At 32.1% G+C, this 114,970-nt stretch overlaps 14 protein-coding genes and 1 long non-coding RNA gene across 24 annotated transcripts; 8 read left to right on the top strand and 7 right to left on the bottom strand.

Annotated features, from left to right (window-relative positions):
- Nucleotides 1-437: 437 nt before the first annotated feature.
- LOC101214724 (AP2-like ethylene-responsive transcription factor TOE3) lies at nt 438-3,875 on the top strand. Its single transcript, XM_004141860.3, has 10 exons — nt 438-1,449; nt 1,656-1,681; nt 1,815-1,845; nt 1,959-2,046; nt 2,166-2,311; nt 2,420-2,464; nt 2,572-2,666; nt 2,788-2,951; nt 3,045-3,266; nt 3,358-3,875. The coding sequence occupies exons 1-10, from the start codon at nt 857-859 to the stop codon at nt 3,559-3,561; spliced, it is 1,614 nt and encodes a 537-aa protein (XP_004141908.1). The 5' UTR covers nt 438-856; the 3' UTR covers nt 3,562-3,875.
- A 9,612-nt stretch (nt 3,876-13,487) lies between these two features.
- Nucleotides 13,488-20,545, bottom strand: LOC101217362 (OVARIAN TUMOR DOMAIN-containing deubiquitinating enzyme 7). 7 transcript variants are annotated; one of them, XM_011659570.2, is made up of 13 exons: nt 20,327-20,544; nt 18,670-18,776; nt 18,290-18,365; nt 17,791-17,940; nt 17,219-17,280; nt 16,433-16,517; nt 16,176-16,319; nt 15,959-16,079; nt 15,280-15,404; nt 15,081-15,165; nt 14,827-14,969; nt 14,699-14,737; nt 13,488-14,113 (listed from the first exon to the last, which is right to left on the bottom strand). In XM_011659570.2, exons 1-12 carry the CDS (start codon nt 20,372-20,374, stop codon nt 14,729-14,731), a joined length of 1,155 nt encoding a protein of 384 aa, XP_011657872.1. In that variant the 5' UTR covers nt 20,375-20,544; the 3' UTR covers nt 13,488-14,113; nt 14,699-14,728. The 7 variants fall into 7 exon arrangements, with proteins under 7 accessions (XP_011657872.1, XP_011657871.1, XP_031743793.1 ...); XM_011659569.2 differs by having other exon boundaries at nt 14,699-14,740; nt 20,327-20,543; XM_031887933.1 differs by having other exon boundaries at nt 14,699-14,740; nt 15,068-15,165; nt 20,327-20,540.
- A 7,042-nt stretch (nt 20,546-27,587) lies between these two features.
- On the top strand, nt 27,588-30,311 carry LOC101217594 (transcription factor SPATULA). 2 transcript variants are annotated; one of them, XM_031886680.1, is made up of 8 exons: nt 27,588-28,294; nt 28,421-28,522; nt 28,603-28,668; nt 28,758-28,823; nt 28,911-29,207; nt 29,365-29,443; nt 29,636-29,789; nt 29,869-30,311. In XM_031886680.1, exons 1-8 carry the CDS (start codon nt 27,845-27,847, stop codon nt 29,897-29,899), a joined length of 1,245 nt encoding a protein of 414 aa, XP_031742540.1. In that variant the 5' UTR covers nt 27,588-27,844; the 3' UTR covers nt 29,900-30,311. The 2 variants fall into 2 exon arrangements, with proteins under 2 accessions (XP_031742540.1, XP_004142005.2); XM_004141957.3 differs by having other exon boundaries at nt 27,596-28,294; nt 29,362-29,443.
- Nucleotides 30,312-32,907: 2,596 nt separating this feature from the next.
- Nucleotides 32,908-36,308, top strand: LOC101214966 (probable serine/threonine-protein kinase At1g01540). 2 transcript variants are annotated; one of them, XM_004141861.3, is made up of 7 exons: nt 32,941-33,887; nt 33,998-34,102; nt 34,282-34,404; nt 34,511-34,681; nt 34,774-34,903; nt 35,017-35,226; nt 35,703-36,308. In XM_004141861.3, the coding sequence occupies exons 1-7, from the start codon at nt 33,226-33,228 to the stop codon at nt 35,817-35,819; spliced, it is 1,518 nt and encodes a 505-aa protein (XP_004141909.1). In that variant the 5' UTR covers nt 32,941-33,225; the 3' UTR covers nt 35,820-36,308. The 2 variants fall into 2 exon arrangements, with proteins under 2 accessions (XP_031742924.1, XP_004141909.1); XM_031887064.1 differs by lacking the exon at nt 35,703-36,308 and having other exon boundaries at nt 32,908-33,887; nt 35,001-35,179.
- A 258-nt stretch (nt 36,309-36,566) lies between these two features.
- On the bottom strand, nt 36,567-40,298 carry LOC101215204 (PI-PLC X domain-containing protein At5g67130). The gene is made up of 9 exons (XM_011659566.2): nt 40,045-40,298; nt 39,885-39,965; nt 39,690-39,812; nt 39,460-39,600; nt 38,590-38,688; nt 37,631-37,934; nt 37,319-37,542; nt 37,105-37,191; nt 36,567-36,952 (listed from the first exon to the last, which is right to left on the bottom strand). The coding sequence occupies exons 1-9, from the start codon at nt 40,048-40,050 to the stop codon at nt 36,764-36,766; spliced, it is 1,254 nt and encodes a 417-aa protein (XP_011657868.1). The 5' UTR covers nt 40,051-40,298; the 3' UTR covers nt 36,567-36,763.
- A 904-nt stretch (nt 40,299-41,202) lies between these two features.
- Nucleotides 41,203-47,522, bottom strand: LOC105435906 (probable serine/threonine-protein kinase abkC). 2 transcript variants are annotated; one of them, XM_011659565.2, is made up of 6 exons: nt 47,268-47,522; nt 43,728-45,063; nt 43,221-43,490; nt 41,909-42,064; nt 41,583-41,750; nt 41,203-41,466 (listed from the first exon to the last, which is right to left on the bottom strand). In XM_011659565.2, exons 2-5 carry the CDS (start codon nt 45,054-45,056, stop codon nt 41,631-41,633), a joined length of 1,875 nt encoding a protein of 624 aa, XP_011657867.1. In that variant the 5' UTR covers nt 45,057-45,063; nt 47,268-47,522; the 3' UTR covers nt 41,203-41,466; nt 41,583-41,630. The 2 variants fall into 2 exon arrangements, with proteins under 2 accessions (XP_011657867.1, XP_031742923.1); XM_031887063.1 differs by having other exon boundaries at nt 41,203-41,750.
- Nucleotides 47,523-50,591: 3,069 nt separating this feature from the next.
- Nucleotides 50,592-53,328, top strand: LOC105435905 (hypothetical protein). The gene is made up of 3 exons (XM_011659564.2): nt 50,592-51,158; nt 51,272-51,457; nt 52,760-53,328. The coding sequence occupies exons 1-3, from the start codon at nt 50,673-50,675 to the stop codon at nt 53,051-53,053; spliced, it is 966 nt and encodes a 321-aa protein (XP_011657866.1). The 5' UTR covers nt 50,592-50,672; the 3' UTR covers nt 53,054-53,328.
- Nucleotides 53,329-54,213: 885 nt separating this feature from the next.
- On the bottom strand, nt 54,214-55,681 carry LOC105435904 (mitogen-activated protein kinase kinase kinase 17). The gene has a single exon (XM_011659563.2). The coding sequence runs from the start codon at nt 55,566-55,568 to the stop codon at nt 54,516-54,518; it is 1,053 nt and encodes a 350-aa protein (XP_011657865.1). The 5' UTR covers nt 55,569-55,681; the 3' UTR covers nt 54,214-54,515.
- Nucleotides 55,682-67,865: 12,184 nt separating this feature from the next.
- LOC101215448 lies at nt 67,866-72,078 on the top strand. The gene is made up of 5 exons (XM_004141863.3): nt 67,866-68,428; nt 70,466-70,659; nt 70,773-70,806; nt 70,914-71,530; nt 71,624-72,078. The coding sequence occupies exons 1-5, from the start codon at nt 68,080-68,082 to the stop codon at nt 71,891-71,893; spliced, it is 1,464 nt and encodes a 487-aa protein (XP_004141911.1). The 5' UTR covers nt 67,866-68,079; the 3' UTR covers nt 71,894-72,078.
- A 2,055-nt stretch (nt 72,079-74,133) lies between these two features.
- Nucleotides 74,134-76,989, top strand: LOC101217832. The gene is made up of 5 exons (XM_011659561.2): nt 74,134-74,533; nt 74,620-74,813; nt 75,228-75,261; nt 75,832-76,454; nt 76,536-76,989. Exons 1-5 carry the CDS (start codon nt 74,176-74,178, stop codon nt 76,815-76,817), a joined length of 1,491 nt encoding a protein of 496 aa, XP_011657863.2. The 5' UTR covers nt 74,134-74,175; the 3' UTR covers nt 76,818-76,989.
- A 686-nt stretch (nt 76,990-77,675) lies between these two features.
- Nucleotides 77,676-78,610, bottom strand: LOC105435903. The gene is made up of 2 exons (XR_969866.2): nt 78,226-78,610; nt 77,676-78,146 (listed from the first exon to the last, which is right to left on the bottom strand). It is a non-coding gene; the product is annotated as an uncharacterized LOC105435903 (long non-coding RNA).
- LOC101215678 lies at nt 77,754-80,793 on the top strand. The gene is made up of 5 exons (XM_011659562.2): nt 77,754-78,126; nt 78,211-78,404; nt 79,159-79,192; nt 79,680-80,299; nt 80,401-80,793. Exons 1-5 carry the CDS (start codon nt 77,805-77,807, stop codon nt 80,680-80,682), a joined length of 1,452 nt encoding a protein of 483 aa, XP_011657864.1. The 5' UTR covers nt 77,754-77,804; the 3' UTR covers nt 80,683-80,793.
- Nucleotides 80,794-83,780: 2,987 nt separating this feature from the next.
- LOC101216077 lies at nt 83,781-86,994 on the bottom strand. Its single transcript, XM_004141865.3, has 4 exons — nt 86,132-86,994; nt 85,413-85,773; nt 84,533-84,614; nt 83,781-84,278 (listed from the first exon to the last, which is right to left on the bottom strand). The coding sequence occupies exons 1-4, from the start codon at nt 86,688-86,690 to the stop codon at nt 84,075-84,077; spliced, it is 1,206 nt and encodes a 401-aa protein (XP_004141913.1). The 5' UTR covers nt 86,691-86,994; the 3' UTR covers nt 83,781-84,074.
- Nucleotides 86,995-96,093: 9,099 nt separating this feature from the next.
- On the bottom strand, nt 96,094-97,701 carry LOC101216316. The gene has a single exon (XM_004141866.3). The coding sequence runs from the start codon at nt 97,560-97,562 to the stop codon at nt 96,381-96,383; it is 1,182 nt and encodes a 393-aa protein (XP_004141914.1). The 5' UTR covers nt 97,563-97,701; the 3' UTR covers nt 96,094-96,380.
- Nucleotides 97,702-108,125: 10,424 nt separating this feature from the next.
- LOC101216565 lies at nt 108,126-109,083 on the top strand. Its single transcript, XM_004141867.3, has 2 exons — nt 108,126-108,761; nt 108,869-109,083. The coding sequence occupies exons 1-2, from the start codon at nt 108,374-108,376 to the stop codon at nt 108,943-108,945; spliced, it is 465 nt and encodes a 154-aa protein (XP_004141915.1). The 5' UTR covers nt 108,126-108,373; the 3' UTR covers nt 108,946-109,083.
- The last annotated feature ends 5,887 nt before the right edge of the window (nt 109,084-114,970 follow it).

Raw genomic sequence — 114,970 nt, 5'->3', positions numbered from 1 at the left:
AAATTGATAGTCGTTATAGTAAGTTGCTATTGACTATTGATAAATTTTAATTTGAGAAATGTGCTAAGAATAATAGCTTTTAACAATAATAATAACGACTAGATGAAAAACTTGAGATATAAAAGAAAAAAGAAAAAAAAGTTGACTAGTCAATATTTGCTATTTTAAAACAGTGTTATTAGGTAAAGTTTTTGTAGACAAAAATGAATTATCATCTGATTTGATTAAAAAGAAAAAAAAAAAAGGGTGAGGGTTAAAGTAAAAATGGAGAGAACGGGGGAAGAAGAAGAAGAAGAAGAGAAAAAAAAGGGGGGGAGAAGGAATGTGTTTTTGTTTGAAAGAAAAGGAAGAGTGTAATAGGAAGTGAGTTTTTGAGGTGAATGATGAATGATTAAATAGATATTTTAGGAAATTGAGTAATTAGCTATCTTTCTTAGTCCTTCCGCTGTCTATTTCCATTATTGGGTAACACAAATGGAGTAGGAGAGAGAAACCTTTTCGATTTCGCTAACGTGGGAAAGTTGTGTAAGAAAGAGATGGTTCTTTTTTTCTTTTTTATTTCTCTCTTCACTCTCTCTCTCTCTCTCAATTTGTATTCTAGTTTTGTAGCTCATTCATACATTGTTTTGTTTTTCCAATAACAAAAAACAAACAATCTGGTAGATGCAAACTTAAGATTACACACAAATAAATATACATTTGCTTTAGGTTTACACACAAACACACAATTCCCCTCTTCTCATTTCCTCCCTCCCTCCCTTTTCTCTCTGTATAAATTTCATTTTGGCAAAAACCTTCATCAATCCAAAAACAAAAACAGAGAGGAAGAAAGTCAGTTTTTAAGGACGATGGATGGATGGGGTGCGACGCTTTCTCTCGGTTAACTAAAACAAGCCCACCCAACAAAACCAAAACAAAAATACTTCTAACTCAGACATCCTTTCCAAAAGGCACAAGGAAAAAAAAAATGTGGGATCTGAACGATTGGCCTGATGTAAGGGAGGAGGATGAATGTTCCTCCGCCAAGACATCCATTGAAGGTGAAGGAGATGAGGAAAAAGGGAAAAGAGTGGGATCGCTTTCCAATTCAAGCTCTTCCGCTGTGGTTATGGAAGAAGAGGAAGCCGAAGTCGAAGGTGGTTCCGATGAAGAGGAACCCACCCCCATGGTTACTCACCAGTTTTTCCCACTCGAAGAAACTGAAATCCCAACTCCCCTTCCACATGCTTCTGCCCCTCCCGCTACCGCTCCCGCCTTCCCTCGGGCTCACTGGGTTGGGGTCAAATTTGCCCATCCCGATCCTCTCGCCGCCCTTCCTAATAATTCTTTAACCCCCACCGACCTCTCTCACCCCATTAAAAAGAGCCGCCGCGGCCCAAGGTCCCGTAGCTCCCAGTACCGCGGCGTCACTTTCTACCGGAGAACCGGCCGTTGGGAGTCACATATTTGGTCCGCCTCTCTCTTTACTCCTCTTTTTTTTTTCTTTTTAGTAATAAAAAATATATATATAATTACTCTCTCTCTCTCTCTCTCTCTCTCTACTGCAATTTCTGTTCCCAAAACCTACTTCTGTTTTTGGAATTGTGCAAGCAATTGAATTGAATTGATTTGATTTGATTTTCCAATTTTTTTTTTCTGTTCTTGCTTCTCTGCAGGGATTGTGGAAAGCAAGTCTATCTCGGTATGTTTGGTTTTCTATTGGTTACTTTTTTTTCTTTCTTTCTTTCTTTCAATTAATTCATTTATTGTGTTCTAACAAAGAGAGATGGGTTTTATTCTGTTTTTCTCCACCGCATCAAATGAATTTGTTACAGGTGGATTCGATACAGCACATGCAGCTGCTCGGTGAGCACTCACAGTTTCCGTTTCTGCTTTCATTCTCTCTCTCTCTCTCTCTTAACCACAATTCAAAATTGAAAATGGGAATTTTCATTTTGTTGTTGGTATTTTGTGTGCAGTGCTTACGATAGGGCGGCCATTAAATTCCGAGGGGTAGAAGCAGACATAAACTTCAGCATCGAAGATTACGAAGACGATTTAAAGCAGGTTTAATTCAATTTTAATTATGTAATTATACATGGCTTTGTTTGTTTGGTTGTTGAAACTATTAAATTTTTTTTTTATATATATATACATATAAATAATTTTGTGGACTGGATGAACAGATGGGAAATCTAACAAAGGAGGAATTTGTGCATGTACTTCGCCGACAAAGCACTGGGTTCCCCAGAGGGAGCTCCAAATATAGAGGCGTTACGCTTCATAAGTGTGGAAGATGGGAAGCTCGAATGGGCCAATTTCTTGGCAAAAAGTAATTCTTTCCCCCTTCGCCTTATTTACTCCTTTTCCCTTCTTTTTTTCCTTCTTTTTTTTAAAAAAATTTTCTTAATCAATCAATTACTCTTCCCCAATCTTACAGGTATGTTTATTTGGGTTTGTTTGATACGGAGATTGAAGCAGCAAGGTCAGTTTCTTATTATTTTTTTCCATCTCTCTGGACAGCTAAGTATTAATTTGATTAAATTAAAAAAAAAAAATTAAATCCGGTGCAAATGATGGTGATGACGATAGGGCTTATGATAAAGCTGCAATCAAGTGTAATGGCAAAGAAGCTGTCACCAATTTCGACCCCAGCATCTACGAGAATGAACTGAATCCGACAACTGGTAAAAATTAAAGTTAAGAGAAAAACACAAACACATACACAGAAACAGATAGACAGATTATTGTTTTTAACTTGTTGTAAATGAGTTTTTGTGTTTTTGTTTGAATTCACATTACATTCAGAATCAAGTAGCAATTTGGGGGATCATAGTCTTGATTTAAGTTTAGGAAATTCAAGCTCAAAGCAAAACGACAGCTCAAATAATGGTTCCATAGGTCCACAACACCATTCTTCTTCTTCTTCTTCAGCTGATTGGCAACGCAATCACGGATTTAGGCCTCTTCAGGTAATTCTTTTTAAATTACTATATTAGTTTTAATTAAGCATATGGGTCATTTTGAATTTAGTGGGAATTAATGAATGTTTATTATTGTAAAAGCTAAATTTGGAAAATGGAGGAGGTGGAAACAAGAATTACAATAATAATGTAGAGAGAAGGAATAGATACCTGGAGAGTGAAACCATGCAGCTGCTGAGCCAAACACACATTCAATCTCCAGCTCAATTCAGCCGCCCGCACACGGTCGGTGGTGCACCAGATCATCACCCCCACTCCCAGATATTGCTTCACAATCACAATAATCAAACCTTCAATTATCAAGTAAGTATATATATATAAATTATAAAATGTGTACTAAAATTTAGAAATGCCTCGTGTTCTAATTTTGGTTATTGGAATTGTTGTGTTGAAGATTGAGTTTTCAGGCAGCAGTAATGGTCATGGAGGCCGAATAGTAGGAAGTGATCTAACATTATCTTTAAATGATCATCTTCAATCGGGGCCATCTCAAGTTCTTGCAAGTGCTGCAGCATCATCAGGATTCGCACCCCAGATTAGACCTTCCAAAAATTGGCTGCACAACAATGGCTTTCATTGTCTTATGAGACCCTCTTGACATCTAAACATCCATTTTCAAAAAAAAAAAAAAAAAAAAAGAAAAGAAAAGAAAAAAAGAATCATGAAACCTTAATTTTGTTACTTTTTTTTTTCATTTATTTTTCTCTCTCTCACTCTCTCCATTTCCCGATGAGAATCTAGAAAGAAAGGAAAAATGAAGTCCCTCCCAAAGAAAAAAAAAAGTGTAGTAAAAATTGAAGGCAATGGGTGGAGAAAAAAAAAGGGTAGAATTTTTCTGACCGAGAATTATTCATTGTGCATTAGCATTAGCAATTCCCAATTCCTTACACATTTGCTTTGTTTTTTTGTCTACCTATACGCCCCTCTATCTTTACCCTATTATTACACATTTCTCTTTGAATATAATATATATATATATATATATATATATAAATGTTAGAAAGAAAGGGGAAGAAGGTAGTGTAGTAGTAGTCCCTAGTAATGTTGGCATTATTTGTAGGCTCACCAAATTGAATGATCATTTTCCAACGATTGTCATTTTCTTTTTATTGGAAGAGATTCCGTTTATGTTGTCTCAAATAGAATATATAATAAGTCTGGGAAATAAGTAAATAATAAGTTTGTATTTTGGGGGTTATTTTATTTTGTAGAACTGGACTTGGGGGATATGAGACAGAAAATAAATATTAAGACTTAAGAGGGGGTTTATACAAAATTAGGAATTTTTTTTTAAATTTTATTTTTTTAAAATGAAGTGTGTTGAGAGAGTGTATTGGAAATGTCACTGAATGGTAATGAATAGTCAGCATCATGGTGTCCTTTGAATCAATTCTCTTTCTCTCCCTCAGCCAAAAGCAGTCAGACAGTGCTATTATTATCACGATTGGTTCCTTTCATCCTTACCCCCCAAACCCACCCCTCCTTCTTACCATTCCTCTGTTTTCTTTCTTTCTTTCTTTCTTTTTAATTACTAACTATTCGATTATAATTCTCATAATCTCGATAAAATTAAAAGATCCACTTCCTTTTTCTTTTTGCTACTGTTTTCCACATTGGGTAAAAAAGGTTGAGAAAAAGGGTAAGGGTGGTGGGATTTGAGGAGTGAGTAATAATAATAATAAATAAGGTTTAGTCAGATTTCCGTTCCGGTTTAATCAGAACATGCATGTGAAGATAAAGCAAACCAAGAACTTGAGAGCATACGAGGAAGCTAACAACAAACATTGTCATTTTGTATTATAATCATTTTAAAAAAAAAAGAAAAAGAAAAAAAGAATTCAAATTCCAATTCTGATTTGATTACTTCGATGACAGTGGGATTATTCAAACCAAATTAAATAAATAAAAAAGGTTAGCTTGTTTGGGGATATATAAATATTATTATTATTTGTAAAGTTTGGTAGAAATGTATAAAATATTTGGTTACAATTTCGTCACTCACTCCGTCATCACTCATTATTTTAATCAAATACTGTGATTAAGTCTGGAAAGGTTAAGCACCACATCCTGTCATTTGTAGGGATTAATTTATTATTATTATTATTATTAAAAAAGAAGAAATGATTAATTAAGTAGTCAACCAATGGATTTGAGATATGATTATTATGTGTGTTTTTTATTTTATTTTTATTAATAAAGAAGAAAAGTGAAGAGGTTGGGGGTTAGGGAGAGATAATGTGATTGGTTAATACTACACTAATAATTTAATTGAAGTTGTAATTACTGGTAGATTTCATTTTCCTCATTTTTCTTCTTTTTCATTTTATCAAATATTGCAAATGAAAAGACTTGAATACGTTGGCATTGGCATTGCATCGAATCTACGGAACACTGCAAAAAGGTGAGATGGAAAGAGATTAAAAAATCTCAGTCTACTACTACCTATGGCTATGAGAGGCTATATGAAGAATTAGGGTTGAGGTTGTACCGTTGAAACAAAAAATAATTGAGACCAAAACAGACACACACTCCATATGTATATCTGAAAGAGAAACACATTCCCCATTGGGGAATAACTTCATTTTTTTTTATATAAACCAAATGAATGATGGTGATGATGAATGAGTCTGTTGTGTGTGTTGGGTGTTGGGTGTTGGGAAAATACAATTTCACAATTTCATTTCCATAAAAAAAAAAAAAAAAAAAGGAGAATAGAAAAGAAAAGTGAGTGTGTTAGATCGCTTTCATTGGGTTGAGAGAGAGAGAGATAAAAGTAAAGAGAGGAAAATGGTTTCCGTTTGTGAAACGAAAGGTTTCATAAATATAGAGAGTGTTATTTCCATTTATGGAATTTCATGCTTCCCTTCATCTTCTCCACTCTCTAACATATTATAATTCACTCTGCTTTTCCTTCGCCTAGTCCCTTTCTTCCTCTCACACCCTCATCTACGAAAACTTTTCTTTTCCACCTCATCTCATCAATTTAATTACTCTCTTCCATTTTACTACTATAATTACCTAAATCATATTCATTATTCACTTACCTTACCTGATGAAATTTTAATAAATCGGCCGCAGTTAATTAAACACAACTAATAATTTATTTAACGTAACTTTTGGTTGTTTTGTTGTATACATGTATGAGTATGTATAAGAAGAAGAACATATAGTGACTCACAAATATTGAAAAGACAGATTATTAAAATTCCCAGATAGTGTTGATTTTAAGAATGAAAAAAATATATATAAAAGAGAAAGTATGTTTGGACATGAAAACCTAAGTAACAAAATATATAAATGAATATGATGAGAGAGGTAGGGAAGCATGATCTTAAAGTGAAGAAGGGGAAAAGGGGTTTGGGACTTAGGACCACAAAAATGCAACCCTAAATAAATAAAAAGGAAGGAAAGAGAGAAAATTAAATTTTGTATATATATATAAATTGAAGAGAGGAAGGTATGTGTGTGTGTGTGTGTGTTTAGGTAGGTATGTAGGTAATGTTCTTAGGTGTGGGTTCTCCACCCACTTTGTATAAAAGGAGATAAGTTCTCTAGGAAAAGGGAATGCCTATCTTTCATTCATTTATCTATTTCATCATATATATTTGTATACATATCATCTTTCTAATTCTCCTCTCTTTTTCTCTTTTTATTTATCTCAACTCTAAACTTATATAATTAAACATATATTATCAATAAAATAATCCCCTCTCAACTTTAATCACACCTTTTAAAAGATTCTATTTCTTCACTTTTCAACTTTTTCAACCTCCTTCTAAATTAATCTTTTTTATTATTTTACTATTTCACTCAAATGAATATGAAAATTTGACGTGCTTGGTGACTTGTAAACATACTCACACATGTCTTAAATGTTGTAAATTTTACTTTTCTCTTTTTTTTTTTTCATGTATAGTAAGGGTACCAAATTCAAATGACACAACACTATTTGATTTGATTACTATTACGTGTAATATGTAAGTTAAAGCTATGTTCACTTTGATTTTCATTTTTTTCATCAATCTATATAACGAATTTGAAAATTATTAGTAAGGGTATTATTCATAAATTTTGAAATTTTGCTATATTAATAAATGTTTTAGTTCATTTTCTCATTTACAATAATAAGAAAGCTAGGTGTAAATAATCTAACTAAAGATAAAGATATATATAGAGGAAATTTGGGATTTCTATCTATGATCAATTGAGGAAAATTAATGTTAGAGCATTATATAAAGATGAGAAAGATACAAAGGAAGAAATAAAAGACAATTGGACAATTGAATGTAGAGATGATTGTTTCTCAATATGTTTTGTTACATTTTAGGATCAATCAATTGCATCCTTTTCTTTATGTGGCTTCCCCAACATTTTTAATTAAAAAAACTTATATCCCCTTCTATATACATTATCTTCACACTGTGGTAATTATTACAAAATAATAATACAAGTTTAATCTTTATTTTTCGTCACACACTATATTTTTTGTCTTCATTTTAAAGAGGAATCTAATGCTTAATTGGTTCATATGGTTATGTATTTTGTTAAACACTTTTAGAGGTTTAGGATGAAAATGGAAAATTTTGAAAGAATAAGAGCAAACAAAGTTGATAATAATTAAGTTGAAGGGCATCATTAGTTTTTCTTATGTTTCAGTTTTAACAAAAACAAAGTTGATGGAAAAGCTATTTTGAAACAAATTTAAAGTTAGTAATAATAATTCAAAAGATATTGTGAGGTATTTTGTAGGAGGTAAATTGGAAGCTATATAATAATTAAGAAGCAATTGTTGAGGAAAATCAAAAGAGATTAATGAAATGTAGTTGAAATTACGCAATTATATGTATACATAATAAGGAAAGATATGTCACCCCTAACTCCGAAAAAGGAAACATAATTGCATTCAATATTTCACACTGAGGACCACATTATTAGGTTTCTATCTATGATATTTTGTTTCATATCTTAATGCAAACTGTCCTTTTCTTCTCTAAATAATCAAGGCCCCATTTTGACAGTGATTTTTTTCCTTCTGTAAAAAAGTTTGGTTGCTAAATTTTTTATTTATTTTTATCTTTTGTTTTTCCATGTTTAAGAAAAGAAATCTTGGTCAAAATACTGCTTTTTGAGAACTAGATACTTTGAAATGCTATAAAAAGTGTAACATTTGTGAGAGGGAAAGGAGAGAGATTTGAATAGAAGAAAAAAAAACCAGGATTGATAAATTTGGTATATATTTTATAATGGATGCAAATACAATGTAATCTTAATCTTCAGGATTTGATGATAAAATAAAAAAATTTGGGTAAAGTCAATGGGTGTCATCTTATACATATAAATTAAATTAGGACCACAGAAAGAAAGAAAGAAAGAAAGAAGAAGAAGATGGTGAACAAATTTAACTCATCTATCTTTTCCTATTCTGATGTTTATAATGCCTGATCTCAAAAGTCACTCACAAGTCTTTTTCAACTTCTCTATTCATTTATAACTTAGTTCATTTATTACATTTTTTGTTTTTGTTTTTTGTTTACTTTCTAAATTATAATTATTATTGTTACCCTTTTTTTTTCACTATTTTATAATTTTATTTATTTGTGTATTAGTATCAATTAATTTAGCTCGCATTTTATGTATGCATTTTGGTATACCTACATTTAATTATTTCACATGCAATTTAGTAGTAAATTGAATTAGGTATTTCATTTGATAGATTTCCACTCATTTAACATGCATTTCAGGCCAATAATATAGCATTTATTTAAATTAGTAGCTAGATAGCTAGTAGATTAGGTAGATTCATTCTTGCAATATCAAGAGCTTCATCTGAACATGAAAGTCTATTTCATGTATTCAATCTTTAATTAACTAACTATATCATTCATCCATCTATAAGTATCCTTTTACATGTATTTTAATATTCAATCCCTCAAATCATTTCTAAATAGAATATATATATGTATCAGAATAATAAAAAGAGAAATGTTTTTACTCTTTTTTTTTTTTTCTTTTTCGAAAAGGTATTTAGAATATTTTTTTATGGATAAAAGACTTTTTATTTTCTATATTTGGAAGTAATCTTGACTTTTTTTTAAAAAAAAAAAGAGAGAAGGGAAAAAGAAAGTAAAAGGAAAACAAATTGGGAGTATATAGAAAAAATGGGTTAGGCAAAAAATTTGCTATGTTGAGAATAATCAAGATGACAGAACAAGTAAACAAAAATAAAGCAAATGAAGAAAGAAAATTGATTTAGTAATTATATTAAAGTATAAGGTATAGGTGTAGTTTAGAAAATGATCCTTGGAGGAAAAGCAAAATCTGTAAAAGGAGGATGCAATATGCAGGTCAGAGTTGTTTAAATTTGAAAGTTGGTTCCTATGAATATTGATCAAAAGATGCCCTAATACACAAATCCAAAATAAGATGGACATGAAACTCGTCGTCTTTTGTAGATGCTTTTTTGTCAAAATTCTAACTACATCAATATGACAAATGGAAAAAGCATTTATGAACCTATTCAATAGAAAGAGGGCCTAAAGTGTAACACAACATGCATATATGTTAATATGACGATATGTTATGTACATGCATCTAATCAACATATAATTCATCAATATTTAAACTCAGATGGCATAACCAGAATTGGCAATAATAGATATGAAGGTTGGATGTGTAACCTTAGAATTGAATGTGGCAGTGAAAATTGAATTTTAAAATAAATGTGAAGTGAAGTATAGAGAGAAGTAGGTAGGGTATATGCACATGGTGTAGAATTATTATTGCATTTAGACCTAGAGGAGTTGAAGGGTGAATTAGATGGGGCTATATCTGTGTGTGTGTGTGTGTGTATTTGCATTATATATTATACAAAAAACACAACCCCTACATATGATTTCCATAATATTTGAGTTTCCCAACCGAAGACTTTCCTATTTTGGTAAGTTGGCAGAATGGGTTTGTTGAGATTATAAATTAAGGGACTCAACTCACTAACACTATGGACCAACCAATTTGTTTCCTCCTTTAATTACAATCCTTTAATGCCCAAAAAACAGTACACAATTAACATACACACACAGAAAAAAGAGAACTTTTTATGTAACCAATTCTCAACCCTTTATGTTAATTAGGTTAAGTACATTTTTTCCTCTATTAATTCAACCCTTTTGCCTTTCCATTTAATTTTACTTTCCCATTTACTGCTTGCTGCCTGCTTCCACCCCCTGGGACCAGAAAATTAAAACAAAACAAAACAAAACTTTGGGTTCATTTATCGCTCTCTTAAATTTCATTACTTCTTTGTCATAACAGAAAAAAAAAAAAAGAAAAAGAAAAATCCTTTTAAATGCCTTAGTGAGAATTACTTTGATAACATGTAATAATCTGTTGCCATTGATGAGTTGAAATTAATTTAACTTTTTGTTAAGGTGTTTGGAAAATAAATTAGGGTGTGATATGTGTATATATATAAGGAGTGGAGGAAGAAGGGGTAGAATAGTACATTGTTGTATTGGATTAAAGCTGTTTATTGTTTACCTCAAATGAGGAAACTGGCTAGATTTCATTGTTGCATTCAAGTCAGAAAATTTTGAATTGACCTTTTTCCTTGCCTAAATATAAACATCTGCTCCTATTACTTTTCTCTATGGTTTTTGGGCATCTAAACAGTCAGATTCCATTTCATTAACTCCTTTTTTTTTTCTTCCAAAACCCCTTTTCATCTTATATATCTCATTATCTCTTTCCTCACAATTCTCTTCTCATGTATTTTTTTCTCTCTCAATTTTTCTAATTTGTAGCCAATTCAACGGAAGAAAAAAAAAAACTTAATAACCAGTTTGTTTTTTAAATAAAAATTCATTTCAAAACACTGTTGAGTACTTGATCAGACCTATTTTGTAATTAACAATAATCTCATTTGTATAACTCTTAATTCCATGGTTTCCTAACCACCTATCTCATTGTATTAACTCTCAATAGATTTACTAAAATATGATAATATGTTAACCTAATTGAAATATTTTAACTCGTTTACCAATCTCATTCATAGTATAGTATATAGTATAGTTGTTTAATTATAAATTATCAAATAATTTAAATAAAAATAAAGTTATATTTCAATTTAGGAAGCATTTAAAAAAAAAAAAAGCAAAAGGTAAGCTTTTTAAGTATCATACTTGTAAATTTGATGCATATAAATTGAAATAATAGGTTTATTTTAATCATTGTAGCTAAATCATAACAATAATTTAATATTAATTTATCAACCATCATAACATACTCTTTCTAAGTTTAAAATTAAAATTCACCCACTACTATTTCTAGTCCATCTCGTGGTTGATTTTTTTAAAAAGAAAACATTGCTTTGAAGGGTAAGAAGGTTTTTTCTTTTGTTTTTTTTAGAAAAAAGAAGTTACGAAACAATAATGAATTAATTAATGGTTAAAAAGAACAGTCAAGTGTCTTAATCATTTTCCCTTGAAAAGGGTTAAAAAAAAAAAAACCTAAAAGGAAGAGGACAAGAAAAATTAAACACACAATTGTTTGTTGTCAATTGGTAAGTCACAATTTTCTTAACAAAAAGTTTAAAATAATAAGAAGAAGAAAAAAACAAGTTTTTCCAAAGAAGGCAGTGGAAGTGAGAGGGTGCATTACGAGTTTATAAATTTAGAAAGAAAAGGGTTTCATTTTCATACTAATTGTTTGCCATTTTAGGTTATGATGGGCAATTTCCCCAGTCAATGTTTGATCTAATCCAATTTGTTTGATTCCTTAAATTTCTTTTCCCCCAAATTAGGAATGTTTTTGGATTCCCATCATTTTCAAATTTAGAAAAAAGATGCAAGATTTATGAGATTGGTGACTAATATTTTGGAAAATTAGAAGGAAGAAGATAAGTTCAGGTTTGAAGAGGACAGTATATAATTATTTAATTATGTGATTGACAACAATACACTTATCAACATGAAAGTAAACTAATGATAAAAATGGAGTGTTTCTAACGTATTATTTTCTGATTTTTCCTAACTTGAGATCTTATTTAGCAACTTTTACTTTCTCAACTTTCTCAACTTTCTCTTTTTGGAGACCACAAACAAATCATGCAACTTGTGACATACATTATGAAATGGAAACCAAGGTGATTGGTGCCCATGGAACACCATCTGCTTTCAGATTATTTTTCTCTTCAATTTTAATTATTGCTATTACATTTTTCTATTAATAGATTATCAATTTATTACTAAAATGATTTGTGGAATTGATTATTTTAACTAATACTAATACATACATTTCTTTTCAATATTCACTTCTATCCACTATGACCTATATACATGTATAAAACGGGGAAAAAAAGTGCAGAAGTTTAAAAATCAGAAAACAAATGATAAAGTGGTTATGCCAAAATTATGTGATATTTTAATTTTAAAAAGCAGAAAAAAAAATAAAAGAAAAACTAAAAACCAAAATAGTTACCACATAAGGTCTCATGTTTTTGTTGGAGATCACATTCATATCTAATGGTCAATAACTTTTTAAACATGTTTATCACAGATCTATTCTGATACACAATAAAAAATTAAAGAACATATTAAACACAAACCTCAAAAATTCAAAACTTGTAATTGAAAAAAAAGAAAAAAAGTCATAACTTGGACAAAAGTTTTACAGTAACGTAAATAGTTTGGGGTATACGTGAGAAGACATGTCCATAGTTCATCCATTGTGAAATGCATTTGTTCATATTATTGTACATATTATTGTGCATTAAACATAAACAAAGCAAAATATGAAATGACCACATCGAAAGAGAAAAGTAAAGTAGGGGACGATTTATTGGGTATGTCCTCGTGAGTAGCAGAGTTAGTACAAACCCTTCCCTCGATGAGGTTTGTCCTTGAAGAGGACCATCTACCATGTGGCCTCCTTCATGCAAATGTTTTGTCAATTAACATATAAACATCTATTTCCTTTGTGTGTAAACCTACCAACATTCATCACCTTCTTTACAATCCCATTATATTCTTCACAACTAATTTAATGCTTCATTGAACCGACATGATGTCATTGTAATGTCCTGCATATTCGCCAAGCATGCTACCTTTTCAAACATCGAAATAGCTGTTGCTATCAACATTACTTTTAAATGAATCTACACTTAGTTCAAACCGGACATTGTAATGTTCACAGCAGCTGTGTTTATAATTGCAAGGACTACAAACAAGATGTAGAAATGAGGTCCCCCTAAAATGGCAAGATTATCCACCGTGTTTTACATTCTTCAGAAATGAACCTTCAGCTCAACTGTTGTTCTAAAAAATGGGAATGGAAAACCAAAGTATTTCTGTAGCTTCTGCAGTTCATGACTGATCTTGCTAACTTATCTTGGTTTCAAATAATCCCAATTTGAACAGACTCAACTCTTCCAATTAGCTTTACAGGAGTCCCATAAACCTTGAAAGAGTAAAGGGCAATACCTTTTCTTGGAGTCCCAGTAACCAAGAAACCAAGGGAGGGAACGGTATATGAATCATAGCTCAAACAATTTGAATTCAAGAATACCAGAGGCGCATGGATGATAATGCACCGGATAATTACAGGAATACTGCAGAATTCAGGTGCATTAAAAATAGATTTCGAAATGCTAGTTTTCTACGATAGTCCATGACAAGTCAAAGTATATAACTTTAGCGAAACCTCATCAATCTTTTCTTGTAATCATATTTTGTGTATACAATGGGTGCGTGATTTCACTTGTTCTATTTTGCAATACTATTAACTGAAGATATTGATCATAGATTGACTGATAAACCATACTATAACTTCAATGTACTGTTGTCACGATTGCAACATTAATCCCCAGGAGATGAGTGAATTTGAACTTTGGCAGGGTTGGAAGCACAAGCTCATTTTTGTGAGCTACTGCTTCTATAATTATACTTCAAGTCAAGTTGGCTTCAGCAGATATCTAAGCTTGCATAGACGTACAACGAGGAAGCCAACGTTTTTCATTTTCCCAATTACCACTGGCATATTCTAGTGGCAAAATCCACATCCAATCAATGATAGATTACACCATTTATCCCGAGCTTGAAGATTATACCAACATTTCGGTTATGCAAAAAAGATTCTTTAAAACATGACAAGAAGCCCTGCAGAGAAAATGGGGTAATCCATTATGGGAAAGTGAATAGAAGTAAACATAAAAACAAGAATTACAGTTCACAATATACAAGATCTAAATTGAATAGTTAGTGTTTTTCATTTTTATTAGTTTCGGCAATACTTGAGGTTTGAACAAAGAAAAATGGTATAAAAAACTCCAAACCAGTGGATGAAGCACATTTTATGCTGTCCAGTGGGTGAGATATAAGAAAATATTTTGAGACAAGTTTCATGATCATGAATCAGGTTCAAGGTGTATACTTGTTTATGAAACACCAAAATCAAATCCACTAATGTCATCCTCCTTCACAAATTTTACTAGATAATAAAAAACATAATACTCTAACTGTTCTTTTTTGTCATGTCTTTTTCCTCCCTTTCCGAAAAGTTTCTTTGTTATACTTTCAATTTTACCCTCTATTTTCCAAATATAGTTATATCCTTCATCCAACAACGGTGATGACAGATAGAGAGGAAAAAACCTTCAAACACGCAAAATTATTGGTAAATATCAATTACAGATCCCCATGAAGGAAACATGTCCAAGAGGTAGACTATTTTATGTCACTGACCTGTGATTCCAAATTCTCTTTAAGCTGCAGCTAACATGCCTCCTGAAACAAAATAGAGAGATGTCCTAAATACAAAGTTACTTAGAAACAAATGAGATAGAACATTAGTCAATTAGATGGCTTCGTACAGCCAGATGAAGATCAAATGCAAAGAGCTCCCAAGTCATGTGGCAATCCATCTGATCCAGTGGACACTTCAACTTTAGCAGGTCCACCTTTCTTGGCCGCTTTCCTTTCCTTTCTAGTCTTCTTAGAGTCGATAGTTTTGTTCCTGTTACAAGAAAAGGTTCATATTACACATACATTCTCATTTAAACACCCCAAGTCCATGCCATCTCCATGGATGTATGTACAGGTGGGGAATCATACATTATATACTTGCCAGACGAACTGGCAGCAACTGATCCACAGCAAGCTTTATGTTTCTTTTTTGAGCCACATGGGCAGAGTTTATTCCTTGGGACCCTCTGATAAGGTAAGGGGAGAAATATAAGCAGCTACGAACACTGTACTAAAAGCAAGAGGGTGCGGGGATATAATATTCAGTGAAGAAAAAATGGTTGCATTATGATCTAAAGGACCTTGTCATCCAATTGAAAACGGGTACAGTTAGAATGTTTAGTGTTTTGACTAGATGAATCAACTTCAACATGCTTCTCTTCCATTCGCTCTTCCAATTGTTCATAATATTTTGTCTCATCGTTACCTGAAAATTGTAAGAAATATTGATGCATATTGAAGGAAAATTATGGATTCCAACATTGAGCGAAAGAATTGTCTCAATAAAAAGAGTTTTTTTCCGGCATTCTCTTCCCACGGAGGGAGTGGCAGGTGAAAGAACAGATGAGATGTAAATTTATCCACCTTCATCTATGTGATAGACAAAACTCAAATTGCAGTTTTTTTTAAACCAAGACCTAACAGATACTGATTCAATCCACTTAAGAAACATAAACAATAAGAGCATAAGAGAGCCTAACTCCTAACCAAGAATCAGTGCTAAATTATCAGGGAAGCATTAATGCTATCTGCATTTCAAGTTTTTTGTCACAAGTTCCAAATTATTGAAGAATATATAACCACAGTTTTCCTCAAAGTGCATATACTCTCACCACTTGCTCGGGAGAAAAAAGCTCTTCCTCTACCACTTTTTATGCAGCGTAGTGTAAAATCATTAGAATATCTCGAAAAAGTCAAGTTTAATATTCTCTGCTAAGTAAATTATTCTATAAATCAAGAAAATTGAAGATCTGACATTACCAAAAGAAGAATCTACATCACACAAAGTTGATTCAGATGGTTCTTCGTGTTCTTCTGTTGCTTGTTCTGCTACCAGAAACTCGATTGCAGCATCAACATCACCATCAACTTGGACCAAAACCTGCCAAAATAGGGAAAGTGCACCAGTTCTTAACTAAATTGTAAAAAGATCAATTAGACGGACGTGGGAAACCAGAAATTAGTATGTTGTAGTCACCTTTTCTACTTTCTTAGAATTTTGACAACCACTACCTGCCATTACTAATTTAACATTTCCAGGACTAGTAGCAGTTTCACCCCTCTTTTGAGAATTGGAGAGAACTTTTCTTTGAAGTGAGATCGGTGAAGGAACAGTATCACCCTTCCAAAAAGAAAAAACAAGTAAATCTGCTATTAATATATTGTATTTAATCTTTCAGTTAAGCTTCTATGGGAAATATTTATTGAAGGGAAAAAAGAAAAAGAGAAACTGACTTTGATTATGATTAACCTGGCTGGACCAGCGCACGTGTCTTCCTTCGACCGCACACTATTATAATGTTCCTCGTCATGATAAGATCTTGGCAAAATTTTCAACCAGAGGTCAAACAGTAGATCATGTAACCCAAATCAATATAAATATTGGTAGATTTTAGAGCACTAACAGCCAGATCCATTGTTATAAGAAGCATAGATAGTGTTTATGGGTCATACTTTCCCATACTACAACATATATAACATCAAAGATAAATGCAACCAACATCGATATGATCAGATAAAGAGGATTTCAGATTGATATTTTTGAATACCAGCAGTAACATCAGTGTTCTTATGCTTGGATATGTTGTGATGATAAAAAAAACTAGAACCTTACAAACACCCATTTCAAAACTTTTTTCAGTCATGTTAACTCTCTTTCTTACTTATTTTATTATCTAACAAAAAGAATCTTTCGCATTTCAAGCTCATTTTGGTAACAGCTGGTCCCAAGAACTACTGATTGTAAATTTTTGGTTATGTCAGAAACTGATCAAAAGAACAAATTTACGATTGTATTTTGTAATAGCTACTTCAAGGCATATATTTCCAAATATGATATACTTTAAGATTACAATAAGAAGCTATTAGCATTTATTTTAAGAACATATCTAACTATCCACATAAATACAGCACCAAACCCATTGCACCTAATAAGCTTCGTATTCAAAATTTCTTCACACGAATTCAATCAATTATAGAAAGTTTAATGAAAAAGGTACAATAGAACCCTCCAACACTTACAAGTGGACCATACGAGCTTCTCGATCCTCAAAATTTCGTATGTACCAACGAGGTGATGATATCTATACATTTACAAGCAACTCAGTAAAAAAAGGTTTTTTCTTATAAGAAACAATGGTTCTGGCTAAGTAATATTATATAAAATGTCATGTCTATGTGGTAGCCACAATAAATCAAGAATTTTAGTTGAAGGGCAGCAGTGTTTAGTAATGTTAATTACAGTCAATTAATACAAATATACAAAATATACACACATTAGATGAATAAAGCCTAACTTTCAGGAGTTTTCAACAATATAATTTATACATAATAAAAACAAAACACCCAGCCGTTATGAGTGGATAGACACATAAATACATGCCCTGTTAAGTGTTAAACAATTTGTGGTAAATACAGGCAGACAGCAGAGAAAGAACCCTTTTGTTCTGTACTACATAGACATAGCGAGTGCTACATTGGTCATCATACTTCCTCAAAGAATCGTATGTGGTGTTGGTTATTCAATTTGGACGACAACATGGTTAATTTCAAGAAATAATCATTGGATGCAAGGGTTTCTAGAGAGTTCTCACCCTGTGAATGCATATGTTACAATGAGTAACAAGAGAAGCAGCCTGCAGTTCTAGATGCCCAGCCCAGGTACCATCCTTTTCCATGGAATCACAATATTCATCAAACGGGACATCATCCTCAATAAATGGCTCAAACATTTCACGGTTCTTCTGTTAATGACATTTTATAACTCATATTACAAAAAAGATACAGAGGGGAGAGAGACAGTAGAACATTCCAATGAAACAAATGCAGATTCATATGAATTTAAGTGACATGAGGCAAATTGAAGCACAATTGGATGACAACATATAATCAAGGCAAACCAAATAAAAAATTCATTTTTAATCTAGCCAGATATTGCAATGAATAGTGTATAAGGAATATTAACTTGTCTTAGTTACTATAAGAATTTTCTTTTAAGAAAATGTCTACTAGGAACATCTTGTACCCATTATAAGAAAGTATGGTTAAGTACAATGCCAGAGTTCGTATGAGAAGCTAGTTCCTCATACATACCAAAATATATTGAACAACCATCTTCCGATACTTCACATGTTCCTCTTGATCGCCATCTAACTGATCTGCAAGGGACCTGCAACTTACCGATATTAATACATCAACGATTTTAAATCAAATAAAAAGGAAAGTAGAAAATGTCTTGAAAACATGCGCATTAGACAAGTCAATTGATAAGCATACAAGCCATGTGCACAAAAATGAACAAATATCTCAAACGTTTAGAGCAATATGCACGCATTATATATATGCATTGATTGAAGGAAGAGGTACGCATGAAACCACCAAGAAAATATGACATCTCCCCAGCTGTATCAGGTAGTTACTAGCACTATTGGTTCTCAACAAGAACAAGATGCATTGATCTAATTATTCCTGACCTGAAAAAACAATTACCATCTGCAGTCACTTGAACGATTTGGAGGTTCAATAAGTCAAGCTGAGCACGAAACGGAGAAATATCAGGTGACTTTCCAGGCTTTTTGTTCTGCCAATCAAAACCGTTTTAATAAAAAAAACTAGTATTAGACGAATGTATGACCATCTAGTTTAACATCAAACTCGAGGGATTAGAGGTTGTAATGTGTACCTTATCAACAAGAAAAAAAAAAACACAAAAACACAAAAACAAAACAAACTTTAACGCATAGGCAGAACATATTGATATACATTTTGGTGAACTGAAACTTGCTTAGTTATTTCGTCAAGAATGGTATCTACCTGGAGAAATTGAATTTGGCCAGTCTTAACTCTTAAGGCATCATCTAACGTTACAAAGAAAAATTCTTCGCTTTATTTAACCCATGACTTCTTGCTATGCAACAATTTTTTGCCCATTTTTTTAGCGTTGCAACTGTGAACATTTAACCTTTCGAGAAGGTTGCTAGTGACTTGACTGTTACGCATGTTGACTAAACTTAAAAGGTACCATTAGAAAGACTGACAACAATCGTTCTTGTAAAATTACCACAGACCCTAAAAACTGTGGCCTATAAAACATGGTACATCTAATATTTGCCATGCATTCTCAAACTATCCCGCAAACTAACAAAACTCATATTAATATCAAATATGATCAGATTAACTTAACTGGATATTTGAATTCAAAAGACCCATCTCTGATTCTACATTTTTGTATCACTGAACCAAATGACAGGCTATGATAAATTTCTACACTTGTTAGAAGTGGAAATAAGTGTATAAGTGTGGACAATTATCTCCCTCGTTTTGGATGAAACCAAAAGTAAAATTATGAGGACTTATGTCAATTGTCCTTATAAATTTGTATGAGAGGATCTAAACCCGATTGTGAGACGGAAAAAACCCTCAGATTCTGAACAAAGAGAATTAGTTATCATTGTTGACATTGTGGATAAATACCCAGATTGAACAAAAAGTGCTAAAGTGGCAAGCAAGTATAAGTTTATAACCCAATCAACGCCGCACTGGTAGAGGAGTGGATCTTTTTCGAGGAGAGGAGATTAAGAATAAGACAAGTAGTTGAAAATAAAAACATTCTACAATGTGATCCGTGGTTGTGCTCTATAGGGCCTTGATAAGAGGAAACTCTCCTAGGTGATGAAGAGTAGAAAGATGAGGAGAGACTCAAAGGTGGTACTTTATTCGATAGAAAGACTGATAGGAGTGTATGTAAATAACAAAGTCTCCCTAGAGGTGTGATCCATTTCATGAGTACATAGCTCAAGTGGATAATACCATACCAATTTGGAGATGGATGGAGGCTCAATTATCCATATCATCACTAAGCTAAAACAATAAGAATTGACAATAATAAAACTGATGTCTTGCAAAACTAAATAATCGTAAAGCTAGTTCAGAAAAATTGGGGCAAACCGAACCCCAATAAAAATTTGAGAGGAAGCAGCATAAGCACATATTTGGACGCTAATTAATGAACCCATATAAGCTTGCATTAGGATTAGAAGAGAAGCAAGAAAATCCGGGTTCTCACAGAAACAAGGTTGCATTAGGAATAGAAAGCGTAGAGTTGAGAAAAGGAGAGAAAGAAGGAATTACTTGTGGGTGTCGCTTGGAGTTGGACTTTTGGTGCTTGGTTTTAACCATTCCCACCAAATCTGAACGACGCTTTCCCCGGCTCAATGACTCCGCATTCGGTGTGTGTTCCCTCCAACAATTGTTCGTTATGGTGGCTGAGTTAGGCGGCGCTGTTCAAACGGGAATCCTCCGATCCCTCCCGTTTCTTTATTATCTACCGTACCACAATCCGTAATACATAATATATTTATGCTATGCTATGATTTGATTTGGAGATGTTTTGTTACTATAAATTAAGGTCAATTAAGAAAATAATACTACTGAACATCACCTTTGCAAAAATAAATTACTACTAAATACTTGCGGCGGTTTGGGAAATCAACACTATTCTCAATTTTCGGATTTAAACCATATTTAGTCATTAATTTCAAAATCAAATATTAAAAAGAAAATAAAAAAAATTAGTTTATATTTACTCATAGTAGATTCTTTTTATGAAAGTTGGAACAGATTTAGAATTTGAATATCAAACACAAACAAAGGTTCAAAGTGAAGTTTAAGATTAGGTAAATTTAAAATGGATGGTTTTAGTGAGATGTATTAGGTATTTCAAATCATTAAATAAATTACTCGTGAAATATATATATTAAAGAAAAACTCTCTTTCAATTTTCATCTATTTTCAAGATTTTTCTCTATCAACTCAATCATCCACCTATGTTTACCTCTCTTTTACCATTTTTTTCCTTTTATGAATATTCTTTTATAATTGGATCATGGGTGTGAAATAGTTTTCATATCTATGGTATAAATAAACGAACAAAAGTGGAGAAATTTTGTGGCCTCTCGTTATAACTTTTTTTCTAGTTTTATTTACTGTCAATTTCGTCATTTAATCATTTTCATTATAATTTTTAATTTTTAATGATTGCTTACGTAAATAACTTCCCATCTTCCTATTATAACTTTTTTAAAAATTTAAAATTTAAATCATGTCATTTAGATTTTCTCAAATCGAGTTAACATTCCTCTCTTTCTTTTACTCTTTTATCTCTTTCATCTCTTTCAACATTTTAAATTCGTCAACTTCAAATCTTGGTTATAAATATTTCATTATTTTTTTTCATTCATGTTCACATGTCATAACAATATGCTAAGGGTGAAAAAAAAAATCAAATCATGTTTTTCTATTCTCTTATAATTTTTTTTTATTATTATTTTGTTATCTATTTTTTTTATATAGAAGTATGCTTGTGTTTATTCCTTATGCTTATCTCCATTATTTCATCTATAGGTTTCTTTTTACTACACAACATAAACTAGGAAAACTTGAATCACTAACTTCGTGGTTGAGATGTACATATGTCTATGCTATTTATATTTAAATTATATAATATTGGGAATCTTTTTTAACGTAACATGGGAATCTTGCTCGTGTTTTTTTCTTTATTTAAATTTTTATTAAATCATTTTACTATTTTTTAAATGAAACCTTAGAATTTACTAAGCTTTTCTCACTAGCCCTTATTATGATTCTTTCATCGGCTCAATTTTATTGACTTAGCTAGTTATAGAATTTTATTGGTACCTAACAAATTTGTTCATCTCTGTAAAACTAATTTTGCATTGCTAATTGGATTGTATTGCAAAGCTTGTTCATCAAAGTAAATCAAATGGTTAAATTTGGTTACTTGTTCAATCCTTAACACGTGCTTAGAAAATCCCCTTTTTACCAAATTGTTGTCATAGTAAATCCAACCAAAGTAAAACGTATACAAAATAATTTAACAACCTCAGTCAACATTCCAACTTTTAATTAAAGTACTGTACGAATTATTTTCACTCGTCTCACAAAGTAGATCAAATTTTATGACAAATTACCAATCAAGAATAATTCAAACACTAAAGGATGCCATTGGGAAATAAAAAATTAGGAAAGTTGAATTAAAAAAGTTTGAAGACAAAATTAAAAGGAGACATCTAAGGATACAACTATAAAATCTACCCCCTAAGATGTTTCCGTACTCAATCACAACATCAATTTTCACAAGCTCAATCGTCCTTTTACGGTAATTCAAATAATCATCCTTATTTGCATCCACATATATAAAATCAAACATCCCATTATATCTTTCCTGAAATTAATATTTATTAAAATGGAGAGAATTTGTTGCTTTACTGCTTGTGAGAGCATTTGGGCTTGAAGAGAGATGACAATGCACTCTTTGGAATCATTCATAAGAGAACACCAAGCTTTACAATTAGAGGAAGACATCTTTTTGAATAATTAACAACATAAAACTAATATATTTTGCCACATAATCTTAATTTAATTAATAAATAATGTCTATGTCACGTTTTCATTAGTCAATCAATGATTAACGAACCTCGTTGACGATTATAGTTTTTGTTCAAACTCCAAAAATTAAAAGAACTTAAAAAACCAAATAAAATAGACACTTATCTCAACCCTAATGACAGAAAAGTGTTTTTTTTTTTTTTTTCTTTTTGCAATATGTAAAATTATGGATTTAGGAATATCTTTTTCAAGGCATTGGATGGAACATAATAAATGAAACGTGGCAAGATGCGATTAGGGAAACGGATATGGTGGTGTAGCCTGCGATCGGGTCCACAGAAGTATTAATGTCTCAATCAAGTGACGTCATTGGATCATCGGATCAACGTCCAAAAACACAGACCAGTCTCATTAGTCTGTGATTTGGATGTGGACATGTCCAGAGGATAGAATGATTTGAATCCTAGAGATTTGTGTCTCACTATTTCATCCGACGCCTCTTATTAATTCTCCAAGTCTCTAATTTCATTATGCCATCTGATCGGTGGGCCTTCACTTTTTAGAAAATGGTATGTTCCCAATGTATTGAATTGCATGTCTCGGTGTCGTGCCATTGTTTTGCGTTTTCTTCTTCTCTAATGCCAAATATAACACATGTAGTTTCATCAACTATAAATATTAGGTTAGCATGCAATTACTTTTTTTTAAATAAATTATTAGAAATTAGAATTATAAATATAAAGCTTTTGGCCCTGGCCTTACAGTTTTAGTGATAAATTTTAATAATGATTATTTGTTGTCAACGAAAGCATGTATCTTTTCCACTCTTTTACGTCTTCAAATAAAATATTGTATTTTTTATATTGATATTACTATATTTAATCTCTTATCAGTACAGGAGTTTTCGATTCTTTTTCATGTTTGTAAATGTTAAACCTAATCGATTATAAACTAAAATAACAAAATACTGAATAAATTAAAGAAGACGTGTCATTTAAGTTGAACATTTGCTATCTATTAATGATTTAAGTTGAGGAAACATCTAAATAATATTTAAAACCAAGAATCTGTTTTTTTTGTTGAATAACTTCTGTCTAAAAGTTACTCAAACACTGTTAATATGGTTGGCAACTTTGCCTAGAAATCAATACAATTAACTAACTAGCGCCTAAGTTTAACAGTAAGATATCACAATGTTATCCTTCTGCCATATTTTCAAATTATTTTATTACTAATAGTTTACTAATAATAAGTTGCATTTAGTATAGAATACATATCATTTTCTAGTTAGGTTGAAGTCGAGTGACAATAGTATTAGAATGTGGTGGACAAATGTTTTAGCTCAATTTAGAATAGGAACAATCTAGATACTTAATTGAGGTCGTATTATTTTAAGAACTACTAGCTTCCTTGCATAGATATAAAATTAAAACGCTATAGTTAGTGATGAGTTGTCACACCCACATTTTCCCATTTTAGTTGTAAATTGTGGTAGAGTGTATTGAGAGTATCCATTGAATTAGGGTCTATGGTAGTGATTATACCATACCCCACGGGGATGGGTCCGGATAAAGTGTTGTGGGGTTCAACTGTTTGTAAGTTTGAAGAAGGGTATAGCTAGAAATTAGAACAGGCATGGAAGCAAATGTGTACGTGTCCTTGTCACAGAGACAAGAGACATGAAGGGAAAAATGGGAAATAGATTGGAATGAATTAAAATAAACCTAAATTCATTGTATTTCTCTCCCATTTACAAAACTACATCTAATAGCTATACCAACCCCAATTGAGTCCCCCCTCACCCACACACCAGCTGTTATATAGCCGACTCTAGACACTTCTAATGTGTTCATTCCATTGCTATATCAAATCACACCACCTAAGTTTTCAATAAATTTGTACACTTAATTTTGAGTTAAGATAGAGACGTTATATTTTCTATTATCTTTTTTTTTTTTTTCTTTTTCTAAGGATGATATTAAAAATTAAAATAAACTACAGTCACACAAGATTTAAACTAATCTAAACCTATGAGAAAATTTGGCATTGATTGACTAGACCTAATATGGTTCTAGTGTCTAGTTTTTTTGGGCGTGGGTAGTATTATTCGATCGAACCATATTAGTTTTGATATAGTTCATAGAAGAAGAAATGTGTTTTAGATATTATTTTGCTTAATAATATATACACCTATAAATTTTTGTTACAGTTTTAGATAATTTTATATCAAAAAATTTGAATGGATGAGATGTCTAACTCTATCTACAATACATGAACTATTCATTGTAAATTGAGAAAGAACATCACTATATCTAATGTACATGTAATGCAATGTAAAGAGTTTAGTTAAATAAATGTGACAAAAAAAATATATAAATAAACTAAAAGGACACGTTATTTAGATATATGTATTGAGAACTAAATGTGAAGATGTCACAGAGTAATTTACTGAATATTAATTGGATATGGAAGTAATAATGTTTATCTTATAGATTTTGAAAATGTTTAATGACGTAAACAATATCGTGATATATATAGGGCAGTCTGTTATGTAGTAGCCCTAACCTCATTCTTTTTATTGTTGAGTTCGTGCGGAACCTTCTGTGCCAGATCCCATGTTGTGTTTAGCTAGTTAATAATTTTGCATTTGATATCACAAATAAATGTTTGAAAAAGAAAAGACATGTGTACAAGAATCAAACAAAACTTTGGAAGAGAGAAAGAAAGAGACGTAAGTAGAGAGATGATATGAATTGTTAGGTGGATCATGGGTGGGGCTGTGGACGTTGATAAAAATTGGAACGACAAATGGAAGGGTGATTAGACCAAGGGTTTATTCAATTTGTTGTTACAATACAACTTACAAGCCAAAAGGCTTTGTTTTTTGTTGTCTTTTTATATTTAAATTTAAGATTAAGATGTATATATATGTATATCATCAATAAATGCTCAATAATTCCTTCTATTTAAGGATTGAACTAATCCACAAGATATCTCTTTGTAACAAATATAATTAAATGTAATTTTAATTAATTTAAAACACGTAAACCTCAAAATATGTTGACGGTGGATGATTATTGTTTGACTCAATACAAAATATATAGTATCATCAAACATTTAAAAAATAGATGTAAAGTATTTAGCATTTATCGTGTGTAGTAGTTAGTAATTAATTAATAGTAGCTCTGAAAAAACTATAGTACTCTTATACACCCCCTTTATAGATAATTTAAAATATTACATTTATTTATATCTTTCTCTTCCTATAACAATCTCTAAACCTTAGTAGTAAAATAATTTTAGTGACTGATATAAGGATTTCTGTTATTTGATTGGTTTATGGCAGAAAGTGTTTTCAATAGAATAAAGAAAGGAAGAAAAGAAAAGAGCAAATGAATGTAGAAGCATGAATTGTATAATAATATAAAAAAAATGAATTGAGATTAGAAAAAGGAGAAGGTGGAATTGATGTCGCAATTTTAGACATTGTAAATGAGTAAAATGGGAAACAAAGATTATGGAGGAAAAGTATAGAAAAAGAAGAAGATGGGAGTGTGGTATAATAGTATAGTGCAGAGTGGAGGGGGGGGTTAATTAATAGTGAATTAAAGAAGAAAATAAGATGGTGGAGGTCACGTGCGGGAGTAGGAAGTGGAGGTGGCAGAAGCAGAGGTGGTCTGGGAAGATTAGAATAAATGAATATTAGATTAGGATTAGTTATATAGATTAGGAGTATTAATTTAGTGTTAAGTATAATGAGGGCCCAATCATAATTCAGTTACTGACAAAATTGAGACCACGCTGCTCAAAAGCTCATCCTCCTAAGTCCTACCTCCAACTCTTTCTCTCCCCGCGCGTATACTCCACTTTTCTTCAACACAATTGTTCCAAGATGGTAACCATTTTCCTTACGACTCACACAACTTCTCCTAAAAACTGTAAACGTTTCTTTGCTTTGGTTTTAAAGTTTGAGTATTTTGTGGAGTCTATACTATACCACTTACCTACTCAATCGAATTAATATCTCTGTCATGTGAAAAATATAAGTTCAAATTTTAACTATTTAATTTGCAGATAGGGTGTTTCAAACATATTGTAAACAAAACCCAAGAAAAAAATTAACTACAAGCCTTTAACACTAATCTTTTACACAATTATGTTATGTTTTTATATGGAATGCAAGTCTATGAAATATTACTAATAAACTTCTGTTATTACACATCATCTAACCAAGTACAAAACGTAGAAAGAATTAATTATTGTTAAATACGGAGGGATGATTGTCCTTTGGAAAAACCATTTTTCATTCCATTTGATGATTGTCCTTTGAACAAACTTTTTTTCATTCCATTTGTAATACTTTTAATTGGGGTTATGTTATTTTCTTTGTTTTAAACAAATACATAAAGAAAAATATTAATTAAACCTGATAGAAAAACTAAAACTAAAACATAGAAATTAATTAAATTTTAATAATAACTATTCAACTTATTTGTTAGAAAAAATCTACTAATGATAATTGTTTTTTATTAATGAAAAAAATCTGTCATCCATACACTTTAATCACAAAATATACAAATTCATAGATGGTAATATTGTATTATATATAGATTATATATATTTTTTCATAAAAGTCATATCAACCATAAACAATGTCAAATAATCAAAATATTATTAAGATAAACTTTTGTCATTATACATTTACATAAAAACCTATCAACAATAACACTCTCATCAAAAGACTACATGGTTGCAATTAGAGTTGTTTGAATGATAGAAAGAGATATCATGGGACCTAAGTAATGGTCTAAGTCTATCAGTATTTGATACAAACACCCATTTATCATGCACTTTCTTTTTTATCATTTTCTTTCCATTACTAATATTTTATCATTCTTTTCATTGTATTTTGCTGATAGAAATATGTCAATAATATGAATCTAATATAGACTTGAATTGAAAGTATTTAGCATTTGATTTGGTAGGAGGTGAATGCAAATTATGTTGATATCTATAAATCCTCTTACATTGTAATATACCCATTGTTTTGGGTATTGGGTATGGTTTCATAGACGATTTATAGGAGACGGAGAGAAAAAGGAGCCCACAAGCTCAGGACAGTAGTGTGGTGGAGAGATTACTAGGTAGCGCCGGGCATCATCGGATCGAAGTGGACGATATTCAATTAACTTAAAATGGCGACTTAGACTGCTGCTCTGCTTCGCTTTCTATTCCTCTAATATGGACCATTCTGTTCCCAACAACTGCGATCGAAATGCATGTTCTTCTTCGACGTGGACTCTCCCCGCCCCAGCCCTCTCTTCCTCTTCCTCTTCACCTCCCGACGATATCTCTCTGTTTCTTCAACAGATTTTGCGGCGTTCCTCTTCCTCTGCTCCTCACTTCTCTCTTCTCTCTCCCTCTCCCTCCATCTTTTCCGAGCTCACCTGCAACATTAGAGCCTTCACCCCCCCAACCCATAACCTTCCCCCTCCATACGGACCGCCCAATGCAGTGCCGGACGAGATCTCCGCCGTCGATTCCTCAGAACAATTTGCTAATTCCCCATCATCCGGTGTACTACATGATCCCTTGCGCACTTTTCCCACATCCATTCCACCCAACGCGTCTTCTACGTCGGTCGGAGCTAGTGATCATAACGAAAACGATGAATTTGACTGCGAAAGTGAGGTACCTACTTCATTCCACTTCTGGGTTCTGTTTTTTCTTTTCATTTTTCCCCTTTTGAGGATTGAGCTGGTGGGCATGAGAATGAAGATTTTCTTAAGCAGTCATTGTGTTTGTGTAAATGTGTAGGAGGGTCTGGAGGCATTGGTTGAAGAGCTGCCTACAAAGCCCAATCCTCGCAGCTCTTCCAAGAGAAGCAGAGCCGCTGAAGTTCATAATTTGTCTGAAAAGGTAAGTCTCTTTTCTTTTGTTTTACTTTCCAATCGTTATTATCAATCAACGTTTTTTATTTTGATCGATTTCCCGAGCAGAGAAGGAGGAGCAGAATTAATGAGAAAATGAAAGCGCTGCAAAATCTGATCCCCAATTCTAACAAGGTAACACAATTCGAAAATTGGGTGTTGTTTGATTTTGATGCCATCCCCCTTTTTTAGTTTTGTTCTTCTTTTGCGTGCAAGTGCAACAGACTGACAAGGCCTCGATGCTAGACGAAGCAATTGAATATCTGAAGCAGCTTCAACTTCAAGTTCAGGTAGGTGCATGGGCGGCTGTCTTCTCTAGTTATTCATAAATAATTGCATTCTCGGAGTTCATTTCTGGTTTCATTCACATCAACCAGATGCTGTCGATGAGAAATGGCTTGAGTTTGCATCCTATGAACTTGCCTGGAAGTTTGCAATATCTCCAACTTTCTCACATGAGAATGGACTTTGGTGAAGAAAACAGGTCAATTTCTTCTGACCAAGAAAGACCTAACCAGATCTTTCTCAGTTTGCCTGACCAAAAGGCTGCCTCCATCCATCCTTTCATGTCAGACATTGGAAGAACTAATGCAGCTGAAACTCCATTTGAATTGGTCCCGCCCATCCAGGCTCACCTAGTCCCTTTTTACTTGAGTGAGTCCTCCAAATCTAAGGTAAAACTTTGCAGTAATATTCATTCATAAGTTGGTTGGTTTTGTTAGTACAAGGTTGAAGACTGAAGCATAACCTATGTAGAAATCTATTTCAAGTCCCCCTTGAATAAAAGCTAACAATGCTTGAAATATCCTTCCATGTTTCATTTGAAAGGAGATTTGCAGCAGAGATTTACTGCGAGATGATCACCAGGCGGTGAATGTGAATGTGAGCCAATCGGAGACAACTCCCTTAGGTGCGTAATTTGATCTACCAACCTTCTATAATACTCCACTATTTCACGAGAATTGTTAAATTGCTGAAGCTGAAGCTTATGATTTACATTAATTGTAAAAACTCCTACTCCGATACCATTAAATCACAACTAAATCCATGAAAAATCAACAAGATGAGATTGTCTTTTCAATTTTAAAATTGTTTGTTGCAGTATCATGCCCCTATAACATACCAGAGACTCCTGATTTACAAGGATTACAGAATGGCCTCTCAGTGGAACCGTGCATCATTGAAGGAAATCGGTCTGGCGTGCTTCTGAATTACACCCCAGAGCACAGCCTCGTATTCCCTTCCCCTTTTAATGGGTAAACGTACTTGAATTTAACTCCTTCCTTTTTGTTTACCCAACATTTTTTTTTACTTTTGGTTCGCGTATGTTTCCAGCATCAAACAAGAAGACCGACTGAAACAATAGAGCTGCAATGATCATCAACATTGTTGACATTTTCTGTCACCCTCCATATTCTTACTCTCTTCAAATCATTCACGGGCATGGGGAAAAATTGTTGCTTTGAGCTGCCTAATTTCATTGTGGAGAGAATCTGCGCAGTTCTCTTGTACAAATCTGCATTCAAGTCTACTCATTGATTTTTCTCCATCATTATTTTACGAGCTGAATCGTTTTTTCCTCCCATCTTTTGGGGCTTAGTTACGTTTCCTGTTTCTAATATATGTATTTGAGTTGGAATTCGGATTAGATATGATGGTTTTTGCAACTATCTTGTTCAGATTCCCATTTATATTAAAACTATAAATTGTAGTTTCTTTGTTATGTATCAAAGCTACGTGGTTTAAGAGTATTACTAAGAAAATAACTTGTTGATGAACAAAGTTTTTTTTATTAAGATAAGCTGCTACTGAAATTATAAAGATTGTTCTTGTGATCATAACCACATAATTCAAAAGTTAGGTTAGGATTGGAAAGCTCTTTCTTGAGTGACTATTAAATTTTATGAAGGATTTTCTTAAATATGCACAAATAAACCAGGGATGTGTTAGAAGCGTAACTTTAAGTCCCTCATTGGTCAAACAAAAGAAAAAAATCACTCTAAGAATCACTCCACCCATCTTTTTCAAAGAAATGTCTCATTTGTGAAATAGGGAAACAGAAATGGTCCAAATGGTATGGTATTGTGGATAGGGGAAGAAAAACAGTAGCCTTAACTTGTGAAAATATTGTATGGATTGGGGGAACCTGTATCCTTAGCTAGTGCAAAGCCAAAACCATTCTTGTAAGAATCAATGCCTCCTTTTCATTTTTTTTTTTTAAACATAAAATTGCCATATTATCTTGTCTTCCCTTTACTGTTCTACCCATACTGATGCTCATGATTTGTTGAAAAAGTGCTTCTTCAACAATTATTCATCACAGCCCCTTTTTTGTGATAAAAAAAAGAAAAGAAAAGACAACAACTGTTTAATCAACTTGTAAAGGAAGGGACACAATCTGTAGCTGAATCCACTTTTCTTCACTGATTTTCTATCCCCAAATAGAAAATACTTTTAACCCTCAGTCAAGAATAGAATAGAATTTGCCTTTGAATTGACATATCTTGGATGGATTAAAGAATTTCGATTTTATAACAATTCAAAATAATCGAATTTTAGAAAGAAAAAAAACTTTAATCTTTGCAACACAAATATTTCAAAATGTAGTCTTTGGTCTATAGCATGGGCTTGTCATAATTTTTAGAGGATTATTCCAGGTAGCAACTTTTTTCACAGGGCATGGACACATTCTACTTCTTAGTGTACTAAGAACGAATAATAATGCACTTTAGAAAAGAACCTCTCACAATTAAAGTACATATGTCGTAGTGGATACAAAAAACATCAATTTTCATCCTAGAGGCTACTGGTTTGATTCTCACCTCTACATTGTTAAACAAAAAAAATGTATGAACGCATACTTAGTAATGCTCAAGATAACACGATTATGACTAACTCACGAAGATCATAACTACAACAGTAATATCATTACAACACTGTACTTTAGATGTATTGTAAGAAAGCAAGAGATGAAACAAGTGAAAATTGGAGAGAAAACGATGAGGATAATTAGTTTAGTTAATATTTCGTTTAGTTGATAGTTCAGATTAATTTGTATTTAAATAGTTGTTTTAAAATTAATCAGCTAACTCTCTTATTTTATATTATAAGATTATAAATAAACAATTTAGAATTGTAATAGAAAACTTTTGAATATAGAATATTGTTCTTTTAGAGAGAGCTTTTAATATGATTGAGATGAAGTTTCTTTCTTTAGCGGTGAATTTAGCTTAGTACTCTTTTTTTTGTCCATTAGGAAGAGCTCCAAGGAAGTATTTTCAATTGTGTTTTATGCATTTAGTGAGAAGCATTATATTACATAGATTGGTAAGAAAATAAATAGCAAACCATTAGTCTGCTAACTAAGGTAGATTACTAACCTTAAAAATATCCATGATCAATCACACTAAGCCACACAAACCTTTGTAGTTACAAGTCAATACCCTAAATAATTAAGTGACACAAACACTGATTCAAATGACTTGCTCAAAGTTGAACAATCAGTTAGCATTTGTTTTTTGGTGTATTATTACTAAGATATAAAAGTTAGAATGGATTTGCAACGAGTCACAGTGTCACGCTCTCCATAACTCATTTGACTAAAAATTACATAAAGAATTAGAGAAACCAGGAGGGACAGATTACTAATGATAATAGTAATCAAATAACGGACTGTCCTTGCATTAAGGATCAACAAAAAGAACCAAAATTTAATTTTGGTGTTAATTAATATAATTCAGACCACCAAATGTTTCTTAAAAGATTTAAAAGATGATAAAATTCTAATGGTTGGAATGTCAGTTTATTATCTGGCAGGAAGAAAAGAAAAAAACACTGTGATTTGTAATTCTTATAAACCAAATGAGTAAGAGTAAATTTAATTTTGAATCAATGAGTTAAAAGTTAAATATATAAGATGTTTGTTTAGATGTATAATATATGGTATTATTATTAAGGTAGACATAATTAATACACCATAAATAAACAAAGGTAAATTTAAAATTAAGATGGTCTTGCTTTGGTTATATTAATTTTACAGAGGTCAAAATAGAATAAAAAGAAGAGCCTTAAAGATATATTTGTTAAAATGTTATCGAATGAAGGATAATATAAAGAAAGATTGGTAAAAAACCCAAAATTTTGGATTGGTTGAATGGGTTGGGAAAATCTGAAGGAAGTAAGGTGGAGCAGTTGTGTAATAATGAGGTGAGAGTGATCCAAAGTTGGAAACTCTGTGAATCTTTTGGTTTACTATTTAGGGAAACTAGATGGGGTTTCGTTACTGTTGATAACAACGGAGAAAGAAATCAATATTCCTGGCGTGGAGCTTGAGGCTGAAAACGATGAATTTATGAGTGTCATTTCTCACATGGCAATGGCAGCGCGGAGTTATTTGTAAAGAAGATCTCTCTTTACCCGCGTTAATTGAGTGGGAAGGCCGAGCAAAAAAACACCAAATTGAGACTGCCATTTTATGGATTCCAAAAGGTCCCATCATGCCAGCTGCTTCTTACTCCCAATTCTCTCTCTCTTTCTTCCTTTACTCATCTTTCTCTTTCACTGCCTGCACCTCTGATGTGACCACCGACTATAAAATTATACTTTCCTTTCTTTTTCGTTTAGGGCGGATGTGTAGAAGGAGCTTTCTCTTCCTTTCCTGCCGATAACCAACCAATCGGACGGATTGAATGAATGTCTGATCACAAATCAGGCTCCATGGCCGATCAGCTCTCCAAGCAGACCTCTATTTTTGGTCTACGCTTGTGGGTTGTTCTTGGGGTTTGTGTTGGAGCAGCTTTTGTGCTTTTTCTCTTCCTAATTTCTCTTTGGATTGCTTCAAAACGCTCTCGCAAGAAGATTTCTAACAGACCCACCATTCCCATCGTCTCTAAAGAAATCCAAGAGATCAGAATCGATCATCCCCTCCCTCAAAACCAAGAACATAATAAGCCCAGTAGGTCCCATTTTCAGGTCGACCCACTTCCGGAGCCGGAACCAATTCCGGGAATTGAGCGTCAAGCGTTGCTTTCGTTGCCTCAGGAGGAGGAGCGAGTGAATAGAATTCATATTGACATCGGGAAGGATCATAGGATTTCGTATCCTGAGCGCCTTGGTCGGTCGTCTTCCTCGCAGGGTAGTGGAGAGGGGCGATGTGGTGGTGATCAGCTGCCTATGGTGGTGCCGGAAGTTTCGCATTTGGGTTGGGGGCATTGGTACACTCTCAGAGAGCTCGAAGCCTCGACTAATGGGTTCTCCCCAGATAATGTCATTGGTGAGGGTGGATATGGAATTGTTTACCATGGCATTTTGGAGGATGGAACTCAGGTTGCTGTGAAGAATTTGCTAAACAATAGGTACTCTTTTTAGTTTTTTCAACAATTATGCTCTAATTCTTCAACCTTAATTTCCTCTGCCATTGTTTGTGGATTGTGGATATTGCATTAAAGAATAATTCATTTTGTAGGGGACAAGCCGAGAAGGAGTTCAAAGTTGAAGTTGAAGCAATTGGACGAGTCAGACATAAGAGCTTAGTTAGATTGCTTGGATACTGTGCTGAAGGTGCTCATAGGTACTTTTTTTTTTTTTTTTTTTTGCTCACTTCTTTTGCGGTCCTTTTTTTCCAGCTTGTCTTTGGTTCTGTAGATGAAGTTTTAATCATCTACTTATTTACTTGCATTTAATGTTTTATGTTGATAGTCGAATGTTGAGCGCTAAAATCTACCTTTTCTTCTCTTTGTGATGTGATAGGATGCTTGTATATGAGTATATAAATAATGGAAACTTGGAACAATGGCTTCATGGGGATGTGGGATCTTTCAGCCCTCTTACCTGGGAGATTAGAATGAACATCATTCTTGGAACGGCTAAAGGGTATTGTCTAGCTCCAACTCAATTGTGGAAGTTTAGTTTTCTCCATCCTCCTGACCCCAGGGTGCTTTACTTTCTTATCATTAATGTATTTAATTTGCGTACATAGGCTAGCTTACCTTCACGAGGGATTGGAACCAAAAGTCGTTCATCGGGATATCAAATCAAGCAATATCCTACTCGATAAGCAATGGAATTCCAAGGTTTCAGATTTTGGCCTTGCAAAGCTACTATGCTCTGACAATAGTTATATTACAACCCGAGTTATGGGAACATTTGGGTACGTACACTACAGGAGGTGTCTACATACATTTTTGTAGGTGTTTGATGTGTAAATATTGAGTTTGTAATGGGATTTATACTCTTGTCCAGTTATGTTGCGCCAGAATATGCGAGTACAGGAATGCTGAATGAAAGAAGTGACGTGTATAGTTTTGGAATACTTGTTATGGAAATAATATCAGGACGGAACCCTGTTGATTATAGTCGTCCTCCAGATGAGGTATGCTGAACACCTTGAAGAGAATTCATTATTAAGTGTTAGATATACTATTCTTTAGATATATCCCTTTTCCATCTACTCGATTATGAGTTTGCAGAGGTTAAATTTCATAGGTGAACCTGATTGATTGGCTTAAGAGAATGGTTAGTAACCGTAATCCAGAGGGCGTATTGGATCCAAAGCTTGCTGAAAAGCCTACTACAAGAGCATTGAAGCGGGCTCTACTTGTTGCATTACGCTGTGTGGACCCAAATGCTCAGAAACGGCCAAAAATGGGACATATTATTCATATGCTAGAAGCTGAAGATGCTAACTTTAAAGGGGTATGAAATAAAGTTTTCTTGAAGTTCATTTATTGTTTTTTATATATCTTGGATAGTTCTATTAATATTTAGAATGTTAGGAGTTGCAGAATTCCAACACATGTAATGAATGGATCCAGCTACGTTCAGGTTCAGATAATGAATGAACATAATATGCTGAGGTGGCAAGTATTTAATTTGAGCAAAGAATCATTAATATACAAAGGAAATCTTAATCCTAAATGTAGTAGTCATTTAACTCACTTTTTGGGGTTAGTGATCACAAATACCACACACAGTTTTTCCATTTCCATCATAGGAGTTCATTGGTTCACGAGTATGCTTTTCCTTGAGACTACAACTGGAAATAAGAAACAATACGCTTCGGTCGGGAATCACAGAACCTTTAATTCCTTGAATGCTCCATATACTTTTTCTCAACCCCTCAATCTTTGTTTCATATTGATTACTAAACAAAGCATGAAATTTTATTTTAGGATCGAAAAGCTGGAAAAGACCCCGAGAATTCACATTCAAACAATGTCAATAATGGTTTGAATGAAAGGCAGGCGACAGAATTAGGTGGCAACAATGTGGATGAACTTGCTACTTGACAACGAGATACGTGAATACATCAACTCAAGTAGCAGTCAACTTTTCCAGCTTGGGATTCCCAACTATTCACTTGCAACTTTTATCTTGGGTCCTTCATTTAGAAGATGTCCTACTCGGCCACACCAATATCAATCACAATATGTATAGTTCATCATTTTTGCTGTCAATAGCTCTTCCATAGCCAGTCCTTATACCATTGAAGATAAAAATTCAATTCATGTCTCTGTCAATGCCCCTCCGAAGACGGTCTTCGTGGATGAGGTATTGCTATTTTCTTACATTATCTGCCTCATTCCCTTACTGTTCAACAGCATAATTTTGAAAATAATAGGAAAAGGTTCAACTAGAGCATCCATACCCCATTTATAAACATTAATTTCGATTTATAGCTTTGAAAGTTGTATCCAGTTTGTCAACAGTGTATGCATACGATAATAGTTTCCCGATTGGGCCTAATAAATTTAGGGGGTCCCTTTTGTTTCATGTAACATGAATTTTCCATCATTTTCTCCCAGGAAAGGGTAGCAATGCTCAAACTTGATGCCACTTGACAGCTATTATATAATCACCCTAAAAATCTGTGAGTGATAAAAGTGGTCCATTTTTACATCGAAATGAATTCTTTAGCATTCCTTTTGACAAATTTGGACCTTTCTTGATGTGGATTTTAATGCCATTTAAAACTATAGCTTTAGATACCATGCGCGACTTATCCATTGTCCAGCTGTATGCTTCATTGGACATTATTGTTCCTTTTTATAAGATATCAGGATTGCTAAAAGAGCCAGTAAGAAAACTATTCGTTTAAAATAAAACAACTCTCAGAACCATTCTCGAATGCATTTGGATTTGAACATTATGATTTGGATACGTAGTAAGGAGATTGAAACCAACAAACTGGTTATCAATATCATCGGATAGAAGGGAGGACTGAGAATAATCACTAATTGAAGCGTAATAACAGTGTGATGCCCAAAACTGCTCCAAACAACCACCTGAGCTCGACTGGTTTGCCATTGATGTTTGCATTGCCGGAGTCAGCACCCGTACCTGCACCTTGTGCTGGACTATCCAAAGCAGCTGGTGGCGGGGGAGAAATTGGTGGGTTATGGCATACTCCTGTCGTATTTCCCTGTTTATCCATTCAATTTTCCGTTAGCCAACAATTTAATTATTCCTAAATACCATCAGCTCTTTATAATTTTGAGGCCATAAATGCATCGAGTTCTGAATTAGATTAGTGTATGTATTTAAGACCTACGTAGGATAAAGTAGGTTACGAACCTTGCAATAGGCGATATTATTACACCCGCAAGTGAGGTGCCCATTGGCTACATCCACAGCTTCTGGAGCACCTCCACCATCGCTCCTCTACAAGCAATAAGTACATAAACAGAAGTACCAATGTCATTTAAGAAGAAACTCTATTCCCACTGTCCCAAATCTATCCTACTCAAACATAGTGAAGTGCAAAGAAAATGAAGTATCCTCGTTATACCCGATAGAAATCAACAGCAATGAAATTTGGCCACCGATTGCCGGCTGCTTGGTGGCAAGTATTCATCATGCTAATTAATGATGCTGAATTATCTGCGCAAACGCCTGTTCTGTTGGGATTAGTGGTAAAATAGTTCATGAGGACCAATGGTATGGTTTTTGTATTCATTGGAGGCGACTCTGCCCTGTTTGGACAAGATCCAGGTTTCTTTCCTTCATCTCCATCTGTAAATGTATCCCACTCTTTGGTTTATCAAGTGTCATAAGACTCATAACAACACAAGGCTAAAAAAAACCATCGGAATTGTCTTACACTGGCTTTCGACAACATAGCGCCACTCATAAGCGATGCCGTCCGAGGCCTCTTTCGATTGTTTAGAGGAGAAAACTACAAGTCTCTGGTTTTTCTTCACCATGTCATCTACAGTTGGCCAGTCGTCGCCTTTTTTAGGCATTCTGGACATAGGAAACCAGTACTTGTGCAGTCCAGAAGCATTGAACACCTTGCTCAAGCCTTGTGGAGACTTCACATAGTCTTCAATGAAGATTGTGACAATCTCTTCTGGGTTTGCTCCCAAAAACTTTTCAATTTCTCTCAACACATTGATTGCCGGTTGCTGGAAAGAAGTTAACAGGATCACTCTCTTTTTTTAACTTTATGCTTTATGTTTTTAAACAAAAGAACAATTATGTTTGATGCAAAGCAAAAATAACAAAACAATAGTGATTATAGATATAGAACATTAATATCTCATGGATATATTAACTGATTTTCTGACAAGAGGTTTTGAAACGTTCAATTAACATCATAACATATCACGTATCTCAATCCTCATCTTAAGTGCCAATGTATTTCCTATCTTATACTTTAATAACTGTTAAAGTGAACAATACTTTCTTGTCATGAATTTGTTATCTAGATAAAACAATTGTAAAAAAAGAAAAACAATATCTTAATTTAGAACTCTAATTAAATAAAATAAAGCTAGAATAAGCTAAAAAGTATGTGTTTATAAGGAAATTAAAGAAAGATAACCGTAAACTGCATCACCGCAGTTAGCTAAAAAAGTAAGAAGCCTTAATTTTAAGCCCACTTGTAGTAAATTAATTATTAACTCACAATTAATCTACCTTGCATTAAATTGGATCATAAATTTAACAATAAGTGCACCAAACTCTAAATTAGAAACTTTTGTTGGAAGTTTAACGTCTTAATTCTACCTCCAAAAAGAAAAGAAATGGATGCTAATGAAAAATTAAGAAAGCACTTACAAAGGAAGTGGCATTCAAACACTGGCCACCAAAGGAGTGGCACAACCAAACATCATTCTGAAAGTCGTACATATCCAACATTAACCCACGAACTCCATTCTACAAATTCATCATAATTAACCGTAAGAAAAATTAAACCACAAATTAATATTAAAAAGTACATATAAAAGTATGGAAACGGGTAAGGATTTGGTCTGGGTTTGTTGGAATATGAATGTCGGTTAGTACTCATATGCATAAACGAGCATGATGCGTTGATCTCAAGCCAAATCCCACAAATAGAATAATTAAAGGCATGTGACAGCCACCAATTTCACCATCAGCCATACACAGATTTGCCGTTTGGGACAGTCCACCAACTGTCACTAGTCCACTTTTTAAAAAGATTATTGACATCTTATAGTATAATAATGTAAGACTACTACATTAGTTTTGATTTATTGAAAGTAAAGTTGTTTGGGATTATATTCCATTAGTATATATCTATTCAGCAACATTCGGAATACCTAAAAATATATCTTTCTGAAAACCAAAACAATTTAAACTTTTTCATGTGAATAAGTACTTAATTGAAAATATTTAATATATTAGAGGTGAAAATGAATTTTTTTCAAAAACGAGGGACCAAATTGTAAAAAGAAAAATTTGAGTCCAAATAAGTAAATGGAAAAAAAAATCCTTGATTGGATGGAAAAAAGTGTAAAGAGTTAGGTATCTAATTTAGAGAGCGAAAGAGGGAGGCGGAATATAGAAATGGAAAATCGTTGTAAAGTTTGTATTAAGGGAAAATGGTAGATTCTTCATTCTAAAATGAAACCATGGAAAGCGGAAGATCTTGAGGAAGATGGCAATGGACGAATGAGAACTCACGTTTAGTTGACTGGTGACCGTATCTTCCTGATTGGTTGGAGCCACCAATATGCTCGTTCCGGTATCCGATTTCTCGCCGGTACGAGCGAAGGAGTTGTGAGTCGTAAGCCATGAGTAACGATTGAATGGAAGCCCTTTCACCTAAACAAAACCAAACAAAAAGCCTAAATTATTAGCCGAATTTCTGGAAACAGGAAAATCAGAGGCGATTTGGGAATTTGGAGACTCGCCTTGGATGTTGGATTAATAGGCTTGACACGAGTACATCTTGGCCGCGTATTTCCATTTGCGACGCAAGTATCACATATCAAACCGGAATCGCATTTGTCGGCGGAGGAGCAAGTTTCTCCGATCTAAAAAGAATGAGGAGGTTGTTAGATTAGAGAAGGAAACAATCGACAAAAATAGAGAAGAAAGAGGAAAACCTTGAGAGAGGAAGAGAAGGTGAAAAGACAGAGTGAAACGAAGAGAAGTCGAACATGGAAAGTGACGGGTGCTTTGAATCCCTGCCATTAACGAAGGAACGTAAGAGAAATTAGAAAGGGAAAGAAAAGAAAAAGGGGAACAGAAAGGACAAAGACATGCCTGCATTTCTGAGAAGGCTTTCCAACGAGAGGAGGGGTTTATTCGCTTTGATTTCGTGTTGTTTTTAAATAAAATCAGAAAGCATTTCCTTAATCCCTCGGCTTTGTTTGGGTTAGTCAGGTTTAGGCTTGGAGTCGGGGAGGTTCTTATTTGTAATCTAATTTATGGATGGTTGAATTTCGTGTTGCACTTCAACAACAGCGTGTTCGCTGAAATTGGAATCTAACATTCTTCAGCTTTCTCTAATTTTATCTAATCTCTTTAAATCTCTACTTTTTGTTTTTTTCCTTTTTATTTACCTTTTCTTAATCACAGATATTCAATCTGCAATAAGTTCTAAATTTAATTCTCTTAAAATAACGAGTTATTATGATGCCAACACAATTTACTTTCTGGTACCATTTCTCCATCTCCACCTATTATATGTAGAAATTTTGTTTAAAATAGAAAAGGTAATAGATTTTTGTTTTTTGCCATTTTTTTCTATTGGGGGTAATTAGTTTGTTTTTTTCTTTTTTTTTTTTTTTAAATACCTAAAAATTATTTGTCTATAGACTTGCAATATGTATTTCTTAAAAACAAAAACCTACAAATGACAACATATGTCAAGATAAAAGCTTCTCAACCCATTTGAAGCAGTCATCCTAATTCTAAAAATTTGGTTCGAATTTGGATTTTTCAAATGAAAAAGGTATGATGATCACTGACTATTCTATCAAATATAAACAGTAAATTTTTATATTATTCACGAACATGAATAAAAAGAACAACTAGCGTACACGTTCTTGATTATTCAATATCAATAAATAGTCATACATCAATCAAGATTTAACTTAGTTTAGTAATACAAAACATTGACAAAAATACACCCACCTAAGAGGAATAGGACTTCATAAATTTAGGCTATGAATAGTCAATCATATAATATTCTAGAAGATCCATTCTTTATTTAGATGAAAGGGCCACGAGGAGAGGAATTAGCCTAATTATTATATTCAATACAATAATAATAAGCTCAAATGAGTCAATTTTACATCAAGATATCAGGAATTGGAGATATTTCTTCGTTGGACGAGTCTAGACCTCTAAGGGGAATATATTTCAGACACCAAAAGTCCCATTGGTGTTGGATATCTAATATTTACATGTGAAGCCAAATTCAAAAAGGTACTCTTCTTCTCGAACAAGAAACGTATTTATACAATACTATACTACAGAGAAGGTTTTCTAATTCAATGTATAGAAAATCATATTCAATTGAGAAATAACTATGAAGAAGATCATGTTTTTCCCTGCTGCTTCTGTTTAACAGGAGCAGAAGATGCTAACTTTACAGTAAAATCAAAAGAATCTTGGGTTGTTTATGTTTACCACATTACTTGCTTTATACCCTTTATCTACTGCGTCTGCTCGACACTTGAGCTAAAAACAAAAGAAGAGAAAATTAGAAGTAAAAGCTTAGTGGAAAGAATGAAGTGAATACAAGGTTGAACTTAAATATAACATATTAAGCTTAATATTTGTAACTTCTCCTTTACATCGCCAAAATTGTTTTGATGGAGCAGATAAGGCACAACCAACATCCCCTACGGTGCCATCAATCCTTCAATTGTGTAGGAAAGAGACTCAGCCCAACCAGCTTTCAATAACAGAGTTTGCAGTGTTTCCATCACATTATAAGAAGGATCAAGTTTCCGCTGCCAGCCCTATCCAAAGGAGTAATAGAAGTTGAGAAGTATAAGCGATTGCCAATTGGAGACCGTCAATGGACCATAAAATAATTCTGACAACCTTTAAAAGTAAATCCAAGAAAGAAAGGGGAGAATTCTTTAATAGAATAAAGCCAAAGGCCGACTAAGATTACCTCCAGAACCAATGTTGTCACCATCACAGTGCAGACATTACCATCAATGTTGACTCTGTAACGCCTCACTTTCTCCAGTAATTGCTGCAAAGCTTCAGCAGGGTGAACTAAATCCCCTTCGGGAGTAGCCCAGAAATCAAACGCATTGGTCACTTCCTATAAGCAACTGGTCAGAATTACTCTCACAAAATATAGAATCAAACCTACTGAAGAAACCCATGTGGTAAACAAATCTCGATCTCAAATTGACAGAGGAGCCACCAATAAACTAAAAGCACGCAAAGCATAATATCATTTCCCTTTCTTGTTTCCCTTATTTCTTATTTTCGTCTATTTTACAAAAAAATAAAAAATAATAAAACGTTTGAGAACCATTTCTGATTTCTTTTACTTTTTGTTTCCATGGCAAAGACATAAGTATTAAAAAAAACGTAATGACAACAATTTTTAAAACCAAAACTTTAATTTTATTGGGTCACGTTACTTTCAATTATTGTTTTTCATTTTATCAAGTATAAACCAACAAAAACAATGTGTTGCTGTTTTAAAATATAACAAGACAAGCAACCAAAATTTTAATACAATATATAGAGAGTACCTTAAAAATAAAAAAGAATAAACAAAGAACCATTGCAAAAACTGATGTTTTATGACCCCATTTGATAACAATTTTGTTTTCAGTTTTCCGTTTATAAAAATTATGTTGGTGTAATCACTATCATGGTTTTAACCTTTTTTAAGAAATAGTTTGAATTCTTAGGAAAAAAAACATATATATCTATACAAATAAGAATATAAATAATAAATAAAGTGAATGTTTTTTTTAATAAGAAACATAAAAATAAAAAGTTAAAAGTTAAAGAGAACAATTTTGTTTTTGTTTTTGAAAAGCAATCATACAAGACATTACCTCCACCTCTTTGTTATCTACTTTTTATCATTTGTTTAATAAACAAAGCTAAATTTTGGAAGCAAAAAAAACAGCTTTTAGAAGTTTGTTTTTATTTTTGAAATTTGACGAGGAATTCAACCATTGTACTTAGTAAGGATGCAGATCATGACATAAGATAGGAAGGAAATAAGCTTATTTCTCAAAAACAAAAAAACAAAATGGTTTTGAAACATGGCTAAGAATTCAGATGTTTCCTTAACAAAGATGCAAACCATTATAAAGAAAGTGTGAAGATGGGAAAGCAAGCACAATTTTAAAAAATCAAATAGTTATCAAATCTAAAAAATTGAAAAGAAACAAGTAACAAAACACCCTTTAAAAGCCAACCTAAACCGCATATGAATGACCCACATTGTTTACCTCAATAAATGCCTCAGGATCAGGGCAATTTTGTTGTTTTGCTAATTTAAGAGCACGCTCGGCAACAGTACGGCCATCCCTACGAGCGACAGCCTTGAAAAATTCCAGTAAATTTACTCTATCATTACCAGAAAGTTCTGCAGTCATGCCTACGTCAAGGAAGACAACATGAGGTTTTGATTTGAAGAGTCGTTTCCGACGGGATTTTTCAGGAGAAACTCTGACAAGGATATTTCCAGGATGCATGTCTGCATGAATAAAGTTGTCCACCTGAAACATAGAAGATTGAACTTATTGGAATCCAGAAAAATACAACACTCAAATAGCTAAAGAAACCATCTGAGAATAGGACAATATTTTAATAAACACATCCAAGAAAATAGAATTTCTGACATTAAATGAGTGCATCTTGAGGTAAAGATAGAACAAAATGGTTTCTTAGCAAATTAATGAAAATCACTTAAAACAAGTAAACAAGGCTACAGTAATAATCTACAGTAATATTACCAGAAGCATTTTTAGAAGAGCATGCGTCCCAATGTGTGCCAATGATGACTTAAGTCTTTCATATCCTTCAAGCCCATCAACATAGTGTGAAACACTTTCCCCTTGTTCATAAGTTTCCACTAAAACAGCAGGATGAACAAGTGGATACACAGGTTTAGGAAATGAAACATCTTTCCACCGCCGAAAATTATAGATAAAGCGACTCAAGTGTGCAGCTTCCCTTGCAAGGTCGACTTGAGACATCATAAAAACGGCAAACTGTTGCACACTTTCATCCAATCTCAACCAATTGAGTGTAGGAATGAATTTTGAAATTTTTGCTACAAAATCGATTATAATGAAATCTCTCCTAATTAATTCCCCAACACCAGGATGTCTAACTTTTACAGCAACCACCATGGGCTCCATTTGTTGACCAGGATATCGAAATTTCAAAGAAGCTCGATGTACTTGAGCAATACTTCCCGATGCAACAGGTTCCTCTTCAAAATTCTCAAATATCTCAGAAAGCTTTCGACCAAATGCCCGCTCTATAGTTTTCCTTGAGTAGGCGAAGCTGTGCTCAGGAGCTTTAGTGTGAAGCTTTGATAACTCTATGCATAAATCTCTAGGGAATAGATCTGGCCGTGTTGCTGCCCACTGACCCCATTTAATGAATGCTGGACCACCTTTTTCCAGAGAACGATGAACAACCTGAAGCCAGAGTTTCCTGAAGCGAAGTCCAAAGACATCCGCAAATGGAGCCATCAGTATGCTAGGTGAGAACAAGATTGCCAAATAAAGGGCTCTAAATAATAATATAATGCCTTCTAAAGTAGAAAATAGTAACGAAATCAAATAGGCATGTCCATCTTGCGCCCGAATGTAGAAAGAATTGTGAGATGGATAGGGGTCCATGTTTGTTAATGTTCTTTGGGCACATGCTAGCTCTCCACATGTAAAAGCAAAGATACCAGGAACTATCAGGTGAGAACGAGACATGGCCAAGCAGAATGCCCGAGCAACTTCGTTTAAGGTGGGAATACTATAGCCATTGGAAGAGAATTTACTGCAAACCCTTTTCCAAACAAATTGTGCCTGATGTTTAACCACATTGCTGGTTGTCCAAATACAAAAATTTCTAGAATTCCTAGTCAAGCTTAAATTTCTTTTTGTGCAGTACAATGGGGAGAAACCATGTCCTCTAGCTAAAAACCTATAATGTGACAACAATTTATTGTGAAGGAGAGGCTCTACTGTAACGGTTGTCCCGATGTTCCTCACTTCTAAATGTCTAAATCTGTGGTTTGTATGAAGTGAACGCACTGCCTTCCTTATGTTCCCCAACATCAAATATCTGCAATTGTTCAAATTACTTTAGTATCAATATAAAATAACTAAAATTTGATAAAAAGAAGAAATGTTCGATTTGAGTTAGGTAGTGGAAAGCTTTGCCCAAGAATTCATGAATCATGGATATTAAACAGATAAATATGCATAAAAAAAATTAACTATTGTACATTCCAGCAAATTACAGTTTCTAAATTAATAAATTATTGAGGGAAAACTACAGTTTGAGCCTTAGTTTTTTGCTAATCTATCTTTTCTTCATAATTTCAAACCCGACAAATTAATTCCTATAGTATATTAAATACTTGCGGTTGGTCTCTATGATTAAGCCCTGTCAACAAAAGAACTAATGTAGCAGATTTTAGTCGTTCTCTCTTCCAACTTGACTTCAGCACCCTGGTTTCTCCTTTCTCTCTTTCTCATATCCACATCATCTCCTTTTTCTTTTAAATCAAGCTTCCCATTTCTCACGCTTTTAAAAATATCAAAATATATAATCATCACTCCGAGGCAAGGTTCTTGACTTGCAATCCAGTCCTATAAAATCAAATCCCTTCTGGTCCACTGAATCATGCGAACATGGTGAAAGATTCCAACGGGTATTTTCTAAAGAATTCAACCTTTGACACTCTTCTAAAGCTCGAGCATCAAGGATTCAACATATTGTAATTCAGATTGCTAGGTACATCAGACAGCTACAGCTGAAAACAATAGAAGAGGTAGGGACAAAAGGGTTGAGTTGCCATAAATTAAAATGTCAAAACTGCCTGGCTTGTTGTGCTAGTCATAAGATTGTGGCAAGTCCAAGTTACCACTGTGCTTGGCTCTCGAGAGCTTTATGCAATGCAATTCGAGCTTGTAGATGATGAGCTTAACAGCTAATAAAACTAATGGCTAAGCTGCATGCAGTAGAGATCTTAACAATTATTTTTCAGCAGATTGTGGTACAAAAAGATTAGAACCTAACCATACATGCCCCCAATTGTGTTTTCAAAATCGTCCACACTAACAATCCATCCTTCTCCTCAGCTCAATTCTTTTAAGCGGATAGTTTATTCATGAGGAGTTGTCACACTCACACCCAGAGAAATTATTATTTATCTCCCTCTTCCTCATGCCTAATTGTCCTCTCGCGGGAGATATGGGACTTCTTTTTTTTTTTTCTGAAAAATTAATAAAAAGATGAAATACATAGGCCATGTTACATTCCGTTATCTTGTTAAGAGATAGACTCTTTTAGTTCCTACCTCCCTAGTGAACAAACTTGTTTTTTTTTTTTTTTTTTTTTTTATTTGATACCAATGAACAGACTGGTTTTTAGTAAACCTTACTCGTCATTCCAGAAAAGGATAGTAAAACATTACATCTGTCCACAGGATCAAATACTCAATGTTCATCACTACTTGTTGAACTCAGGAAAAAAATTATTTCTCTATATTCATAAGTAGTATGATTTTCTTTAACAACTTTCAGAGTAACAATTTAGTAGATTTCGTTTATTTATTTTTGGAAAATGTCTGAGATTGGGACAATATGATTCTCCTAACACGAGTAAAATCAATTAACGCTTAACAGCCTAAAGTACGGAATCAAAATGATCTACTAGATTGATACCAATACGAATTATTTTACTGGGATGAATTTTAGACACTCTAACTTAAGTTTTAGATTGGAAAAAACGATATCTCGAGATAGAAAACAAATATCTTTCGTTCCCATTATTTGTCCTAGAAACGCAAAGGATGTCAGTCTGATTCGACTCAAGTTTTCCTTTAACGCTATCTCTATACCTTTATTTCGTCATGAGTCCCACATTCGATTTAAATTTTGAAAAAAACCCACATGTTAACATACGAAATCAATTATACAACGCCTCTCCAATTGATATTCACCGCCATCCTCACTACGTAAAAAGAATCTGGCAACAAGCATATGACTATCCGTCCGGCAGTCTCACTGCCAACTATATCCAATCCGTAAATTCCAACGGAAGCAAAAACTAGAAGATGGCCAAAGCTAAGCTAGAAATACGAAATTTCAAACGGCAAAAAATTGTTTCAAGGATGAAATCGTAAGTTAAATTTTACAATAAATCAAAGGGACGAAAGCGGCAGAAACAAGAAGCACAAAAGGGCGGGGAGGTGAGCATTGAGAGGGCACAAATCAAAGAAAATGAAAAGAAAGAGAATGTGAATAGAAAATCAATCTTACCGAGGAAGAGAAATGAAATAAGAAGTGGTAGGCGGTGGCGTTGACTGTACGAGCCGCAAAATCAATCGATCGAAAGGGAAAATAAGCGAGGAAGAAGGCGGGAACAGGTGGGAATTGGTGGGTCGGCCGCGGGTGGGGTGAAGCTCGAATCTGGAAGGGGAGGAGAGAGGGGAATGGAGAGTGATATAGAGAGAAGAAGAGGGAAGGGAGAACTAAAATTGAGAAAATTAGGGCAGTATTTTGGAAGGAAAAATAAAAAAAAAGATAACTGACAGTATCGTTATATGTTACCACCGCCACTAACTATAGAGTTCCTCACTAAACCTACTTATACAAAAATCAACCGGAATTGTAATATTATTCCTTTAACCTACCTTTTCTGATAAAAGACTTAACTTGATCGTTTAAGAATTTGAACCCCCACTTTATCATATTTTTTATAATCTAGTTAATTGAACTAAATAAAATACAATACAGACGCTATAATACCTTTATCGTATTTATAAATTTTACTAAATAATACAAACATTTAATTTTAGATTGCATTTTTAAATATATTATAATGAATGGAAATATTTATAAAAATATAACAAAATTTAGATTTTATTAACTATGATATTGATATACTTAGTTTAGAATCAATTCTCTTAGTTATTTTAGTTGCAAGACTTTATGTTATAGTGATAGTTTTTTTAATTTAAACTGAGACGTAAAAATTAAGTAAAAGAAATTACACGTTTTCTAGTAAATATTAATTGTTGTTAATTGTCGATTAATTTTTTATATGAAGAAATTGGTATTTTTCTTATATTTTGTAAAAATATTTAGTCCACAGCATGAAAAATAAGATGACGTGGAAGACTGTTGACGTTTTATAAGGTGTGGGTGTGGTGTGAGACTTTTATGCATATATATAATTAATATTGATCTACATGCTATTCTTTTTTGTACAATGTCAACTTTCTACACTATCTCATGTCATTTTTGTTTGTTAATCAATAAAAATAAATGAGAATCATGATATATATAATATATATAATTTAGATTTAGCATTTTGTTTCCTAAGTAGTTCTAAATTGTTCTTAATGTTTCGGGAATTATTAATTGACTAAGGAAAAAATAATATAGTTGTTTTAAATGATTAGCAAGGGTTTGATCTCCTTACCTCGTGGGCAGTGGACTCTGTTATAGGTCAATCTCTTGTGAGCTTGACCTCCAATATGATTTTCATTGGTATGGTGTTGATTACTTTTGAATTGATATGTATAAAACATCCTTGCATCTCTATAGTGTCAACTCTACTTATTTCTAAAGCTTAAGTTGGTTTAGTTATGCATAAAAATCAAAAATAAAAAAGTAAGGTTGAGACTCTCCTCGGGAAGATCAATTATTACTCTCTTCCTTTCAAGTCGTTGAATTGGATTATTTATAGGACTGTCTTCTAATGTTTGCCTTTAGTTGTGTGTATCCCTTGAAGTGTTTTAGACACTTAAAAGTTGCAAAGTGTCAGTTGGGTTCAATTCTTTTATTCCTCTATTGGCACACATTCACCCTACTTATAATTAGTTGGCTTATGATATTTTTCTTTTGAGATGTGTGCTCCCATGTGCCTCCTCTTGATATCCTGTGAGTTTGGACTTGTACATGGCTTTAAGCTTTGTTTTAGAAAACCTTCAACAAATGAAAATACACATCAAGAAAAATAAAATAACGGTAAGGAGAAAGAGGACAATACTAAAAGAGTAACATACAAAAAAAAGTTTGGTCAACTACGTTTAAAAGAAAAATACTACGTATATCTTAGGCAACACATATATTGTGTCCACCAAATTGTCAAATCATAATTTGTCATAAGACAAACTTTGACTTATTTTTCTTTTAAAATATTTTCATATTTTTTATGTGAGCTAGTGGTGAGAAGAGACGTGGAGAGATTAGTGCAACTTGAGATCCATCAAGCAAGATAGATACATACTCATAAAAGAAATGCACCAAGTATTACCCCTATTGAGATGCACCAACTAGAGATGCACCAAGTTAGATACATCAAACGAGGCACCCAAGTTTTTCACAAATCCACCTAGTGTTAACCATGTTAAGAAACACAAATCACAATGAGACTTTTGCAAAATAGTAAAAAAGTTTATGATAATAGAGTCCATGTCACAACATTTTCTAAATTTGTAAAAGTAACAAATTTAAAAATGATGATCATTTGATTATCGTCTGATGGTCCTATAATTATCGTCTGATATCACTAATTTTGTCATTTGATGCAATTTTTCAATAACAATACTCGATCTCCAATCATCATCAAATCAATCAATCAAGAAACCGTATTCATAATAGGGTAATTATAATTGTCAATGTTGAACCTTACCTTATTTAAGAATTTATAAGTTTAATGAAAGTTGCAGTAAAGTTGTTGTTTTGTTGTGTTTAAGTGATATGAAGGAAGAGAATAGTTGAAGAAAAGAGCCTAAAGTGTTGAAGGCCTTCAAAGGTGAGCGGCAAAGGCAAGGAAGGAAAGAAAGTTAATTAAGAGGTTCTTTTGGTTGTGTTTTGACAAAATTAGGTGTTAGGGTGTTTTAGCATGTCCTTGGTGTTTTTGACATTGGGGAGGCCAAGGAGTCATGAGAACCTGTAAGAAGCAAGTTTTAGGTGTCATGGCAAGCCAAGGAAAAAGCTAAGGGAGTTGAGGCAGTGTGAGGTTAGGTAGGCATCAAGGCTTGGTGTATTAAGGTTTTGTGAAGTGTGGTGAGATGCTAAACATTTTGATTAACCTATAGGCATTCAAGGGTTATTGGTTGAGTGGGGAAGAAGTGTCCACAAACATGGAAGGCTTCAAATTTTGGGAAGTAGTAGGTGGTATTTAGAAAACTGTATAAATATGTCATTTTCAAATGAAAGCTACAAATATAACAAAGTTGATCAGTTATAGAAGATTTTATTGCTGATAGACTCTTGGTATGGATAATTTGTTATATATGTGATTTTTAAAAAAACATTACTATATTTTTAATTATTTTAATTGTAATGATATATTTACAACTATGAGAATATAATAAAAATGAGTGGTAGAAGAAAGAAGAGAAGGACGATTAGTTAGAAAAAGGCCCACTAGAAGGAAGGCCCATGAATCTTACAAAATCTTGCAGTTGTCTGTAGTGCAATGCCCAGATCTGTATTACGAAACACTTCTGCCGCTTCTTAATTAGAGCCCTTCATTTCCAACAAAATACTTTGGACACAGTAAACAAATCCTTAACATCAACGTGCTTTCCCAAGACGTACGCTTCTCCAAGATTCTTTTAAATATATATACATTTCCATTTCCACACTTCATATCAATTCTCTTTGCTTCTCTCTCTTTTCATCTCCACTCCTAATTCACTCACAACAATAATGTCGGTGGTGCTGGCCAAGACCGACTCGGAGGTGAGCAGTCTGACGCCGTCCTCGCCGACACGCTCCCCCAGCTCTCGCCGCCCAGTTTACTATGTGCAAAGCCCGTCCCGTGATTCACACGATGGAGAAAAGACTACCAACTCCTTCCATTCGAGCCCTGTCCTTAGCCCAATGGGGTCCCCTCCTCATTCCCATTCCAACTCTTCCTTGGGCCCCCACTCACGTGACTCCTCCTCCACCCGATTTTCCGCCTCCGTCAAGCCCGGATCTCGCAAGCCTCCCAATCACAAGATTCCCAAGCCCTGGAAGCGATTCGACGCCATTGAAGAAGAGCGCCTCCTCGATGACGACGGCGCCTCCGACCGCTTCACCCGCCGTTGCTACTTCCTTGCTTTTGTTATTAGTTTCGTGCTTCTTTTCTCTCTGTTTTCTCTCATTTTATGGGGTGCCAGCCGGCCTCAGAAACCTACCATTCTAATGAAAGTAAAGTCCCAATTTTCAATATTATACATAAAATCATTAATATAGAAAGGGGGAAAAAAAGTAATTAAGTGTGGGTAATATAATTAATGTAATTCTAAAATTAATTTTGGCAGAGCATTTTGTTTGACAAGTTCGTGATCCAAGCGGGGGCAGATTTTTCAGGGGTGGCCACCGGCTTGGTGACGATGAATGCGACGGTGAAGTTCATATTTAGAAATACGGCGACGTTTTTCGGAGTTCAAGTTACTTCCACTCCACTTCAGCTCTCGTATTCCCAGCTTACGCTCGCGTCTGGAACAGTATGCAAATTCTTTAAACTCAATCTTTATTCCATTTCTAATGCGCTTCTGAATTATATATCTATCTCCTTTTCACTTCGGTTCATGAACCAGACAAGTACACATTGTCTTGTTCCTCAATTTTAAATTATGATTCTTTGCGTTGGATTCAGTAGATCTCTAATTCATCCCAACACAATAATTTCTCGGTCATTCACTATTATTTTATTCTAAGTAAGTAAGCCCATTGGATAGTTTTTCTTTTCCATGTTAACTTTGAATATAATGATCAACTATATAATATATGTAAACTTGGCTACATTTACCATCTTTTAAAAAAATATTACTCTACATTTTGATATTTTAATTTTACTTACTTTTAAGAAAAATGTCTATTAAATACATCTTGGGAATTAACCCAATCCTCTGTGCTGGCCATCATACAAGTGTCAATTGATAATTAATTCTTCCTACTATGTGAATAACCCTTTTTTAATGTTGTTAAAATTGTAATACTTTTTAAAAACCAAGTAAAACCAAGTAATTTTGTGTGTTCACTTGTTTTCTTTAAACTTTTATTAATTTTTATTACCAAAACAAAACTACAATTCATAACTAATCTAGTCAATTAATATTAGGCCTCATTTTGGTAAGTCTTTACTTCTTCTTGTTCAAATTATACAGACATTCAGTTTATTTTTATTTAAAAATAAAGCAAACTTTTAAATACTTTAAAAATATTAAAATATTTTTACTTTTTTTATTGCGACCAAGAATTCATGTGTTTTCTCTTGTTAGATAAAAATCATTTTAGATGAATGGTTTGAAAACAAGAGTAGTTTTTTTTTTTTTTTAAAAAAAAAAAGAATCTACAAATCAAATTATCAAATTTGCATTCCTGAAAGTTATATATCCTAAATTTTAAATGGATAATACACTAGTAATTTCTACAAATGAAATTATCAAATAATATTTTATTTTGTTATAAAATTTGTATTGCGGAAAGTTATACCCAACTTGTAAATGGACAATATACATTAGTAATTTTTTTTTTAATCATCCAGTGGTACTAAGAAAATTTTATGAATTGGTTTTTAGTTTTTAAAATGCTAATTTGATAGGCTAAGATTAAATATTGTAGAAATGAAAAGACAGAAAAAAGTTGAGAAACGTTTTTTTTTCAACATTATAATGTTGAAAGATTTGAAAGAGAAGGAATTATGAAAAGAAAAATGAAATTAAAAGCTCACACGCATATTTAAGGAGATATGAAATGCGTTTAATAAGAAAATTAGAAAGAAAATGAATTAGTTGAAAATGCAGATGCAAAAGTTCCACCAAAGGAGGAAGAGTCAACGGCCTATAACGGTAACGGTAAAAGGAAGTGGCATTCCGTTGTACGGAGGCGGAGCCAGCCTAGGGAGCGTGAATGGAAAACCCGTGGAACCGGTGCCAATGAACCTTCAATTCACAGTCCGGTCCAGAGCCAACGTGTTAGGAAAACTGGTGAAACCCAAATTCTACAAGAGTGTGGATTGCAGCGTGGTGATGGACCCTATCAATATGAACAAACCCATTTCTCTCAAGAACAAATGCACATACCGCTCATCAGCTTAGGAATATAATTTTTGTTTATAAAAACAAAATCACAAAAGTATGTTAGTTTATATTCATAAATATCATTAGTGTTGGTAAACGCTAATATATTTTCTTTTATGATTTCACTTTTTTTTTTTTTTTGGTTATTATCTATTTGAAAGAGAAGGGGGGTTTTGACCCTCCCTGTTTGAATTTGAATGTTGAATGGAAACATAAAAGGTTTTTGGATTGAGATTTTCACCAAGACGAAGAAGCTTCCCAATTTAAGTGAATTCCAATATATTAATTTTCTATCTTGGGTGTTTGGTGACACCAATTTCTCTCATTGTCTACAATTATTTTCAAACATATATTATTAATTCATTTTATTCAAATTTAACTTTCCAGTAGTTATCTAACCCCCAACTAATTTCCTTTCACACCTTAACCATGGACTTTTCTGTTTATACGTAATTGATTGCTCTTGTTAAAAGTATGAACATAAGAATGTTCTAACTTAATTGACTGAATTCTTCTTTCTTTTGTTTTCGTTTCTATGTTTTATTAAATGTTTCAATTTAGTTGTGGTATGAGTTTAGTTTAATTTGTTAATTTCTATGACATTTGTCATCATGTGGTTTGGTTGAGTTTGCCCTTAATAAAATCAACTAAAGAGAAATTATTTTTGCTAAATGCTATTTAAATAGGCAAAAAGGTAACAACATAGTTAAGCATGGTAGAGGGCTTGTAAAGGGATGAAACGTTTGTGATATTTCTCTAAATTGAAAGACGGAACTGAAGTTTTTAGAATTTAATTAAATCCGAGCATTAGGCTTAAATCATAAAAGGCTAAATGGATAGTGTTGAGAAATTGTATCTACACAATTTATTATATATGTATTTATTTAATTAAAAAATAAAGGTTGATGTTATTATGATTACCTAAACCCGTAAATTGTAGTCAATTAATAGACAACGGGTCAAATTGCGAAAAGAAAATTGACCCCATTTGAAGTGTATATTCCATTAAAATGATTTAATTCTAATTTAGGTAGAGTTGATATAATATATATGTAGTTTGGTCCGTTTAATTAATTATTTTGATTTTTTTTAAAAAAAAAAAGATATTGTAAAAGATATTTGATAAAAAGTACTACCCACAAAATTAATGAAATAATAAATTGTTCACATTTATGAAATTAATTGGAAAGTAATAATGATATATTATTTCGAATAAGAAGGAAAAAATAGGTTTTTATGTACACTGGACCACCAATTTGGTGTATCCATCCATCAACTCAACTCAACCCCGTGTGCAGCAGCACCTATCTATCTCCACCAAATTTCCTAATTATATCAAACCTTTAATCAACGAATCAATTGAATCCTCCACCGTTCATTTTGATTGAAGATCTTTCGAAATAAAATAAAATTTCTTCAACCCCAAAAATATCCCTCCCCTCTTTTCCGTTCACGGCCGTAATCCAACCGTGCTTGCAACTCATCTGACCCTGACCCAATTGTCAGTGACCGACCACTCTACTGCCCCATTCCCCACTAGTTCAAGCAGCCTCTCCCTTGGAGAACACGACCAATTATTCAACCAACAATTTGCTTCCTCTTCATTTCTAGGATCGCTCTCTTGTGAATGAATCGATGCCCAATCTTCGAAATCGAAAGGACATCTTGGCGACGTTGATACTTCCTCCACGCCCGCCAATGGAACACACCGCCCGGACTCTGCCACAAATGGGTGTTTTAGAAGCATATCGGCCGTCCATCTCTTTAATGGATCCTTCACCAAACATTTTTTGAGAAAATCTTTCCCTTCTTCCGATAGATCTTTAGGAATTTCCGGCAATTCTTCTCCAATCCCAATTTTGATTAACAAAGCAAACACGTTGGATTCCGGCCGACAATTCCACGCGGGCTTCCCTGTCAACATCTCCACCACCGCGCATCCGACGGCCCATATGTCACACGGCGACTCATACTCATTATCGTTGACCGATTCCGGTGACATGTACAGAGGAGAACCTCTCAATTGAAATTTCCCTGTCTCTTCCCCTGTTCCCACTCTGTTCTTTCCCGCCTTCTTCGACAATCCGAAATCGGCAATCTTAGCATCACCGTCACCAAACACGAGAATATTCCTAGGCTTAACATCGCAATGAACAAATCCCTTTCCGTGAATATACCGAAGCCCTTCAAGAATAGTCCTCGTGTACCGTCGAACCTCAAATTCCGGCAGCCGACCACCGCGGCTCTGTATTCTATCGGCTAAACTTCCACCACTAGCATACTCGAGGAACAGATTGTAAAGTTCCTCACCGTTCTCAACACTACAACTGTCCCCGAAACACCTAATAATTTGTGGGCAATCATCACCAAGAAGATCCAAAACTTGCTTCTCGTTCTTGAGGGAGGCAGAGCAAACAAGGCCAGATGATTTAACGGCCATCAATGGAGGAAATCGATCACCGGAACAAGACGTGGCTAAATTGATGGTAGCAAAACTTCCATATCCAATCTCATCTCCTCGAACCCAATCCATGGTTGGGTAGAAATCAGAATAAAAAATCGTCGGCGGGTTTTGAGTTGTTGTTGGGTTGAAGAAGAGAAGAAAGGGAAAAAGGGGGAAATGGTAGTTTAGAGCAAATAGTGGTGGTTAAGGAAGGGGTGATTTATAGGAAAGGTTTAAGGAGTCGGAATAAGAAAAGGAGAAAAATAAGAGCACGTGATAAACTTACAAAATTGCATGCGGAGAGAAAGTATTTAAACGTAAGGTAGTATTTTAGAAACGTGGTTGATTATTGATATGGTGGACCGTCCAAGATTTTTTTTTTTTTTTTATTTATTTATTTAAAACCGATACTTCCTCTTCTTCTTTTTTGTCTTTTTAAAATGCCACCCCATTTTTTTTATTTATTACCTAACATTACATTTATTTTTACTTCCATTTATGCCTACAATTTCTCCCTTTTTAATCTTTCACTACAACATACTCTTCTACTCCTCTCCAACCCCCCACCTTTTTTTGCGTAAAATTATAAGAAATTTACTACTTATTTTTTCTTTTTAAAAAGTTAAGGAACTTGTTAATAATTTCAATTACAAACTACTTTAGTTGACATCAATTTGAAAGGAGTCTCATCTTTTCTTTTCTTTTTCATTTCGTTTTTTTCTAAACCTTTAATTACATACCACTTTTTTAATCTCTGTTCGGAATATAATATATATTCCTCTCTATCTACTTTCCTTTTATAGGTTTAAAATTAAAAACATGTTTTCCTAACAATATATCTATGTACCTCTCTCTCTATGGGAGCTTTCATTGGGAGGGAAGTGAGCAATATTAAAATATTTGTTAAACAGACATATTTAAAAAGATGTACTAAAAAAGAGAATAAATATATGTTTTCTTAGCTAAAGCTAGAATAAATGTAGAATAAAAGAATCAATATCAATTGGAAAATAATGTCGATTGACGGTAAATTTTGTACTATGAAATTGAATATGGACAACCCCCCTTCACAATGTAGTGGATGCAATGATCTTCAATAAGAAAAAGAAAATTTATTACACAAAAAGTAGTACCACTCTTTCAAATTATTGCAAAATATTATTTCGTTTTGCAAATAAAAGAGAATTACCTACGGAACCCATTTTTCATACTTTAAATTTAAAAAGTTTTGTTCTTTTAATAAATGTCCAAAGCAGCGGATCTTTAGGGTTTTTTAAAGAAAAAAAAAATATTTTTCTTTTAGAACAAAAAAACAGGGTTATTTGGAGAAATAGTGATTTAGTAGAATGATTTTGGAAAAGTAGAACAAGAACTTTATATTATTAAAAATTAAATAAGAATCGATTTATAACCTGAAACTAAAACATGCATTTTAAAAGTATATTAGAAAGTAAATAGTAAAACAGTTAATGGTAATTGACTTAAAGTATCTCTTCCTTTCTGGTTAGGAATTAAAAGAAAAAAAGAATGAATGTTGACATATATATGTAAGGCCAATAACTTAGAACGAAAGTGAAAATGGAGGCCTCCATTAAAAGCCCTATTGATTGAGTTTGAGTATTCAAAAAGAAAAATAATAGCAGCCCCCACCTTGTAAATCTACTTTATGCTCTATTTTATTTTTCTTCATTTCCTTTCTACAAAATCATCACTATCCATGCCATCAATTATTGGTTGCAGGTACTTTGCACATTTGAGGTGAGGTGACAAAATAATATAATATATATATATATATATATATATATTATATATATATATATATATATATATTTTGTAATTTTGTTTTGTCATATTACCTTTTTATTATTTTATTGATTAAGAATCTAAAGAGTAAAATTTATAAAAATGAAAAATGAAAAATGTTTAGAATATGATGAATTTGAATGCACCAACTCCGCCGTATCAACATATTGGCCTTACAATACCCCATATAGCAAAATGACGTGTCATGGGTATCATTCGCAAAAACTAAAGGTAGGTTTATCACCCATATTATAAAATGTGTATAATGAAAACACTTTAAGAGTTTGTCAAGTAAACTAACCATCATCTTCAAAGTGATACAAACACTTTAGGAAATTGAGAGTAGGAATTGTTTGTGAATATAATGTGTTAACTAGTCATTCTCCAACGGTAAAATTTCTAAATCAATATGATTTCCACTTAAAAGTTGAATTAAACAAAAATTACCCTAAGACATCAAAGCTTCCATGACAATTTTTTTTAAAACAAAAAGAAAAATCTTTAGCCAAAATTTGAATGCACTTGACAATATGGATGATCAATATGGTTGAATGTTCTATACATGCCAACTTATACATGGTTTATAAAATTAAAGAACATGATCTCCAAACAAAACCTAAAAGAATTAAAAGATTCTAAAAAAAATCTAATGGCAAGATTTTAGAAAGTTTAAGTACTAATATATGTCATGAAAAGGATTAATTTAGAAAATACTAAGATTACATCAAAGTTATTAATTTAAATATAAATTATAATAATTTCATGTCCGAGAAGTTATCATATCAAATAGAATATTTAGGTTTGTAATTTAACATTTTTTAATTACTTTTTTAACCCTGCAAATTCTACTTATAGAATTATAATTATAGATATAAAACGTTGCATATAGTCTATCTATCAATACTTTCTTGTCAACTTTGATGATATTGTAATTGAAATTAACAAAGAAATCAGTTAAAATTATAGCTTATTAGATAAGATCCTAATTAGGCCACACCCTTTAAAGTTGGAAGTTCATTTGGTTGAAGTAGGGAAAATATATTAAGAAAATCGACTAATAGAATTGAGGCCTAGGCGACGTCATTTTTTCAAATATTTTATTGATATTAAGTAATGTCATTTGCCTTTTGGAATATAATAGCATGGTATATGTTAACTTTTCTTATATATATAAATATATTTAAATATACTTTTCATATTTGTTTTGGAAAAAGAATGGAGATAAGTTGTAGACATGGATGAAGCAGCTCTGGCAGCCAGATTTTTTTAAATTTTTGTTAGTTAATTGTTGACTTGAAAGGCCTATTATTAATTTTTCTTTGGAATTTTCAATGTTGAATAAAATTTGAGAATAAATCCTATTTAGTTTTCTAACATACTAAAATGAATTAAACATAATTAAACACACACATTATAACATCAAACATACACATTAGTTATAAGTACATTCATTATGAACTCATTAGAAAGTTAAGACTTCAAAGTATGACTTTCTTTTAAAATAATCGTCAAAGTTTTTTAAACAACCATTTGAATCCAATTCAATTGAAAATTATTCATATTTTGAGCATGAACTTTAACCATATATCCTTCCAAAGGAAGATCATAGTTAATTAATTTAACCTTGGGTGAGTGTAAGTTGTTTTGTTAACTTTAATTGTAATGGGTTATTATATGGATGGATCACTCCCTTATATTTGTTGGATGATTAATATGGTGATGTCAAGTCAAGGCTTTAGTTATCTTAAAAATTTGGATGAATATATATTTTGATTGTGGAGTAGAGGAAAAAAGAAAAGAAAAGAAAAGAGAAAAGGTAAAGAAGAGTTAAGTTGAGTTTGTACTTGTCGGCGGAAGATTGAGGGATGGCATAACCACATGAATCACATCATAAAGATTACAAGGCATATGGACACGCGTTGTTAGTGTAATGGGTCCATTTGACAGCTACAAATGTACTTTAATAAGTACAACCCCTTTCACAAAATGCCTACTTAGCTTCTTCCCTCATCATTTACTCTCTCTCTACTCCAACCAACACTTTTCTATTTCCCCCCCTCACCCCTTTACTTCATTTCTTCCCTTTTCTTTTCCTTCAAGTCTCATTTTTATTCTCATTCCCACTTCCACCACCCCTCATCCCCTTCTTCCCACTTCCAAAATGAAATCTGCTTCTCAATCTCATCCAAACTTACCACCTAACAAATAATTGCCTAAATTATTATTATATGATACTCTTTTTCAAGACATAACAATCTGACTACGAAACTCATTCCACCACCTTGATTTTTATTTTTATTTCACTCAAATTATTTATCTATTGTTATTTAAGATTTTAGGTACGAATCTATCTTAAATCTATAATTAAGTTTTGAATGATTGGACAAGAAATTAAAGAAAGGGCACAACATAATTAATTTAGTACAGCTAGGTATGATAGAAGGTGTACTATTTAAAAGTAAATACCGGGTAATATAATGTTATAAAGTTCATAAGTACAAGTAGTTCCCATAATAATTAAGAACATGTATAGTATAGTATAGGAATATTAAAAGGGTAGGGCCAGAGGAGAGGGGTTTTTTTTTTTGCTTTCTTTAAATGGAGGCAGATATTTTGAAGAACACGTGGGTGGGGGTGGTGTGGTGTTTACTGCTACCAAACCAACCAATTCATAGGCATTATAATTTATGGAGTGTTGAAGGCATTGGCAGCGAAGCTTCTTTTGTATATCCTCTCATTCCACATCACCGTCTTTTTAAATAATGGTGGAACACTTCGTAATTTTTCTTTCTGACTTCCATATCAATTACCAATTTCGATGGTCAAAATTGAAACGCCCTTCTTCTTCCCCATTGGCCGTTTCACACCATCCCGTCTTCGGTGTTCTTTTTTATTACCTCATGTATTGCATCATTACGGAGTTGCTCTTATAATATGTCAATTAAATATGCTATTTCCATCCAACTCTTTCAATTTCATTATTCTAACATGTTTACAATTAGATTCAGTAGATAGCAATTTTATCAACAGTAAAAAAATGAATAGATTTTACTAAATTTATAGTTCTTAGAAAATGTTGTTGTACACTTAATTATTATAATCTCTAAAATTATTGGTATTGTAACAACTTTTCTCATTTCTACGTGAAAAAATCAACCATATTTTGTGATTTTTTTTAATCATTGGTGCTAAAATTGACCATTTGTAGATGAAAAGTGTATTTTGTTCCAGAAAAAAAATTAAATATGAAGTTTTTGATCTTATTAATCTATCCGTATCCAATAGGGTTTAAGCAAAAATTGATATTATAGTTAGTGAGAAAATAAGTAAATATATGATGAGTATGATAAATTATTGATTCACTTTACAATTTTTCAATAATTTAACATATATACATTAAAAAAATAATAATGATTTAACATACAAGTCAATCAACCTAGAAGAATAGCAAATGTTTAAGTAATTCAGATTGGAATTATTTTAAAAATTAAGAACCTGATTTGACAAATCAGTTTGAAAAGAAAAAAATGTGTTGATTTTACCAATAAATTAATACACGGAACCCCAATTTGGTGTTAATCTCACAAATGGCAGTAGTTTGCTGAATCTGTCCACACCTTTGCTTCAAATTAATATCTTATTATTGTTTTTGTTTTGATATGGCAAGTGAATAACATGCCCCCAAAAAAATCAAATAAAGCCTTTCATCACATTCACATCACTACCTTAATTCGTATTTTTGCTCCACCCAAGAAAATAAAATTAATTTCATCAAAGATTCACTATCGAAATCATAACATGACGGGGGATAATACGGAGTTAAGATTATTTGTATAGTTTAGTTAATATATCAATTTAATTATTTGATGTATTACGTTAAGGAAAATGGAACTAAATACCATCAACTTAAAATAAATATAATTTATAGCAGAATGAAACAATATTTGTAAAAAGGCAATTTTTTTATCGATATATGGTAAATTTATTTTCAAATGATAAATTTGCCGTCAGTTTTCTTCTCTCATGGTATCGGTTATGATTTCTATTAATGATGTCATGTTTGATATGTCAATATGCTTTTTATGAATTTATCATTGATAACTTGGACTTTGAATTTCTAATTGATATAAATGTTGATAGCATAACCTGAAATTAATACTTTATTTCAACTATATAAATTAATTTATACGCTTAGTGATAGAAGCTATCATATGGATGGATAATATGTTATTAGTGATTCAAAGCTATTACTGATAGCATGCTAATTTGATTTCTCTCTTTTTTTTTTTGTCCATTTATGCTAAAAACAAACAACCACAATATCATTTTCTAGTAGCATTACCTCGATATCATTGATATATAGTAGCTTGTTAGAGATATTACTTATAGATGCTATCAGGGGTATTCTTCTAATATGTTACTATCATTCATAGATATTATTAGTGTGTGAAATAATAATTTCTTAAATTGAAAACTATCATTGAAATAAATTATAAGTGATAGACGATGCTATCAATGATAGTTGTTATATCACTAAATGATCTATCAGTGATAGTTTTTAATTTGAGAAATTAGATAAGCAACGTCTCGAAGATGGTTGGAGTGGGTATTTTAGTCTTTTTACTATTTTTTATGTTGTATATACAATTATTTTATCCTTGTATTATAAGTGCTATTAGTTGAGGTTGTTCTGTTGTTTATGCAACTAATCATTGGGTGAACGTAATAATTATTTCTTAGTATCTTAAAAATAATTTGCTTTTAAGTAAGGCTATAAAAAAAACGTCTTTTTACAGAATTTTGCTTTTGTTTTAAATAAAATTAAACAACGAACACTTTATTTTCCCATTAACTTATCTTCATTTATTATCTGCATTTTATTAATGGATTAGGAAACAAAGCTATAACTTTTTTTTAAAACTAAAATTAAGTAGCTTTTAAAATGTTTAGAATTCATCTATTGTATTTAAAAAAAATGTAAATCATGCAGTGAAAAATAAAATTTGCTTAATCTATTAAAACAGATTAACAAACAAAATGGAATTTGAGTTTGAAATCTTTGACTCGGATTCTAAATTCTCTCAACTTCAAATTGGTTGCATAAATAATCAAATAATAATTTTGTCAATAAAAACTGATTTTTTTGCCTTAAAAAACGAATTTCTAAAACATTTGAACTTCAGGTACAAACTTGACTAAAGTTGACCATTCAACAGATCTTTACAAAGTTCACAGATTCCAACAAAGTTATTTATTTATTTTTTTGAAGTTCAACACTACAAAAGTAGAAATTTGTGACAGAATAAAAACGATATTATAGTTATACTTGTAAATTTCTAAAATTTATATTCGTAAATAAAAACTCGCAGTTGTAAATACACAAATTTATACATTCTGATAATATGTATTTTATAAACATATATTATAGTAATACTCGAAAATATATTTTTTAATCGTTTTATTATATTTGAAAACAATAAATTTAAATAACGTAAGAAATAAAAATGTATATTTTAAAAATTGAATGACTAAATAGATATATATATAATTTTATATATACTCATCACACATACACTTGAAGATTTAGAGATTAAAAAATATATTTTAAAACTTGGGCAAACACAAATATTATTGAAATTTTAATTTAATTAGAAACGTTTTATTTTTGTCTAAAAAATTGATTAGATTTAGATGTAGGTGATATAAATTATTTTTAATTAAGCTATTGAATTGAATTCAAACTTGGTTGCAAAGTACGTGTAGCATGAGACAGAATTTTAGAATTCAATGAATAAAAGAGTTTGGTTGAAAACAAAAATTAAAAGGAAAAATTGTGAAAAAGGTAATATGTTACCTTACTACAAGGGATGCATTTTAAGAAATATGAATTAGGAAAAAGAATATCTTAATTCCTTGCATCTAATCTTGAAATGGCTGCGCTTGTAGATGCAAAGAACCTATTTCCGGAGCCGCCGGTGCGTGACTGCATGGATACAATTTGGTTATTGACCTAACCGACTTGTAACCCAAACCAACCCAATTAGGTCTGTCCCACAAGTTTCCTTTCCCTGGGTTGGCCCCTCAGGTAGCCGTGTTTGCTTTTTTGACTCCCTCCATTACACATCTGCTCTCCACCTCCCCTTTCTTCTTACTTTCCAGGGTTTCCTCCGCCGTCTCCTCTTTTATCTTTATCTTTACCTTTATTTTATTTTATTCATTCACAGTAATTTCTTTTCAGATTGACAGAAAAACACAAGGCATATACATATATGGTTATTAAAGATTGGATTCACAGCCTCACGTGCCTCATTATTAGAAGGAAATTATCAAAACAGACAAACTGGGTGGATTCGAATAACTTTTGAGATTTGTTGATAATCATCAAATATTGAAATAAATTAAGGGCATTTTAGTTTTGGGAGGAAAAAAAAAAAGAAGGGGGTTGTGTGTATATTTAGGGAGAATTGTTGATATTTTGAGTTGGGAGAATGTGGTTTGATGAATAAGCGAGAGAGTGACGTGGGGATGCAAATGACAATTGATATTTGTTTTTATCCAATTAGTAGTTTAATTTTGTAGCTCACCGCAACCACAAACACAGAAAATAGAATATAGAAATTAGGGCGGCTAGTCAACTAATTCCATACAATTTTGTAAATGTCAATTTACTTGTTTGCAACTGGGAGTGTGATGTATATGATGAAAAATTCATTAGAAAAACATGTTTTGAGTTTTATTTTTCTCCTTCCTATTGTGTTGTTGAGTTTGGTTGCAAAAAAGCTAGATAGTGACCGGTTAAAATCTACGGCTTTGAAAGGTCTAATAAATGAGTAGCCACAAGTTGGATGAGTGGAATTTGTAAACACCGGTTGAGTCATGTATCGATACAACAACCACTTGAACATTTTTGACTTATGAAAGCCCAAAACAAAACCATTTGCATTTAGTGTGGGTTGGGCTCATGGAAAGCCCAACTAGTTTGGGAATGAGGATTTAACAAGGATGCCCAGATTTGAGTTGAAAAAACGATAAACGATAAAAAGGACCCATATGATTTTTTTTTTAAAAGGACTAAGTTAATGAGCTTTTGGTCCAGGAATATTTTGACTGTTTATTATATTTATGAAAATTAACCTAAAATTTAGCTTTTAACTTATTTTTTTTAAAAGAAGGATAAATAGTTTGTTTTGTGAGTTTAATACACTTTTAAAAATAAATTAAAACATAGGAAATATGTTAAATTATAAATGAAACAATTATGCATTAATATTGTGCCCTTTGAAATATACTTTTTCTTTTCCTGAATGCTTTGAATTAGTTAAAACATAGTTTAAATAGTTTATATAATAAAAAATTATACGAGTTGTATCAATTTACCTATCCAACTAATAATTATTTTAATTTAAACATAAACTATGAGATTGTGTCAATTTAAAATCTAAATTAGTAGTTATACCAATTTAATCTCTGAACTTTAATAAATGTATCAAATTAATGCAAAATATATCAACTTAAACCCCTTTCATTTGTGTATAAAAATAAAACATAATTCTTAATATGATTATATAAATTCAATATTTAAATGGACATAATTACAAAATTATAAAATATAAATTATACTAATTTGTGGTTTAAATTGATATAATTAATATTTAAAAATGTAAATGGATGGAAGACCTAGATTAATTTAAGGTGTAAATTGATATTTTTTGTTTAATTTTTTTAGAGCAAAGTCAAGATAGTTAAAAAATGGACAACCATTAGTTAAAAAAAGAAAAAAAAAGAAAAAAAATGGTGAGATAGTTGACAAACGAAAAGTTGAGATCACATCAAACACATTAAATAACAAAAGACAAGCAATCTAGCTGGCAGGATATGCTAAGGACCATCCTCCAATAATTTACATTCTCCTCCTCTTCATTTTTCTTACCTCTCTCTATATGTGTGTGTATATTTTCTTTTTAAGAAAAACTTTTAATAAATGTTTTAAACACTCAATTTGTTCAACATATTTATATTTAGTAAAAGTTTTTTGTTTTTTTTATCTTCTTCCAATGATCAATTTACCTCATCAGTTTTGAAGGAATATCAATTTCAATTATAAATTAATAATTATATTCATCTACATTCATTTTTATTATATTTTACTTAGATACATTAATAAAATGAATGTTTCTTTTATTGATATTTGTTTTTGTAAAGAATATCGTAGTGACGTAATAATAAAAATAGTATAGTCACAAATGAAATTTGTACTCCACGTTATAGGCGTTTAAAGGAAACATAATAAAAACAAAACTGGGCTAAAATCTATTTAAAAAAAGGTTAAAATAAATAAGAAATAAAAAGTAAAATATATTTTTAAAAAAGTTAAAATAAATAAAAAATAGAAAGCAGAATAGTTATGGATAGAAAGAAAGATAGATTTCGCTATATTTTATAAATAGTTTAAATAATTTTCTATTTTTGAACTAATTCCTTCTACCTTTAGGATGAAAGGACATTTAGGTGCAATCTAGTCTTTTATTTCATTAGTTGCTAATAGTAGCTAGTCTTAGTTTCTTTTTTCCGTTCTTTGTTTCATATAAAAAAGATTTTGTGTTTCATTCTCCTTTGCACACGAAAGGACAACAATTTTTTAAAAAAGAAACATAAACTATTTCATGATGTGGTCTAACTAATTCGGAAACACTTGGTACCTTCAAAGTATTTTCAATGACTTAGTGATCATTCTCAATTTCACATCTAATAAGAGCTTTGCCATATTCTAATGTCACTCTTGGAAGGACACCTCATCTGACAATGTAACAATGAGACTCTTTTCTTTTTTTTTAGAAAAGTAGGGCATTTTGCTTGATAGTTTCTAAATCCATCACACTCATGATATCTAAAACTTCGATCACCTTTGAAAGTTTCAAAATTCTGATCACCTTTGTCATTCTATTCGTTTATTTGTACCATAGGAACCAAAACGGAAGAGTTTGAACTCCCACCAAAGTTGGAAGAGCTTGAACTACCAAAATTTCTGCTTGTGAAACATACTAAGTGAACCAAATCTCGAAGAGTTTGAACTCCCACCAAAGTTGGAAGAGCTTGAACTACCAAAATCCTTGTTACTTTGACCAAAACTCGAAGAGTTTGAACTCCCACCAAAGTTGGAAGAGCGTCAACTACCAAAATCCTTGTTCACTTGTTACTTTGACCTCCATAAGTTCTACCGTCATACTTATTATTTTCGAAATTTGCCAACTCTAAGTGATCATATGAACTTGTTCTTTATGCGGTTGAGAGGTATCGAGAACACATACATTATTGAATTCAGCAATTGGCTCATCATCTTCGGACATTTTGAGGGCTTCCAATTTGGAGGTTGGAAGTTGCAATTGAGACATTTTTACCTTGGATGTTCATGAGCCACTTCTAAGATATTCCAAGACTCCTCAGCAGAAGTACATGTGAGCATTAGTTTGAACACATTTTGATCCACTCCATTGTGGATTGCATTTAAAGCTCAAAAAAAATTTCAAAGAAGCTTCATCTTTAGCATTAGACCATAAGATCATAAGATTTCAGGCTTAAGAGAGACCTTTCAAACCGCATCTGCTACGGTTGGATATTCCCATCCATTACTATAGCTTTCCATGTCTTGCTAGCAAAAGATTTTAAAAACTTTATCATCATTGGCTTTCAATAAGCACAGGTAGAGCCATCCAAAAGAGGGGGCCTAGTGGAACTTCCTTCTTGAATCGATTCCAAAAAGTCTACCAAATGAAAAATGAACACTTAATTAACTTGACACTTTAAGTTAACACTTATTAAGAAGTGAAGGAACGACTAAATTAACATTAAAAACAACACAATCAAAACACCAAAAAATAGGTAATCCAAATCGATGACACTATATTTACATCTAGAGATATTTTATTATTGACTCATGATAAGAGATCATATATTGACATGTGAAATAATTCATGATTACATAACAACTTATAGTTCTAGTACCATATGAATAAGAAGGATGATCACTATAAAAGCCATGTTAACTCTAAGAAGAGAACTCCCATGAATCCAAAGTCACCAAGCAATAACTCTATCAAGCTCTCACTTGATCATCTACAATTTCATTTTGCGAACAACATCTTCAAACATAGACGTAAAGAAGAATTGTTGTCACAAGAGACAAATTCACCTCACGGTAATCTCGAATTCACTTAACTCTGAATTTTTGCTTTCAATCTCTTCGAATTGCTTCCCGTTTCTGCACACTGCCAAAGCGAAACCAGAATAAAAGAACAATAAGAGCATAAGAAAAATAGGAACAAACCCAAAGAAGTAGGGAAGATATCAGCAACATCAAAACACCCAAATCCAAATAAATAAAGGAAAGTAAGGGCCCACAATATTAACATAAAATATTTGAAAAAAACTTTAGAAAATTACTGTTTTAAGTTGAGGGTTGAATTTAACATTTTTAAAATGGACTTAAATAAACAGAGCCCACAAACGCCAGAATACAGCGATGAGTTCAGATTGAATAACAGAAAGCATTTTACACATGAGCCTCTATTTTATTTTATTTAATCCTGGAGATCAAGAGAAGGTTTTGAGTAAGTTAAAGTTGTCGAGTATCAATCATTATTTTATTTATGAAGGAGAGACGGACGGAACCAACCACGTTCCCAATCCCAAGACAAATTTAATATAAACCAACCAAATCCCACAGAGATATGTGAGTTGAGAGAGTTAATCAGTTCTCCCAAGGCCACAAGAGCTTCCCATAAGGTGCGATAACTGTGAGATGCCCTCAGGCATGGTGATGGGCGGTCGTTCTAATAATTATAATTACAATTGTAATGGCGGCTTCTCCAACAGCTATATGCTTCTAAACCCAGAAGAGGTCAAGTTCTTGGATTTGTTCCGTCTCTTGTTTTCCAGCAACCTCAAAAAAAGGAGATTTGTAGATTCAAGTCACGCCAGAGAACATAATTTCTGGCACAGATTCTTCATCTTTCTCTCTATTGTCGTCCTAAAGCTCCTCCGTTTCTTTGACAAACCCCTTGCCTTGCTTGGCTTCTTCCTCGAGTCCTCTCTCAATTTTCTGTCCCTCAACGGCGGCTTTTCCGGCATTCTCCTCAACTTCTTCCGATGTAAGTTCTCCTCCCCCTTTTTCTTTCATAAATTTCATTTGGGGGCTGTTAAGTGCTATTTAGAAAACAATCTTACGAATTTGTGAAAATCTTTTGGGCATATATATAAATAAAGATCTCATCGGAATAAGTGGTCTACCAAGATCTTGCGCTGTGCTTAAAATTTGCATCCATTAAGGAAAAAGAATTAAATTAATAGACGAAGAAGATAAACTCAACAAGTAAGCGCAGGAGGGTTTGTTGAAATGTAAATGAAATATTAAATTTACCAAAGGTTGGAAACATCATTAAATTAGATTAAAAGTTTAGTTAATATGTCTAACTTTTGTGGTGTTCTCTGAGATTTAGAATACAACTGGATGAGTGAGTAGAATATCACTAAAGTTTCCTTGTATGAAGTTTTATCTATTCATTTTTGTGTTCTTCTTCATTTTATATATTTAAGAAATGGTTTCCAAATTTAAATCAAGTTTGTAAAACTAAGAGCGAATAACTTTGGAAATTGACAAAAGTCGCTCAATCTCGGCCAGAGATTTTCTAAAACCATTTTTCAAGCAAGAGATTTTCTAAAATATTAAAAATTTTCAAGCCACAGATTTTCTATAATATTAAAATTTTCCTAAATATTTTTTGTTTTGGGGAAAATTACACCAATTCTGCCATTTTCAAATCTTATTTAAAATAAAATATTCAAACCTTCCTTCCCAAATATTCCACCAAATCTTCACAAATTATTTAATTTTTTCACAAATTCGTAAGATTGAGCTTCCAATTTTTTTTTTTTAATCTTTTCAAAACAATTATTCAAATCTTAACTAAATTTTACCAATTTTCCAGGTAAATTCCAACTATTTCTTGTAAATTACCATTAAATTAAAAAAAAAAGAAAGAAAATGGTTATTAAGGATAATTTAAAGAAATAGTTGGAGAAATTGGCAAAAGAAATAGCAAAAATAAGTTAAGATTTGGTGCCAGAGAATCTCAATCTAATTATCCAAAAATGCATGTAGAAAACCCAAAGCACAGTCTCTCCACTGAAATTGACCGAACAAAAAAAAATTAAAATTACGAGTTTTTTGAGGGTGAGTGTTTTTTCTCAAAATTTTCCGAATAACATCTTAAAGCATATTTTCATTCGTAGAATTTGACAAGATTGACAATATGTTTACTTAGAAAATTTTGATAAAGAAAAGGTTCAAACACAATCTTAAATTTCAGAGTAACTGGAGAAATGAAAAACTTAATATATGCTTTTTTTCTGCTATTTGATAATACTGGGCGGGAGGTGAAATTCAACTTTCAAACCTCCAATTGTTTGCAATTCACCATGAACTACACACTAAAATGTTTTTTAAAAAAGAAAGAAGAAAGAAGAAAGAAGAAAGAAGATAGAAGAAAGATGAAAGATGGTGTTCTAATGCGATAGCCATACAGAGAATAATTATAAAATATTTTAAAGGAAAAAAATAATGTTAAGAGTATGGTGTCAATGATCCTCTTGATTCGCATTGACTTTGTTTCCAGCACTCTCTCCATTCTCTTACTTAATCTGACGCTGATTTCTAACATTTTTTTATTATTTTGAAAAACAACTTATCACTAATTATTTTATTGTTATTTTTTATGTGATGGACACATTATCCTCTCAATAAAACCTTTATCTAATATTTTATTTTTCAAATTTATTCTATTTCTAAGATCTAAACTTGCATTCATTTCTCTCTTCTTTTTAATTAACCCCTCTCTTCTTCTCTAAAGTTATTCTCTCAAATTATTCACACTCTACCTTTTATTTAAAAAAACACAAAAAGATAAAAGAAAAAAAAGTTGTACTCATAATTTTCTACTAAAAACTAAAAAACATGTTTAGTTAAATAAAAAACATAAAGAATTCAAACGCAAAGTTACCAAGGAGGGATATATATTAATGATAATATTTCCTTTATAGACGATGGATGTGTGTCTTTAGACTCATTTACTTGAAAACTTTCAACTCCTTACTGCTAACTAATTATGGTTGTGTTACTGTTGATGTAGTGAGGTTGAAGATACCGAACACCTCATCGGCGGAATACTTGTCAATGATTGGTCATTTGGATAGCAGAGTAACATTGGACAGAAGTATCAAACCTGGTGATGTCAATTACTTCGGCGCCCTTTGTATGATGGCTTCCAAACTTTCCTACGAGAATGAAGCTCACGTTGCACAAATTGTGAAGGATGTCTGGAAGGTCCTCCAATTTTTAATTTTCAATATTTAATATTCATAATTATTTACTCTTCTCACTTCAAACTACATCTATATTTTTCATTCATTAACTTTTCCATTCTTTTAAATATGCAGATGGAGTTCTTGGGATTTTTCAATTTTTGGAATGGTAATTTACAAAATATATATATATCTTCTCTTCCACCTTTTTTTTTGCTACTTAACCTATGACTTATGTAAGTGTAATTAATTAATTTTGTATCGTTTAATTACTAGACTATCAAGAAAAATGCTCAACACAAGCATTCATGATGCGTGACAGAAAAGATAATCACGACACCATCATTGTGTCCTTCAGAGGCACAGAGCCATTTAATGCTGATGATTGGAGTTCTGACTTTGACATCTCTTGGTACGAGATTGAAGGCATCGGAAAAATTCATGGGGGATTTATGAAAGCACTTGGCCTACAAAAGTGCGTAGGATGGCCCAAAGAAATGGAGCGAAAAGGTCATGAAAGACACCCTTTGGCTTACTACACCCTAAGAGAGAAGCTTAAAGAACTTATGAAAGAAAATGAGCGGACAAGATTTGTAGTGACAGGGCACAGCCTGGGCGGGGCTTTGGCCATTCTATTTCCTTCTATTTTGGTGTTCCATGAAGAAAAATTATTGCTGGAAAGATTAGAGGGAGTGTACACATTTGGACAACCTCGAGTTGGAGACCGCACGTTTGGGGAATTCATGGTGAAATCACTCGCGGAATACAAGATTCGTTACTACAGATTCGTTTATGGTTTCGACATGGTTCCCAGATTGCCCCTTGATGACAAGGCGTTGATGTTCAAACACTTTGGACCTTGTATTTATTTCGACTGGAACTATGTTGCACAGGTGAGTTGACATTAATTTAAACCTTTTTTCATAGTTAAATCAAACCATATATTTCAATAACTTAGTGGGTAATTAACCGTTTTGGATCGTCAGATTCTTGAAGAAGAGCCATTCAAGAACTATTTCTCGATAGTGGGAGCAATACTGATGAGAATACATGCGTGCTTGGAGATAGGAAGAAGCTTCACAATATCATGGAGAAGGGGAAAGGAGTATGAGGAAAAAGTGTTCTTGAGAATTGTGAGGTTGTTTGGATTGTTGTTGCCTGGAATTCCTGCTCACTGCCCTCAAGATTATGTTAATTCAACCCGCTTGGGTTCCACAACTCCCTTTCACACTGAGTATGATGTCAAAGTTGAGTAGCTTTTTTTTTTCTTTCTAAAAGGATACTATAATAATATACCTAGTGTACTTTGATGATATATTTTATAATGAATGTTTGTTAAAATGGACGAACATATATGTTTGAGTTCGACCATATCTATTTGTTGTTAATTGGTTTGTAATTAAATCGACATCTTTCTCTAGATTAACCGCTAATTTTTTTATCTTTCAATTTTAGATTTGAGAAAACAGAAACTTTACATAGGTACAACTATTAGGATAGCTCATAAGAACAATACTCAAGAACAACAAAAGAAAATACTAAAGATATAGAAATATATATTGTAATATCCAAACGAAGAAATTAAAAGTTACCATAGCCTTTTGAGATGATTGCTCTCCCCAGATCTCCAACAATTGCCCAGCAAGTACGACTGATAAAATATAACGGGGTGTGTAGTACATACTACTTTCTTTATTATTTAACAGTATCAATAAATTATATCTAACTTATTGTTTATTAATTGAGTGGAGCTCACAATTTTCCATACTATTGTGTAAGTATTATAAATTTTCTTCTGTGCATGCTATTTGTTGATATTAGCATAAAGGATTTTCCAAAATAATAATAATAATAATAATAATAAACGACTTTTTTAAATAGACTTCTAACACCCATAGCTTTACAATTTTCTATGGTTGTGTTTTACCATCTAATCTATTTTTACTTAACAAGATTAACTTGTTATCTAATCAAAGTTGACACATAATTTTGATGAGTTTTTTTTTTTTTGCAAAAGGGTCTAAATTTTGTAAATTAGATGGACTAGATCATTATTTGATAAAGTTTATAGACTAATAACAATTACAATTCGATACTACAAGGGCCGAAATAGTTTTAATTTCCAACTAAAGTTTAGAGATTGGATTAGTTGTTAATTTTATAAAAGTTGGGAAAAAGAAAGTGCCTTTGAACTTTTTTTCTTAGGAGGAAGTCATCAAAGGATACAAAGGAAAAAAAGAATATGGGTTGATAATTTAGAAGTACTAATAAAAATAAGTCGGACTAAACCATCGTATAAGTTGACTCATAAGTAAAAAAAACAGAAACACACCTAAAAATTAATCTTTTATAAGTTTTTACTTTGATCCGTCTCACTCACCTATATAAAAATAAATAAATGAGGTTGCCTATCAAATATCAACTAGGTTTGAGATTAGAGAAGTTAAGAAGGATCAAAGGAAAGGAGGCCAATTTATATTAATTATAGTTAATAATTTAGAAGGTGTACTCATTTATATTAATAGTTGTAGTAAATTATTCACAATAATATAACTAATAAATTTATGTCTAAATTCAATTAAATAAATTAGTAGGGCCATTGAGTTTTTAAATAATTACTGTGAAATTAATATTCAATTAGTTACCATCAATTAATAAATTCATATACATCAACTCAAAATATAACCAATAAATTGTATTCCGATGAAAATTTTAGGGAGAAGAAATATGTGCAAATAGAGAATAAAATATGGGATTTCTATAAACAGATCGATTCTATTTTAACGACACTTTTAAAATAGGCAAATCAAAATATATTTATTAAGCTCATTATTGCCCATAGGTTTGTTTTTGTGCAAAATGGAAAAGTGGAAACTGAACCCACCTATGGAAGGTGTAATAAGTAACGACAAATTTAAATGTTCTCACTATCCTAATAATATTATACATATTAGATATACTTGATATGATGCATTTTGATTAAAATACTTTATACAAATGTCAATTATGCACTCGATTAGGTCGGTGATAAACTCAATGCACTTGATTTGACATACTCGACAATGATGTATTTAATTGATAATAAGCTGGTGATAAATTTGTCAATCATTTATTGTTTATACTACTGATAAACAATTTATTTCAAAGCAATACATATGAGTCTATATAGTGCAAGAATAAATGGAAGCTATAAATAGAAGTGTGGACCTCCGATTATAAATTCAATAAAGAATCTTACATGTAACGGAACAGAAAAAGGACAATTAACCACATATAAAAGAAGGATAATAGATAAGAAGGTACCGTTGGAATTTTTAGTGATTGGATCATACCTAAATTACCATGAAAGTTGGTCATGGCAGAGGTGGGTAGACCTTCTCATCTGGGTTCTCTCCAATGTCTACATAGGTCGACCCCATGGTTACGTTGGTCTCATGTCCTTGATAGTGGACCTTCAAGAAAGTTAACCACATTATATATACGTATAATAATTTAACACACAAATCATGACAGAACATTTTAATATTTGAAGATAGATATGGAATTCCCCTTAAAGGATATTAGAAGAATGATGAGTGGTGGTGATGGGACTAAGTGCAACAAGGGATTCTCCAGCAGCTACATGCTTGTGAACCCCCAAGAAGCGAAGATCTTGGAACTTGGAGGCCTCCTGTTTTCAAAGAATCTAATCAAAAAATTAAAATTTGTAGATTCGAGTCACCCCAATGAATTCAATTTCTGGCATAGATTCTTCATCTTCCTATCCATCATCATCCTAAAGATCCTCCAAGTATTTTCCACTCCACTCGCATTTTTTGGCTTCTGCCTTGAGTTCTCCCTTAACCTTTTATCCGCAAACGAGGGCCTCTTTGTCATCTTTCTCAATATCTTACGACGTAATGCAACTCATCCAATCTCATCTCTCCCCTAGCGTCTATAGCATTTATCATTTAATTAGGGAATTATTATATTTTATATGCAGTGAAGTTGAAAATACCGGAGAGGTCATCAGCGGAGTACCGGTCGGTGATTGGTCATTTGGATGAAAGGATAACGTTAGACAAAAATATAAAGCCCGGAGATGTAAATTACTTCGGAGCTCTTTGCATGATGGCCTCTAAACTTGCTTATGAAAATCAGGCTCGCGTTCAATACATTGTCAATAACGTTTGGGAGGTACTCACTCATTCCATCCTCCACCACTTTTTGCTCAATAAAATAAAAAGAAGATCAAATTCATTCAGTTGATGCCAAATTTTGACTATCAGTTCACATGAATTTATAATTTAGAAAGAAAAGAAAGAAATCCAAAACAACAAAAAAAATAGTTTCAATAAGAGATTTATAGAACAAGGTAGAAGAAAAAAAAAAGTTACTATAGCAACCTTAAGATCTCATATCCATCTCATATTAAGATACAAATTATAATGATATCTATAGGAAGGATAAGATCTTATCTTACTTTTTATTTTGTTGATATTATTTTGCGTATTTCGTTCGAGTCCAAATTCACCCACAACACATGTATCTTAAAGAGAAATAATATAATACAGTAACATAATTGCCTTCTATTTTCTTCCAATTATGCAGATGAAGGTCTTGGGATTTTTCAACTTTTGGAATGGTGAGTAACACGTATTCCTTTTCAACTAACTTGCCACCTCAAATCTAAATATCACATGATTTCTTTCACTTGAAAAATTCTTACTGCAACAATGAAAGAAAACGTATTTGAAGAAAGAAAAAACGGGAATTTACTCCAAGATGTGAAAATACACATATCTAAGTTTAGTTTTCCATTACACCAGTTTCTCTACTCAAAATACAAAGATGAAATTTTACTAGATTTTAGTAGATATGGAATTTTTTAATTTGGATGATTTAAAATGGAAGTTGTCGACTATTTTTGTAATAGTACTGCTTGGAGCGAGCTCGAGGGTCAAATAATGTAAATTAGATTATTGGAAATCATGATCATGTTTGTGATAAATGTTCAAATGGGTGTTAGATGAATGAGATTGTGAAATGTAAAAATGCTAGAAAAGAGGGTTTGGATTGAAAAGGACGGAAATGGAATGGATTGGAACGATAAGGACTACTAACCCGGGGCCAAAGCCTGTAAATGTTTAATGATCTTTTTCTTAATATAACAAGTGACGGTTAATCTGACCTTTTGCTTAATTGTATCTGCTAGAATATGAAGAAAAATGCTCAACACAAGCCTTCACGATGCGTGATACGAAAGTTGGTCATCATGATACCATCGTCGTCTCCTTTAGAGGCACAGAACCATTCAATGCTGATGACTGGTGCTCTGATTTTGACATCTCTTGGTACGAGATGAAAGGCATCGGAAAAGTTCATGGAGGATTTATGAAAGCACTTGGCTTGCAAAAATCCATTGGATGGCCCAAAAAAATAGACCGACAAGATCAAGAAAGATCACGTCCTTTGGCATATTACACCCTCAGAAAAAGGCTTAAAAACCTTATGAAAGAAGATGAGATGGCAAAGTTCGTAGTGACTGGGCACAGCTTGGGCGGGGCTTTGGCCATCTTGTTTCCTTTTATTTTGGCATTTCACGACGAAAAACTACTACTCGAGAGATTAGAAGGAGTGTACACATTCGGACAACCAAGGGTTGGTGACCACAAATTCGGAGAGTTTATGTCAAAAACATTCTCACATTACAAGATTCGTTACTACAGATTCGTTTATGGTTTCGACATGGTTCCTAGACTGCCCCTTGACGACAAAGCCTTGATGTTCAAACACTTTGGGCCCTGTATTTATTTCGATCGGAACTATGTTGCAAAGGTAAGTTGAGATTAATTTTGTTTATGGTGTAACTGTTTTATGTTATTGATTTAATGGCAATTACGTTTCTCGGGTTCGTAGATTCTTGAAGAAGAGCCATTCAAAAACTATTTCTCGTTTCTGGGAGAAGTAGCGATGAGAATACAAGCATGTTTGGAGATAGTGAGAAGCTTCACAATTGGATGGAGAAGGGGAAAGGAGTATGAAGAAAGAGTGCTTTTAAGAATTATGAGGTTGTTCGGACTGTTATTGCCAGGAATTCCTGCTCACTGTCCTCAAGATTATGTTAATTCAACTCGTTTGGGTTCCACACACGTCTTCTTTTCTCTGCCTAAAACAGAGTATGATGTCAAGATTAAGTAGTACAGTTCATTTTTTTTCCTTCATTTAAAAGGAAAAGGAGAGAATAAAAGTAATATGAGTTGTGTTATAAGCCTTAGTTGGGCATTATTGTTATAATTACTTGTAACTGTGTTTTTAGAAAATATATGCGGATGTAATAAGAAGCAGCACGTTAATAATGTTAGTTACTATACTATGTTGTATTTGGTAAAAAAAAAAAAAAACTAAACTGAGAGCTCTCAAATTGAGGGAAGAAGATGATGAAAAAGCTCGGACAGATCAAACCTACAAAACTTAAAACGCAATTAAAATTAAAATTTCAAATTCTAAATATAGACACACATTTTCGAGAGATTCCAAATTAAAACAGCTCCACCTTATCACTGACACTCTATTCATTGTTTCTAGTTTCTTTAAACTTTCTTCAAATTCTAAGTTGTTACGTAACACATAAATAGCTTTTTATAAATAAAGCCCTGTTTTATAGAAGCATTTATTGGTCCAGAAAATTTACTTACTGTTTTGAAAGCCACCAAGGAAAGAATGAAAATAAAGAATGATTTTGGGTTCATCCTTAAAAAGTTGAGAAATAATTTATTTATAATTTGAAGATCTTCAATTGGGAAGCACATCTCCATCAAAAATGAAGAATTACAACTAATTTTTAAGTGATTTTTATTATAAGAAAGTTTATTTTTAAAACCGATTTACAAGTAAAAAGTTTTAATTATAAGAAAGTTTATTTTTAAAATGGATTTACAACTAAAAAGTTTCGCATATCTATTTTATAAAAAGCGTAAGATTTTCACAACCACAAATCACTATCCATGAGTGAGTGAGAAAGGAATAGTTAAAGGTTTATTTAGAATAAAAAAAAGATTTATAAAATAATTAAGCTAATGAGGTGTAGGACCCTCATAAAATTTTATATATACAGAAAGAAAAACATTGTTAACTACATTTAATCTCTAAATTAAAAGAGATAATTACGGAGAACTACCAAGTAAAATGGGTATTAATGATGGTTGTGAGTGCAACAAGAGCTTCTCCAGCAGCTACATGCTTGTGAAGCCACAAGAAGCGAAGATCTTGGACTTGGGTCGCCTCCTGTTTTCAAAGAACGTCAAGAAAAGGAAATTTGTAGATTCTAGTCACCCCAATGAATTCAATTTCTGGCACAGATTCTTCATCTCTCTCTCCATCATCGTTCTAAAGTTTCTCCAACTGTTTGCCACTCCACTTGCTTTGCTTGGTTTCTGCCTCGAGTTCATCCTAAACTTTTTGTCATCCAACGATGGCTTCTTCGGCATCCTCCTCAATGTCTTACGATGTAACGCGCGCAACTCACATCTGTTATAGCATTTTTATGAAATTAATAAATTAATTATGCCTATATATGTATATATATATGCAGTGAAGTTGAAATTACCGGAGAGCTCATCAGCGGAGTACCAGTCGGTGATTGGTCATTTGGATGGAAGGATAATGTTAGACAAAAATATAAAGCCCGGAGATGTCAATTACTTCGGAGCTCTTTGCATGATGGCTTCTAAACTTGCTTATGAGAATCAGGCTCGCGTTCAACATATTGTCAATAACGTTTGGGAGGTAACTCCATCCTCCCATATATCCCCGGCCCCCTCACCCAACTTAATCACTTCTAATAACAATTTTAATTATAATGGTTAACAACTGATCCGATTATTACTATCATTCCCAAATTCTTATCAATGTTAATGCCCTTCTTGTATACTTTGTAAAATATATTTTTGAAAATTGAAATGCTTGCCAATATATTTACGTGTTTGAGAAATTCTATTGTTGATAGACTCTCTTATCATTAATTATTCATCACTAGTAGACCATACAAGTCTATTATGGATTATTGTTATAGTATTTGTAATTTCTTTTTAAAATGTTGTTCACTTATTATTATCCATAAAATTACTATCTAGTTACAAATTTTTAAAATTATTTTTACGAAAATGACAAAAATCAAACCTATTCCATGAAGTAAAAATTAAAGTACAAATACATTTACTAACTTACTTATATATATTCGATACACCACTCATATACATTTTACCCACTAAAAAAGTGTAATATGTGCGAAATAAAAAAAAAAGTAACGTGACAGACTTTAAATATAAAGTCCTTAATTTGTCATCTACCATAAATTTTCCATTTTAAATAGAAATGCTTCTTTTGGATTAAAAAGAAGAAGAAGAAAAGTATTTTAAAAAAATTAAAAAAGGATTAGTGGAGTTGAGTATTTTTCTTCAATAATAATACATGCATGCTATTTTTCCCTAATTAAGATTATTGTCTAATATATACATATATATTTTTTTCAATTATGCAGATGGAATTCTTGGGATTTTTCAACTTTTGGAATGGTGAGTAGTCACGTATTCCTTTTCCTCTTTGCTACCTCAGTCTAAATGCATGCATATATGAATCACTTTTTTGTCACTCTCTTTTTTTGAAAAATACACTCTTCTTTCACAATAATGAACAAAACATGTTTGAAATTAAAAACTAAACAAAAACAAAAAGACAAAAGATTGAAAGATTACAAAACGGTATAGGACCTACCAGATAGAAACTTCAAGTTGTGAAAAATATACATATCTAACCTACTAATTAAACACAACATTTTCTTAATTTACTCTCGAACAACAGAATACAAAGATAAAATTTAACTAAATTCAGTAAACAAGTTAAAGACATTTTTAATTGAGATGACTTAAAATAATATTCTTGATGGCCATTACTTTAAATTTCGAACACCTTGGGATTTTTATATATTCTTCTTATATATAATATTTAAAATAATCAACATCTCTTGATGACTTTTTAATTTTTATTGTATATATATGCTAGAATACGAAGAAAAAGGCTCAACACAAGTCTTCATGATGCGGGATACAAAAGTTGATCAGCACGATACTATCATCGTCTCCTTTAGAGGTACAGAGCCATTCAGTGCCGATGATTGGTGCTCTGATTTTGACATCTCCTGGTACGAGATCAAAGGCATCGGAAGAATTCATGGAGGATTTATGAAAGCACTCGGCTTACAAAAGTCCACTGGATGGCCCAAAAAAATAGACCGACAAGATCAAGAAAGACATCCTTTGGCCTATTACACCCTCAGAAAAAGGCTTAAAAAACTTATGAAAGAAAATGAGGGTGCAAGGTTTGTGGTCACTGGGCACAGCCTAGGTGGGGCTTTGGCTATATTATTTCCTTTTATTTTGGCATTTCATGACCAACAGTTACTGCTCGAAAGATTAGAAGGAGTGTACACATTCGGACAACCTCGGGTTGGAGACTGCAAATTAGGAGAGTTTATGTTGAAAACATTCTCGCATTACAATATTCGTTACTACAGATTCGTCTATGGTTTCGATATGGTCCCTAGACTACCCCTTGACGACAAGGCCTTGATGTTCAAACACTTTGGATCCTGTATTTATTTCGACCGAAACTATGTTCCAAAGGTTAAGTTTGACATATGCATTATTTTGTGTCTTGTGATCGTGTAACTGTACTTTTATGTTAATGATTTGATTAATGGTATTTATGTTGTTGGGGTCGACAGGTTCTTGAAGAAGAGCCATTCAAGAACTATTTCTCGATCTTGGGAGAAGTGGTGATGAGAATACAAGCATGTTTTGAAATAGTGAGAAGCTTCACGATTGGACGGAGAAGGGGAAAGGAGTATGAGGAAAGAGTGCTTTTGAGAATTGTGAGGTTGTTCGGACTACTATTGCCTGGAATTCCTGCTCATTGTCCTCAAGATTATATAAATTCCACTCGCTTGGGTTCTCTGAACAATGTCATTTCTTTTTCCAAGACCGAGTATGATGTCAAGATTCAGTAGTAATTATTTTTTCTTTTTCTTTTTATAATAAAAGTAATAACTCTTGTGTTATAAGATAGAAGATGGGAGATTCTTCGTAGTTATTATTAAAAATATATCTTTTTACCATAATCGTTGTTCTAGAAAATTCAGCTCCAATGTAAAATAAATTAGGTTTTAATAAAGTTTAGATGTAAATAAGTTTTTCTGAAATAAATAATAAAATTATTCTACTTTAGATATAATAACTAAAGTAGACCTATTGTTAATTTTTTCACAAAAATCATTATGACATAATTTTACAAGAATAGTTGCATTATTCTAAAATTGTGATAATTTATAAGAATTTTTTTTGGTTACGTGAGAAATATATTTAAATATATAAATATATCTTAATTTTGAAAAATAAAAGAGAAAATTGAAAAGTATATTCAAAAGCCACTTATGATCCTATCATAATCTTGAAAGCTAGTACAACTATTTTTAAAATTGTATGAAATGGATATATTATTTAAAACTTATTTGAATAATATTTAATAACAATAAATTCTACCAAATATTTAAAAAAACCATTTTGGCATTTTCAAGCAATTAACTTCTAGCTATTTGGAAATCAACTGGTACATAGTAGATATATGTGTATGTTAGAGAGTCGTAAAGGATCTTTCAAGGAAGAGGTGTCTGATGTGACAAAAGTAAAATTTGCTAATTGATGGTGGAACAAATATACTGCATATTTGGGATGCATAAAATTGTTAAAATTGCCACATGTATGTTAAATGATTGATGGTGGAATAAATATAGTGCATATTTGGAAGGTATAAAATTGCTAAAAATGTCAACCAAAATTATTGATGGTGAAACAAATATTGATCAAATTACATACCGTGTAGATATAATGCATTCTAAGAAAAATATATCTTAATTTTGAAAATTAAAATTGAAAATAAAAAATTATAACTTTTTAAAAAAACAACATGAATATATGTGTATATTTAAAATTGTATGGAATGAATCTATTATTTAAAACTTATTTCCATAATATTCAATAACAATAAATAACATTTCAAAATACGATATAATAGCTTTTGACTATTTGAAAATAACTCCAAACCATAGGTCGTAAAGTCATAGTATGATAGGACAAAAATTAATCTTAGATTTGTAAAGTCATTTTATTAGCTTATTTGGTTGAGTTTGTGGTTTTTGTTGATATTTACAACCCTTCACCTTAGTTCGAGTTTTGGTGGTTAATATTCTGTTATGCTTAGTATAGATTTGAGGAATTTTTTTATAGTTTAAAAAGTTTATTGTGAATTAAAGTTGGTTGGTTTTGGGTTACTTGGATAATCCATTAATTTTGGTTTGTGGAAGTTGGTGATGATTGTAGATTTTGTTCGAATTTTTTATTTAAGTTTTGGAATCAATTACATAAGTTCTAGTTGTGATTTTGGTTGCTGATTTTCGTGGTTGTTGTTTATGTATTGGTGTTAGCTGAGGTAAGTGACCTTACTATTTGGGCCACGCGAAAATCAAATGGCATGAACATGTTCAACTATTGTTGTGTGTTTATGGATTATAGTATATTGGTTTATGGTATTTGACTGGTTTTAGTATGACACTGAGTTAAAGGTTGTAAGTGGATTTAACATGAAATTGAATTGAAATTTATAGTTGGTTAATTGGTTGAAATGATGTGACCAAGTTGTTGTGTTCCGTATTCTATCCTATTGGGTTCGCGTTTCCTTTGTGGTTCACTGGTTTGTGTTCTCTTCTTGGTTACCGATATAGGATATAGGTGCTTAGCTAACTCTACTAGTATGAGTTTAGTTGCAAGAAGGGTTCATAGACTAGGCTAGCCATGGGGTGAGAGTTATTTAACTATTTAATACTTATTTATTAATTTATTCTTACAAAACTTTTATGAAAATTGAGTATTTTAGTTGTTGCATCACTAGTCACTTACATGAAAAAAAATTAAATTTTTTGGGATGTATGCGGCATATTTGGAAGAAGAATGAGAATGTTAAACTCATTTTATAATGTCTCCTTTGGATCACACGTTGGTCTTTGTTATATATTTGCTTCATTTTTTTTCATTTCAGCCCAATATAGATAATTAAAGGTTTTCTCGATTTATAGGTATAGAAAAATTGATTTAAATTAGTTTCAATCAAAGATTTTAGTAGAATATTAGTTTGAAATTTGAATTTATCATATTTTAAGATTATGTAAAAGTAAAATGATAATGTAAGTTGATTCATTTCTTAATATTAATTAGCTTCATAGTTTGTAGATAGAAAACTTCAACAATGATTAATGGCGGATGGTCCACCAAAGATACCAAAAACAGAATAGTAAGCAATAATGACGAAGCCATAACTATAAAAAGGGATATATCAATCCCTATGATATGTCATATATATATATAAACAACTAAGCAAAGATTATCGTTTTCCTTTATTTTATTTTGGATAAATAAATAAATAATAATAATAATAAAAAACCTTATCTTCAAGATAATCTTATGATTGAATTATATTATTAAAGTCGTGTGGATCCCAACTCAAAGATATAAAACTAAAAAAATATGTGTTTTAGAGATCCAAATCAAATTTCTCCGACTTACATTTATACAATGTTATTTAGCTTAAAATTAAAATATAATAAACAATCAACTAGACGCTATAGTTTTTAATAATCAAGTCAGCTAATTATATATACGAACGTGGATGATTATTTGTAGATTATTTGAAATGTAATTCTTTTTTCTTTTATGATGTATGAACCAAAAATTTTATCTACATTTCATACCTTTGGAAGATCAAATAAGATCTTATTGAGTCATGCTAAATTGTAGACACTTTAATTATATGCTAAATTACGTTTTTAGGCCTAGTGGTTTAGCCAGATGGAAAGGACCAATGATCCAATGCACCAATGTCCATATTGTCTATTGCCAAATTTTTGTCTCTTTCTTTTGATTTTCTTACATCAACCCATTGATTTTATGACAAATAAATGAGAGGGATGAGACTTAGTTTGTTAGTTTGTTAAGTCTACAACAGGCTAATGGGATGTTTGGATAATTTAGGAGAGTTGGATTGGGTGGCCAATAATTTGAGAGGTTTATTGTAGATTTCTATTACTTCTCTATAATTATTATCAATTCAACTCCGAGACGAGTGATTCATTTGTATGGCATGTCTCAGCCATGGCTGGACAGTAACCCATTTTCTACAATCTGATATCACATTGGGTGGCAATTCAAAACATGAGGTACATCAATATTTAACAGCCATAATCCAGCCACTATTATTTCTTCTAGAACAAGTGCTACAATGACGCAGAACTGGCCAAACTAAGCTACTGTAAATTTCTAAGACGAAACCATCGGATGCTACCCTGAGAAATCAGGAAGCATGGCAGATGAACCAACGCTTGAGAGAACCAATCCACACGTGCTTGTGAAATGGGAGAAAGTTGTTAGTGTTACGAACTCTCTGGTTTCGATCGCCTGCAGGTGAGCTCCTCATTTTGTGTGCTTTCATCTGTGCTTTCCTCAGCTTCTTCAATATCTTATCCATTGATGACGATCTTGCTCTTTCAAGTTTCATCTGAATCAACAAGCCTCATCATCAGTGAACCACATAGCTTCTTCTAGTTCTAGTACATTCCCAATCTAATTTGACCAAGACCAGCATCCATGACAACACTATTGTTTTGAATTCAAATGCAATGTTGGGGGAAAAAAATCCACCAATAGAGGAAGCAACTTCTTATAACATTCTAGCATTTCTCTATGTTTTCTCTCCATGTTTTCCCAATAAAACAGAGTGAAAGTTGCACATGAGCTAAAAGCAGGCCTAACCTCGAGTTTGCGAATTGCAGCTTCAGCTTTCGCCTTCTGCAAATTCTCCCATGCCATTATCTTGGCCTCTTCTCTCTGCAACCTAAACATTACAATTAGAGTTGTGGAAACTTTTTTTTACTCTGTCAAGAGATTGTATGATAGATAAGACTGGATTTTGTTGTCAGACAGAATTATTTCCTAAGCAAAAAACCCAGGCATTCCAGTTCAAGGATGTTCGGTAGATAACTGATTTTACAAGTCATAGGAAGCTTAAATTCTTTTAGGTATGCAGATACAATCTAAAAAGGAAGAGAGATCAAGATCAAGCAAAGTTGGAAGTATGAACCCTGTGATTGGCATTGATTTATAATATGCTAGAGAGAACTAAAGTAAAAGATTGTATGTTCGTTTGTTTTTGTATTCATGTACTTAGTTGAGTTAGATTGAAAGCTTCAGTTCTATCGAATTGAATCCTGAACTTGAATTATTGGTGAAATCAATTTCTTCTTTCAAAACCAACTTAGAAAAGTGCTAATAGATAAACTAAGCAATAAAAATCACTTAAAATCCAACCAACAGAACAACTAAGCCCAAGTATAGAATGGCTAAATCCAACAACAAAAACAACCATCCTTAGTCTGGGAATTAAACAAATAACAACTGGCTCAAACACCAAAACACTCGAAAAAACAAGCAAGATAAATGAGCAACACAACTACAAAACTAGTATTCAAAAAGGTAGACCACACTTGTATGCAAAAATCCCTATGAACCAATGCCAACTCAGATAATGAAGAGTATTAATTTTACCATTTAGTTAAGTTCAAGAACAACCCAACGAAATTAAAACTTCAAAGTTAAATTCTATGCATTGAAATAAGAACAAAAGAACACATACTTGGAAACCTGAATAGCTGCCTCTGCAATATCCAGAGTCGAAGCTCCAGCTTCCACAACGTTTTCATCCAAGTTTCCATGGTGTGGAAAGTTTTCCTCGTTCAATCTGAGTTTATGTCCTTTGGATCTCTGCATCATAGCACCCTTATCTACCTCAACATCTCTCACCTCTTGTTTAGAAAAATGGTCGCTCTCTTTTCCAACCATAGATTGATGTGTTGAAGGAGGGGATGAAGAAGAAATCGAACCATTCCCTTGAGGAGATGAAGGAGTGAAATCTTCACTGCTCATTTGGGTTGCCATATTTCTTTGTGAAACAACAGTTGAATCCATTGTCTCTTCGGAACAACCAAGTTTTTCATCTGTAGATATGATACAAGTGTCACAAAGAACATCTTGAGAACCAACAATTTCTAACCATCTTCAATATCCCAACAAAATAGATCTCCAATGTTCAGCTCTTTCAGAATGAAGATGAAGAGACAGCTCAATTCCAACCTAACAATCTAATATTAATGTGATACAAGCAAATATGAAAGCTAGAGAGACTTGATTTTCAACTCAATTACTGTCGCATAGAAACTATACTGTACTTTAATTAACATAAACAATTAATGCAAATAGCCAACATGAGCATCATTTAATACTAAGACGATAGACTTCCAATGCAGCCAAAAGCTAAACAGATTGCTTCAAAACTACCCGGAAATAAAGGGATACCTTGGAAGCTCGGCAGCGGCGACTCGCTTAGTATATTTGACCATCTGGGTGCTGATACTAATCGTTGAATGGTGTACTCTGGGTAAGATTGTCCCCTTTCAATGGTTCCGCCATAGCAGATGGAAACCCCATCAGCCACTAATACTCCAGTGGAAAGAGCAGAGCCTAATTTGGTGGCGGCGAAACCCCCATTCTCGGGCGTTGGAATTGCAGGTGAATAATTGGAGTAAGTAGAAACTCCAGGCGACCCAATGGGGCCACTTTTAGACTTGGGTCTTCTCTGTAGGTGAGACTGCAAACTTCTGCTGAACCCATTGCCCATAACTGGGCTACTAATCCATCGCTCAGCATCCTCCCATTTGGAGGGCAATGTCCTACCGTAAAAAGGCGTCAAGGCAGCGACAGAAGCATTTCTCCGCCGAGAGTTACTATTAGGCTGAGGTATTCTCTCAGAGCTGCAACCCCTTTGGTTCATGACATTGATTTCCCAGTAATTTGGGACTCCAGGGCTTGGAAACGCACTGAAATTGTGGGAAGAACTGCAACTTCTTTCCTTCATTATGAACAGTACGACACAGTAAGAGTAAGAAAGGTGTTTTGATTTTGCTTTTTGCCTACGTCCCTATCCAGAGAATTTTGCTTTTGACACTGTTCTTCCGTCCATTTTTGTCCAATACAGCTATGATCGGTGAGAGTGATTGGAAACTTATTTTTCTTTTTTACAATTTATTTCCTTTTGACGGGAGGCTAGGTAGAAGGTACAGCAGCGTGGGAGCATAGCTATAGCTTTGTTTCCATTTGGTTAGCTTACTAAAAAATGGAGTGTATTAGAGGATTTGGAATAAAGGGTCAACAAAGAAGGACAGGGCCAAATTGAGAATCACATCAGATTTTATTATAAATGAGAATGTATGTAAGTCGACGAATTACGCAGTGAAGATGATGGGAATCTTGAAAAGCACTTCAACCAATGTGGAGATTATTTATTTTTTGAATTCTTATGTCGTTCGTCTTTTGGCTGACGGAAGGGATTGATGGATTGATGGATAGATGGTCTTTCTTTCTTTCTAGGCTTTAGGTAAGTTTTAAGACATGGGTTGATGATTTCTAATGTTCAGTTTCAATCAACTATTTGTTTGGTAGCAATTTTGTGTTATTTTATGATTTTAAGAAGATAAAGTAGATTGTGGTACCTTTTTGTTTCCTTCTGCTTTTACTTTTTTGGAGGTGTTTGTCACAAATAACCTACAAATTTATTTTGGCATCCCTCCTTAACTTAACTCTAATTATTAATTAAATTTTGCATAAATATTTGAAGTTTGTTTTCCGAAGAATTGTTCTTATTTTATGTCCTTTAGTTTATTATTTTGTCATCAATTTTAACACTAATATATCAATTCTATTTTATTTATTTTTCATTATACTCAACCTTTTGATGCTTTGTTTCAAAATCTAGTTTGAAAATAAAAATAAAAACAAATGGTGGTAGTTTGGGAGACAGTTAATTATATTTATGTGTTTGGTATAAAAAATTTAAAGATTTCAATAATGAGTTGTGAGTTTCTTTTTTCTTTTTTTTTTTTGAAGTGTAAGGACTAAAATAGATGTTTGTGATTTGTGGTTGAAAAATAACAAAGTAAGTACTGGCCTTGTTGTTTTTCCCATTTCTCCTCTAGCTTTCACTCACTTTCTCACCCTCATTCTGCATGAAGTGGTTTTTTTCTTTTCTGGGATGACCTTAACTACTTTTAATGGTTAATCTCTTTCGTCACCCTGAACTTCCTCTACAATAAATATGGGATACCATTACACTACAAATGACTTTTCTCAAAATGTCATATAAAAACCTTCTAATCTTTAGGTGCGCACATGGTCTTTTGTATTCTATCTTGGTAATAGAGAAATATATAGATAGGTTAACTAGTATATTCTATTTTAATATTTGTTTAGTTGTTAATTTAGATTAATTAATATTTCAAGATTGAATAACTATTTATCTTATTTTCTTCTTCTCCCTTTGTGGATGTAGCAACGCATTATTACTTATCTGGAAAAATTTTTGAAAATTTTCTGTCTTACAAGAAGTGTAAGAAATGGAGAGAATACACCTATATATAGAGTGTTGTGGAGACATTCTTCTCTTTAATTTCATTCATACTAAAATCATGATGAATAATTAACATGTATTTAATTAGTACATTTTGAGTATAGTATGATAAAATGTGTACTGCATGAAGTAATCAAGGACGACCAATAATCATGTTGTTATTGTTCAGAAAATAGTATGAAGTTTGGATATATCAATTTTCCAAATGTTGTTTTAGGATCAGAGGCCACTATCATTTTATTTTATTATATTAATAAATTGTTAGGTGTTGAAAGTTGTGGAGAGGGGTAATGTACAAATGGTTAGAACTAAGTCAATTTAGAAGGTGGTTCTAAGTTCTGGTTCTGGGTAAAGGAAAAAGACAACAATGGGTCATTGAACTTTGGATAAAGTGGAAGATCCCAATTGATACAAATAATAAAGATTTTTGTTTTTTGTTTTCTGCCTCTGGTAAATGCTTTCGGTGCAAATAATATAAATAAAATCAATTATTAAACACAAGTGAAAGAACCTTCAAATATGGCTTTGGAATTTGGATTGCTTCCTTCACATGCCTTTGCTCCTTTCTTCCACAATATGCCTTGCAGTTGCACTGCATTACTCGAGGACACTATTCTTTTTTTCTTTTTCCCTTTTGTTTTTATCAAACCTTACAAACTACACATTTTTAGTTCATTTTAATTGTGATTAAATAGTCGCTACAATTTTTATATTTTTGTTTCTACTTCTCTTAGTCTTACACAGTTCACAGATTCTGTTTTTTTTCTTTATTACTGTTGTTTTTTTGTACATCGTGACTTCTTATTAATTTTAGCACTTCATCAGTACACTTATATAAAACAGTGTTCTAAAAATAAAATAAAAGGTTTAAATTTTACAATTGAGTAAAATGAAGCATGAAATTTTCAAAAGAAAAAACGGTAGAAATTTTAAAAAGAATGTGAAGTTACGTTGCATGTGCAAAGTTGAAGACATAAAGTAGTAGAGTTAGAGTTGACATGACCACACAACATATACTATCATCAATCTCCATCAACATGTTGTGTATTTTACCTACAAGAATATTTTTGAGCAGGTAAATGTATCATGGAATATATATATATATGCTTGGTAAATAATAGTCCTTTTTAACATGAACTAGCTGGTCCAAAAACAAAGGCAAAAACTCCCAATAGTTGTGTAAGACAAATTTTGAACAAAAACAATCCGAATAAACTTAAATAAAAAAGAGCGTGGTCCGTGGGCATTTGTTTAGTAGTAGTATATAAGCCCACATCTATAAATACAAAAAAAATCTAAGCAACTGACTACAATACTCAAATACATCATAATCAGGACACCTAGCCTATTGAAACTGATATGTGTTAAAACTCAAAGAGAAGAGCATAATTATTGGAAGGTGATCTCCAACTAAACTATTCTACTTCATTAGTTTTTGTTTCAACAAACAACTTTCCATGTTGTTGTTCTTTGGTCATTTTGGACTTCTTTATCCATCCATTTCTCTGATCTAATATCAATTACAAACTTTCCATTTTGTTGCCTTTTTCATAAGTTTATTTTATTGATTCAAGTTAATTTCCTTTCAAAATATATTTAGATGTTAAAATAGAAAATTATTGAAAATATTTACAATAATGACTATAAAAAATACATATAGACTATATATATCATTAATAAAATTTAAAATTTTGCTATATTTTAGTTAATTGCACTATATTTAAAAATGTCTATTTTAAGATCTATTTAAAGTGGTAGAACATGAACATTAAATATATATTTAATTCTTAAAATTTATTTTTCAAGTGACAACTATTAAGTTTATTAACATTACTTCTATAATTTTTTTAAAGTACTTTTAAATACCTCTTCAAAATTGAAATCTAATATTTTAAAAATTAAAAACAGTAGTAGTTGTATCTACGTTCTAAATTTTGTTAGAATTTGAGTATAAAAATTGATATAAATATTTAAATAGATTCTCATACTTACATAATCATACAAATTTTATCTTTAACATTTAATCATGGATATTAAATGATAACTATTTTTAGTTCATGTTATATATACCAAACATTAGTAGATACAACTACTACTATACAATCCAGGACCCTTTTTTCTTATGACAACTAAAGGATTCTTTTCAATTTTTTCGTCTGTTCTGTTAAAAATTAAACATAGAGTATGTTTTGAAAGTTACAATTTAAACATGTTATCATAGTCAGTTTGTGATAATCATGGTGATTTCTCACCCTTGTGTTGGAAGGTTCTAATCCTCCAACTTTTAATTATTGTACTTACAAAAATTAACACAAACCCGCGTATACAATATTAATAATATATTTTGAATATATAATTTTTGAAAAGAAAAAGTAAATAAAGTAATGTGGTTTTTGGAGGGGAAGACAGAAGGAGGACATAAGATCCAAGAAGAAGATAGGAGAGATAGATGCATCCCCTGTGAAAGGGTGTTAAGTACATGTGCAATGTCTACTCTCTGTTCTCTCTAAGCAACAAAAATCATATGACCTTCAATTATTGTTTCATTCAATTCTATCAAAACATCCCCCCACCCTTCCAAATGCCAATGCTCCTTCCCAATACCCCTAATTTACTCCATTATCATTATATATTTACTTATTTTCCCCACACACTCTCTCCCAACTTTTATATTTTTCTTACCTTTTCTTACGCCTTTACATCTCTACCTTTTTAATTAACCTAACTTTTTTTTTTTTCAATCATTTATATAAAGCATTAAATAACACAACTTTTTACATTATCCATTCTTTCCCAAACATTTTTCTTCTTTTATCCTCTTTGTTTCACTAATATTAGAGTCCAATACTTTTTGCTCACTCCTGCTAAGAAATCGACCATCAAAGAAATATTAAAAAAAACAAAAGAATAAAATGGTTTGTGTTAATTGCCCTCGTCAGCAAAAACATAAATGACTTAATGATATCATATTAGAGAGTTTATTTAGTGAACTCTTCTAAACTCTATGACCAAAATCTTAAATAACATTATAGTGAAACTTTCATATTTGATAGTGAGAAGTATTGGATAATAAATTCAAAACAGTTTAACAAATCTTATACTTATGCTTGTGTCTTTATACAAGTTCGTTGAATCAACTTTAAGCCATGCAAGTGCTTACTAGAAAAACACTTATTTATATATGAAAAAAAGAAAAGGAAAAAGAGGAAGCTTGCTTGTAAATTGGGCCCCGATCCAATGCATTCTACAGAGTGTAAGATGTGGCCCAATTCCTTCTCGAATTATAATTATTGGTGCATACATGTTGATCTGTAATTTACCTTTTAATATTAGTTAGTATGACAATAATATTAAATTTCCTAAACACATCTTTTCCCTACAACAACATCCGACAATTCCAATTTCCAACTAATACCTTTGTTTAATGAAAAAGCATTCATCAATAAGCATACCCCCTTAAGAAAACAATTGTTCATTTATTATGAAACATGATCCTCTATAATTAACCATTTGTACGTGCAATACTCATAATAATCCGAAAATACGCATGCTGGCTTGTAGGGACATCCCACTTAACAAGATAATACACGTTGCTCTTGCTCCCCTACACTTAATATTATTTCTAAATAGACATGAATTAATTTATATAGTTGTGTCTCGAACCAATTTCTAAGATTAGGAAAAAGAATATCATATTAAAATTAGGTTTCCATATGTTAACCTACTCCATATATTGGGTGGTGGATCAAGTTTGATTTTCTGTGTAATTATATACTTTATTGAAAAATAATAATACAAGTTAAAATTGCATTAATAGGATTAGATAGAAGAAGAGTAGGAGTAGGGATTGAATATATGTAATATTTTGATATAAAGTGAATGTCTTTTCGTGTGCCCTAAAGTGTGATACGAAGGATTTGAAGCTAAATCTGAAACACGGACTAACCTAAAACTGTTCCTTGGATCTGACCTAACAAGACAAACTTGATCTGGATCAGAAGAGTACCTTAGCGCCGGCCTCATAGGCCCATTGGGCCATACCATGTCCCCTCCATTCTCCATTCTCCAATCACCAATCACCAATCACCAATCACCAATCACCAATCACCAATCACCTATACTCTTCTTCTTTCATTCTCCCACACATTCCTTACCCTTCCATCTTATCAAACTAAATTTTGTTGGGATTCCTTCAATTCTACATCCTTTGAATATCATTTTCTTTTTCAATTTAATCGATCTTGTTTTAAATGTTTTAATTTTCTATATTTTGGTTTAGAAATCAACCATCCACATAAAATGTAAAGTAATAGAAAATCATCATAAATTTTTTTTATCTGTTTTCCTTGTAATACACACGGAACAAAAGGAGAAAACAGTTTTAATATTATAAAGAAAATAATAACAAAATACATACCAACAAATGTCTCTAAAAAATGATGACAGTCTGCACAAAGCTAAAATTGTAAAACTGCAAATAACAAAAATGCATGCAAATTCAATTGAGAATGGGCCATTTGAAACATAATATATCAAATTTAAAGTATTTTAACATTCATACTAAAAATTTGATAGCGTTTATAAGAGCGACAATCAAAGTTTAAGTAGTATAGATATATAAGAAGAAAGATAATTGAGATATATTTTAGTTTTTGAAGTTGGGAGATTGGAAGAGAGAAGTTATGGAGGGAAGTTTAAAAATTAAAGGATTTTGAAGAAGGGATTGAAGGTCTAATGTATCTAACATTGTTGAGAGTTATGAATGTATTTGAATTCAAATTATGAGTAAGGTAGGAGTACCAAAGTACGAAGTACCATTTTAAAAAATGAGAAATAAATTTAATAACGTTGAAGTTTTAAAGTTTATAATTAAAATAAATAGTAATATAAAATTTGTAGGCATCTTCATCCTTCACTGCATTTAATGTAAAGAGGACAGTTGCGATCACGTGGAGTTAGAGGGCGGTGGTGGTAACGGTCAGGTCAAGTGGTGGAAATTGGGAAACGACCGTTGGAATATTAAATGCAACTTCCTTACTCATTTTTAATTATAATTAACCTCCTCCATTTAATTAAGACTAATTAATTAACTGATTAATAAATAATAATAATAATAATAATAGTGGAATGTGATTAATCCATCGTCCAATCATGACCACAACCATCTAGACTGATCAGTATAGACCAGACCCACCTGCCAGCCAAAGGCTATTTTCTTTGCAATGCATGGAAATGATAATTGAATTATGGATTAAAATAAACGATATATATATATAATGATAATTAGAAAAGATTAATAATAAGTTGACTATTTATGAAAGGGGGAAGGAATATAGGAAGTTAATATGAATTTGGAGGTGGCAAAATAATGATCCACAACTGTTTCAATTCGCTTTTGAAATGGCCTCCAAGCTTATCTACTTGTAAAAACACCCGACTTTTTTTTTTTTTTGTTCTAATAAATGAAACCCACCCCCATATCTTTTTTTTTTCTTTTATTATTATTATTATTATTAGACCCACCTGCCTAAAATATTAAACAAAGTTTTTCTCTGTTTAACCATATAATATATATATGTGGGGGGTAACAGATCGAATAGTAATTTAAATAATGCCATATTCTCAAATGGAAAAGTAACTTAAAAGAGGAAACTTTAAATACTCCAACCCACGTGGCCGGAAAATCAATGGCTCCTCCGCAAAAGCAGATGGTGTTTCATACTGTTGAATTGTTGAGGACGTCGTCGTTCCGGCCACATTTAATTTTGAATAATTGCTTCTTTTAAATGGTGTGCCCTAGGTCTATGTGTATTAATAATTTGGGGAAAAGCTTTTGGAACAAGATGGACAAAATTCCTTAGCTTCATCTACAACTAGAACTAGAACTATCTTTCTCTGTCGGGTATAACATAACTATTACTTTAGCTTCTTATCTTCTTTGTTCAATTCCATGTTGAGCTAGCTTTTAATTGTGAATGATGAATATGTGTGTGTCACAGTAATATAATTTCCCTCTTTCAAATTGAAGTATTTAAAACTTTTCTATAATTTCATAAAACCATTCCATCCATATTGTACTTCATTTGACTACTACTTTTTTTAGCCACAAATGTCATTTAATATTTACTTCAATTCTATTTAATGTCCTATGTTCATTATATATTAATAATACATGTAAAACAAGCTGTAACACTTTACATTTTGGGTTCTTTTTATTGCTTATGGGGTATTTAGCATTTAAAAATTAAGGATATGATAATCTGTAAATGTTGTAATTCGCCTTCGAGATCCATTATATTTTGTCATATTTAATTGTTGTTATTCAATAATTTGTAGAATATAACTCAATAATTCAATTAATTCAATGGTCCAATTCTTAGAAATTGTTCATATTTTGGACCACTTTAAAAAATAATGAAGTAATTTTCAGCAACTAATTTAATTTTCTCTTACTTTGTAAACGCTTCCCATTCTTTGAAAGAAAAGAACAAATAATTCTCCTTTCCATTTTCTTTTACGACCGTATAATTTTACGTTATTACTTTTTCAAGGTGACTTAGGTGATATTTGTTTTGTATTAATATCAATCGTGCTAAAATTAATACCCAAATATTGTAATAAACACCAATAATTCAATGCATTAATAGAACTCAAGATATATATTTGACACGATAGAAGTCGAGATTTGAAATCAAACTTTCTAGTTATTAATAATACTACATACTAAATGAGTTGGATCCGTTTTAACTTAACGTAAATATCAGTGTTTACCTAAATTCACATTGTACGAATAAATAAAAGTTTTGAAATACGTGGATAAGTCATGTAAATTAATTATGAAATGGAAGATGCTAATATTATATTCGAAGAAAAATAACATCTTAACATAAAGGTTGATTACAACACTTGCAAAGATTAGGAAGGTGACTAAAGTTTGTTTAATTCTATCAAGACTTTTATTCAAAGTAACTAAATTTAAAAAAAATATCCACCATACAACTCAACCAAAATTAAATTACAATTAAGAGAATAAAACAATAAAAAGAAATAACTACTAAAAGCTAATTTATACCAGAAAGTAAAGTTAATAGATATAATTAATTTGTTTGAGGTGATCAATTATTTTCACAAATGAAATGGAGAGAGAGAGAGAGAAAAAATAAATAAATAAAGTTAAGATGGTGATGTCCCCTAGTACGTAGGAAAATGAGAGAAATTTAGCAGTAATTAAAATGTAGGCAGGAAACTTTAATATTCTGAAAGAATATTAAAATATTTATGTAAGTTGATAAAACTAATATACACACACCGCATGCCAATAAATATAATCAGAGGCAGCTTTTTTCTTCTTCTTTTTTTTTTCCAATTCTCAATACATCTGATGTTGCAGTAAGAAGTGGGATGTTGGTATTGGTAAGCCAATAAATATATTAGAGTTTCTCCCCCAAATACACAATTATGTAAGGTGAAAAAACTAAAACACAAAATCCAAAATATAAGAATTATATTTTTGGTTTTAATTTCCGTTTTGGTTGCATGGAATATCATTGATTTGGTGTCCCATGCCACGCCCCCCGTCTCCCAATCCTTACACCTTACTCCTAATACCTTTTTCTTTTTCTTTTCTTTGCTTCTATTTCTCTTTCGAATTGGATGGGAGGGAGATAGCGGTGGGACCAATTCCCTAACGTCTTTATTTATTTATTTTATTTTTAATCATGATTAAAAAAATAAAATAATTTCCCCACACGTGCGTTGGAGCTTCCTTTACATACCTGACCTGATACAGTTCAGCTACCACCACCCTCTCTCTATTTTTTCCATTACACACAAATATAAATGAGCTGGATTCAAATTCACAAAACAATTCAAAATTTCTACTTTTCTTATTTATCATCATCATCATTATTCGTAAATACATACATGAAACGGGATCTCCTATAAATTGGACCCTTTGATTCTTCTTCACTTTTTTCCTCAAATACCATCATTTATATTTATAATATATATATATATATGTTTAATATAAAAAAAAAAAAAAATAGTAATGACTGGAGGGCAGAAAAATATGGCATACCCAAGACCCTTGAAATTTTAAAAAAGAAAGCAAACTGAGGAATCTGGGGAGATGTGATGCCCGTACTATGACCGAGTAACCGACTCCGCCAGTTTCCCGATTCTTTCCACTAGTTCTGGGGATAGCTTCTTTGCCGGTTTTCGTTCCCTTTCGGCTCGATGATCAAACCCCAGTGCGTACGACACTTCTTCCGAGCTCCATCCGGCTTTCCGGAGAACGTCCGAAAACCGATCTGTTTTTAGAAGCAACGCGTCCAGAACCGCTTGGTTGTCCACTAATACCATCGCCGCTCCTTCGAAGAATCCCGAGGCTGACACCTGTACTATCTCTGTGATGTCCGTTTCACTCCATCCTCCTTCTCTTAAAGTCGATCCTATTTCTTCTATGTATTCGTTTACCCATTTCGGTATTCCCGACCTCGGCATCTCGATTACTCTGTCCGGCGATGAAGACGACGACGACGACGAGTTTCTGCGCCGCCGGTCCACCACGGCGTCGCTCCAAAACTCCACCCACCTCGGCGTTCTTGCTCCCGTGTCCAGGCTCCGTCGAGAGAAGTTAGAGGAAGACCCAGCAGATTTTTCACTGATGGACCTTTGCTTTTTAAGATGGTGGGCATCGGATTGGGAGCTCCGAAAAAGGAATTCCCGCTCGAAGAAATCGGATAGATCCAAACCAGAGAAGGAGATCCGATTCTCATCAACGGAGAAGATTGGGTTCCCCGCCAGAGAAGGGTTGCAGGGAATGTAGCAATGATTGAAGAGGGGAATCAAAAGAGGCGCTCTCTTCAGAGCGTTTCTAGCGACCCGTAAGGCCTTTTCAGGGTCTAAGGGCCTTGGACCCCAAGACTTTGACCAGAACGTATTCTTGGCGATTTGAAAACTAATAGCCGCAATTGGAAGATCGAGCGTGGCTCTAAGATGTTGTCTGGCCCCGGAAGAACGCCAATCGGGGAAGCCAGGACCGATGGGTAAACCAGCAGAGAGTACGGCTCGGAGATCCGGAGGGAAAACGAAGCCAAACTCGGCCTCAGCTCGGGCGAAGTCGGCGATGGAGAGACCGGTTTGAACCTCTACGCCGGTGTTGCGCAAATGGGTGATGACGTTGTCAGCGAGAGAAGAGAAGGAGAGAAGACCGGCGCGTGAGGGGTGAGAAGGAGTGACAGCAGCGGCACGAGCGGAGAGGCGGCGGAGTCCAGCGATGTGGGCCGGATTGAGACCGGCCATCCTGCGGTCGACGTCCACCATTGGAGGCGAGAAGGAAAGGGATAGAGCAGTGATAAATAGAAGGAGAAAAAGAAGGAAGTGTTGAGGAAGGGTGTGTAGAAGTGAAGGGAAGAATTCGGAAAAAGAAGGAAGGTGAAGTAGAGGTACTTATAGAGGTAGAGGTGGATGAGTGGGTTGTGATAAATCAATGTTAATGGGAGTGGACCCCATCTCAGATTTTCATTTAAGATGTTTGTTTTTCTTTTTTTTTTAGTAATTGGCACTTCTTTGCATTGCGGTTGCGACTTTCTTTTATCACTAATATATTTAATATTATATTCCCAACAGCACCGCAGTAATTTCACTTCTTTCCCACCGCATACCCTGCAATTTTCTTTTTCTTTTTCTTTTCAAAACCCTGCATGATATTATATTTTATTTCCTCTATTTTTCCTTTTTACTTTACCTTCTCAACAACACACCTATTTACATATTACATCCACTTTCTTTCTATTTCTACATCTTTCTTCACTTCAGACTTCAATTAAACCAACAAGATTGCCACGTAAATGATAATTTTGTTGGAATGAATTCATAAAATAAATAAAAGGGGAAAATAAAGTAGGAGTTGTAGGTTGTAGTTGTACCATTCAACGTGAAACACAAAACCACAAACTAAAAGAAACAAGAAACATGTGATTGGCACGTGAACTCGTCTTACAAAGAAAGGCAGAATTATGTCATTTTCACACATAAACTCACAACTACAAACTCTACACCAACATCTGTGTTTCATAAACAAACTGCTTATGCTTATTTCTTTTCTTTTCTTTTTTTTTTTTAATTTAAAATTTTCCAACTAATATATATATATATTTTCTTTTTTTGTTTATAGTAATATACCTTCCTACATTTTACTTAATTAATTCTTCAATTCAAAAATAGATTATGATATTTTATTATATATTTTTTTAAAATAGGTTTTTGGTTTAATAAAGGGTTTTTATCGGTGGAATCAGTATGTGAAAATTTTAAATTATTAAGGTATATCTTAGAGATGCTGATGACAAATGAGAAAATCCATTGTTTAAACTTTTGACAACTTCCTTTCTTCTTTTTGTCCTTTTTTTAAAGATATATATGTAGAGAGCCTAAAAGCTAGATGTTGATAATTAATTTATGGTGTCTGTATATATTACAATAAATCTGAGACACTTTACCCATTCAAAAAGTCACCTTTTAAATCAATTAGGGACATAAACCAAACTTGATTTGATCATTCATTTTTATTCATCCATACTTCAACCATAACATGGTTTCATTGAAATTCTTATCGTCATTAATAGCTTTTCAGAATTTAACATAGGAATGAAGTGATTTTGTTTTCTCCATCTTTTCAATAATGTTGATTAATGATTTTGAACAAAAACAAACAAATTCAATGGTTGAATAAAAAAAAAAAAGCTTTTCAACCCTTGGGTGAATTCTTAAAAAGTGGCTTGTTTATAAAGATGTGTATTCCTTCCGAAACTATCTCAAATTTTGTTTTTTGTTTTTTTCAAAATCAAGTATATAGATACTAATTTTACTTTTAAATTTTTTCATTTTATTGTCCACATTTTACCAATAAATTAAAAAACCATGTCAAATTTTAAAAACTAAAAACCTATATTGTAAAAACAACTTTTTTTTTAAAATTAGCTATAAATATAATCATTATGCTTAAAAAAATTATGCATATCATCCTAGAAAATCATAGTTAATAGATATATTTTTTTAAAAAATAGTAATATATATAGTTTTTAGTTCCAAACTTGATCCAAATGCGTAATTTTTTTACGGAAAAATTTTTAAAATAGTGGATTTTATAAATTATTTACAACTTATAACAAATTCTATCACTGATATGTTATAGTTATAGAAGACTATCAATTTTAGAATCTAAAATTTTGTGATAACTTATAAATATTTTAATTTATTTTATAATTTTAAAAAATATTTTTTTTCTTAAATTCATGTTGGTGGAGCTACTTATAGAAATATGTTTGAGAGAGGTTATAAAACTATTAGTTTTGGTCTTTTAAAAAGAAAAACTGAATATAGGCGAAGTAAAGAAGAATGAGTATGTTACAAAAGGATTTTTTTTTATGTGCATTGATGAAAGGAGCTGTCCTTTATATAATAGGAACAAGCTCAAGAAACAGTTTTACATATCGGCTTTTGTAAGAGTTTAACAGGTGGCCTTAATATTTATAAACTAGTGGTTTGTGTTAAAACTGATTTTCAAAAAATTATTTTGACAGTTTGTTTTTATACTTTTAAAAGTAATTTTTAATTGTGTTGGAGATATTTGTGGACGTAACTTTGATATCTAACTAAGTTTTACAAAAATATCATAAATGATGCTAATAATTGGTTTCTTAACCGTAAAACAATTTTGATTTAGGTAAAATTAAAATGAGAGGGCGTACGTGGTGGACAAAGATTGTGTTTGGGGAAGTTAAAAAAGAGAAAAGAAACAGAACGCTATAAAAGAATTTCGAAGCTACAAAAATATTAGGGGTAGAGGAGAAATCTAGAGAAAGAGATTTAATATACAGACAATCCAATTTGAATATGGAGAAATTAAATACTTCCAAACCAAAAATATTACTTAATTAGGTCAAAACAAAATAAAACTAGAGAGAGAGAAAAATAAGTTAATGGAGAGTTGGTGACCATGAGGAAAAGAAAAAAAATTGAGAAAGAAACAATAATATTTTAAAAAATAGGATCAAATTAGAAGCAAACCTTATAGGGAGAGATAAAAACATATAGAAACAAAAACAAGTAAAAAGGGACCATTGTTTAAAAAAATTACTAATTTTCTAAGAGTAAATAGGTAGATATTTTTCTAATATAAAATAATAATCAAACTAAAAAAATTGATTTGAAGCGAAAAAATGTTAAAAGTAATTGAGTGTTGTTCAAGGATGATTTTTAATATTTTCCTTGGACTATAAATTAATTTTAATTATTAAAGATATATATAGCTGATAGTAGTCTAAATCAAGAAAATGGAGCAATAACTTTGAATTAGATTCAAGCATAGAGTGGCTAGGAAAAGAAAGAAAGAAAGGAGGATGAAAAAAATTTGTAGGAGCTTCTTTAGCATATGGACCAAATGTGTAATAAATACAAAGGTCACCAAACATTTTTTGAAGCTACAAAAGTCTAATGGAAAGTCACTATTGTTTACCTAAAGTGGAACCATATGTCCACTCTAAAACCCATCTTTTGGACTATACCACTCTTATGTCTTTATCCAATAGGTTACTTTATAGCCAACAAGATGGGATTTGGGTCCATTTTTTTCCCTTTCAAAAATAACAATGGTTGTTATCATCGTCGTTATTAATTGAAATGAAATATATGTGGTTATCTCTCTGGTTGCTTCAAAAACTCATACGTTTTACATATAAGAAATTTTGCTACACACGTTCCTCTACTTTGAACTTGTCAAGTGAGACCAATGACGTTAGTAATATAAAAATGAGGGGGGAGACATGGATTATTCATTATGTTTTTGGTGAATGATGAAAGCAATGTCTGAAAATAGGCGGAAGGAGCAGTGAGATATATAATTGGGTTATTGGTTAAATTGCAAAGGGCGGAAAGGACCACAGGACAGAGGCAGATCTTGAAAGGTCAAGCGGAAGGCAGTGAGTTTGGAGTTTGGAGTTTGGGTGTGGTGTCATTATATGATTAGTGAGTTTCACAATAAATTCAATTTCAGTTTCCAAGTAAAGGAAGTCCATAGCCTCTCTTGACTTTGACACATTGGCCTTACACACACACACACACAAAAAGGGGGAGTTAGGGTGTTAGGACTTTGAATTTTGGAACCAAATTTCATTTTTTATATTACAAACTGTCAACATTCATATCTTTTTTTGGTCCAGTGTGATCTATAGCCAATACAAAAGGGGTACAAACCTAGCCACACAAGATTAGATTCTCTCTACTTTTATGTATTTATTTCTTGTATATATATACACATATATTTCTTTCTTTCTTTCTTGTTTTTTATATAGATTACTGACATATTTGTTTTTCAGTAAAACTATGTTTTCTTTGACTTATTTAGTTAGATGATTGTTAATAATCTCTGGTCTATTTTTTTTTGTTACGGAGCTCTTGTGGCGAAATCCAAAAGGGGTTTTGTAGAGAGATGGAGTTCTCAGTCTTCTCATTCCTAGGTTTATTGATTTTTCTTTGTTTTCTTGTGATTAGAATTTACCTTTTCTTTTTTTGGATAGCTTCAAGTCATTATCATAATTATTATTCTTTTATTTTTATTTTTTAAAGAGTACTAATTTCGCCATTATACAAATGTATACTATAATTTAGCGAGATTAAATTGAAAACCTATCTTCCAACTATCCAAGTATCTCGTAATAATAATTTCTATTGATATGAAACATTTGATGATGAAACAAAAGATAAAGATATTAAAATAAAGTAAACAATATCATACTATTGCAAAAATATTTTCACACTCAAAATTTCTTTTAAAAAAATAAAAGTGGAAAAGAAGTGTTATAGTGAATTTTTGAAAAAGCAAAAAAAAAAAAAAAGGATTGGAAAAGGCATCATAATATATTTTTTTAAAAAATAATTAAAGTTTCCCTCCTTATAGATTAACTTACATGCATCTACTTTTATTAATATCACAATTCAATTCTGGAAGGAAGGCATTTGAAATGTTCATGTTGAAAGAAAGTTCCTAATAATTTATTTACAAAACTAATATTTCCTTAAAGGAACAATGAATTTATTTTATTATTATTATTTTTTACTTTGTTGCAAAGAGAGATCACACAAACTTGTATCCCATGTGCTTCACTAAAGAACTAATTTCACAATTATTTTTCATAGCCCTAGGTGCCTTTCTTGTATGAAATGATAGTTAAACAACTTTTTTTTTTTTTTTATCTTGCTTGAAACTTTAATTCAATTATAATATATAACTAACCGGTCTATAAGCTAGCTAGTGCTATATATGATAATAGGCAACTTGAATAATCATACTCATAATAATAATAATAATAATAATATTGACAAATTGAGTTTCCCTAACTCCTTGTGGTCAAGATATTTATCAATAAAGTAAGTTAAATCAGTTTTAAGGATGTTGACATTAATAATCATGTTATAGAAATATATAACTTTATATTATATTGTTGTGAAGGAAGGCATTCCATTGAAGAGAGATGAATAATTAAAATAAAAAGAAGTGAAGTTTTTTAGGAGACACTCGTGTGCGGTGATTACATTGGGGTCGGTACCCACTTTTACCAAAGCCAATCATCAAATTTTATGCACACGCACAGTTAAAAAAAAAGAAAAAAAAGGAACCTATAGATAAATTGGTTAATTAATACCTTAAGAGAGAGGAAAAAAACCCTATAAATTAATTTAATGTGAGACGTTAGGAGATAGGGATTGAGTACGCATCTCTTCATGCGTGTCATTAAAGATGTAAAATAATAATAAATGAATTGCACTTTGCTTTACACACAGCCTGCTTCAAGTTGAAGCCATATATATGGTTTAAAGGTTGCTCCTTTGCATAATTATGCTCTTTTTTCTTTTTCTTTTTTAATATTGCAATTAACACTCCTTCTCATGCGTAGGGTCCAAAATTAACTACACCATCCTCCCAAACCCAAACTTAAATATAATACCAAGTTAATTTATTTTCTCTTCAACTCATCTTTTGCCCTTGTTCTGATTTCATGAATTTTGTCTTTGAATATGTGGATGTTAGGTTGTGATTTTCTGTTTGTTTTATGAATTAAAAAACGAAGTTTTCTTCATTGTCAAATATGTGTTGTAGTTTACTTATTTTTTTTTAAAAAAAGAAAATTTAGTGTGAATATTTGAACATATGAAAAACATTAGTGAAATTAAAGGTGACAAACTTATGAATGGGGTAGTTTGGTAGGTATAATTTAGTTGGAGAGAATTAGAGAAACAGTGGGGAAAATAAATCCAAAAATAGCTATGTTTGGAGGCCCCCCTCCTACTTCTCTTCTACTCCTATTTTACATTTTTCTCCCAAAAGACCACTTGGATTTTCCCCCATTCCCTTCCTTATCACATCAACAAAATCACTGTCTTTGCCCTTTACTCGTTCCAATTCCTAAATATTTTTCTTCTTCAAATTATATATACACACACACGTCGTGTCATGCATACAATAAAGTTCTAATTATTAATTAGTTGTATCAATAATGGTTTTATCAGTTTCTGAAAGTCCCATATTTTAATACAGTTTTCGAAGCAGCACTTTTACTGTATTACTACATATATATATCAAAATCATCTAATTATGAAAAAATATTTAGTATTGTTTGGACACTAATTATCTTTGACCAAGTCAGAAAGTTGTCCGATTAGTTTTGTTAGAATATTTTCCTTTTAAAAAATGAATTGTTTATAAACATTAAGTTGATTATAAAAACTGGAGAGAGATATAAAGAGTTGAAAGTAGGTGTTCAATAATAGAGCTTAAATTGGTGTTGTTATTATGTAATTTAATATTTATTGACCTTTGTTTCAATTTGAGTTAGTCATTACCCATAATGATTCATAAAGTAGGGTACAATCAAATAGTGGTCGATATATATAGAGAGGTGGGATGGAAATGGATAGAAAGAACATTCCATGCAGACGGGAGCTTCAATTTTCAAAATTTCAAAGAAGAAACTGACAGAAAATGTACCAAATTCAAAACCCCCCCAAATTGGTTTTTAGGTTGGGCTGTCAAAACGATGTAGTTTAAGGGTACCATCATCTACCTTCTTACCATCTTACTGCATGTCCCATCTTGCCTTCTCTTTCTCCTTAACTTAATTATCATTTTTCCTTTTTCCCCTTTTCTTCTTTTTACTTTTACTCTCTTTGCAGCTTACAAACTTACCTTACCCAAAGTACAACAATAACATTCCCAATTTTGACCATGCTACAATGAAATATGTGTTTGCTTCTACAAATTAAATACAAATAACTAAAAAGACGAATGCGTTTTTTTTATTACCTTTTGTTAACAATTATGAGATTACACATGTTTTTCCAAAGCATGTGATTATCTTAAACTTTCCCATTTTAACAACTTTATAAGTAGTTTAGCTAATTAACTGCTTTATTTTTTTTTTAACTCTGAATGGAATAATCCACGTCATTGCATATTATAAGAAGGAAAATGATGGTAATTAGTACAAAGGATATTCTTATTTGTAAATTGAGTCAAATATAATTTGCATCTATCTAAATGAAAGAGAGAAAGAAAATTGCATGGGGTAAAAGCTCTCAAAAAAGCCGGTTCTCTGTTTGCCACCCAAGTCTTTTGTATTGCAGAAATAATCTGAAATATCATAATTTAACATGAAGAGAGAATCTTTTATTATTATTTATTTATTTATTTTATAAAACCTTTTTGAAGGATAAGAAAATTTCAGACCACAAAAAGTTAAAAGCGTGTAGGCATTGAGACAATCACTCGACCTGCTACAGAAACAATAGTATTCATGGACTGGAGACCAAAATTCATTGAATGAAAGAGAGAGGAGCTTCATAAGGGGAATCGGCACACAACTAATATTAAACATTGCATCGAAATGATGACACCCAAATCAAAGTGTGCTTATAATTTAATTTGTGGGCCTAGTTAAACTTAAGGGGTTTGTTTAATGGGAAGAATAATATATATATATATAAAAATTAAAATTGCAGGGCTCATAATCTATTTTTGTTTATGGATAAAGAAAGGATAATGGATATAAAATACAAGTGTTATTGCGTAAGAAGTATATGGTTTTTGACTTTCGTGCATTGGCAAGATGTTCAATCGTTTTCTCTTGGCCGTTCTTCGAAGTTTTTGATTTGATGGTTGCGATGTATACAGACTCTTCTCTTTTACTGTAACGCCCACGATTATTCTCAACACATTTTGGGCTTCATTTTGGGCTTTATTTGTTTATAGTTATACATACACGCAACATAAAGTTCTCATCTTCGATAAATTATATATGCCCCTCACCAATTTCCAGCTCTTATAACAAGTACTATGGAGGCTGGAGGTGATAGGTATTATTATTAGTACTGCACTTCAATTGCAATTTGCATCCCATCACCTGCCATTATTCTTTCATTACTTTATTTGCTGTTTGCAATCAACTACGTACAAATATATGCTGTTTGAAATTGGTTGCACACGTATGATCATATCAGCATATGGGTATTCTTACGTTGATTCTTATTCTTACGTTGATTCTTAGAGTTTATGATTTGTGCATTGGTAGAATTGAGAATGAACAATATATACACAATCCAATTATATATATGTCATTTTTGTAGGAGTAATTGCTTACCTTCATGTTTGAAATCACTTATAGCAACCATGTTTTATTAAGTAGAATTTAATACATTAGTAAAATAACAAAAACAGTATGAAAAGAAAAGAAAAAAAGTTAAAAAAGATGATGTTATATTCACTTAAACTAAAATTATTGTGTATATTTTAAAATAATAATAATAACTAACATAAGACTAACTCACTGATTACTTCAATATATATTTTCTCTTTCTGTTGAATCAAGATCTCATTACCAAAGTAAGCTTAGCACTACAATAATTAGCACAATTTTGTAGAAGTAGAATTAAAATATGATATTCTATCTTATAATAAAAAGAACATATTTGATCCAGTAAGCAATGAGGTGTGAAAACTCCCTAACTTAAAAGTCTACTCTCACCCCCTACACATTTGAAATGTAGGAATACCGACTGATCTCCAGGAATAATATCCGATTAGTATTGAATATCATAAATAAAAATGGTGGCGAAAAGGTATTCTAATTACAGTTATCGGACGTAAAAGGGAATCTAAGATGGAAGATTGAAGAACATATTGACCAAATTCAAATAAAAGAAAAGGGGCGGAAATGACGTTGGGGTGCTCATTACTTCCGCCAGTCAAGGCGGCTTCAAATGATGCAATTGCCAATTGGACACCAAAATCTGCATCATCAATCTTATTTTAAATTTAATTTTGATTAAGTTTGACTCCAACTCCTGCCGCCTACTTCAAATAATTTACTCTCATCTATCTTTCCTTTTAATTTCTTCTTTTCTAAATTATTCCAATAATTCTCATCCTTCTAATTTATGTATGATATCATAAGATACCCAACTCCTTTTCCTTGAAGCAACAAAATTTTTGTTGTTACTCAAATATATATACTATGCTGCTAATTAAGTATTTGATTTATTTCTGTTATTAATAATAGAAAGTAAATTATAAGGTTGTGAGTGGCGAACTTCCCAGATATCTTCCTATCATTTCATTTGTTTGCCAACGACCTTACTAATACTAATATATATTGATTCTTCATTGTTTGTCGGTTGTTATGTTATTATGGCCTAGGATTCCAAACATTCCCACCTATTCATATTTCTTATATTATTTTAATCAATATTTCAACACACTTTTTTTTTTAAAAAAAAAACAATTTATCTTTCAATAGTACGGTATCCGCCTCCAGTTTACACCTAATATTAGATTGAAGAAAAATATATCATATATTTTCTTCATTTTATATTAACAGTAATGTTTCTATAACCCATGTTAAAATAGAAGGTCAAATAAGAATTTCCATAAATATATGCAAATAAAAAAGTTTACATGCATTGGACTTTCGAGGCACTTGTCTTATTGTGAAATGAAAGACCAAGTCCAGTTATAGAAAATGACACAATTTATATACTGATTGTTTATTACACCATTATTTTCCATACTATTATTATCCAAATAATAAAAACCACTTCATTATTTTCAATAGTTATCCACTTAATACTTCAAAAAAAAAAAAAAAAAAATTAAAACAAACTATTGTGTAATGACCATACACAATATCAAACTAATACGCGACATAAGCTTGGTTATTTATTTAAAATTCAAACACCGGTTAGGCTTTAAAAAAAAAAGCATAAAGTTAGGCAGTCATTTTGGAAAAAGGTTAAACTGTGTCTTCATTGTTTGGTAAATAAAACCATTTAATTAATCTATAAAATCACATTTTAACTTATAACTAACCTGTAAAAAATTCAGAGTGGTAGCTTTTTTATATATATATGGCAATTATTTTTGTTAACTTTTTTCAAATATTAAAATAAAAAGGATTAAAATAGATTAATTCATCAAACAACATTATTAGTTTTTTTTTTTTTTTTAAAAGCAAAGATAACTTCAATTAGTTTTTGAATTAGAACAATGACAAACAAAGTCTTAGAGTTCCATTAAGAAAAAATTGGGCACGAAAAAGGAAAGATGAAAGAAGTACCCGTTACAAAAATAATAAGTAAGGGGAGTGTAGTAAAGAAACAAAGATGGTAAGAGTGTGATATGCAGTAATTGTTTCCAAATTTATAGAATGGTTTTTGTGTTTAAAATTATGCAAAAATATAGAGAGGAGGAATTGATTTTATTTATAAGAAAAGTTGATTGGGCCATCAAATAAGCATTTTGTTGTGAAAGAAAAGGGAATTGTGATGTTCTTTTACTTTTGAGGGAAAAATGAAGAAACAAACTTGGGAAAAAAGAGAGAACGGCGACAGGTCAGCATGACGAGGACCAACCAAAGTTGAAGTCTTTACCTCTGGCCCACCTCCACCATCACCACCACCTCCGCCTCCACGCTCCCCTATATTCCTCTTTCTCCTCTATTTCATTAACCAATTCCCCCCCTTTACCCATATCGATTCCAATCCCTCTCCCCGGCGAGGTCTCCGGACCCCCGGCGGTACACCACATGTCGGATTCCGCCGACCATCGCCTACCGCCTCCCCCCTTAACTCGCCCTTTCCCGCTCTACAAGCAGCACTCCTGGTCGCCCGATGCCGACCGTGACCAAGCCTGGCTTCGCCGCAAAACCCAAAGCAAGATGCGACGGAGCAAGAGCGTGACCGACGATGACCTCGAAGAACTTAAAGCCTGCCTTGAATTGGGTTTTGGATTCAACTCACCGGAGGTGGACCCTCGACTCTGTGAAACTTTTCCAGCGTTGGGATTTTACCACGCCGTCAACAAGCAGTACAATCGTACTCTTTCCAACTCTTCGGCGTCTCTCTGCTCTTCCCCTGTTTCTGAATCTGTTTCTCCCTCTGCCGACAGTAGCCCCGCCGCCATAATCAGCCACGGTATGTTAATTTTCTAACAAACCCCTTTCTGAAATTGAATAGTGAATCTTGTTTTTAATTTTGATTTATGTGTTTGGACGTCGGGAAATTCCAAACTGGGTTTTCAGGGGAGAATCCGCAGATGGTGAAAGCAAGGCTGAAACAATGGGCGCAGGTGGTTGCTTGTTCAGTACGGCAGTATTGATTCTTGCTAATCAATTTCATCACTAAATTTGTGTTGGGTTTTTTTTCGTTTTCCTTCTCAGACTTCCGTTTCTGACTTGACTACAAATTCTAATCAACACATACACATTTAATCCTCAACTTCCCAAATTTTCTTCTACTTTCTTGTTTTTCTTGAATTCTCTGTTTCCGAAATTCTGGTTGGCAAATCGACTTCAAAGTTATTTAATTTTAAATTATAATCAGCGAACACAAGGAAAGTTGGAAGAACAAGGAGGCAACTGGGTCTATCTTTCGCTTCCACACGTATCCTTTTCATATTATCTCAAGAAATTTTTGGTTTCTGAAATCATGATGGAAACGAAAGGGGATTCTGAATTTGAAGATGACAAGTTTGGCGTGTACACAACGACGACAGTAAATTGATAGTTTTTTTTCCCTTTCTTCACGATTTACTGATATTTTTAAAATTGCATAATGAATAAATAAAAGTATTTCCAAAATCAAATTCATTTATTTCTGAAATTTGTGTGTGACCAAATTATGTGCCGTGTATGCATAATAATTGTACGTTGAACAATGACACAGTTATTACTATATCTATTTTGCTCACATTGATAAGTAGAGTGTAGATTATTGTAAGAAGAAGACAATGAGGAGACTTTGATAATTTGTAGTATTTGATTAGTTTAATTACATGTCAGTTTTCTTGTGTTAAGACAATTAATATTATATTTATAGTGGAGTTAGTTTAAATCATAGTTTGAAATAGGAACATTTGTTGTAGAGAGTTATGTGATGATTTGATAATTGGTGATAGTGAATGGGTGCATAGAAGGCAAGTCAATCTAGTTTAAGCAGTTGAATGAGGTATACGAAGTTCCATCTCCTTTCTTTTACTTCAAAATTAAAAATAATTTTAAAAAATGGCCACTTGACAACTTTTATTGGACACCTGTTTAACCTGCATAAAAATAAGTATATATTTTCTATATAGATAAGAGTTATAATCAATCTATCTATATATATTTATTTATGGTACACAATGCCTCTAGCCCAGATAATATGAACATAGTACATTAACCTTTCTTAATTGGGTCAAAATAAGCATAGTTTAACTGGCATACATACTAATGTGTTAATAACTACAAGGTTTATTATGCAATTTTTTCACTGCTAATTGTAATAGAAAAATTTGATAAGATTGTCAGACTAGATGATTATGTATAGTTTGAAATCAAATAAGGATTGATGTATTTATCTTTACATCTTCAAAGAATGGTGTGCTGTCACATTTATGGTTGGCTTTTGGCCAAATTTTAGGCCTACTATCTGTAGCATTGGATTGTTGTTCGAGTATATTGGTTTGTACAAGTCTGATTTAGGCCTTTGTTCATAAGTCAGATGAATTAGTTTAGTATAGTGGGTTTGATTGCTTTGAGGGTAAAGAAAATGAAGTGTGTGCTACAAGATGATTTTGAATAATTGAATGCATGGAGTGAGGGAGTGCTTAGTTATTGAGTAAATTGTTTTGAGTGTAAAGGCGTTGGGCCAACTTTTTCAGTTCCAAGTAATAGGTATGTGTAAGGATGACATTAGAGTGTTCGAGGGATGTTAAGGGTATGTTAGTAAAATAGTTGGATACTTTGTTTATTTGGCTTGCTTGTTATACAGAGAGTGAATATGGAGGGAGGAAGATTAACAGTACTTTGGAGCATAAATTATAAGGTGAGAGTTTCTGGAGATTGAGATGATCCAATTACGCCTTACAACATTTGATTTGTGTAGACTTTGACGGATTTCAAATTCATAATGGGTTTGAATTAAATTTGGTTGTTTGTTATCCAAGGAAAGATAATGAATGATTTTAAAATTCAAAATAATTACAGCTCCGTGGGAATCTGTCCCCTCTCCCAAAACCAAATAGAATGAAAAAGATCCTTAACAGAGAATATTACTGGAAGTATTTTGTCATTTTTGTCTTTCTCCCTCCTTCTCGCAAACTATGTCTTGCCTCTCTCCACTTCTTCCTGGGATAGGATGGATGCAAAAGTAGGTCCTTGCATTCTAGCAATTGCCTTTTTTCGGGCATGTGAACTCGGGACACTCATGCCTAACTCTCAAATTAGAGGGAATATTCAATTCTTCTCCTGCAACAAGAAGAACTACGATAGAACCTTCCAATACGGCGACAACAAGAAAAACAGATTTTCCTTCCTTTCGTCGGAAACTAAGACTGAAGACTTCTCAACATCCAAGAGACTTATTGGTTTGGTAGTAATCAGAACCCATCCCAAGACTTCTTTCTGTTTTTACTTTAAATTTTTTTTCTAAAACATTTGTTTCAAATCTTCATGGTTTCAAACAAAATAAATAATTTAAAATCATTTTTCGAATTTAAAATCAAATTTCTTCAACTTTGTTGAATGTAAAGGGAGGCAAATTATTTAGGGAAATTGTGTGGGCTGAACTTCAATCACTTTTGGACTCCAACCATATGAATTTGAGAAGTGTTTGTCGTTTGGGCCGAAATTTCACCTATCATGAGTTTTTGGGCTTTAGTTGATCTGAAACCCAACTATATATATACACTATGATTGACCGAAATATTCTTTTGAAAGAAAAAAAAAAAAAAGATGCACATAGGAATACGGACAATTCAAACAATTAACAATTTTCTTCATGAACAATTAGTTTTGAAAAAGCTAGAATAGTAAACGAGTTGTGAATCTACCATTCAAATAATATATAAAACAAGTAAATAAAAAGGTTGGAAACTGTCTAAAGTCAACCTTTCTTCCTGTAAATTTTGTATGAAACTTTTTTTCTTTCTAAAATAATAATAATAATCAACGTCAATCACAGAGGACACAAAGCTGTGACCATGGGATTAATCAAACTAATTGACATAAATCTAAACTTAATGAATTTTTATGCTTGACTTCTAAGTTATAAGTACTAAAAACAATTCTACTTATGCGTGAGACTATAAATATTAAAAAAAGAAGAAGTTATTTTAATAAATAGAGCAGCAATTTGACATTAAAACAAATGAGACAGGAACATCATCATTGTTCCTTCCTGTTTTTATTCTAATGAGTTTTTTCAAATTAATTTTTGAAATGAATACAACCTTTCTCCTATAAAAAGCACAACCCTCATTCTCAATTTATTTGCGTCTTCATTTTTTTAAACAAAATTTTAAAATATCTTTTCATGTTTAACTTATCTATGTGTATCTATGTGTATATGTAAAAGTTGTGAAGGTCGTTGTGAAGAACATCTTCAACCTAAAATCTAACCTTTGTCTCTTTTCCTTTTTTTTTTACATGATTCCAAAAGAAAAAAAAAACAATCATGGTTTTGAATTCTTCAGTCATATGGAATTGAAGATTCATTCAAAGCTAGAATTCCATTGCAAGTGGAAACAATAATAATCAAAAGAATTAATGTTACAAAATTCAATGATTTGATATCACAAACGTCTAAAAAAAAAATTGATATGACAATGGGAAAAGAAAAAAAGTAAAAGGATCTTTGCTTTAAAGTCAAAACAGAGAGAATATATATATTAATTATTGAACAAATGTTTCACATTTGGAGCAAAAGATTCAGTTTTGGGTTATTTGTTGATTTATTGTTTTATTTATTTTGTAATAAAAATCTGAAAACCACAGAGATGAAAAAAGAGACAGTTTGAATCTTTCTTCAAATGAAATCAAATCTGCAAAAAAAAAATATTTAACATTATTCAAACAAAATACTCTAATTTGGAAAACTTGATGGAATTAAATGGTTCTCTAAACAATAAAAGGCAACGACTTTTTCACAAAATTGTCTTTGCTTTTTCTGGGAAAATTTGTTTAATTTCTGATTATTCAAAATGATGTTTGGAAAGTCAATTTCCTAAGAACAAATTTTGTGTTTGTATATATTTGATATACGTGGGTTTGACTTTTTTTTCCTTCTCTTGCTCGTGTTATTTTGTCCTCATAATTATGATTTGATATTCTGATATAGTTATTAGTATTGTAATTAAGCAATTAATCTAAAAGTTGTATTAAGATTGACAATAAAGAATTTACGTCTCTTTGGGTTGTTTGATTATAATTACGACAACATTTTAAATAAACAGTCTTTCCTTTTTATAGGGAGTGTTTAAATGTTGACTCTAAATTTTGAAGTTTTAAGTTTTATTTAACCCTTGAGAAATTAAATAAAGATATTTTTCTGTAAATTATTTGACTTTTTTGGAGTTTTTTAAATAAAGATATTGTATTGATAAATTTAAGCCGTGAAAAGAAATTAAAGCAATTATTTATGACAGTTCTCTTTCTATTTCTTTTAAAGTAATATGTACAGTCCATTATTATCTCTTAAATTACTACATTTCTAATTATCCTAAAAAATATACAATCTAAATTGATATTTAAAAAGAAAGTAATAAATTTAGAAATAGTTTCAACGTTTTTATATAACTGAAAATATGAGATTCTTCATTTTATTGTTTCAATGGCCATCGCTTCCTCTTTAGTATTAAGTGTAGCAAACATAATACGGCGTTGCTATATTGACTTTTTATTTCATTATTTTAAAGTTTCATTTTATTTTGGATAAGACTCTTTTCTTGTTTTTATACAAACTTCAATATCGTTTTATTTATTTATTTATATTTTCATCTGTAACACTTGCACCTTATATGAAATCATCTATATATGTTTAAATAATCTCTTTTCTTGGACCAATTCACAAACATTCACCAGAAACTATGTAGAAGGATCCATATCTTTCTCTTTTTCACCTTTCTTCATGCTTCTTAAACCATTCAATTAGAAAAGAAAAAAAAGTATCAATTTATATTGTGAGACGTATAAATTATATAAAAGTGTTTCTTCAATGTATCAATTTTATACCTTTCATTATATTTCATTTAGCTATTTTACAGATTAATTAACACCTTCATTTTTCTATTTAAACTTCTAATTTGAGGTCTAATTCTTCATTTTGTTCATTAGACAATTAAGGAGTTTAAACATGTAAAAATCGATTAATTGATGGATGGTTTATTTTTAATGATAAATATCTTAATAATTAAGAGCCTCTAAATTTATTCACCTACAAGTGTACAATTACAATCTTACACAATGTTCTAAAAGTGAGTATACAATTCAAATTTTAAATTAGTAAGAATTATTTAATCAAAGCCCAAATTTTCTTGTCCTACCTAAACCCTTGAACGGTCCCACTCGAAAGTTTTTAGAGTATAAATAAAATATTTAAAAAAAAAAAAAACATTTACATTTTATTTGTGAAAATACTCCCCATTTGAGAATTGTATATGGAGTGCAAATGAGATGTAATATATTATGGGGAAAGAAGATTTAAAGGAAAGGATGAATGTGTTACCCATTTTGCGTAATTAATCGTATCCCTAAATGTTATTATAAGTCTGGGAGCTAGGTCTTTTTTCCATTAGCTACAAATTAAAAAGCGATTATATTGAGAATGGTGTTATATTGGTACGTGATTAGAGTACTAGTGGTAGGTGGATTAGAAATTAAAAGGATGGTTGTATAATTTGTCAAAAGGGGTTAGGCCAAAAGTAGAATGGAAAGAGAGAGAGGGAGAGAAAAAAAACGTCAAAGAGGGAAAGGAAGAAAAGGGAAGGTGTGGGTGTGGGTGTGGTTGTGTCTGAGGAAGGCCATTCCAATTCCACCAAGAAAGAGATGTGAGCTTTGGCAGCGTGGATCTTGGAATTTCATGCCCCATCACATTGACCTTCTAAAATATATTACCTTAGATTAATGAATAATCTTAGGTAGTTTGTTTGTGATATATATGTATAGATTTCTCCCATTCCCGCACCCCTTGACTTGGCTTGGCTTTTGGCTTTTGGCTTTTGGCTTTGGCTTTGGCTTTGGCTTTTGGCTTGTTATTGTAGAGGATATTTCGTATGAAGGGGGAGGAGAGGTTCGTCAAAACTACGACCAACAACGTCGCCAAAACAATGTGCTATCCACATCCCACATTCACACAAAGTTTTCTTG

The sequence above is a fragment of the Cucumis sativus genome, chromosome 6, assembly GCF_000004075.3.
Source record: "Cucumis sativus cultivar 9930 chromosome 6, Cucumber_9930_V3, whole genome shotgun sequence".
Classification (NCBI taxonomy): domain Eukaryota; kingdom Viridiplantae; phylum Streptophyta; class Magnoliopsida; order Cucurbitales; family Cucurbitaceae; genus Cucumis; species Cucumis sativus.
The sequence above is the reverse complement of the archived record's forward strand: the minus strand, read 5'-3'. Positions and strand labels throughout refer to the sequence as shown.

Excerpts from the sequence above, each read along its gene's own strand:
- LOC101215448 (XM_004141863.3), top strand. The coding sequence starts at position 68,080 with ATGCCCTCAGGCATGGTGATGGGCGGTCGTTCTAATAATTATAATTAC. Across the intron at positions 68,429-70,465 it reads TCTCCTCAACTTCTTCCGAT|TGAGGTTGAAGATACCGAAC; the intron begins GTAAGTTCTCCT and ends CTGTTGATGTAG. Across the intron at positions 70,660-70,772 it reads TTGTGAAGGATGTCTGGAAG|ATGGAGTTCTTGGGATTTTT; the intron begins GTCCTCCAATTT and ends TTAAATATGCAG.
- LOC101216565 (XM_004141867.3), top strand. The coding sequence starts at position 108,374 with ATGTCGGATTCCGCCGACCATCGCCTACCGCCTCCCCCCTTAACTCGC. Across the intron at positions 108,762-108,868 it reads CGCCGCCATAATCAGCCACG|GGGAGAATCCGCAGATGGTG; the intron begins GTATGTTAATTT and ends CTGGGTTTTCAG.
- LOC101214724 (XM_004141860.3), top strand. The coding sequence starts at position 857 with ATGGGGTGCGACGCTTTCTCTCGGTTAACTAAAACAAGCCCACCCAAC. Across the intron at positions 2,047-2,165 it reads ACGAAGACGATTTAAAGCAG|ATGGGAAATCTAACAAAGGA; the intron begins GTTTAATTCAAT and ends CTGGATGAACAG. Across the intron at positions 2,952-3,044 it reads ACGGATTTAGGCCTCTTCAG|CTAAATTTGGAAAATGGAGG; the intron begins GTAATTCTTTTT and ends TTATTGTAAAAG.
- LOC101215678 (XM_011659562.2), top strand. The coding sequence starts at position 77,805 with ATGGGTATTAATGATGGTTGTGAGTGCAACAAGAGCTTCTCCAGCAGC. Across the intron at positions 79,193-79,679 it reads ATTTTTCAACTTTTGGAATG|AATACGAAGAAAAAGGCTCA; the intron begins GTGAGTAGTCAC and ends TATATATGCTAG. Across the intron at positions 80,300-80,400 it reads ACCGAAACTATGTTCCAAAG|GTTCTTGAAGAAGAGCCATT; the intron begins GTTAAGTTTGAC and ends TGGGGTCGACAG.
- LOC101217362 (XM_011659569.2), bottom strand. The coding sequence starts at position 20,374 with ATGGTTAAAACCAAGCACCAAAAGTCCAACTCCAAGCGACACCCACAA. Across the intron at positions 18,777-20,326 it reads ACTCCAAGCGACACCCACAA|AACAAAAAGCCTGGAAAGTC; the intron begins GTAATTCCTTCT and ends TTTGATTGGCAG. Across the intron at positions 17,281-17,790 it reads GTAACATATGCATTCACAGG|ATATCATCACCTCGTTGGTA; the intron begins GTGAGAACTCTC and ends GTAAATGTATAG.
- LOC105435905 (XM_011659564.2), top strand. The coding sequence starts at position 50,673 with ATGTCGGTGGTGCTGGCCAAGACCGACTCGGAGGTGAGCAGTCTGACG. Across the intron at positions 51,159-51,271 it reads AACCTACCATTCTAATGAAA|AGCATTTTGTTTGACAAGTT; the intron begins GTAAAGTCCCAA and ends TAATTTTGGCAG. Across the intron at positions 51,458-52,759 it reads TTACGCTCGCGTCTGGAACA|ATGCAAAAGTTCCACCAAAG; the intron begins GTATGCAAATTC and ends TTGAAAATGCAG.
- LOC101214966 (XM_004141861.3), top strand. The coding sequence starts at position 33,226 with ATGTCTGATCACAAATCAGGCTCCATGGCCGATCAGCTCTCCAAGCAG. Across the intron at positions 34,682-34,773 it reads CGAGTTATGGGAACATTTGG|TTATGTTGCGCCAGAATATG; the intron begins GTACGTACACTA and ends ACTCTTGTCCAG. Across the intron at positions 34,904-35,016 it reads ATAGTCGTCCTCCAGATGAG|GTGAACCTGATTGATTGGCT; the intron begins GTATGCTGAACA and ends TAAATTTCATAG.
- LOC101217832 (XM_011659561.2), top strand. The coding sequence starts at position 74,176 with ATGGAATTCCCCTTAAAGGATATTAGAAGAATGATGAGTGGTGGTGAT. Across the intron at positions 74,534-74,619 it reads CTTTCTCAATATCTTACGAC|TGAAGTTGAAAATACCGGAG; the intron begins GTAATGCAACTC and ends TTTTATATGCAG. Across the intron at positions 74,814-75,227 it reads TTGTCAATAACGTTTGGGAG|ATGAAGGTCTTGGGATTTTT; the intron begins GTACTCACTCAT and ends CCAATTATGCAG.
- LOC101215204 (XM_011659566.2), bottom strand. Across the intron at positions 39,813-39,884 it reads CCTTCTCTTCCTCTCTCAAG|ATCGGAGAAACTTGCTCCTC; the intron begins GTTTTCCTCTTT and ends CATTCTTTTTAG. Across the intron at positions 39,601-39,689 it reads CTATTAATCCAACATCCAAG|GTGAAAGGGCTTCCATTCAA; the intron begins GCGAGTCTCCAA and ends GGTTTTGTTTAG.
- LOC101216077 (XM_004141865.3), bottom strand. The coding sequence starts at position 86,690 with ATGAAGGAAAGAAGTTGCAGTTCTTCCCACAATTTCAGTGCGTTTCCA. Across the intron at positions 85,774-86,131 it reads GCCGCTGCCGAGCTTCCAAG|ATGAAAAACTTGGTTGTTCC; the intron begins GTATCCCTTTAT and ends TCATATCTACAG. Across the intron at positions 84,279-84,532 it reads CTGCAATTCGCAAACTCGAG|ATGAAACTTGAAAGAGCAAG; the intron begins GTTAGGCCTGCT and ends TTGTTGATTCAG.
- LOC101216316 (XM_004141866.3), bottom strand. The coding sequence starts at position 97,562 with ATGGTGGACGTCGACCGCAGGATGGCCGGTCTCAATCCGGCCCACATC.
- LOC101217594 (XM_004141957.3), top strand. The coding sequence starts at position 27,845 with ATGGACCATTCTGTTCCCAACAACTGCGATCGAAATGCATGTTCTTCT. Across the intron at positions 28,523-28,602 it reads TTCATAATTTGTCTGAAAAG|AGAAGGAGGAGCAGAATTAA; the intron begins GTAAGTCTCTTT and ends TTTCCCGAGCAG. Across the intron at positions 29,208-29,361 it reads GTGAGTCCTCCAAATCTAAG|GAGATTTGCAGCAGAGATTT; the intron begins GTAAAACTTTGC and ends TTCATTTGAAAG.
- LOC105435906 (XM_031887063.1), bottom strand. The coding sequence starts at position 45,056 with ATGTTGGGGAACATAAGGAAGGCAGTGCGTTCACTTCATACAAACCAC. Across the intron at positions 43,491-43,727 it reads CTCTTCTAAAAATGCTTCTG|GTGGACAACTTTATTCATGC; the intron begins GTAATATTACTG and ends TCTATGTTTCAG. Across the intron at positions 41,751-41,908 it reads TGACAACATTGGTTCTGGAG|GGCTGGCAGCGGAAACTTGA; the intron begins GTAATCTTAGTC and ends TCCTTTGGATAG.
- LOC105435904 (XM_011659563.2), bottom strand. The coding sequence starts at position 55,568 with ATGGATTGGGTTCGAGGAGATGAGATTGGATATGGAAGTTTTGCTACC.